The sequence below is a fragment of the Marmota monax genome, unplaced genomic scaffold, assembly GCF_021218885.2.
Source record: "Marmota monax isolate L192 unplaced genomic scaffold, Marmota_monax_Labrador192_F-V1.1 WCK01_AAM20220418_F8-fsc00040, whole genome shotgun sequence".
NCBI classification, from domain to species: domain Eukaryota; kingdom Metazoa; phylum Chordata; class Mammalia; order Rodentia; family Sciuridae; genus Marmota; species Marmota monax.
In genome coordinates this window covers 11,357,514-11,493,162 of record NW_026692782.1, presented here as the reverse complement: position 1 = coordinate 11,493,162, position 135,649 = coordinate 11,357,514, and the positions used below count along the sequence as shown (strand labels likewise).

General features: G+C 55.3%; 9 protein-coding genes across 13 annotated transcripts; 6 read left to right on the top strand and 3 right to left on the bottom strand.

The window, feature by feature from the left end:
- The first annotated feature begins 6,899 nt into the window (after positions 1-6,899).
- Phyhip (phytanoyl-CoA 2-hydroxylase interacting protein) lies at positions 6,900-18,143 on the top strand. Its single transcript, XM_046447886.2, has 5 exons — positions 6,900-7,457; positions 10,856-11,049; positions 12,269-12,443; positions 14,288-14,405; positions 16,046-18,143. The coding sequence occupies exons 2-5, from the start codon at positions 10,885-10,887 to the stop codon at positions 16,578-16,580; spliced, it is 993 nt and encodes a 330-aa protein (XP_046303842.1). The 5' UTR covers positions 6,900-7,457; positions 10,856-10,884; the 3' UTR covers positions 16,581-18,143.
- A 5,443-nt stretch (positions 18,144-23,586) lies between these two features.
- Positions 23,587-64,790, bottom strand: Bmp1 (bone morphogenetic protein 1). 2 transcript variants are annotated; one of them, XM_046447765.2, is made up of 20 exons: positions 64,411-64,772; positions 56,385-56,498; positions 54,211-54,375; positions 53,927-54,044; positions 53,477-53,655; positions 52,833-52,938; positions 51,534-51,658; positions 50,850-50,965; positions 41,477-41,579; positions 39,743-39,859; positions 39,333-39,478; positions 39,002-39,197; positions 37,912-38,037; positions 37,043-37,203; positions 36,545-36,725; positions 32,587-32,712; positions 28,320-28,447; positions 27,735-27,948; positions 26,047-26,297; positions 23,587-24,314 (listed from the first exon to the last, which is right to left on the bottom strand). In XM_046447765.2, exons 1-20 carry the CDS (start codon positions 64,577-64,579, stop codon positions 24,180-24,182), a joined length of 2,976 nt encoding a protein of 991 aa, XP_046303721.1. In that variant the 5' UTR covers positions 64,580-64,772; the 3' UTR covers positions 23,587-24,179. The 2 variants fall into 2 exon arrangements, with proteins under 2 accessions (XP_046303721.1, XP_046303722.1); XM_046447766.2 differs by lacking the exons at positions 23,587-24,314; positions 26,047-26,297; positions 27,735-27,948; positions 28,320-28,447; positions 32,587-32,712 and adding an exon at positions 33,051-33,412 and having other exon boundaries at positions 64,411-64,790.
- Positions 64,791-65,476: 686 nt separating this feature from the next.
- Sftpc (surfactant protein C) lies at positions 65,477-68,121 on the bottom strand. The gene is made up of 6 exons (XM_046447821.2): positions 67,965-68,121; positions 67,174-67,332; positions 66,721-66,843; positions 66,373-66,483; positions 65,873-66,016; positions 65,477-65,674 (listed from the first exon to the last, which is right to left on the bottom strand). The coding sequence occupies exons 1-5, from the start codon at positions 68,004-68,006 to the stop codon at positions 65,882-65,884; spliced, it is 570 nt and encodes a 189-aa protein (XP_046303777.1). The 5' UTR covers positions 68,007-68,121; the 3' UTR covers positions 65,477-65,674; positions 65,873-65,881.
- Positions 68,122-73,712: 5,591 nt separating this feature from the next.
- Positions 73,713-81,129, top strand: Lgi3 (leucine rich repeat LGI family member 3). Its single transcript, XM_046447875.2, has 8 exons — positions 73,713-74,319; positions 75,169-75,240; positions 75,939-76,010; positions 76,329-76,400; positions 76,503-76,574; positions 77,291-77,460; positions 77,570-77,734; positions 78,967-81,129. Exons 1-8 carry the CDS (start codon positions 74,114-74,116, stop codon positions 79,782-79,784), a joined length of 1,647 nt encoding a protein of 548 aa, XP_046303831.1. The 5' UTR covers positions 73,713-74,113; the 3' UTR covers positions 79,785-81,129.
- Positions 81,130-85,275: 4,146 nt separating this feature from the next.
- Positions 85,276-89,248, top strand: Reep4 (receptor accessory protein 4). The gene is made up of 8 exons (XM_046447877.2): positions 85,276-85,783; positions 86,558-86,630; positions 87,051-87,127; positions 87,220-87,340; positions 87,765-87,878; positions 88,255-88,390; positions 88,515-88,669; positions 88,753-89,248. The coding sequence occupies exons 1-8, from the start codon at positions 85,752-85,754 to the stop codon at positions 88,816-88,818; spliced, it is 774 nt and encodes a 257-aa protein (XP_046303833.1). The 5' UTR covers positions 85,276-85,751; the 3' UTR covers positions 88,819-89,248.
- A 3,658-nt stretch (positions 89,249-92,906) lies between these two features.
- On the top strand, positions 92,907-95,641 carry Hrurf (HR upstream open reading frame). The gene is made up of 2 exons (XM_046447864.2): positions 92,907-93,017; positions 95,192-95,641. The coding sequence occupies exon 2, from the start codon at positions 95,535-95,537 to the stop codon at positions 95,637-95,639; it is 105 nt and encodes a 34-aa protein (XP_046303820.1). The 5' UTR covers positions 92,907-93,017; positions 95,192-95,534; the 3' UTR covers positions 95,640-95,641.
- Positions 95,642-95,698: 57 nt separating this feature from the next.
- Positions 95,699-110,418, top strand: Hr (HR lysine demethylase and nuclear receptor corepressor). Of its 3 annotated transcripts, none has more exons than XM_046447863.1 (19): positions 95,699-95,811; positions 97,052-97,701; positions 98,411-99,200; positions 100,503-100,653; positions 100,734-100,921; positions 102,230-102,397; positions 103,176-103,265; positions 103,428-103,543; positions 104,448-104,529; positions 105,043-105,206; positions 105,319-105,555; positions 105,724-105,889; positions 106,017-106,086; positions 106,295-106,425; positions 106,575-106,694; positions 106,991-107,106; positions 108,802-108,966; positions 109,377-109,505; positions 109,707-110,418. In XM_046447863.1, exons 2-19 carry the CDS (start codon positions 97,090-97,092, stop codon positions 109,767-109,769), a joined length of 3,558 nt encoding a protein of 1,185 aa, XP_046303819.1. In that variant the 5' UTR covers positions 95,699-95,811; positions 97,052-97,089; the 3' UTR covers positions 109,770-110,418. The 3 variants fall into 3 exon arrangements, with proteins under 3 accessions (XP_046303819.1, XP_046303817.1, XP_046303818.1); XM_046447861.2 differs by lacking the exon at positions 95,699-95,811 and adding an exon at positions 95,867-96,901; XM_046447862.2 differs by lacking the exon at positions 95,699-95,811 and adding an exon at positions 95,869-96,901 and having other exon boundaries at positions 102,233-102,397.
- Positions 110,419-115,327: 4,909 nt separating this feature from the next.
- On the top strand, positions 115,328-118,428 carry Nudt18 (nudix hydrolase 18). Its single transcript, XM_046447776.2, has 3 exons — positions 115,328-115,609; positions 116,511-116,724; positions 116,982-118,428. Exons 1-3 carry the CDS (start codon positions 115,448-115,450, stop codon positions 117,575-117,577), a joined length of 972 nt encoding a protein of 323 aa, XP_046303732.1. The 5' UTR covers positions 115,328-115,447; the 3' UTR covers positions 117,578-118,428.
- A 1,196-nt stretch (positions 118,429-119,624) lies between these two features.
- Positions 119,625-133,216, bottom strand: Fhip2b (FHF complex subunit HOOK interacting protein 2B). Of its 2 annotated transcripts, none has more exons than XM_046447867.1 (17): positions 133,115-133,216; positions 129,126-129,204; positions 127,320-127,492; positions 125,812-125,916; positions 125,598-125,720; positions 125,157-125,402; positions 124,849-125,045; positions 124,458-124,566; positions 124,161-124,237; positions 123,617-123,806; positions 122,839-122,984; positions 122,604-122,735; positions 122,404-122,494; positions 122,095-122,238; positions 121,621-121,761; positions 121,344-121,444; positions 119,625-121,190 (listed from the first exon to the last, which is right to left on the bottom strand). In XM_046447867.1, the coding sequence occupies exons 1-17, from the start codon at positions 133,157-133,159 to the stop codon at positions 121,052-121,054; spliced, it is 2,238 nt and encodes a 745-aa protein (XP_046303823.1). In that variant the 5' UTR covers positions 133,160-133,216; the 3' UTR covers positions 119,625-121,051. The 2 variants fall into 2 exon arrangements, with proteins under 2 accessions (XP_046303823.1, XP_046303824.1); XM_046447868.2 differs by lacking the exon at positions 133,115-133,216 and adding an exon at positions 130,762-130,818.
- Positions 133,217-135,649: the final 2,433 nt, after the last annotated feature.

Genomic DNA, 135,649 nt, shown 5'->3' with positions numbered 1-135,649 from the left:
TTCTCCTCCTTCTACTCCTCCAAAGAGATCCCCATCTCAGTAAATGGCAACTGCATCCCTCTAGTTGTTCAGGTCAAGAATCTTGCAATTTTTCTTGATTCCTTTCCTTCTCTCATGCTCCACACTTACCATGTGAGCTTTTCCAGATTTAGGCAGAATCTTCCCACTTCTTACTGCACCCACCATCATTATTGGTTGCTGTAGTTTTTATAACAGCCTCTTGCTTGGCCTCCTTCCAGATGGGCCTCCATAGTCTAGTCTTAACACAGTACTGTTGACACATTTCACATCAGGTCACACCTCTGCTTAAACTCCCCAATGGATGCCTATTACAGATTATAAACCAGAGATTTAGCTGGGCACAGTGATGCCCGCCTGTGAGTCCAGCTACTTAGGAAGCTGAGGCTGGAGGATCACAATTTCAGAGCCAGTCTCAGTAATTTAGCAAGACTCTGTCTCAAAATAAAAAATAAAAAGGACTAGGGATGTAGCACAGTGGTAAAGCACCCCTGGGTTCAATCCCCAGTAACAAACAAACAAACACCACAGAGGCTTGCTGGGTGTGGTGGTACACACCTATAATCTCAGCTACTTAGGAGGTTCAGGCAGAAGGATCTCAAGTTTGAGGTCAGCTCAGCAATGTAGTGAGTTGCTGTCTAAAAAAAAAAAAGAATTGGGGTGTAGTTCAGTGGTAGAGTGCATACTTAATATGCACAAGTCCTAGTACTACAAAATGAAAAACAACAACAAAGAAAACACAGAGGCTTTAAGATGGTCTTTGAGGCCCTGCATAACCTGACCCTCCACCACCCTCTTTCTGGCGTCCACAAGACCCTGCACAAGATCCTCATTCACTGTTCCAGATGCACTGGGGGCCCCAGCTGTTGATAAAACACATCTGGCATGCTTCTGCTTCAGGGCCTCTGTATCTGCTGTCTGGAATGCTCTTCCCTGCAGAATTCTGCATGACTCCTCCCCTCCATTCAGTCAGGGTTTTTATTCCCAAATTACCTTTACAAAGAGGCCTTCTGTGATGGCCCTTTTTAAAATAACTCTCTCCCTACTGACTGAATTTTCCCTAAAGCATTCATCACTACCTAATACACCATAGTTTATTTGTTTATTAATTTGTCTATTTTCCTCCTACCAGAAAGAAAACCTTATAAGAGGAGGAATTTGGGGGTTTGGAGGTGTCCATCTCCTTCCTCCCTCTGCCCGAAACAGAGTCTGATACATAGAAAGAAGTCATTAATTTTTTTTTTAATGGATGAATGAATTTCAGTTTGTGGTGACCAAATGGCAAATCTGGATGTGGATTAGAAAAATAAGAGTGGATTGCTTCCAGAAGATAATTCAGCATTGGCACCGTTCATATAGAAGCCATTTGGCCTTCTGCTGTAGCTCCAGAGGTAGAGCACTTACCTGGCATGAGCAAGTCCTCAGGTTCGATCCCCAGCACCACACACACACAAATAATAGTAAAAGAAATAAAAGCCGTTTTGAGTTGTGTTTTCATATGTCTTCTCTATAGGTTCTGCTTTAGTCAGTTTTTTTTTTTTTTTTTTTTTTTACCACTGTGACCAAAAGAAATGACAAGAACAATATGGAGGAGGAAAAGTTATTTGGTGCGCATGGTTTCAAATGTCTCAGTCCATAAACGGTCAACTCCATTTCTCTGGGCCTAAGATGAGGCCAAACATCATGACAGCAGGGTGTGGCAGAGGAAAGTGGCTCAGGACATGGCAAGAAAGAAGACAGAAAGTTTGGCTCAGCAGGGAAAAGTATAAAACCCACGAAAGAATCACACCCCCAATGACCCACCTCCTCCAGCCACACCCTGCCTGCCTACAGTCACCACCCAGTGAATCCCTATCCGTGAATTAATCCACTGGTGAGGTTACGACTCTCATGAGCTGATCATTTCACCTCTGAACATTCTTGCATTGCTTACACGGGGACTTTTGGGGACATCTCTTATCTAAACATAACAGGCTCTTTTTAAAAAATATTTTTATTAGTTGTTGATGATTTTTTTTTTTAAATTTATTTGTAGGTGGTGCTGAGAATCAAACCTAGGGTGTCACACATGCTAGGCAAGTGCTTTACCACTGAGCCACAACCCCAGCCCCCATAACAGGCTCTTTTAAGCATCCATCTTCAAAGAAGAAGCGTGGAAAATGCACATTGAGTGAGTAGAGGGAAGACTTCACATCTCAGCAGTAGTTCAAATTCAACATGTCCAACCCTGGTCCCAGCGCCTTGCCGTGCTCAGGGGTATTCCATTCTTCAGTGTCACTTACTGACTGTTCCAACACCATGGTTCTATTTTAGTCCTCCCACCTCCCATGTCACTCATAATTCTCTCTCACTCGTCTCCATCTTTTTCCCTTGAAGTTTCTTTTGCCTTCATTAGTGTGTCTCTTCCCATTCTCCTTCTCCTTCTTCTCCTCCTCCCCCTTCTTCTTCACTCTCTCAATTCAGATTTCTCTCTCTCTCTTCTTTTTTTTTTTTTGTACTGGGTATTGAACTGAGGGGTGCCTTACTGAAGAGCTACATTCCCAGCCTTTTTTATTTTATTTTTAAAAGTATTTTTAGTTGTAGATGGACACAATAACTTTGTTTATTTTTTAATGTTGTGCTGGGGATTGAAACCAGTACCTCACACATGCTAGGCAAGTGCTCCACCACTGAGCCACAACCCAAGACCCCTTTTTATTTATTTTTGCTTGAGAGAGGGTTACTGAGGGTCTCATCAAATTGCTGAGGCTGGCTGCAATCTTGAGATCCTCTTGCCTCGGTCTCCTGAGTTACTGAAATTTCAGATATGTGTTACTGTTGCCTGGTTCATTAGTATTTTTTTTTTGTCTCCTGTACTTTTTCATAGTCCTTAAATATATAATTTAGTATTTTCCCATGCCTTAAGATAGCTAAATATTTCCATTTTGAAAAGCTAAAAGTCTCATTCTTTTCCTTAATAAATGCCTAGAGATGTGTTCGAATTTTAGAATCACTTTAGTGAATGTTCTTTGTGTGTGTGTGTGTGTGTGTGTGTTTGTGTGTGTGAATGTTCTTCATTAACTTTGAAACAGATGACTAGTGAGGATTGCAGGATGTCTAAATGTAATCCAAAAGAGAAAGTAAATAAGCACTGGGAAATCCATACTGTCCTTCCCCTCCCCATTGGTACCAGGGATTGAACCTAAGGATGCTTAATCACTGAGCCACGTCCCCAGCCCTTTTTAATATTTTTATTTAGGGACAGGGTCTTGCTGACTTGTTTAGGGCCTTGCTAAGTTTCTGAGGCTAGCTTTGCATTCATAATCCTCCTGCCTTAGCCTCCTGAAGTCTCTGGGATTACAAGTATGTGCCACCAAGCCCCGCTTATACTGTCCTTATAAACAAGCATTCTCCCTTCTGTCATTGTAAGCACATCTAGATGAACCCAGGTTTTACAGCTGGATGTATATGTTTCATTGGCTCGTGGGAATGCCACACTTAGATCAGCCTCAAAGAAAGACATACATATTTTGAGTCTATAAAGTGAATAAGCAGTATTAAGACTAAGATTTTTTTTCCACTGATAGCCTTACTCTCTATCATATCAGACACTACATTTTCCATGCATCCTTCTATAGATCCTTCATGAAGAATCTGGCCTTCACCCTCAGACAGATCTGAAGTTGAATACCAGTTTCACTACTTATGAGCTGAGTCCGCTTTCCCACCATTAGCCATTTAAAAGTGGGTTGATGAATCTATTCTCAAAGCTGCTACAAGGACTGCATGCCTGCCACTGTCTTGAGGCTTAATAATTTTTTGTTATTATTGTGTTCACGGCTTAGGTGTAAGGTTTAATATAGAAACTTCCACCTATGCACAAAAGTAGAGAGTGTATCTTATTGGAATTCAAAACACCCCAGCTTTAATGACAATCCTCCACTCCTGTTTTGTCTCTTCTGCCACCCACTCCCATGTTCCCCAGATCATTTGGAAAAATTAGGCGTTTCATCTATGAATATTACAATATGTACCTCTAAAGGATAAGGACTCTTAAAAAATAACCTTGACATCATTATCAACACTTATAAATTCCTGAATATCATCAAACATACAGTAAAGAATTCAAATTTCTCTAATAGCCACATAGGGTTAAAAAAAAACTTTTGTTAAATCAGAATTCAAATAAGGTCCATATCCTCTGATATATTTTTTGGAAGAATAATTAAGGTGTGGGGAGAGATTTTTCTGTAAGGATGTTTATTGCAGAATAGAGAAAAATAAAAAGAATCACAAGGAGCAGGGTATGGGTTCCACAAAAGGACATATTCACCTAACAAAGAAATGCTATGTGGCAATTTTAAATAACTCTAGAAAGACCATAAGATGAACAGAGAAGGTATTGACAAATGCAAAAAGCAGTTTTCACAACAGTACTTATTCTTTCCTTCCATTTTTAATACACTATACATTGTATTACATGTATATTTCTGAATGATGAGAGAATGAGTGATTTTAATTCCCTCAATTTTTACAATGAAAAGTTCTCCTCTTTTTACAATGACCATGACCTGTGTAAGAAAAAGATATTATTAAACCAGGCACAACATGGTGGCACACATCTGTAATCCCAGCAGCTCAGGAAGCTGAGGCAGGAGGATCGCAAATTCAAAGCCAGACTAGTGAGGCCATAAGCAACTCAGCAAGACCCTGTCTCTAAATAAAAACATTAAAAAGGGCTAGGGATATGGCTCAGTGGTTAAGCAACAATCCTAGGTTCAATTCCTTGTTTAAAAAAAAAAGTTATTAAAAATGCAGCCAAAGTGTGTCTTTGTTTGGTTTCCTATGGAGCTAGTTATACTTGGCACACTGAGCCCTGTTCTTACCTGGTGTTTTCTCTCCTCCTCTGTACAGAAATCCTCTGAGGCAAGGAGAGGCACAGCCCCAAGAGCTGCTCCCTCACCTGACTTGACTGTCTGTGCCAGAGCATAGCTTCACAAAGGGGCATTCAGACAGCTGCCATTCATCCCTGGGACACGTGATCTCATGCAGTCTCTAAGTGCCATCCTGGGAACACAGAAGGCCTAGGGAGACAAGTACTGGGACTTGTCTTCCATTCATAGAAGGAAAAACCAAGTCACCAAGAACCTGCCTTTTTCTTGCCGTCCCTCAGGTTGAACCCAAGGACAGGTTTTTGGGACAGATGGTTGGTGCTGTTCGTAACCAGGAGGTGACATTTTGCATTTCTTCTGAGTTTCGACATCAGCGTAGGTGTGTGAGGGGCAGGACCTTGTCATGTTTGGCCAAGGGAGTGCTGAATCCTGCTTCAGTGTAACACACTGCACCGCATTCCACGGTCAGGATCTGACTGGACTCGCCAGGTTCTCACACCCACTGAAGGCTGCATGGGTCTCTGCTTGTCTTCACATTCTTGTGAACTTTTCACTGTCTGCACTGTCACTTGCTCTGACCATTATCACCAATGCAGTCTCCAAGTCCCTTCTCATGAGTGTCCCTTATGCTCAGTTCATGCCTTCTTTTCACTGAGCCCTCCCCGCTGAGCCCACATGACATTTTTGTCCCCATGCCACACTTTCCCTCCTTTTGCTTCTCCCCTCTAGTTGTGCTCTGCCTGTGTCTGGCCACTCTTCTTGCTCTGAATCCTTATCTGTACCTGGAGCACAGTCATCCCTGAATGTCCCCGGGGAATTGGTTCTAGGACCTCCATGGATACCCAAATCCACCCATGCTCAAATCCTTTATATAAAACAGTGTAGTATTTGCATATAACCTGTGCACATCCCACAGCCTTCTTTTGCTTTAAACCATCTCTTGATGATTTATAATACCTAATACAATGTAACTCATTGTATTAGGTAATGCTATGTAAATAGTTGTTACACTGTGTTGTTTAATGACAAGAAAAAGTCTATAGGTGTTCAGTACAAATACACTTCGAAAATATTTTTGGTCCTTGGTCAAATCTGCAGACAGGGAACCCAAATGATGCCAGCTGTGTGCTCCTAGTCCTCTGATTGCATCATCTAACTGTCCATCTTTCTCCTTTAGGAGACTGTGGGATCCTCGCTGACAGACACCGCCAATAACGATGGGAAAGATAACTCTGACAGGCACTTCCTAGGTGCCAAGCCCAGAGCTAAGTGATTTACATAATGATATCAGCCCAAGATGATAATAAACCTGTATAATTATCCCACTTGACAGATGAAGAAACTGAATCTTCAAGAGAGGCTGAGTCACTCACTGGTCCAAGGTCACCCAGCTGGAAAGCAATAGAGCAGAAATTGTCCCCATTTCTGCCTGTCTGTGAAGACTGCACTTTTCATCACCGCACAAACTCTTTGCTACTGTTTGCTGCTCAGTTCGAATGTTCTCATCTGTTCTCTTGGTTGCCACCGTGGAGCCCTGTTTCTTGGTGGTGGCAAGACTCCTGCTGAAATTCTCTCTAGCTGAGGTGCCTGTGGCTTGCCTCCCTCAAGCTGATTAAGAAGAGAGCACTCAAAACTGCAGGTCCTCTCACCCCCACTTCGTGCCTCTGAATTCTTCCCTCCTCTACAACTCTGTCCTGATCCTTTCCCTGGGGGACACTTCAGCAGCAGGAGGATTCCTGCACAATCAGGAATCTCCAGGGCTGCAAGTATATGTTTTTTGGTAGAATTGTAAGAAAATGGAGCCATAGATCAGAGAAAGGTCCTTAGGAGTGGACCCAGACTGAAGACAGGGGTCCCTGCCACCCCCACTCATATGCCCATCTGGACTCTTCCCTTACATAGCCTCCTTCCCCTTCCCCCAATCAGAATCCTCGCTTTGGGGCCCAAGCCCCAGGGATAAGCTCCACCCCTCTCCCAGCATCCTAAAGTTTGGGGGCTGTGTTCAAGTCAGAGATTTCCAAGTAGGGGTGTGTTGGAGGGACTTTCGAGGGCGGCTTGTCCTGGAAGAATGGGGGAAAGGTGGCAGCAGCAGCCGCTGCCTCCAAGGACATCTGTGTCGCTCCCTGGGAGACCCTCTGCCCTCTCCCCCTCCCACCAGCCCCGGCGAGCAGGGACCGAGCTTGCTTATTATCACCTGACGCTGTGCAGCCACTGATCCCATTGGTGGAGCCAGATTCGGTCTGGCTCTCTCCTTCTTTCTCGCCTTCCCTGCCTCTCTCTCCTCCACGCTGCTTTGATTTCGCTCCTGCCTCTCTTTCTGTGCTGGCTCGCTCCCTCGGCTGGGAACAGCGTCTCACCAGGGGCAGCAGGGCTTCGCTGCAGAGCCAGACAGGAGCTGCCTGCGGGGCATGGAAGCAACCTCCTCGGCAGCCGGGAGAGGAGCGCGCGCGCTTGGCTGCCCGTGACCCAGGAGTCCGGCTGCCGGTCCCCTGCCTGGGGAGCTCGTCCACAGAGATCTCTCCCTTCCCTCTCTGCCAGGTCTTGCTCCGCAGAGCCCCGTGAGGCCAGGTGAGTGCCCTTCCTCCCAGACCATCTTGACGTCTATCTGAAAGGCTGGGAGCTGGCAGCTCCAGGGTCCTGCCACTGTTCGGGATGCCCACCTGGATTGCTGGGCCAACGACCTTGTCCCCTTTCCCCCAGGCTTTTGGCAAAGGACTTAACAGCTGGATCCAGTCTCTGGGGCGACACAGTTAATTACCCCGTGACCATTCTACTGCAGTCAGCTATGCCAACAGGGACAGCGGGGTGGGGGAGCTTTCCTTCTGGCATGCTGGTGACTTCTTTGAATGGGCATGGGGAAGGGGCACCAGTGTGTGCCAACATGTGTGCGCACTTGGGAGGAGGATGGAGGCTTGCTTGCGTAGATAGGTCTGTGCGTAGTTTGCTCGCGTGGGGGTTTCCACCGGCTTGTGGCATGTCTAGGAACCCAGCTTTCTTGCACGCGTGAGGTACATGTGTGTGGGGGGGCTTATCTGAGTATCCTGTGGGTATATGTGGGTGAGGGCCCTGTGAGGCAGTGTATTTAGGGGGTGGACATGTCACTTGTCATGTGGGTGGAAGTACATTGGGGGGGGGGGCGTATGCAACCAGGCGGTTTCTATGTGGGGAAGTGCAACTCCAAAGCAGAATGAGGTGGGTAGGTGGAAAGTGTGGGCAGAAACCGTGGTCTGTGGGAAGACCTGCGTAGGTGCACAAACCTGTTGGCGTGTGAGGGATCAGACTGGCAAAGTGTGATCAGAGGCAAAATATGCTTTCAAAGTCTGTGTCTATGAGATTCTAGAAGGATACCAGAATGGGGGGGATTGGACGTGGGTGCAAATGTACATGCGTACAGGCATGCAGGCAGGCATGTGGATTGCATGCCTTCTTGGGGAGGTGGCATACATGCATGTTGGTGCCGGCAGCTTCCTCTCTTCCCCAAATATGGCTGTGAAGAGGGGTGCATGCTTGTGGGGGTGCAGGAGCCTGTGGACAGATCCTGTGTGGGGACTGCAGGAAGGTGACAGTTTGTGGAGGGGCATCTTAGAGTGTGCAAGGTGGCGGAAGGTGCCTCAGTGCATAGGTGAGCCTGTGGGAGTGAGGAGGACTGAAGAGGTGTGTTCAGGGGTGGGTGGGCACCCTTGGCACATGTGTGCGTGCGTGCATGAGCGCCCGCCTGTGTGTGGGTGTGTACATGCTGGCCTCAGGGTGGATTCACATGGGAGAGTGGGTGTTTCTAGGGTGTTGCCTCGACCTGTCGCTCACACCCTGCCTTTCCCCAAGCAGCTGGACATAGAGAGGCTGGGTTCACGCCCACCTTGGGCCACCCTAGCTGCGTGTTCTCCCAGTGTCAGTCACTGCCACTCTTGCAGGTCAGGGCGGGGGAGTCATGCCAGCTCTCCCAAAACTGGAGAGAGCAAGGGATGAGCAGCTGCCAGGTCCTGGGCCCCGAGCCCCCACAGCTGCCCCTACCTATAGGAAGAGTCTGAGGGGAGGAGAGATCAGGCAGGAGCAGGGGCCCACTCATGGAGCAGGTGCAGGCTGCTTCCCTTGCCAGGGGGAGCCACTCAGGGCTTCTCAGGTGGGAGTGTGTCTGTGCTCCTGTGCGTGGGTGCCTGTGTGTGTGCATGTGAGAGGCACACACGTGTCTCCTTGGGAGCTTCCAGCTTGGATGTGGGTAGCTGGTAACTCCCCACTGCGCCACACCTGTCCCCACAACTGCAAACAGGTTTATTATTGTGGGGTTGTTTCCAGACACCCGATCCCATCTGTTCTATTTTGGGGTGAACCTAGCATCACTTCCATGCTTATTTACCATATAATTCCCTTTATGTGAAGCCATTGGCATTTGCCTTTAGAGGGAGACTAAGATGAAACAGGACAAGGGACACCTAGGGCAGGTAAGGGCCATCAACCCCAGCCTCCTTCTATACCTGTCACCCAGGCAGCCCACAGGTTAATTTAGAGGTGCCAGGCTCTGGAACAGGCTTAATTGATGGGAAAGTGTGGGCTGGATCTTCTGTAGGCTATAAATAAAAGTACCTGAATTTTGCAGGCACAAGGTGCCTTCACCCTAGCTCCTAGGCAAGGGGAGGAGAAGAAGAGGGAAGAGAAAAGAGGAGGAGGTGGCATGAGGGTGTGCTGGATGCTGGGCTGGAAAGTGTGAGGCTGGATGCTCTGGAGAAAGTCCACCCACATCTGCATCCTCTCCTCCCCGCCTGTTTCTGGGAGTCCAGGTGAGTCAGGACATAGACAAAGCCAGTCAGCTTTTCTCAGTTAAAGCACAGGTGAGAGACCCTGGTATAGTCCTTTCATGCCCAAAGGGCGCCAGATGTCAGGGTAGAACTGGAGGAGTAAAAGAGGGAGGTGAGAGAAAATGCCATGCTTGGAAAAAAGTCAACAAGAGGAAAAATAAAGAGCAAAAACATATGTGCCCTGTGCATGGCCATATGTCATGCACATGCCATGTGTCACACACATGTGATGTATGTGTGCACACACACACGGATGCAACTATAGCTCACCCTTAATGATAAAGTGTTTGGCCTCCAGAGTGCAAATCATCTGCTGGCTGTGTGGCTTGGGATGCTAGCACCCCAACCTTAGTTACCTTGTCTGTAAAATGGGGATAATCATAGCACACACCTATTGCAAGTCTCACATGAGATAACGTTTGTGAAATGTAGTACGTGTCGGCCCCCAATAGACATCAGTGTTGAAACATAATTAATTATTCAAGGAGTCAAGTGAGGATCAGCCAAAAGAGAGTGTCAAAAAAGTCATGGGTGGAAAGAAGAGCTTGAAGCAGGCAGTGATCCACGCTGCCCCTTCCACCCTGGGTGGATCCACACGCACCTGAGTGTCCTCTCAGGCCTGCGCTGTGGGGGCCCTCACTGAATTGTCCCCAGGGAGGAGAGAGGCCTGAGCCGCAGGGTCTTGGCCTCTGAGGATTCCTGGCTGCCGGGCCTGCTACCAGCCTCTGTCCTCTCCTCTCCGTCCCCTGTCCCCTCCTCGTACCTCGTCCCCTCAGCAGGTGCTTCCTCTCTCCTCCCCTGCCTCTTTCCCATCCTCTCCACCCCCACCCTTTCTCTTTTCACGCCTGCTGGCTTGGGGCCCCCTCCCTCCTCGGCTCCATCTGCTATAAATCTGTCCCTGCCCAGCGTTGTAGCATTCCCACTGCCTCTGCCACCTGTCAGGTACCTTCTGCTCCACAGACCCTCGGAGGAGAGCAAAGAGCCCCCCAGAGACATCCAGCCCACCTTGAGTCCCTGCCCTCCAGTCCTCCCATGCAATCTTTCCTATCAGATCTATGGGGCAGGGGCATTCGATGTATTCTCAGGCTCCACTTCTCAAGGGATGTTGGGAGCAGCACATTCCAGAAAGCTCCGTGGTGGGAAGGAGGTGCTGATCCTTCCCCTCGCTCTCAGTCCCCACAGGAGCCAAACCAGAGGGCAGCATGGAGCTGCTGTCCACTCCCCACAGCATTGAGATCAACAACATCACCTGCGACTCCTTCCGCATCTCCTGGGCCATGGAGGACAGTGACCTGGAGAGAGTCACCCATTACTTCATTGACCTCAACAAGAAGGAGAATAAGAACTCCAACAAGTTCAAGCACAGGGTGAGTCGAGGGTGCCCAGGGGTGCTTTTCCCCACCTCTGTTCCTGAAGGAGGCAGGATAATAGGTAGCATAGAGAAAGGGGTCGGAGTCCAACCAAAATCCAAAGTCTTACTGCGTCATCTTGGGAAAGTGATTTGACCTCTCTGAGCCTGAGTTCCTCTCCTGGTGAAGAGGGAATCATCACACCCCGCCTCCCAGGGTTGTCGAGAGGATTCCATGAGTAATGTCTGCGTGGTGTTTGGCACGATGCCTGGCACAGCGTGAATGCTGTTATCAGCGTCATGACTGGGACTTCAGTCGGGCAGAGTACCCTGGGCTGGTGGGATGGGGCCGAGGACATCATATGTGGGGATGACATCTCAGGTTCCAACAAACCCTGGGCTCAGGTGCAGCCCTGCTGTTGACTACGTGAGCAGTGGGACCCTCAGTAGGTCCCCTTTTGCTGGGTCCTTGATGTTCCCTTAGGCCCCTGTCATTTTCTCTGTCCCTCACCTGCCCGCTGCCCAACTGTTTACTTGGTCTAGAAAAGGACTGTGAGAGGGTCCTCGAGGGTGTGTCCTTTGCTTGGGTTAAAAGCCCGTATGGGGCAGGTGGGAGGAAGCCTCTCATCTCCTCCAGCTGGCAGAGGGGCAGGGGAGAGTGAGGTGGGAAGAAGCTGGCTCTCAGGACGACAGCAGCAGTGTGGGCTACTCACCCTCGCTCTCTCGCGCTCTCTCTCTCTCTCTCTGGAACTGGCTCTCCTGATCTGGGTGTCTTTTGGCAGGCCAGTTGCCACGGTGATGTGAATGTTCAATACCACCCCCTTAACCCTCCCCCCCAAAGAATAAGGCATATTTTCCCTTCCTCCCTGGCTTCTCAGCATTTGCCGTTGCCGTGGAGACAGCACTGCAGTGTGCAGAGCTCTCGAAGTCTCCCTCGAAAATGAAGGTCTTGCCGCCTTCAACTTTGAGGCATTCTCCTAAGTGGCCTTCTCCCTCCGTTCCCAAGAGAACAGGGCACCAGGGGGATGTAAGGAGAGTAGAGACCTGGAGAGCCTCTGTGGTTCTGCTTGCTTCTGCAGGAAAATGGTAGCCGGGACATGGAGCCCCTGTGTTCCCGAGAAGGGCCCTCCCCAGGAGGAAGAGGAGGCCCTCTCGGGAGTAGGATTCTGGGAGAATGTCAAGATTGGGTGTGGCCCTCAGGTTGACCCTTGGCTCTCCATCTGTATCTCCCTTCTCAGGACGTCCCCACCAAGCTCGTGGCCAAGGCGGTGCCACTGCCCATGACAGTGAGAGGCCACTGGTTTCTGAGCCCCCGCACAGAATACAGTGTGGCGGTGCAGACGGCGGTGAAGCAGAGCGATGGGGAGTACCTGGTGTCCGGCTGGAGCGAGACGGTGGAGTTCTGTACAGGGGGTGAGGCTGTGCGGTCACATCACTGCCCTGCTTCCTTGGCACATCTGGCTCAGTGGTGGTCAAGAGGGGGGTCTTCATCCAGAAAACACTTGCAAATGCCTGCTGTGCCCTGGGCACTAGGCTGCAGCCAGAGGGAGGTCACATGTGGGCAGGGTCCTCCTCTTCCCTTACAGAGCCTGTCTTTTCTCTAATGAGAGACAGGCGTCCCCACATTCCTGTAGGCAATGCCACCTCCGTAAAGGGATGGAGTTACTTTTCTGGCTTGAACGCAGCCTAGTTTTAAAAAAAAATCATAAAACACACGTAGCAGAAAGTCTGCCATCTTAACCCTTTCGAAGTGTGCAGTGCAATCGTGTCAAGTATATCCCATGTTGTGCAAGCCTTCTCCAGAAGCTTTCCATCTTGCAAAATCGAAACTCTACAGCCATTAAACTGTCACTCCCCGTTCCCCTCCCGCAGCCCTGGCAACCGCCATTCTCCATTCTCCCGCTATGGTGTTTGACTCCTCTAGGTGCCCCAGATAAGTGGAATCATCCAGAATTTTTTCACCTGAGACTGGCTTGTTTCTCTTAGTGGGATCTTCTCTAGGTACACAGAGGCTGTAGGGTGTCATCGCTTGCTTCTTCCTTAAGGCTGGTTGACGTTCCATTGCATGGATAGACCACATTTTGTTTATCAATGATCCATCAATGGACACTTAATGGGACAATCACATTTTTCTTTTTCTGAGTTTCCCCTAAGCCTATAAAAATGGTCCCTGCAAGCTCTCTTAGTAGAACCTACCTTGCAAATTCCAGCATAAACCAACTCTGGGCTTGTGTGTGCTTGGCCACTGATGACCCAAGATCTGCCCCAAAATATTTTATCCCTTTGGTGTCCATGTGAGAACTGCTCCAGATTGCTCTCCTATCACAAGGAAGGGACAGGGAACATTCTCTGCCCTGGGGCCTCCAAGGCTGCTGGCTCCATCCTCTGCCAAGGTCTATGCCCCAAGTCTCCTTGAGCCACTGCAAACCTACTCTAGGGAGGTGCTCCTTCTCAGAAATGCACATGCATGGGAGTTTGGTTCAAACTGGGGAGCTGGAGATGGCTGCAGTCCAGTCTCCCTTTCTCTTGCCAACCAAGCGCCCTGACCAGTGATGCATCAGCAATGAGGAAAGGGCACCTTTTTCTAATTAGTACCAAGACACTGTCCAGCCTGGCAGCAGACTGACTGTGCCCCAGAGCCCCAGGCCCAAACCCAAGGTTCGATTATCCTCTCCTGGTGCCAGCTTCTGTTTCTCCTGAAAGACTCAAGCAGACAGCCAGTGTCCTAGCCTCTGTTCTGCCTAAACATTCTGTTTATGGAGCCTGGGCTTACTTTTCCAATTCTTCATGCCAACTTGTCATCATAATGGCTTTCACACGGGTGGTGGAGATAGCCTCTCGCCCACCTGCTGGATTTGGGGGGCCCTCCACAAGGGACCTTGCCTTCCTCCCTCTTTTCCTGTTGGTCCTCCTTTCACGTGAGCATGGCCTGGGATGAAAGCCCCTGAGGCCCCTAGCATGACAACAGGGCATCCTGCCTTTTCTGGGCTGAGGGAACCCTGAGCCTCTGGTAGCGAGGACGCAGAGGTGACAAGGATAGACAGCATGCAGCTCTCCACACTCCCAGTTGCAGCCAGCTGGCTTGTTCCCATCTGAGTCCAAGCTGCTGCTGGGGCCTGTCTGGTCCCCTTGCTGCTCCAGGAGACAGAGGTTGACTGGTGAGCATGCTGGGGGTTGGGCCAGAGTGGGGGGAGAGGAAGAGGCGGTGACCCTGCAGCTGGCCCTCGGCTCACCTCGCCCAACCCGGACTGTTGCAGATTATGCCAAGGAACACCTGGCCCAGCTGCAGGAGAAGGCTGAGCAGATCGCTGGCCGTATGCTCCGCTTTTCTGTCTTCTACCGCAATCATCACAAGGAGTACTTCCAGCATGCCAGGTAGGGTGGCTGTGGCCCCCGCAGGCCTGCCAGGCCTCTCCTTCCTCCTCCAGCTCCTCTGCCTGCTGCCCTGGCTGTCCAGGTCATCTTAGGCTGCTAGAGCCTCTTCCAGGGCCCCCTGCCCTCATATCACAGAAGTGACTGCTACTTTGGGATTGGATTCAGGGAAGGTCGAGGACTCCGGGACGGGGCCACCTGGCAGAGCACCATGCTAACAAGCCCGGGTAAATGAGGTCTGGGTTTGATTTCCACCCTGGGACGGTTCCTTCACTGGGGTCTACCACCATAGGTCACCATAGGTCTATCCAATTCAGGGCCTGGGATCACAGAGGAGGTGACGAGGACGACGCAAAATGAAAGAGACCTGAGCATGGAGGGCTCTGGGGAGAGCCCAGCTGGCTGGTTAAGCTGGGTGCCAAGGAGTCAGGGAAGCTCCTTGGGAAATCCTAGGATGCTGCTGAGGGGCTGGTGTAAGGGGGAATCAGGAGGTGGGGCTTAGTAGGCCCTAAACCTGTTGTCCAGCAGAGCAGCCTCAATTTTATGAGCCTATGACCCATCTATGTATACTTATCTTTGGGGAAAAAAAGAGGGGTTCTGTAGTCCAAAAGTGTTTGAAAATTGATGGTCCAATCCAACACCCTCAGTGTACAGATGAAGAGCCTGAGGCCAAGGGGGGCCTCAGTTGACCAGTTGAGCCAGAAAGTCACTTGTCCCTCAGGGCAGCCAGGACCGAGTGAGAGTGTGGTGGGACAGGACTAGTCTACCTTCCCCCATGCCTGAGCACACTGCTCCAAGTCCATGTCCTTCTAAGCCAGGAGGGGGTGAATTTCCACCATTACTGTCTTTATCCTTACAGGCAGCTGGGGTAGGTGTTTGGTCCTTACCCAGTGCAATGGGGACCTTGGGGCCTTTGTTATTTGGATTAAAAAGAGAGGCCGTGGTCTGGTTTGGACTCCTTTACCAGCCAGGAAGAGAGAGACAGGGAGCACCCTTGTGTGCCAAGCTCCTTACGAGGAGCCTGGATATAAAGACTAAGGCACAAGCCATCTTTTTAATAACCCCAGAGTCTGTCTGAGAAATAGAATAGAAGGATTTAATGTCATAAGTATGTGTAATCATTGAGCAAAAGTCAGTGTCCTGAGCACACTAGGTAGCCAAATCTTGATTGAATTGCAAGTACCTCATGTTTCTGGAAGTTCAGAGGAGGACAGGGAAGCCCTGTGCTGGACCCTGAAGGATGATTAGGAATTGCCAAGCCAGGTGGAGGAAGATGGGAAGGGCAGCCAGGCAGAGGGAACAGCCCTGCAGAGGTATAGAAGGAAGAGAGCCCATGGCTGGGGGTGCCCCCCGTGGGGGTGGGGTGTTGGCAGGTACCAGAGGCAGCAATGAGTCCAGAAAGACCAGTTCTTGAGGGGACTTGCTAATCTCCATCAAGCCGCTTTGAAGGGTTTTCAGCTGGGAAGAAGCAGGCTGCATGAGCTAATCTCCAGAGCCCTCCTTGTGCTTGCATTCTGGAATGTTCCATTTGTGACTGGTGGAAGCTGTTGGCTGGGGGGAGCTTTGGGAACCAGCAGCCAAGCCTCATCGCAGCTAACCAGTGGCATTGTCTCTCCCCTTTGATGCTTCTCCTGGGTGGGCAGGACCCACTGCGGGAACATGCTGCAGCCCTACCTGAAGGACAACAGCGGTAGCCACGGCTCGCCCACCAGCGGCATGCTGCACGGGGTCTTCTTCAGCTGCAACACCGAGTTCAACACCGGCCAGCCCCCCCAGGACTCCCCCTATGGCCGCTGGCGCTTCCAGATCCCTGCCCAACGCCTCTTCAACCCCAGCACCAACCTCTACTTTGCGGACTTCTACTGTATGTACACAGCCTACCACTACGCCATACTGGTGCTGGCACCCAAGGGCTCCCTGGGGGACCGCTTCTGCCGCGACCGCCTGCCCCTCTTGGACATTGCCTGCAACAAGTTCCTGACCTGCAGCGTGGAGGACGGGGAGCTGGTCTTCCGTCATGCCCAGGACCTCATCCTGGAGATCATCTACACCGAGCCTGTTGACCTGTCCCTGGGTACCCTGGGGGAGATCAGCGGGCACCAGCTCATGAGTCTGTCCACTGCCGACGCCAAGAAAGACCCCAGCTGTAAGACCTGCAACATCAGTGTGGGCCGCTAGGGACTCCCGGGGGGCTGAGGGGCTGGGGAGAGTTGACGGGAGGGTGGAGGTGGGTGGCACAGGCTCAGGGAGCTGGCTTTCTCTCCCTGCCCCCCTGCTCCCTCTGCTCCATCCACTAGCCCCTCCCCCACCCCTTGGCATTGGAGGCAACGATGGTGGTCCTCTGGGTAAGCGTGGCCAACCCCAGGCCTGGTGTTCTCGGGAAGGCTTCTCAGCCTCGGTAGGCCAGTGGGTGGTTTGGATTTCTGGAGAACCCCCCCTTTGCTCTCGTTTCCCATTCTGGCTCTTTGCCTTATCCAGGCCTCCACCTCCCAGGGTCCTGCCCGCCTCCCAGGCTCTCCTGGGGAAGCATCTCTGGGGAAGCAAGCCCATGTGTAGCTTGGCCGCCTCCAGGGAGATGCAGAGAGCTGTGGGGCGCCTCCTTCTTAGCCCCCCCCACTCAGGGCCATCCCAGAAAGCCCCCTCCCTACGGAACTAGGCCTGGGGGCTTACCGTCCAGGCCAGCCCCCTCCCTCCTTCCTATAAGTAGCCGCCTGCACCGCTGTCACACCCTAGCTGCTCCTTGCCCTAAATAACCCTCTTCCTGCATGGGAGAGCTGTCCTTCCCCTCCTCCACCTCCCACTCGTATGTCCTCGACGCTCTAAAAAGGGGCCCTCTTTCTTCTCCTGGCTTTGGGGGCTCGGGGCTGTTGGGATTTTCCTTTCTTCTGTGTGGAGATGGCACATTCCCCAGCAAACCTTCTGCCTTGCTCAGAGAACGCTGGGGTCTGGAACAGCAGCTGCCAGGGTCGAGGAGGGGGGACAGACCCCTGAGACCCTTTTCCCAGCCGGAAGCAGGCTGCCCCATGCCTAGTGGGGCTTGACATGGGACTGAAGAACTGAAGGTCGCCTGCCGCGCCCTGGCACCCCAGCTGGCTGTGCGCTTCACTCGCTCGCTCTGCCATGGTGCCGTGACTGTCCTGTGCCTGTGTGTGACCCAGGCTGTGGGTTCTGCCACTCCACCTCATAAGCCACCTCCTGTCCTGTCTGCTTTCCTGGCCACTTCTCCAGGAGGCCGTGGTGAGGGCCCCCCTGGGCTCCCTGCGTTCTCCCCAGTTCCTGCTGTTGTATGGGGCATGGGGGTGGAGAGGTGGACTCCCCACGACAAGCAAAACATTGGAGAAAAGGGGAGGTTCTGGCAGAGGTCATGGACAGCAGCCTCAGTGACTCTTGCAGAAGTGACAGGGACATGGATGAACAGCTTGATTTCTGCAATGAAGAACAGAGGGCCGACAGGCCAACAAGGCCATACCTCAGTGAGGGGCAGGTGGATGGCCAGCTTCTGGGGAGTGCTGCAGTCAGCTCCCTCCTCAGGGCGGGTCAGGAGCTCTGGGGCCTCTGGGAAATGTGTGGAGAAGGAGAGGACATGGGACCCCAGGCCCTTTCCCCTGTGCTGACGGCATTGCTGTGGGGGTGGCCTGCTGCCCTCCCCTGGCTCCGTGTCCTTCCTGGGCGCCTGTGCTGTGCTTGCGATGTGCATCAATAAACCACCATGGCCAGAGGGCCCCGCCTGTCTTAATCCTTAATCCGTTCAGGCTGCCATATAGAAGGACCAGAGACCAGGTGGCTTAGAGACAACAGAAAATTTCCTTTCGCACTTCTGGAGACTGAAGAGTCCGAGATCAAGTCAGCAGCAGTTTGGGTGCTGGTGAGGGCTGCTCTCTGGGGCACAGACAGCTATCTTTCCACCTTTGTCCTGCCATGGTGGGAGGGGCGAGCAAGCTCTTCAGCCTCTTCTATAAGAGTGCTAATCCTATTCATGAGGCCCCACCCTGAGCCCCACTTCCTGATACCATCACCTGGGGTACGGAGAGCACAGGTGCCTCTCTTGGGCCCTGGGGTGGGTGGGGAGGAGAGGGTAAACTGCACTATCCACAGAGGAGCTCAAATGGGGATGCCCCCCACTCCACCTACCAGGACAGGCTACTGGAGTTTGTGCCAAGGGTAAACCCAATTCTCCTGTAGGCAGCAGGGTTCAGAATGCATCACCACATCTCCAGCTTGGAAGGGAACTTGGAGGTCATCTGGGTCCACCCTATGCTTCCCCAGGGAAGCTGGGGCCTCTTAGAGGAAGACCTGTGGTCATCTGGAGGCCTTACCAAGGTCCCTGGGCTTTGGGGCCCCCACTGAAGCCCTTGAGGCTGCTGCAGCCTGCCATGCCACTAGATTTCCCTCTCCTGAGAGTAGGGGTGTCCCTTCCCCCACCGGCAGGGCTCCTCGTCTGCAGATCTGAGTCACCTCTGCGTCTATTATTATGGACTTATTAAAATGGTCCTGGCTGAGAGGAGCCGATCCAGAAAAGTCAGAGAGGCATCTCACCAACACTGCCTGAGTCAGGGCCAGGTTCACATGTGTCATCCGGCCTTGGACCACGGTCTCTTTAGGATAGGAAGGAAAGCTGAAGGACGGCAGCCGCTTCCTGAGGCCCAGGGCGCGCTGGCAGGGGATGGGCCGCGTCGCACATCAGCCCTGTTAGTCCACACAATGGACCTAGACAATGCCATTCCTACTTAACAGATGAAGGGACTAAGACACAGGAAATTAAAAGGGATGCCGTGTCATGCACCCATAGGTCACAGTGCCCAGGATTTGATGCAGAAACATGAATCTTCCCATTTTACTGTCCTGGGCCTGCCTCCCTAGTGAATGTCAGGAGGCCCCTTGGACAGTAATATACAGGTGGGGTGGTCTCAGACACGTGGCCCTAAGGTTCCCTCTACACCTCTGCCAGCTAGCCAAGGCTGTGCTAGTTACTGAAAAACTCCAGGGGGTGCTGTGGAGTCACGAATGCTTTGGAGGCTTATTTTTAAAGACACAGTGGGCGGCACTTTAGCCTAGGATTCCAAGGTTGGGGAGAGACTCTGGGGTGCACCCTCCTGCCACAGGACAGATCTTGGTGCTCAGATTTCTCCAGAGGCTCTGGGTTCAGTCTTCCTTTGGAGAGCCCTTTGGGTTTCTTAGGAAGTGGATAGGCTTCCAGAGTCCTCTTAGTGGGGCACAAGGGCAGAGGGGGGAGGTGAAAGGCCCCGTGCAGTTTCTTCCAGAAGGCTATTTCCACTTCCTTTGTCCAGATGGCCACTCCCCAGCACAAGGCCAGCCTCGGGCTGCTTGAAGTACCTGTCAGATGGAGCAGGGTCAGGACATCTGTCAGAGTCTGCCCTGGGCTCTGTTCTGACCAGAGGTCTATCTAATCTGACCCATAGAAGGAGGAAGGTCTCCGTGTGAGGTGTGTGTGCGCGCGCGCACACACACACACACTCCCTTGGCCAGGCTGAGAGGAAACCCAGGAGGCCCCAGAGGGTGCCCACGTGAGGGCTCCCCCTGGACTCTGGCTGTCTCCCATGCAGGCAGCGGGGGACATGCAGTGGCCAGAAAGCAGGTAACAGGTGGGGTGTTCTGCGGAGCAGCACAAACACATGGACACACCCAACAAAAACACGCGGACGCACACAGGTGCCCCCCCCCCCACAGCTCCCACGTTCCCCTCTGCTCAGATGTGTGCCCACATCCCTGCTGGCTCTTCCCTCCCAGGCCAGCCTGGCTCCTCTTAGTCCAGGTGGGTAAAAGCCCACGCCTTCCACAAAGCAGAAGGAAGGAGGGGGCCAGCTAGAGTCCCTCACAGGATGTGTCTCTTCTTCCTGGTAGGAAAAGAGGTGGCTGGGGTCTCGAGGAAAGGGATGAGGAGGGACCATCCCCCGAAATGGAGGGACGCCTTCCAGAAGCCCCGCTGAGGTGATGGGCTATAAAATGGCGTGGCTGCAGCATCTGGAGGAGATTGGAACCAGATGTCCTGGTGGGGGAGGGGAGGTGTGGGGCAGAAGCAGCAGCTCTGGTTGGCAGGAGTCTGGGTTGGGGGTCTTGGGGGTCTCTGGGGAGAACATCTGGCCGCCCTCTTCCCCAGCACTCCGAGTCCATCACGTGTATTTTTTTGCAAACTGGAGCAGCAAAGCTTTTCATGGATTCTAGAATCAGCCTCGCACGCAGGGACAGTCAAGTACAGGGTGTGACACCCGAGGTGCCCCCAAAAGGCTACCAGCTGGCCAGAAATCTTTCCCTGCTGCCCCACAAGCCCCTGCTGGCTGTGAGTTAAGCATTTGAGCCCCAAGGCCAGTGTGCCCAGAGAGTTCCTTTAACCTAGGAGAACTGCAGCCCTGAAATGAGAAAGCTCTCTGAGAGAGGAAAGTAGGCTCACTTATGAGAAGTCTGCTGTTTGTCAGGTGCAGCGACAGTTTTCTCTTCAAAGTTCACCTTGGTCCATCTTCATAACTGTGTCAAGTGTTATTATCATCCCAGGTTTACAGATGATAAAAAAAATAGGCTCAGAGAAGTTAAATGACTTATTCAAGGTCACATAGCCACCCAGTGTAGAGCTAGGGTTCACAGTGGGCTATATTTGCTCTCATGCTTGGGACCTTTTTATTCCTGAGAGGTAGGTGGATGGGTGGGGGCAGAAATGAACAGCACTAGGGAGTGAGAAGTAAACTCCCAACTTTCCTGATTTGACAGTCAAGCCAGGGGTGGGCCCTGGAAGCCTGGACACCTCTCCCAAGGGTACTAGCCACTTGACAACTTGGACCCCTGCATTCTAGCTGCCTTGGAGCCTAGACATTGGGGTTTCTCTTCCGCCTCTGACTATGGCAGGAAGCGCACTTGGCTGTGTCACAGAGCTAAGTGCGGCAGAGCCAGGTCTCCCGACTGCCAACCTGGGCTGTCCTCTGTGCCAAGGGCTAGAGAGGTGGTCCTAGAGGGAGAAGTCTGGGAGCTCTGGGAGTGCTTATCTCTGTCTGGTTTAAGGCCAGGAGTCAGAGTCGGGGCAGCTTCAGCATGGCTCTTCCACAGCTAGTTATGCACTGAGGACAGCGGGACCCCAGGGAGACAGGGGCTGGGAAATGGTTGGAGTCGTCACTGAATCTCCCTTAGCCATGGCTCTCCCAAGCTGCACTGCGGTTGGCCTCGTCCAGAGCCCTGACGCAGCCAGGAGGTAAGGGTGGGCTGACTCTGGAGAGCTCGATACTGTCCTGAATTCTGTAGAGTTTCCTGGCCTGCAGCCTCCTGAATGTCTCCCAATGCCTGAGGAGAGCTCTGTTCCCACACCTGCTTCCTCCCTGCCCTCCTCTCCTCCTCCCTCCATCAAAGCCTGCCCATCGCCCTGATTACGAGCATGTGGGGTGGACATCTGACCATCCAGACAGGCCTGTCCCCCTGCTTCTTGGTTGACTGTGACAGAGGACCTTAAACTGCTGTTAAGGACCTACTCAGTGGCCTTCAAGATTTGGGGCCACTATTGGGGTGGTTTTGGACCCACGCTGCAGTTCAGGACCTCTACCTAAGCCCCCCGCAGAGCTTCTTCTGTTTGGCGTGGGTATCCCGGATGCTCTGCACCTTTTACTACTGGTACTGAACCTCCCCCACTGGGCCCGCCCTGGACCTGGGGTGCTGTAGCCACTGGCTGCCTCTGAAGGTGGGCCTAGTGAGGGCCAGGAGGCTCCTTCCTGAGAAGCCTGAGTCTGCTTGGGTGCTGGAGTCTTGGACATAAGCCTGGTGAGGCTATGTGGGTTCATAAGGAGCCTGATTGTGGTAGGGGCTGGGTCCCTCTCTGTGGACTGCAGCCCCACTGTCAGGACAGGGTTATGATCTTGGCTCCTTTGGGCATATGGCTTTTGAGCAAGGACTGTGGCCAATGACTGTAAGTTCTGTTAAGGAGCAGCCAGTGCCAAGCTGGTGGACAGTGTCTGGAAAGCACGGCCAGGAGGCTCCCACTGCCGAGGGCTTCTATCCTGGTCATGGTCCTCCAGGCTGTCCTGAGCAACCCTATCAGAGAAGGGAGCAAGAAGTGGCTGTGACATCATCATCACTGGGACTTCACTGCTGCTGTAATGAGCAGTACCCTTCTGGGCCTCTCCCTCCCCTTTGCAGGGCTGCAAGATCCTACCTGAGGCCAGGCCCGGAGGAGAGGGTCCCAGCCTGTCTGGCTTCCAGGAAGATGAGGTAGTGGGTGTACCTTCTGCTTCCCACTACCGCTTCCTACTGAAAGGGCCAACACGGGGTCTACTGTGCTGCACTGCTCCCTGGTGGGGGCGATCCCCAGAGTCTAGACAGATCTGGCACAGCATCTGCCCCTGTGACAGGGAGGAGCCTCAGGGTAGCGTGAGATTCACCATCCACTGAAGGTTCTCTGGGAGCCGGGGGCTGGACAGGCTGTCTGATGCTCTCCAGAGTCTAAACGTGGCCAGCCCAGGCAGGAGAGCAGCTTCTCTCTGTCCTCTTTCTGCTTTATTTCCCTGAGAGCAGGGAGAGAAGGGGGAGGAGAGCCCCCTTGGAAGGGAGGGAGCAGGGCTGTGGATTCTCTCCTGGCCTCTGGGAGGCACAGGTCTGGGCCTCACAGCTGGCTGGAGAGAGGGCAGTGTCAGGAAGGAGGGGCTGGATGGAGACTGCAGCCTTGGGTCTGGGGGAGAGGGGCCGGGGCTGGAATGTTTGCTCAGTGGCTGCCTAGCAAGTGTCTCCACAGGGGAGGCTTGTGAGGCCAGGAGGCTAGCGCTGGCCCCATCCCAGCTGATGCAGGTTTCCTGGCTCCCAGTGTGCTCCTCTGGTCAGCCGCCCTCACAGCCCTTCGTTCTCCAGCCGAGAAAGGAAAGCCAGATGGACAGACACACCCCAAACCTTTCTATGTACCTCCTCCCTCCACCCAGACAGCCTCTTTATAGAACGTTCTACCCTCCTGTTGTGTGGGAGGGCCAGGAACAGTGTGTGTGTGCGCGCAACGTGCCTGCAGCCTGCAGTTTACAGGCATGTGTGTGTGCGCGTGCGCTCCTATGCCCAAGTGTGAAATCTCACCATCACGGGAGGGAAGGAGAGCCAGCAAAGCCAGGTGTCCTGGCCACATGCCGGCCTCGGACACCCAGCGAGCCTGCACATCTGGAAGGAGACCCCCCACCCCCACGTCCCAGACAGCATCTGGCACAGGGAATTGGCTGTAACACTTTCAGTTTATTGGCTGGGGGGGGCCGGTGTGGCCGACCAGCCAGCGGGCCTGAGAAGCCCTGCCTTGTTTCTCCACTCTCCTGGCCACCGCCCCACTGTGGCTCCTAGGGGACATGCACAGATACTCTTGCCCCAGGAACCGAGGAAGTGGGGGTCAAAATAAAACCAAATCAAGGCTGAAGAGGGGTGGGAAAGGTACATTACAATGGAGATTACGGCCACTGGCTATACACAATACAGCACGTGGAGATGGCAGGAAGGTGGCAGTGTTCTGCTGACAGGCCCTCTTGCCACCAGGTGGGGGCCCCAGAGAGAAATGGTTACTTCAAGTGTCTCGGTGGAAGCGCTGGCTCCCTGGCCCTGGCCCCTCACTCTGGCGGGGCATGGTGGGGAAGCGGCTTACAAAGCAGTCCAAGCTCCCCACCTCCGGAGGACAGCCTCTCCTGGCCTGTCGGCTCTGCAGGTCCTGGGGCCTGAGGGTGAGGCATGGGGTGTCACTTTTGCCCACCACCCCCACTGTCCAGTCCAGGTGACCAAGGGAAGCAGGACTGCCGTCCCCGCCCCGTGCAAGGGCGGTGGTCACTTCCTGCTGTGGAGTGTGTCCTGGAACTTGGTGCTGGTGTACCGCAGGTGGAAGCCTTTCTTGGTGATGGTGTCATCTGAGTGGAATTTCACCAGGACAGAGTCTCCGGCTGAATACACCTCCTCTGGAGGCTGGTGGAGAAAGGGACAGGCGTGGGGCATGAGGAGGAGGAGGGGGACCCGGCTGCTCTCTTCCTTCCCCAAGACCCCAAACTCCCCCAGCCCCTGAAACAGTGTCATGCTAGTGGCAGTCTAATGGGACACCTGGAGAGGGCAGCATGTCTTCGGTTCAGAGGCTGCTTCCATTTCTGTCCCTCACTAGTGGGTAGTGCAGGCCTGAAGCCACCTCTCTTCTCTGGGCCTCAAGTCCCTGGACTGCACACGGGAGCGAAAGCTCTAGCTCTTCCAGCATAGATGGGCCTAGGGGGTGGCCAGGCAAGAGGAGGAGTGTGGAAACATGCAGAGGTGGGACGTAGCATGGGGGCCGCCTTCTTGCTGTCCCAGTGGACTCAGAGAAGGTGGGGCAGCACTTCTCTGCTGCGAGGGCATGGAGGGAGCAGTGGGGACAGACGCAGTCTCTCCCAGACCTGGACTCTGTCACACCTGGTCTGGCAGTGGTCTGTGCCAGATGATACCCTTCCTAGGTGGCTCCCTGGCTACAGCAGTGCTCTGGCCCTCGAGCTGGAGAAATCATTCCTGAGCGTCTTGGGATATTTCCAGTACTTCCCAGGACCCCTCCCCTGAGCCCCACCTGGGAGAGGCCTCTGGAAGATGCCCCTGGAGACACCCCATTTAATGTGTGACTCAGAAGAGGAAGGGGCAAAGCAGAGAGGGGCCCGAGCTAGTTCGCCAGCAGATGCCAGTGCGGCTGGGTGGGCGGGCTGGGGGTGGACACTGCTTCCCACTGCTGTTCCACCTTGGCCAGTCCCGCTGACCACACAAGAATAGAGATCTGCTGGACCCAGCAGCTGCCGCCGCTCCTGGAGGCTTAGCCCTCCCGGGGGCACCCAGGCTGCCCTTGAGGATGGCCACGAGAGAGGGAGGGGCCAGGCAGCTTGTCTGAGTGCATGTGAGTGCGTGGGAAGGTACACGCATGTGTTGGTGTGAGACAGAGACAGGGAAGGGGTGGCAGCTTTCTCTGGAGAGAGAAAGATTTAGAAAGACACACGCACACATAAAAAAAAAAATAAAATAGGGAGCGTGAGCGAGAGAGCCATAAGCTCTCTTACTGGGAGGAAAACATCCACCTGTGGGCCAGCACATGGCCTTGGTTAGAAGCCTGTCAAGCTGACTTTGCCTGCTGCCTCCTGTAAGTGTGTGTCAGGGAGAGAGAAGCGGTGCCCAGGGCCTGCTTGGATGGCAGCAGCAATGGCTTGGAGACAAGCTGGCCTCTCACTAAGGGGAGAAACTGGCAGGGGAAGAAGAGACTAGAATGTTTCTGTAATTCATCCAGGACTGGTGAGAGCGACACAGCTCAGGCCCCCATGCTAGCTCTGGACCCACCATCTGCCCCCTACTCAGGCCCTGGGAATCTGCCGTGGGACAGAGACAAGGGGCTAAGGAACACAGGAGAAACTATCCCCTCCTCAGATGAAGTGACCCTATGGGACTAGCCAAACTAGCCCAGAGTAGGACCTGGCCTAGAGGCTGCAAAGACCTCTGTGTTGTCCAGAGAGGACCTTGGTTTCCCGGGTGGGGATGGTCCAGGTAGGGTGGCCTCTCTGAGCACCCCCAACCATCTACAGATGGTCAGGCATGTGCTGCCACTCAGCCTAGCACCCCAGGCCTCCAGGGACACTTCCTCTATTAGTGTTGGGTCTCAGGATTGGGGTAAGAGGGGTGGAGGGTAATGGAGGGCACTCACCCCGGAGCCACAGTAGCGCCCCAGTCTGGGGGCTGTGCTGTCATAGCCATCAAAGAGCTCCATGTAGTCATAGCCACAGTCGGTCTCTTCCTCTACTTCGAAGGTCCGGAACACGAGCTCCACACCATAGCCCTCCTCAGCCACGATGACCCATTCACAGTCCACCCCGCTGGGGTAGTTGTTGTCACCAAACTGGGCATGGGAGTAAAGGTCCTTGGTCTTCACGTCTGCCCGAACTTGGCCCCCACACTCTGCAGGGGACGAAAAAATTGGCCACCGCCCCCTGAGTACCACCCTGTGCTGGACACTGCATCACACCAGGCTGGTGAGGGAGGCCATGTGGTCAGTGTGGGTGGTACCTGGCTCAGGACTTGGCTGAGCAAGTGTCCTGCTATACTGCCTCAGGCTATGGGCTATGAGGAGCTGGGGTGCTCTGGGGTGAGGCTCCAGGTGGAAGGTGGCCTAGGCCAGGGGAAGGCACACTTGGTCTCTAGAGGACATTGTTAATTTGCCCCAGCTGAGAGCTGCCAAGGAAGAATGTGGCTCAGTGTCACCAGAGCTTGCATTTTCAGGAGAGAAGCTATATAGCTGGTTTTATGTGGAAACTCCTGATTCTTAAGTGCTGGCTCAAAATTTTAAAAAACAATGTGTGGGCCAAATACTGAAGTCTGCAGGCCAGATGGAGTTCTGGCCTCTGGTTTGTGACCCTCGCCTGGGAAGGGCAAACAGGAACACACAGGGCAGGGTCATTGGCAGCCTCCTTCTGCCCAATGCCCTCAGGCCTCTCTCCTGTGCCCTGGTGCTGGTGACCCCAGGAGGGGGTGGGGTCAGGGTGGAGTTAGAGGGGAGGAAGGGAGGCCGTGGACCCATCAGTTCTGGGGACTCCCTGATGATAGGTGGCTCCCCGAGAACTGCAGCTGACACCCTTGGCCTGTGCTCATGGGCTCCCAGGATGGGCCCCAGCCTCTCTGCTGCCCCAGGGTTCCCACTTTGCTGCCGACCTCACACACTCACACCTGTGCACGCCCTGAGCCGTGCTGAGGCCTCTGCCCCTGCCCCTGTCCCTGCCCAACTACTCCAAGTTGGGCCCGAGTGCCCTCGCTGTGCCCTTATTGTGTTGTGTCTCATGCTGTAGATCCGCACCTGACTTCTCTGGCTCCTGGAGGTCAGGCACAGGGGTGAAGGGCTCATGTCTGACTCATTGCCACAAGCCCCCCCACCCCCGTCTTTTGGAACAGGGACAGCTCAGTCCATGGGGGTCAAATAGGCAGGTGAATGCAGAGTGGGCCCCTTAAGGGCCAAGGTCATTTTTGCCACTTGAGCTTGGCATGCTGCCACACACACATCACATGCTCATAAATATCCATACAGTGAATGAATGGGTGCATCTGGGGGTGGGGGTATGGGAGGGAGGATGCACTGTCTATGTGCCACCAGTGGAGACTCTGTACTGTTGTACATCCTGTACTGTTGTTACTGCTGTTTCCTGACCTCCCTCCTTAGTGCTCCCTCTGCCCCTCTGGCCTGTCCTTGGAACACACTGTCTTGCCTCTTGGGCTCTGTCTGTCTGGGTCTTCACAGCCCTTTGTAAACGCCACCCCTGCAGGGCCTGGCTAGGAGACTTAGGTCGGCAATGCCTACAGCGCAGAGGACAGCAGGAGGGCAGTGCTGCCTGAGGCAGGCCTCACCTGTGGAGTGGGACGCCTGGAAGCCTTTCCTCTGGACTGAGTTGTCCGAGTAGAAGCGCAGGAACATCCGGCTGCCCGTGGCCAGGACGGGCTCAGGCTTCTTGCTGCCACAAAAACGGCCAAGGACAGGGGCTTTGGCATCACGTCCATCAAACACCTCCAGGTGGTCATAGGCACACTCAGGCTGAGACTCGATGTCCATCTCCAAGAAGGTCTGGGAGGCACGAGGCAGGAGTGCTTAGTAAGGATGTGGCCAGGGGCAGCTGGGGTAGAAATGGGTGGCTTCACCCTGGGCCTCTGGACCCCAGCTCATGTACACTCACGGGAGTGGCCACGGCTGGGGGATGCCGCTGAGGGAGGACTCAGGAATGGGGTAATGCAGGAACACCTCCAGTGTGCACTGGGAAGGGGGGGCCTATGTCCAGCTGATTTGTCCTTGCAGGGATGACAGGGCATGGGTTCAGTCAGGCCACCGTGTCTGCAGCCAGCACTTCTGACACAATAGTGCTTTTGAGGTGACAGAAGCAAGCAGAGCCACCTGGCATGGAGGGAGGGGCGCTCATGCATGGGGGGCAAGGTCCTTACCAGCTTGACCCGGTGCCCCGGGGTGCTGGAGATGGCCCAGGTGCACTCCTTCTTGCTGGGATATTTTTCCGGCCAGTTGGGACTGGTGATGGTGCCGCTAGTGGATGTCACCTTGTGGTCACAGCCAGCTGTGGATATATGAGTGGTGGAGGGGCTCTGAGGGGCCCCATGTGCTGATGTCTCCTAGGAGGAAAGCGCTTCCTTCCTTCTGTCTCTTGTCCCCTGATTACAAAATGAACTATGTATGCCCATGGTTTCTTTCTCACTCCAGGACCCGTGCCCAGGGCAAGTCTAACTGCTTGGCTCCTGCGAAGGCCTTAGGTGAGCATCGAAGGAAGCTGCTCTCTGGGGCCAACCCCGACCCCTCTGTGGCCATGTGGCCACACCACCTCTGTCAGGGAACCCTGACACACTCTCTCCCAGCTCTGTGGGTTCACGTGCATCCGGAAACTGCCCTCCACTGGCCACAGGAGACTCGGGCACCTGACTCCGTTTTCCTCTGCTCCCCACTCCTGCCACCTTCCTAGGTGATGTCCACCAGCAGGTGGCTGGCCCACCAACACAGGCTCTGTGTCCCTGGACCTTCTCAGTCCCGTGGGTTCTCATCTCCCTTCCTCAGAGCCTCACCCTGGGCTTTGCCTCCAGCACCTCACCGTCTCTGTGGCTGCTGCTGTTTCCCAGCGTGTTCGGCCCTGGCCTTGCCAACGGTGGTCACTCTACTTTAGAGACACCTCCCTGGTCTTTCCCTTTCTGTTTTCTCCCAGTAGAGATGTCCCTCAGTACCACAGGGAATTTATTCCAGGGCTCCACAGATGCTCAAGTCCTTATATAAAATGGCCTAGTATTTGCACAGAACCTATGCACATCCTTCTGTGCGCTTTAGATCATTTCTGGATCACTTATGTAACACCTCACAGTGTAAACGCTGTGTACGAGTCCTTAATGTTGCATTGCTTCCAAAACAACGGCAAACGTCTGAATGCGTTCAGGACAGGCAGGGTCGTCACAGGCCCCTGTGTTCTCAGCTGGAGGGTGGCTGAATCCACAGGTTTGGCCCCCACGGACCTGGAGGGCTTGCTGACCTCCCTCTCCAGCTAGACTACATGGCTAATCACAAAACAACTCATCCACACTGGCATCCCTGAGTGCTGCCCTTCCAACTTAGAAAACCCCATCTGTGGTCTCTGACCTCACAGGGCCCCCAGACCTCTGGATCCTCTTTGGATTTGTCCTTTCCCAGCTCCATCTCTCCGGTCTTCAGCAATTGTCCAAAACCTTCATTCCTTTCCTTGAGCCCTTGTCTCAACTATCCTCCACCTGAGCTGCAGACCGCCCTCCTCCTCCTCCTGAGGACACCAGGGCCCTCCAACATGAACCTGCCTGCCTCCCTCCTTCCCTGTGGCCTCAGTGAAGTTGTCCTTTCTCCCCATCAGCATGGATCATCTTTCTGGGAGTTAGAGCTTATTGTTGGCCACACCAGGGAACCCTCCCACCACAAAGGATCCACTGTCAGGCTCTCTCCCAGTTCTATAGCCCATGGACCTCGCAGAACTCTTCTCTGTGCCCCCAGCAATGACCCCTCCATACTCCTCTTCTTCTCAGCTAAACTTCTGGAAAACTGGCTACCCCCTTCTCACTACTTATGTCTCCTTGGTCCACAGCAATCTGACTTCTGCCTCTGCAGAGCACGGCCTCCCAAATGCATATTGAAAAGTGATGATCACTATTCATAGTCACACTCTCTGGCAGGTCCCTCTGAGGGTAAGTGGGCAGCCACTGTGCTGTAGGATCGGAAGGAAAAGGGGACAGTCTGGGCCTTGAGTCAGAGGCTCCCCAAATGCATCCTACAGGGGCCCCAGGGCAGGGCCCTTGCAAGTCCCTGGTGCAAGCAGCTTGAGCTCCTGCCTCTCCGCTGTTGAGCTGAGGCCTGTCCTCATCACCCACCTGTAGCTTCTATGGCCACTGTGCCCACACCATTTCCATACCAGTTTCCCTGCTGTTGCCTTGTACACTGATGTCTCTCCCCAGCTAGTCTATAATCTGCTTTAGAAACAGGGACTCCTTTCTCCAGTCTCCTACAGAACTCTGCACAGTGCTGGGTGCTCCACGGGCCAGGGGATATAGACTGATCTGTCATTATCCTGCACCCGAGTGAGGGGCCCTGGTGCTTCTCAAATGAATCGGATGAGCGGATGAGCAGATGAGCAGGCCATCTTTCCAGGAGGGGAACACCTTTTCCTGGCTGTCTGGTTGATGCTGTTCTTTATCAAACCTCTTTTCCATGGAGACTACAGAGCCAGAATACAGTTCAGACAAGAGCAGATAAGGCTAAAAGACGTGAGCACTCCAAGGACTATGAGCGCCACACTCAGAAAGTCCTTGACTCTTGTTCACTGAGGTGCATTGATTCTGTTTATTCAGCTTAGCAGCTTTTATTTCCACCTGGGTTCCACTTTTATTTTTTTGGGGGGTGGGGTACAAGAGATTGAACCCAGGGGCACTTAACCACTGGGCCACATCCCCAGCCCTTTTATTTTTATTTTGAGACAGGGTCTCATTAAGTTGCTTAGTGCCTCACTAAGTTGCTGAGGCTGGCTTTGAACTTGTAATCTACCTGCCTTAGCCTCCTGAACTGCTGGGATTACAGGAATGCACCACTGCACCAAGCTGGGGTGTCCACTTAATCATGGTGAAGATTAAGTCAGGTGTGGAAGAGTCATTTGCCACACACTGTGCAATGTCTAGAAGGCTTAGTATCCTGCAGAGTGGGGCTGGTTTTTTTTTTTTTTTTTTTAGTCGTAGATGGGTAAATACCTTTACTTTGTTTTATTTATTTATTTTATGTTGTGCAGAGGATCAAAACCATTGCCTCACACGTGCGTGCGAGGCAAGCGCTCTGCCGGTGAGCCACAACTCCAGCCCTGAGGGCCATTCTTTATCATTTCATGGATGAGGAACTGAAGCTCAGAGAGGTTTAAGTGACTCACCCCAAGTCACATGGTCAGTGTCACAGACAGGTCTATGTTGTATTATTGGAATTGTACATGCTCAGCAGACAGGGAACATGCAATTAATGACTTGGAGTAGACCATGCTATATTGTGTCCTAACAGGTATTGAATGATATGGGTGATGGCATGACAGCTGATTTTTTTTTTTTTTTTTTGGTCCTGGGGATGGATGCTTTACCACTAAATAACATCCCCAGTCCAATTCTTCTTAATTTTGAGACAGGTCTCACTAAGTTGCTGAGGGTCTCAATAAATTGCTGAGGCTAGCCTCAAACTTGTGATCCTTCTGCCTCAGTCTCCCAAGTCACTGGGATTACAGGTGTGTACCATTGTGACCACCTGAGCACTATTGTTAAATACATAAGAAGTATCCCTTATTCAAAATGCTTGGGGCCAGAAATGTTTCTGATATTAGAATATCTGCATATAGGTGAGGAGATATCTTGGGGATGGGTCTAAACAAGAAATTCATTCATGTTTCATCTACACCTTAGGTAATTTTATGCAATATTTTCAATGCACCTGTGTTTTGACTGGGATCCATCTCATGAAGTCAGGTGTGGAATTTTCCACCTGTGGCACCCTGGGGGTGCTCAGAGTTTCCAGTTTCGAGCACTTTGAATTTTCAGATTAGCGATACTCGACATGCACATGCAGAGCTTCACAGTGAAATGGCAGCCCTGTTCTGGGTGCCTCAGGGATCAGAAATGGAAACATTCACAACTGTGCTTGCTCAGAGTACTTCAGGGATCCCCTGTGCCCTCTGAGGTAGGGATGATTATGACCTTCATTTTGCACAGGAGCAGAGGAGGCACCGAGAGGGTAGGTAGTGGCTCAAGGGCACACGGCTTGCTAAGTGGCAGAGCGAAGCTGGGCAACCTGGCTCCAGGATCTGTGCTCTTACCCCCTCTCCTCCTGGGCCTGTGTGCTGGTAGGGGGTCACTACAAAGAGAAAGTCTTGCATGTAGGCTTCAGGAAGAGCCTGAGAACAGAGCCTCAGGCAGCTGTGAGCGCCTCTCCTGACTCAGACAGGGAGAGCCCACCAGTGCTCCCACCATGGGAAGGGGAGGTGGGAGGTGAAGTGAGGTGACCTCAGAGGGTATGTGCTCTGTGAGTCTCAACCAAGGTGGGTGGAGGTGACACTGTGGGTTCCCACCTCTAGTGTGAAGATCTACCTGTGCGACACCCCACGTATTCTGGGGTACCCCGCGAGCTCTGGTCACCCCAGCTGTCAGCGTGGTGTCCCCCAGCCCTTACCTTCCTTGCAGTCGTGCTTGTTGTCATGGAGAACGAAGCCACTGCGACACTGGCACTCATAGCTGCCGAATGTGTTGACACAGTCTTGCTGGCAGCCGCCATTGTCCTTGGAGCACTCGTCCTTGTCTAGGGGGCAAATAAGGGCATCTTGGTCTGTGTGAGGCTGAGGTCTGGTGGCCCCAGGGGAAGCGGGAGGTCTGGCGGGGCTGCCTCCCACTGGGAGAGCGCGAGAGCCAGTGACAGGCAGCGGGGCTGGGGGTTGGGAGGCCAAGGCGATGACGGGTCCTGGGCACTGCATCAAGCGGAGACAGCTGAGCGGGGCCCAGCTGTGGGGAGAGAAGGTGCAAGTGGGGTGGAGGGAGGGCCGGGGGAGGGTCTGGAGCTGACCAGCATCGGGACTTCTACCATTACCTGCTTACTGGACAGACGGACAAGTGGAAAAACAGACACACGGACAAGCAGACTGCAAGAGAAAGGAGCAGGACGCAGGGGTCCCTCTTTTACTTCACAACAGGAAATGTCACAGACACCATCAAAATGGGAGGGGGGCAGGGAGGGTTCCCCTGTTGGCTGAGGGGGACAGGGGAGGAGAGTAGAGCACCAGTTCTGTTCGGCCAGAGGAGGTGGCCAGAGTGGCAGAGCAGAGGCAGGGGGTGGGTGGGCTCCGAAGCCCCCAGCCCACTCCGTCTGTCCGAGGTGAGCTTCCTGAGTAACGAAGGGTCTGGGAGGCCTGGGGGGCCTCACTGGGGGGTCCGGTTTCTTTTCTGCACACGGTATTTGAGCTGGTGGGGGCGTCCCCGAGGGGGCTGCAGAGGTGGCCTCTTTTCTGAAACGACAGAGAGAAGGAGAAAAGGGACCAAGGGGTGGGGGTGGAGGGCAGGGACCAGAGAGGGAAAGCCATGAAAACCAGACCCGGGCCTTGAGGCAGGTAGGCAGGGCCAGGAGGGGCGGGAGGGCAGCGGACACACATGCGGGCGGCCATGTCATCGCAGCCAGGTCACTGAGGGCTGGGTCAGCAGGTGGGAGGAGGCACAGCACAGGGGAGGGAGCCTGTGGCAAGGAGAAGGCCTGGAGGGACAGCAAGAGCTGGGGCGTGCACCCCTCACCCTGGGGATGGGACGGGGAGAAACAGGAGCCGTTGGTAGGGATGGTGTGTGCAGGGGGCTGGGAGAGCTGCGCTCACACTCTCATTCCTGAGGCTGCATCTGCAGAGTGTCAGACACAGACACTCACACACAAGCCCACAGACACGCTGCCGCACAGCCCTGAGCACGAATGTGCTGCTGTCCAGACCCGGCAGCACAGACGTGCATGCGGTTCATACCACCAACACAGACACACACCTCCAACACAGCGCACTGAGGCAGACACACACGGGAAGTCAGACACGCCCGCACACGTGGCTACTGGGGACCTAGACAAGGATGCAAGGACATATGTAAGTGCTCACTAGCTGCCCACTCACATATGGTGCTGCTCATGTGCTGGGGGCCCCTTGCACACAAGCACATGCATACACACATGGGGCGATGACAGAGATACACATAGTGTCAGGCATGTGAATGCCATAGCCACATATGCTCAGGCCTCCCTGTGGTCATTTGGGGGATGATGTGCCAGTGTAGAGGTGGGCATCCTGGCGAGGTGTGTGGGCACAAAGGAGGCCCAGAATTCCAGAGATGTGGTGGAAAGACTCCGGCTGGCATTCAACCAGCCAGGTGGGATTTGTGACGCGACCCTGTTCTGGTCTCCCAGGAGAGGAACCTGAGGGCCTGAGCACAGGGCCCTGCTTCTCACCCATATGCAGGTGGGTCAGACCCGTTGGGGCCTGCAGGAATATAGGGTCGTCAGATGGGATCCAAGTCCCTTCCCAATGGATGCTTCTCTGCACATTACGGGGAGCCTGCCCGAGGTCCTGAGGATACTGCCTTTGCACCAATTGTGGGAAAGGTGGGGTGAGAGGCACCCCATTCCCTGTCCTGGGGTTCAGGACACTGGGAGCTGGGGCTCAGCTCTACACTGAGTGAAGACGTCTTGATGTCTTCCCATGCCTTGCTTGTGTTTGCACCTCAAATACCTAATCTGGTGTCTGGCACCCAGAATGGGTAAAAAAAATACTTTCCAGATGATTGAGTGAGTGGGTGAGGGGTGGCTGAGTCAGGAAAAGTCAGTCCCAGGGAGGGGACTCAACATCCAGGGCAGGGACTCTGGCACAGGCTAGGGGGAATGGGCAGCCCCACCTTGGCACCTGAGGAACAAATTGCAGGAGGAACAGGAGCAAAGGGAAGTGGGTGTGGGCCGACAAGGAGATGGCACTCACCCTACAGTGCCCAAAGGCCCTGGAGATGCTGGGGCCAGACCGAAGGTCTTCAGGCTCTTGCTTCTCCTTCTTGGTTTAGGGTCTCCTCGATGGGTGTCCCAAAAGTCCAAAGAGCCCCCTCCTGGGGGGGCGGAGTCAGAAGCCCCAGGCCCTGAGGGCTAAACCTTGATGCCCATTGGTGAGGGTCCTCTCCAAGTTCCTTGTGCCATGGGGCAATGCATGTGTGTGTGTGCGTGTGTGTATGCGCACGCTCGTGTGCGTATGCAAACGTGCTTGCCTGTGTCTTATGCATGGCTAAGAGTGGGTAGGCACGGTGTCATGCAGTGTGGGGGGCAGAACAATAACTCCAGGCCAGCGGGATGTGAGCATTGGCCCCGCCCCCTCCAAGACCGGAGCAACACAAGGGCAGGAAGAGACAAGTAAGCAGGTAATGGTTCCCGGGGCCGAGCAGCCCCTGAGCAGGTGTTCCATCCCCCCTCCGGCCCTCTGGTAAACACCTTCTAGGACTTCTAGGTGGGCCCAGAGAAGGAAGGGGTTGGCCTTGCAGGGAGAGGGTCTCAGCAAGCTGTGGGGCAGGCGCTGTGGGGCAGAAGCCCAACTGAGCACTAAAGCAGAGCAGGGTGGCTGGCAGTGCCAAGCAGGGGACCAATGTACAGGGCAGGTGCATGGCATCCAGGTAGGGCAGGCAGGGTGCAGAGTAGCCACATAGGGGGCTTGAGGATGCAGGACCCTCGGCAGAGGCATGGGGAAAGGGAAATGGCATGGACGCAGCCGGGAGCTTCCTGCCCACCCTAGGCCCGGCCCACCAGGAGAGTTGGGGTGAGGGTTCCCTGACCACTCCTCCCCAAGCCACCTGCTCCAGCAGGCTTCCTGCTCTCCTCATGCTCCGTTCCAGAGAGTTCCTGCCCTTGACTGCTTGAGCTCCAGCCCTTTTGCCTTTGGAGGACACCAGCTGCCTCGCAGTCTAGCCCTGGGCCAAAGGCTAGGGGAGTCATAAGGTAGAGAAGAGGCCTCTGGGACCCTCGAGGTCGAGCTGGAGAGGCTGGGCGGGGTGGGTGGGGACTGACGACCATTTGGACCACCCAGACAGGGGCCCAGGGACTTGAGCCAAGCCTTATGTGGGGCAGCTCAGTCAAGGGATACTGACGGATCTGAGCCTCCCACCCGCAAGGGCAGAGGGGAATGGGAAGGCTTTGGGACTAATGGAGGAAGGCCCCAGCGTTAACTTATGCTGGGTCTGATTAGAAAGTCCGGTGAATGCTGGATAATCTGCCCTACACAGTCCACCTTCTCTTCTCCTCTTCCCCTTGTTCTCAGCCACACTGAGCCCTATCCCCAGGACCTGCCTTCTCTCAGGCCTTGGCATGCAGGCCCTGGGTACCTGGAATGTCCTCACACTTCATTTCTCTGCAGATATTCTGCACTTGCTGGGCCCGGCGACATTATGACCACGAGGGCTCAGGAGTAGTGGGATTAAGACACTGAAGGGACTGGCCTGGTGGTGGTTGTGAGTGGGGACGCAGCGGGTAGGCCGGGCACCAGGGAGGGCTGGGGAATACAGGGGTGCAGAGGCAGAAGGAAGGGGAGCCCTGTCCTCTGAGGGGAGGCAGGGCTGGGAGCCGGGGAGTCCTGGGGTACCTGAGAAGAAGTGAGCCTTGAAGCCCTTTTTGGACACTGTGTTGTCAGACTTGAACTCCACGCGCATGTTATTGTACTGGGAGGTGATGACCTCGGGCTTCTCAGAGCCACAGAACTTGCCATGTAGCTTGGAGTCAGCCGTGAGCCCACTGCGCACCTCCACGAAGTCGTATTTGCACACCTGTGGGGAGCCCAGCTCCAGCTGCTTCCTCGGGACACCTCTCCTGGCCACCACCGCCCCAGGGAAGCTGCCGTCTTACAGATTCTCTAGCCTTTTATTACCTGCTCTCCACATGGGGTCCTCCTGGGTGCCCTATAATGCCCTGTGGGCACCGAGCTCTTCCTTACTCGCAAGACTCCAAGACAATGTCCTACACTCTCACCTGCCTCATCTGGGGCCAGTCTCCTCCACATTCCCACAGACTTTCCGCCTGGACCACTTTCAGAGGACGCAGGCTGTCTCTGAGCTCATCCCCCTTGGCCCCAGAGGGGACTCACGTCATTGCCCTCAGTCTCGAAGAAGTCGAACTGCAGGGAGATTCGGTACTGGGTAGGGGCCACCAGCTGCCAGATGCAGTTTTTGTTGGGAGGGTACTCCTTGGGCCAGCCTGGGCTGGTGATGGAGCCATTTTGCTTGGTGAGGAACCCGCCACAGGCAGCTGAGGGAACACAGGAAGTGGCATCATGGCCAAGAGACCCCACTCGAGGTAGGGGCCTGTCACCTGGCCTGGGTTGCAGTTAGGAGGAAAGGAGGTCTGTGCGATCCACAGCCCAAGGGCTTGGGACAGACAGGAAGGAGGAAAGGTGAGGGTGGGTGTCTCCAGAGGTGAGCCTAGAGGCAGGAGGAGAGGACCCCGGGTCTGTACTGGGGCCATTTCTATCCTCTCTGCTAGAGAATAGACAGGGGTCTGGAGGAGGGCAGGGAGGGGCTCTGGAAAAGCAGTGCCATGAGCAGACCTGGGAAGCACATGGGACAGGATGGGGGGTGCCACTCAGGGTGCACTGAGACCAGCCTGAGCTGGAGCCCTCAGCTTGGAGTGCTGTCACCAGCAGCTTGAGGACATGCACCCCGAGGCTGAGACTCAGTGCCTGTCACCGACCAGTGGTTTCCAAATTGTGAATCAGGACACTCTGATTCACCCCTCTGGTGTGTGGTGACATCGACTGCCAGGTCATGATCAGCATCAACAAAACAGTAAGAAGAAAAAACCCCGAAGCCAGTGCATATCCCGTGTGGCAACGATGCCACTGTGTTTCTTACCCCTAAGTTGGGAACAGACTACTAGGAATGCTTCCAGCTTTTCCAGGAAGGGGAATGTCCCGAGGCACAGGATGGGAACTGGGCTGGGAGGCAAGTGGGCACTCACCCTCACAGCGGCGCTTGTCTGGGGCCAGCTCGTACCCAGGGTCACAGCTGCACTTGTAGCTGCCTAGGGTGTTCAGGCACCGCTGCTCACAGCCCCCGCGGTTGGGCCGAGAGCACTCGTCCACCTCTGCAGGGAAAGGAAAACGGGTGTCAGGTCCTGGCCCCTTCTTCCTGCCCTCTGCTTGGGGTCAAGGCCAGGGTCCCTCAGGCTTCCCATGGCCACCTGTCATGGGAAGGAATGACAAGGGTATGTCTCCCAAGTCGGCTCAGCTGAGCCCTGCCCAGTGCACACCTATTGAGAACCCAGGGGAGCCCAGGGCACCTGCCCTGTACATTGGTCCCCTGCTTGGCACTGCCAGCCACCCTGCTCTGCTTTAGCGCTCAGTTGGGCTTCTGCCCCACAGACTGGGCTGGCTGGGCAGCCACCACCACTCCCTAGTGCCTCTTGTGTGCTGTTGTTCTTTGCCAAAGGATTTCTTTTATTTTTCCTTCAGTCCTTTCCAAGAAACTCGCGTCCATTTTACAGGTGAAGAACTGAGTCTCGGGGAGAATCCCCTGCCCAAGATCACACTGAAAAAACCCTCACTGCCTTACTTTCTCCCCAGGTCTCTCCAACCTCGTCTTCTCCTTGGGCTTTTCTCCCTACTTTGCCCATAGCTCCTAACAGCGGGCACGGTGTGGCACGCCTATAACCCGGGGCCTGGGCAGGCTGAGGCAGGAGGATTGCAAGTTTGAGGCCAGCCTCAGCAACTTAGCCAGGTCCTAAGCAACTTAGTGAGAACCTGTCTCAAAATAAAAAATAAAAAGGGCTAGGAATGTGGCTTGGTGGCTCCGTTTGCTCCTGGGTTACAAATCTCTAGAACTTCCCCCTGCCGAAAATAAAATAAAATAAAATAAATAAAAAGGACCAGGGGTGTCACTCAATGGTAGAGTGCTCCTGGGTTCAATCCACAATGCCAAAAAAAAGAGGGTGCCCAGCATCTTCCTGGCATTTGCATTGCTGGTGGTCTTCATGTCCAATGGTGAGTGAAGAAGGAATGAGGAGGTGGCTTGGCCACAGGAGGGACATGGGGCAGAGGAGGAAAAGTCACCTTTGAAAAAGTTAACTGCAAAGCCAGCCTTGTTAATGGATCCATCAGAGACGAACTTGAGCCACAGGCGGCTGGATGTGCTCTTGATGTCGTCAGGCTTCTCGTAGCCACAGTAGCGCCCGATGAGGGTGCTGCTCTCACTGTGCCCGTCGCGCACCTCCAGATAGTCATAGGCACAGCTGTCGTGGCGCTCAATCTAGGGGTCAGGGGCTCCATCAGCGAGAGGGGTCTTGGCTGCCAGGGCCCCAGCCCCTGGAAGCCTGCAGACAGGTGGGCTGTCCCAGGCGCCAACACAGGATTCACGGGTCAGACCACACGGTCTGTGGCCTACCTCAAAGGACTGGAATGTGAGGCCCACATGGAAGCCCTCGGACACCTGGATCCGCCAGATGCAGACTTTGCTGGGCCGGTAGTCGTCTGGGTAATTGGGGGACTGGATATGGCCATTGTCCTTTTTCACATCACCCCCACAGATGGCTTTGGGGATACAGGGTGAGGGGGACAGGTGGTGAGTCACACACTCTGCCCTGCCTGGGAGCCCCTTCCTACCCCTCCAGCCCTTCCCACGCCCCCAGCTTCCCGACCCCGGTGATACCCCTGGTGTCACCTGACCCCACAGCCTGCCCCAACAACCCCACCCTCTGCTTTCTCCCAGGGAGATCCATAACTGTACCCTCAGGTGCCAGGAAGAAATGGTTCTAGGGTGCCCAGGGTACCCATAGCTCCCCCCACCCCTAGTACCTTCATAGACGGCAAAGAAGCCCTTTCCAACCCAGTTGCTGCTGCTGCGAAACTCCACCCAGAGGCGGCTATCCGTGGAGACGATGGGCTCCGGGAGTTTGCCCCCACAGAACCGGCCTGCCGACAGCATGGACAGAGGACTCCTGAGCCCCAACACCCGTCTCCAAGAAGCCCCACCCCTCTGGGAGGCTCAGGGCTCTGTCCTTATCAGCAACCATCCTACCGCACAAGGACCACAGAGCTGCTGGATGACTCATGGCTAGTCCAAGGTGAAGCTTAGCTTTGAACACCCAGAAATACCTCAGACAGGATGTGAGTCTGCTTCTGGGGGTCTGGTCCTCCTAATACCTGACCACGTGGGAACTATGGTCCTTTTTAAAAAGCATATTACTCTCACCACTTATGTTGCCTTGCCTGGTCTCCATGAAAAGAAGTAACAATCAAGAAAGGGACATCGCTTTCTCTGCACATTATGATATGCTCTTACAGGCCCTGGATCAAAGGCAGGGGGTGCCCCAGCACCCCAAACAAATCCTAGAATCTATGGACTGAGTCAGAAACACTTCTGCTGATATAAAACCCAAATGTCAACATAAGGGATGAGGTTGGCCAATTGTGTGTTCCTAATAAGACTGGGTGTTTCCCAACTTTCGGCAAGGGACAGAGGGTGCTGACCTAGGAATGTCAGTTATGAGAAAGAAATTGCAATCTTGGAGACCTAACATAGCTACGGAGGAAGTGTTGTAATGACAGCTGCTTTGTGTGACTAATGAGAACTATTCAAACACCAACACTGGGGAAAAACAGAGAGAGCTAACAAGACTGTGGTAGAGCTGGGGTCGTGGCTCAGTGGTACAGCACTTGCCTCACAAGTGTGAGGCACTGAGTTCAATCCTCAGCACCGTATATAAATAAATAAAATAAAAAATAGAGGTATTAGCTGGGCATGGTGGTGCATGCCTGTAATCTCAAAAAAAAAAAAAAAAAAAAAAAAAAGACTGCATGGACTGCTTCTGGCACAGGTGCTAAGGCTGAGAGGCAGCCCTACTCAGGATAACGTCCACACAGGAGAAGGAATGTCACACAGCTCCTTAGACTTGATGCAGATGTCCTCTAGGAACAAGGGACTTGCTTTGCCCTAATTCTATGACCATTAAAGCATCTTCAGTGATCCTGTGGTTTTGACCTACTTAGTCCCCACTGACTTCCTTGCCCTGCACTTGCTCCCAGGGACAAAGTGTCCTGTGCAAACAAGGTCGCGCCGCTGTTCCAGGTGTGGTGCCCTCTGAAGTGAGTTAAAAGCCTTCCCAGTGGGTTTATAATGAGTTGCTACTGAGCAGGGCTGCATCATGGGGCCTTGCAGACACAGAAAGCAGGGCCTCTGAAATTGCCCCAAAAAGGGAGAGAACCTGGAGCTTTGGGGATGCACAGAACAGCCTATCTGGCTCTCTCTCTCTGTCAACTCTGATGTCCCCCATCAATACAGTGACAGCTGCCCTCTGAGGGAGACCCTGAAGCCTGCACTGAGGAGAGAGGTCTGGACCAGGGGTGGGCCTTGCCCGAAGTCACAATGCTCGGCAGCTAATCTGGACTATCTATGCCAGGACTCCTGGGTCCTGCACCAAGGTGTCACCCCTGCGAATCGAGGGGCCTGGAGGAGGATGAAGACAGCATGATGTGAGCAGTTCTAGGGGGAACCAGTGGCTGAGGAGGCTGCTGTGCACTGTGCTTTACCTCGGAGGGGCGCCTTCCTCCAGAAGCCGTCGCGGACCTCCACATAGTCATACCAGCACAGGCGGCTGCGGTACAGGTCCATGGAGGTGAAGTTCAGGATGATCTAGGAGAAGCAGGGGAGGAAGCGTTACACTGCTCCCCATCTGCTCTGGCCTCCCAGGCCTGCTGCATGACCACTGCCCACCTCAAACCACATGGGTCACTAAGGAAGAGTTAACCACCTGCCATTTATGGTCAGTATTCTTCCCAGACAGCCCGTGTCAGTCTCCACTGAAAATGCATGCCCTTTGTCCCCATTACCAAATGCTTGTATGAGACCAGGAGTTCTGTTGCACTGTCCCCTCATGTCGGGGTCTAGATAGCTAACTCAGCTCTCCTTAAGGTCAGGATCAACTGCAACATCTTTAAGACAGAATAGGCCGGGAGCAGGGTGCGTGCCTGAAATCCCAGTGGCTCCTGAGGCTGAGGTAGGAGGATCGAGAGTCCAAAGCCAGTCTCAGCAACTTAGCAAGCACTAAGCAACTCAGGGAGACCCTGTCTCTAAATAAAATACAGATTTTATTTAGATGTGGCTCAATGGTCAAGAGCCCCTGTGTTCATCAGGACTGGCCCAGGGTGGTGTGAGGGCAGAAGGGTGTCTGAGATGGGAACAAGGGGCCAGAGGGGAGAGGCAGGAGAGTCGGCTGAGTCACCAGTCAGCACATATTTACTAATTCCGGGTGTGTTAACTGCTGCAGGGAATACTGGATCTGAATCCTCCCCTTCAGATATATCCCTGCCCTTGGGAGCTTAGGATAGAAAGGGACCAGATATACCTAAGAGGATCCAGCTCCCTGAGATTTGGGCCTCAGCCCTGCATTCCTCCCAACCTCCCTGGGCCTCAGCCAGTTGGTGTGCAAAACAGGGATAAGAGCCTGAAGTTGCTATGACACTCCCTGGGACAGGCACTGTCCTAAGTTTCCCCGCTGCAGCTTCTTAGCAAATAGATGCTCAGTAAGCACTGGAGAGCAGTTAGCCCTTGTCCCAGGAGGGAAACCACTTCCTTGGTAGCATCCAGAGTGAGCCCTGAGCCTGCTGTGCAGTCAGAGTTCTCAGGAGCAGGGACTCAGGGCGTTCCTTAGGACCTAGAAGACCTGTGCAGTGGACACTTGAGGGCCTGAGGGGCCCTTCTATTCTGTGTTAGTGAGCTTCCCTGATAAAGGGGACAGGAGGCCTCCCCTCCGCCTTATTAGAAAGTTAAGATGCAGACAGTGAGTCAGACGTGGTGGCGCAGGCTTGTAATCCCAGCGGCTCAGGAGGCTGAGGCAGGAGGATTATGAGTTCAAAGCCAGCCTCAGCAACTTAGAGAGGACCTAAGCAATTCAAGGAGACCTTGTCTCTAAAAAAGTAATAAAAAGGGCTGGGGATGTGGCTCAGTGGTTAAGTACTCCTGGGTTCAATCCCTGGTATCCAACTCCCCCCAAAAAAGATGCATACAGGGGAGGCCAGGATGAAAATGACTTCCAGGCAGGTCCTGGCACTTGCTGTATCAGGGTCAAGGAAGAGCTTCTGGCCCCTGGGCACTTTCCCATGGCCTTGTCACATGCTGGGTGGTTTTAACACCCACTTTAATGATCCTTCCACCTCCATCTCTCAGTTCCCTGAAGTTCTCTCCACCCTCTCTTTATCCCTCCTGGGCCATATCCCAGAGGCCTTGCCCCAGGGCCCAGCACCATCATTAAGCGCTGATCCCACCCAGCCCTCCTCTCCATCCACTCCCCCAACTCTCCTACCTGCCACCTAGGGACCCTGCACCCACTGGCCGGGCACTTTCCCTGTTCGCAACTCCACCTGTCCCTTCTCTCCTCGCCGACCTTAGTTCTTAGTTTCTCCTTTTTCTTTTCTTTCTTAAGTTACTACTTTTTCATGTATCAGTTTACATACATTTGGCAGGCCTGTTATGAATTATGGATCCCTGAGCTAGACCTGGGTGAGGTCATGTTTTAGAAAGGGAACTAAATATCACTCTTGATGATCATGAGCGTCACGGGTCGTCCTCAGTGTTGTCCTGAGTCCCAGCATTTTCAAACACTGAATCTGCAAGTCCTTTCTAGCCCTTGCTATGGAGCCAGACAGCACCTCACGAGGCAACCTGTGATCTCTTTAGAAAATGACCAAACGTGACCACAGAGGAGGCAGCAGAGGGCTGGCACTGCAGTCCTCCAACCCAAGCCTGGTCCAGCCCGTCAGTACCTCCTTACATTCAGCCTCACTCCTGTTACTCCTCCTCCTCCTCCTCACCGTACTCACTGAAGCCCACAGCCTGGTTCCCTCCGGCCTGCTGCCTCCTCAGTCTTGTACCCTGAAGGACTCATGTAGCTGGAGAGACACGCAGCCAGGCCAGCTGGGATTCCAGACCACCAGCTGCGGCCAGGCACACTCCCACACCCTGCCTCTCTTCTCCCTTTTTTTTGGTACTGGGGCTTGAACCCAGGGATGCTCTACCACTGAGCCACATCCCCAGCCCTTTCTATTTTGAGAAGGGTCTGGCCAAGTTGCCCACACTGGCCTGGAAATTGTGATCTTCCTGCCTCAGCCTCCAAGCAGTTAGAATGATAGGTGCCTGGCTTCTCCTCTTCATTCTAGGGAGGAATCACCAGCCTCAGTATCATCTTTTTTTCTGAAATAAAGTCCTTATTCAGTACCTTGCCTTCAACAGCATCAATCAGAGCAGAGCTTTTATGATGTAAACCTGACCACATCTCTCCCACTTGAAATCCTTTAATGCACATAACCCAGAGTTAAATCCAAAGGACCATTTATCTCCCTTTATGTCTCTGACCCCCACCTCCCTCCACTCTTCTCCTTGCATTCTTAGTTGACTTCACCCACCCTCAAATACACCACAGCTACCTAAGGACCTTTGTATTTGCTTCCTGGAAGTGCTTCCCAGCTGCCTGTTACATGCTTTTTCACTTCCTGCAGGTTTCTACCCCAACCCATCAGAGGAGAATGAAGCCTTCCCTGACCACCCACATCAGTCAGTGTTCCCCCACCCTCTCCTTCCTCCCCCTGCTGATTCCCTCCTGCACAGTGACTTACTTATCTGCTTTTGTCTGAGTCTCCTTTGTGTTTGCTAAAGCAGAAGGCCAGGACTTCATCTGTGTAACTACGGACTTCAATAAATATTCCTCAAATGAAATTTTGCTTTTAAGAACCTACTCTACGTAAGGACATGCCTAAATGTAAAAAGATGGAAGTATAAAGGTATTTACTGAAGTATTCTTGGTAATAATGGAAACTTGAAAAAGAAACCAAACATCCATCAGTAGAGGCCTGCAGGCAGGTGACTGAAAAATTAACTGAAGGGAAATGAAGACGGTGGATGTCAGGGCTTCATGAGAATGAATGGGCTAGTCCCTGAGAGCAGACACGGAACCAGGACGTGAGTGACAGTTAAACGCGAGGCAAGGTGCAGAAGACTGTGTGTGCGCGCGTGTGTGTATGTATGGGTGTGTGTGGGGGGGTATGGGTGTGGGTACACAGACACACACACACCTAGGAGGGTCTGTGAGGACACACCAGTGCTCCCAATGCTTAGTCACCCCCGAGGAGTGAGATTCAGAGGAGGATCAAAGGGAGAATATTTACTGTTTTACGTATGTATTTCTAGACTGCTCAAGATTTCACAGCATGCATGTGTTATTTTTGTATCTAACGAATGACAAAAATATCTAAAAGAGATGCTGGATGGAAAAAGGAATGCGCAGGGCTGAGTGAGGGCACCCTGGCTCCCAAACGGACACCCTTTGCCACTCCTGCCCGTGGCCCCTCAGGACCTGCCGCCGGGTGCCTGGGAACTGAACGTGTGCACATTTCCCGGCAGGTCTGGCTCCCGAGAGCTGTCAATACACGTGAACTTTGCTACTCGAGCTGAGTTTGCTGAAGGTATTTTGATATCTGAAGTGGTTCAGAGGAGAACCCTAGAGGCAGAGCGAGACACGTGGGTGCTGGGGAAGAGGACGGGGGTCCCCCATTGAACACCTAGGAATCCAGAAAAGATGGCAGCAGCTGACCCGGAGGATTCCTCACTGTGTGCCCAGCACAGCTGTGAGCATCTGTTTTTCCTTCCTTCTCAAAAGCAGGCCTGGCCCTGTCCAGGGAGGATGACATCTGAAGAAACCACGCCTGGCCACAGAGCCCAGAGGGCCCACCCAGGACCTCCTAAGGCACAGGAGGAGCCCCAGGTCACCCTCTCAGGAGGAGAGACCTGCACGGGTGGTCAGCAGCATCCTCCAGGGAGGCCCGGCGACAGCTATATTGAGACCAGAGGTGTCTAATTAAGAGTTGTACCGACTTCTGTCACGCGGAAACAGCTGTGCCCTGGTGGCAGGGGAACGTTCCTTTGCCAAAGAAAACCTGGCCAGCTCCACCACTTCCTGCCTGGTGACTGTGGGCCTGTGGCTCGGCGTCCTAGAGCCTCAGCATGTTTGTGTAAAGGATGGAGGTGGTCACGCTGGCTCCCTGGGGAGCTGGAAGATCAAATGATACGGGTACAGGGGCTCCCAGGGCACCCATGACTGCAAAGGTCTCCTCACCCCTGCTGGGTGCCTGGGAAGGACTGACAGAAGGCCTCGCTGCTCAGCACAGGCCCCCTGTGCTGGTAGCCATGTCAACCCTCGGCCACTTGCGGGCTTCAACGTGGCCTCGCCATGCAACCTCAGGCAGGCCCCTGAACTCCCGGCACTCGGCTTCCTTCTTTTAAGAGGGTTATGATTATAGGACCTGCCTCACAGGACTTAGGGGAATTAGATTCATATGAAAGTTTCCAGCAGGGTCTGGCACAATTATGTAGCCAATAAGCGTGAACTCCACTATTAGAGTTGAGTTGGCTTAAGATCTATTGTTATTTCAACTGGGTCCGTTGAGAACCCTGGACACAGAGACAGGCAAGTAGCACCTAGGGCAGCTGCCTAGGGCTTCCTTGTTTAACACACAGGAATACAGAAAAGACACTAACATCCGCTGAATTCTCACCATGGGCTACTTACTACTCTAAGCGCTTGAGGTAGACTAATTTGTTGAATCCTCATTTGAACCCTGTGAAGGGGATACCTGTAGGAGGCTCACTGTAGAGGTGGGGAAACAGAGGCACAGGGAGGTTGCGCAACTTCTCCAAGATCGCACAGCCAGGAAATCAAACCCAGACACTCTGGTTCTTAAACTTCTACCCTGCACCATTTCCCATGTGGCCTCCCGGGGTCTGCTGGTCAAGTCTGCTCAGCAACTGTGCTGAGAACAAGCATCCACCTTCCCTTAGTCCTCAGAGCCCCATGCCCTCCAGCACCCAAAAAGCAAAGGCTTTGCCCAAGAGGGAGGCGTCGCTTCTGCCTGGCTGGGCAATGGGAAAGGAGGAGGAATTTGGGTTGGACCCTGAAGAACAGGAGGGACTTCTGAAGGCAGGCGGGGGATGCTGCCAGCTCCAAAAGACATTTGCAGTTCTTATCTTCTTGGCTTCCCTGCACTGTTTGCCTGCTGACCATGAGATCCTTAAAACACTCTCCTCCTCTGCTTTGTTGCCTGGGAACCGCTGTGGGTCCTTGGCTCAGCTGCTAATGGTTTGTGCGCAGAGACTTGGGGGATCCTAAAAGAAGGCTCTTTCCCATGTCTGGCATACGCGTGACGTGCACAATTGTATAAGATCCACCTGTCATTCAAACTCTGGCAATAAGCTCAATACTGGGCAGCAAATGAAAAACAACCTCCCAGCAGCCAAAATAGATGTCAAAGTCCACCACTAGAGCAGGTGGCTCTACTGAAAGTTCACTGATGAAAGATCAGACTTTGGAGTCAGGTAGTGCAGAACTAAGTGCCAGTGGCACCACTGCTACCTGAGTAAACCTGGGCAGGTTCCCCAAGTGCTATGAGCCCCAATTCCCTCATCTACCCAGGAGCGATGACAGCACCCAGCTCTTAAAATTTTGGGGAATAGCGAGGTGGTGTGTGTAAGACGCCCAGGACTTTGCCTGGCACGTCATTGTTATAATAACAAAGACGGGGCATAGCCAGTTTAAAACAGTGCAATTAAAAAAAATATATTGTTTTTTAGTTGTAGATGCACACAATATCTTTATTTATTTATTTTCATATGGTACTGAGGATTGAACCCAGTGCCTCACACATGCAAGGCAAACGCTCTACCACTGAGCTACAGCTACAGCCCTAAAACAGTGCAGTTTTTAAGTGGGATGCAAAAGGAGAAGGATAACAGCAAAGGAAAAAAAAAAGGGGGCCATTATTATTCTAGCCCACCAGACTTCAATGTCAAGGTCCCCATGGTGCTAGCCTGCTTTCTATTCGATGCATTTCTACAACAAAGCATTAGTCAATATGGAATTTTTATCCTGAGCTCACTTCCCCTGGTGTTCCACACAGGCTTTTGAGAACTGGTGAGGGTCTTCTGGGAATTACGGAGGGAATGGACCAGCAGCACAGACAGGCTCTTGGGGCAGGGCCAGGTGTTCACTAGAGAGCTGGGGCACATGCATCCAGGGACAACAGGGAAGGAAGCTGATCCTGGCCAAGCCGCCTCACCCTGCTGACTAAGCCAGACTCCTGAGCAGGATAGAAAGCAATCCCCTACCTGACTCCATGCTTCTTGGGGCCTGGACTGTCTCTGACATCTGAACGTCTCTGGTGTCTGGCCCAGTGCCAGACTACCAGGCACACATTAGCTGAAGAGCACCAAAGGAATCATTGAAATACCACAGGGTTTTAGAGCAACATACCATACGGGATCTCGGATTCATGTGTCATCATCTAGGTTCTGTGTGATCTTGGGCCAGCTACTAAATCTTCCAAATCCATTCTCTCATACCCAAAACAGGGACAACTAGGTCTATAACACTGTTGTATTAATTAAAAGTCAACACATGTAAACAATTTAACACATGCTGGCATGATGAAGTATGCCTGGAATGCTAGCAATTCGGAAGGCTGAGGCAGGAGGATCACAAGTTTGAGGCCAACCTCAGCAAATTAGCAAGCCCCTAAGCAACTTAGTGAGACCCTGTCTTAAAAATAATAATAATAAAAAGAGCTGGGGATGTAGCTCAGTGGTAAAACACCCCTGGGTTTAATCTCCAGTAGGGGAAAAAAAAAAAAGAACTGAACATATGCTCAATAATTGTTTGTTGTTTTTTGTTATTATTATGATTTGCAGGTGATATTTCCAAAGGCTGGAGTAGTGAAGACCCTTGGCAGAGGGAAGAAGGAAGCCAGGTTCGGTCAGTTGGAAATAGCAGAAAGGATTGCAATTTTAAGTGAGATTTGGAATGAGAAGAACATTCCCTTTTGAGGAAAGATGGCCAAATGCCAACGCAGAGAGAAGACAAAATTACTCAGTTCTCAATAAAAGTATGTCCCACGTGAGAAGGATCTTCAGATTGCAAAAACTAAACCTCAGCATCATTCACAGAGGAAGAAGAAACTGTTCAATAATGCATCAGAACAAGAGTCAGTGACCACCTCTCTCACTGCATTTGTCCCTAGGCTCACAAATGACATCAGAAGACACTCAAATAACTTGCAGATGTGATCAGCGTGTGTAATCTTGAGAACTCGGAGCAGGAGCTTTCCCCATCTTCAAGTGGGGTGTGGGTGTGTTGGGAGTGTTGGGAGGGGGTTAGGAGTGGATTCCGGGAATTATAAACCACTGAGCTGAATGTCAGTCCCCAACGAAACAGATGCTCTGTGACCATTTAGAAAAGAAGAACTTGACAGCGGGGCCCAGCAAACGCATTTCTCTCCCTTTTCAAAGGGGTTTTACCAACTGGCAGAGCAGGGCTGTCAGCTGCTAAGACAGTCCAGCTTAGGTACTCGGCGCTTATTAACCACTTCCTGTGCCAGGGACAGAGAGATGACAAAGGGGAGGTCTCAGGAGACACGTCCCCGTCAACAGGTAATGATGTTAAGTCATGACATTGTCACAAGTCATTGCAAGTGAATGGATCCATGTCAGTTTGAGGTAGATCTGGGATCTGCTTTGGTTTGTGTCCTGTTTGACATTTTGATCAGAGAGCAGGAAGAGGACGTGAAGACCTGCTTGTCAAAGGAGCCAAGGCACAGGTAAGAGGCACAGCCACCTGCTGGGTGGTGGGACTCCACACTGCAGACAAGGAGAGTAAATCTTGTAGCTCACTCTTGGGAGCATTTAGACTCTGAAGGACACGGTGGGTCCAGGAGTGCTGAGAAATCCAGACTCCATGTGACAAGTCCATGCATGGGTGAGGAGGCAGGAGAGTGGCCTCCCAGACTGGGAAGGCTGACTGGGAAACAGGAAGATAAGTTACAATGAATTGCTCTGGAGGGAAGTACTGGGAGATTTCAGGGACAATGGTTCCCCTCTTTATTAAGAGCTGGCTAGAGAATGGATAGAATATTCTGAGAAGTAGTGAGCCCCTCATCACCTCAGGAATTCAAACCAGGCTAGTGGAACCTGCAGAGGACGCTGCACTGGTCTCTGGGGCGCCTTGGCCACTCGGTGTCCGCCTTGCTTGCCTGCGTAAGCCACAGGAAGGGCAGACTTCCTGCAGGAGGATGGCCGAGGCAGCCACAGTCTACCCCAGCCAGCCCCACAAAGGTAGCAACTGTGAGAACCAGGCTCACCCCCAGGTAAGAGGGACAGAGGCCGAGCGTCCTCTTTGGATCAGGAATGATACACAGGTGACAGGCAGAGGAGAAAAAGAGAGAGCCAGGGTCACAAAGTCAGATCCCTGGGGCCAAGTCTGTCGGGTCCCAGTACCAGGGAACATGCTGTGGGAGGCCTTTGCCTGGGCCCTTAACTCTTCCCGAACCACAGCTCATCAGAACTGCAAGGGCGCTTAGGAGCCCCTGGCCCAAGCCCTGACGAGGTAGATGAGAGCCTCCGACGAGGGCAGTTCATCCAAGGCCACCCAGTCTATCAAGGACAAGGCTGGGATGGAACCCAGTCCCGCCAAGGGTTCAAATCCCACCTCACTCCTTGTCAACTGCGCGACCTGGGGCAAGTTTACTTAGCCTCCCTGCACCTCATTGCCTGTCTGTGAAATGAAGACACAGGGTGGCTGAAAGAATGGCAAGGGACCAGGTGACAAGCACCTAGGAAAGCACTCAGGAAGAGATGGGTAGTCCAGCGGCCCTGCACAGCAGATGCTCACAGCAAGGCCATGTGGAAAGGGGTGCCGACTAGGTCCCTGAGGGGGGAGGAGGGCTGCCAATGGGCAGAAGCCCCTCCTCATTTTGTGCCCCGTGGGACTTGTGGTCACCGGCAGCCACACTGACCCCACATGGGAGAAATCCCTGGGCTGAGGCTCCTCAGAGGAAATGCTCTCCCACTCCCAGGGTCCTGGGTTACCTTCTCCCCGGGCGTGACTGAGATGCGCCAGACGCAGTGCATGTGGGCCGAGTAGCCGTTGGGGTACTCAGGGGAAGAGAAGTTGCCTGTGCTGTCTTGTAGGGTCTCTCCACAGGCTGTCAAGGAAAGGAAATGACTGCACAGCGGGCTGCAGGCGCCGAGTTCCCCTGCCTTCTGGCTCACCCCCCCCTGAGCCCCGGCATCCTTTGGGGGAGAGAGGAAGGGCTGACGAGGGGGGCTGGTCCTGTCCCTTTAAAATCCACCCTCCTCCTGGCATGGGCACACACCATCCTGCCTCCCAGGGCCCACTGCTGCCAGGGTAACGGGATGCCCTGTCATCAAGGCAACATGGGCTCCAGAGTTAAGGTCAAGCTCCTGTGGTGGGCCTCGGTTCCTCCTCGCGCCCCCGGAGTGGCTTGTTCTCCCCCTTTTCTACTCCTACTGTCTACTCCTCCCTCTCCCTGGCCCCCAGTCCTGAGCCCCTGACCCTCCCCCCCTCTGCCAGCCCCAGGATGTGGCTCAGCTTCCCATACCACCTGATCCAGTTCGGTTCCTTGAGTGAGACCTGGCACAACCTCCACATGCCTCTCCCAACACCCTCCTCTAACACTTACAGCTGCGACCTTCTTGGTGGCCCCAGGCCCTTCCCTCCACCCACCTGGCCTGTCCCTTCCCTGCTCTGACCTGGGCACTTGTAGAGCTTGCGGGCCTGGGCGATGTCCCCCTTGCTGAGCCGGGTCCTTTGGCCAATGGGAGGCTTCACCCCATTCACCTCGTACTTGGGAACGATGGTGTCCAGGAAGATACCCCTGGGAGGAAATGAAGAGTGTGAGTGGGAATCCACCGGAAGGTAGGTGAGGAAGGAGAGGTGGCTCGCCAGTGTGCCCCCACAGGTCACGACCCTTCCAGAGCCCAGACATTCCTCAGCAGGGTCAGGGACGGGTGGAGATGTCTCACCCTGTCATTAAGCTGCCCACTGACCAGCAGCCACCCTGCCCCGTGGCAGCCATACCACAGGAACTGGTATGCTTTGGGAGGTCAGAGACCCAGTCCAATGATGCCCTGGGGACCCTCCAGGTGCCCCAGCCTCAGAAGAGCTGCAGGCCCTAATCCATCCTCTGGGCATCTCTGCAGCCCCACCCAGCTCCTGCCTTGGTGGCCCCTCAGGCTGATTCAGCCCCTGGGAACTTCCCCTGATGACAGGGCGTTGTCTGAAAGCACCTGGAGCGAGGCCAAAGGGCAAGGGCAGGTTCCACCGTGGCCAGCCCAGACCACAGGGACAGTCCCACCAACTCCCAATCCACCAGTGTCCCTGTCCTCCAGTTCCTGGTAGCTGAACCCCGGGTGTTTCCATGTGGGGGGAGCAGAAGGAAGGAGGAGCAGGCAGCCCTGCCTCCCCAGGGCCCCTGACTCACACCCAGCTGGGCAGATCGCAGCAGGGGATGGGGATGCAGGGGAGGGGGAATATCGGAGGGTCTGTGGGTGTGGAGGGCAGAGTGACCTCACTACTCCTCCCTGGCCTTGGTTCCCTCAGGTCTGGAGGCAGGAAAAGTGTGTCTAGAAGGAGCTCTGAGAAGAGGGGGGAAGGGCCAACCCCTGGACAGGGATAGGGGATGAGGAAAGAGCCAGGCTTGGGAAAGGCCAGTCCGGGAAGGCCCATGAGGAGGGACGGGTCACTTCCCACGCTCAATGATGGGAGGCAGGGCACCCCTCAGGGGCTCTGGCTGTGTCTTCTGGGAACCAGGGCAGGGTGAGGAGGGTGTCTTGTGAGCTGGAGGTGGGGGTGGTCCAGGGTAGAAGCCAGGTGTGCTCAGTGACAGGCAAAGAGCCTGGGCTGGGCCATCACCCCCGCCCCCCCAGAGCACTCCCTTGCCCTTGAGGCCTGCGGCAGAGGGTGGGCCAGTGCAAAGCAGGAGGTGAAAAGGAAACGGCTTCCAGAAGGCAGGGCTGGGCGGCTCCACAGGAGTCCAGCCCATCTCTCACCTGGAGAAGGTATTCCGGGCGTAGTGCATGATACTGTCAAAATCATAAGTCTCCCCCAGAGACTCCACTTCCTGGATCTCCATCTTCAGGAAGTTATACTCCTGCCCTGCGAAGACCAGGAAAAGGGTATGGGGAGGCAGGAGCCTGTGTCCTCCCTGTACCTGCTGAAGGCCCCCTACCTGAGGGCCTGGGGAGTGGCCAAGGGCAGCCTCGGGGTGGGGAGGCTCTGCAGAAGAGTCCTATCCAGAGAGAAGCCAGTGAATGGAGGGACCTACTGGAAGTGGGCCCAAGGAACTATGGGAAGGGACCAGTGGATTAGAGAATGTCTGGCGGACAGAGCCGGTAGGCGGGAGGGGACAGGAGAGGGAGGCTGAGGAAAACAGGGAAGAAAACCCTAGAAGATAGAACTGGCAGAGGGCAGGAGACGGTGGAAAAGTGAAGGGGAAGGCCTGCAGGAGCATCCGGGCCTGGGCTGCTGCTACCCCCACTCCACCCCCCAGGCCAGCTGAACCTGCACCCAGGCAGCTGCTACCAGCCTTGAGCAGATGGGGGGGGGGTGTCCTGACCCAGGCCGAGGTCAGCAGGTGCAGCTTCCACCCACAAGGGGACCCAGAGGTGGGGCTGGGGCAGGAGGTGCTTCCTACCTGGCTGGATGTTCTCTCGCACAATGGAGACATGGCGGTCCCGGTCAGGCCTTGTGTGCTCGTGCCAGAATCCAATGACGTGGCCTAGCTCATGGACCACAATGCCGAACTTGTCACAGTTCTTGCCGATGGAGATGGCCTGGGGGCCCCCACCACGGCGACCCACGTAGGAGCAGCACCTGGAGGGCGGGGCCAGCTCAGGGGGGCGGTCCCGAGCTGGGGGAGTGCATCCACTCAGGGGCCGGGCCAGGCTGCCAGGTTGGCAGGGGAGTGGAAGGGTGGGGGGGTCCCTGAGCACCCAATGCCCAGGCTGTGTGCCAGGGTCACAACAGGGAGATGCCCCATGGTGGGAGGGGATTGGCGCACCAGTTGAGGGCAGTAGCAGAGCCCAGGGCAGAACCTGGGGGAGGGTCATGGCCAAGAGTGCAGTGCCCGTGGGTCCCTGCTCACCCGCAGGGTCGATAGGTGAACACAATATAGCTGTCCTCGTCGGTGCGCTCCAAGAAGGTGACACAGGTGTGCTTCTCCCAGTGCCTCATGGCCTGCCGGAAGACCGCTCTCTGGCTGCCTGCCGGGAGGAAGGAAGCCAGGCTATCACAGTGCCCAGGTGGCCCACTTCCACGCGCTGCTAGAGTGAACCAGCCATTCTGAGAGCACACTGCCACAGACAGGCCAAAGTAGCAAGGCCAGGACAGGATGCAGGCGGTGCCTGGGCCCCACAGCAGCACACTCACCAGTGAAGTTTCCCCCGATGACAAAGGGGATGACCCCATCAGGCCACACACGTTCTGGTCTGGAGGTTGCTGCCCGCCGGCTCCGGGGCCTGCCTCTCCATCTCCCCTGGGATTCCCTCTGAGGCTGCCCACTAGCTCCCTGGCAGCCAGGGGCAGAAGAGTTTCCTGGAATTAAAAGAGGAAAGGCTTTGGCAGCAGGTGGGTGGAGGGCAGAGGGAGGAGACAAAGCCCAGCAGGGCCCCCTTAGTTGTGGATTCTGTATCTGTGAATTTGCCTACCTGCTAAAATTCATTTGTAACCCCCAAATCAACTCTCAGGGCTTTCACGGTCACTTGTGGCCAAGCACAGAGCAGGGTAAAAGTTCTTACCCAGCGTGTGCGTTCCCCGCTGAGGCTGACCGAGGTGACGTTGCTTTGCTTCAGCTCCCCTACTATAAACAAGTGTCCTTTTTAAGGTTTATTGAGTGCCATGTTCTTTGCATTTTGGTGCATCTTGTAGATGATTTTGCCGTTTAAAATAGTTCTCAAGTGTAATATAAAGTGCTATCTCATGTCCCCAAGGGCAAGAAGGCTGGGAAGTGTTCTACAGAGAAATGCATGTGTTAGATAAATTTGTTCAGGCCTGAGTCAGTGCTGTTGGCTGTGAGTTCATGAATCAACTATGTATTAAATAAGGTGTCTTTAAATGAAATACACATAAGACAAGGTCATGTGGTGACCAGTTTAAAAAAATGTGACCAGAAGCTGGCAGAGCCCACGTTTCCCCTGGAGCAATGATTCAGTATTCGCTAATTCAGTGTTTTCAGTGACTACACAGAATACAAAGTTCTACAATTATGGTGAAGTTATGCTATAACTATTCATAACTACCATCAATGGCAAGAATGGCTGTGACTGCAAAGGAGAACAGTAATGCATTCAATTCGTAGGAACTGTAAGGACCTAGGGGATCTGAGATTTGGAAAATGTCCCTTCTCATCTAACAAAACCTGGTATCTATGGAGCATGTGAAACTTTATGTTTTCTCTAAGTTTCTCAGAGTCACATTTTCATGTGACATCACAGCATTATGGGATGGGGGCAAGTGCCATTACCTACATCTGACATATCGAGGAAACTGAAGCCAAAGCTTTGCCCAAAGTCACCTCATGAGTTGGTTTTGTGTGGCTTTCCCCTGCACCATTCTTACTAGTCTCCACTAAGGTTATATAAGCCTCCCTTGTCACCAGGCCACCAGGTCACTCTCTGATGCCAGTTGCCCTCTGGGTTAGTTGACCCTTACTCCCAGGTTGCCCACACTAAGATCCTCGCTCCTGCTGTCAGGATGACTGCTGGGCAGGCCCTGGTAGGCATCTCCACCCTTGGGCTGTCGGGACCTGCCCCAGGCCACCTGCAGCACAGCAGTGACAAGCCGCTGCCCCTCCATAGATCAGTAAGAAGGTGAGAAGAGCCAACTCAGCCCTGGTCCTCAGTCCTCCATTCCCCCTCTCCACACACAAGTGCCACAGGAATTGGTAGGTGCTTGGATCACCAGGGAGAGAGAGAGAGACCATCCCTGACCTTGAGGATTGTAGGTCCAGCTGGGGAGATGAGACGTGGAAGCAATTCCCATGTGGCATGGAGAGATACTAACAACCCAGGTACCGAGCAGGAAGGGCATAGAACACGGAGGTGCACCATCACGTCCAGGAGACGGTTGGAAAAGTCATGAATGAAGCTCCTGAGAAGGGCCCCAGAGGATGCTGGGCAGTGGGACCAGCAGGCCCAGGGGATTACTTGTTGGGCACAGCGGCTCAGATTTGGAGAGAGAAGGATGGGTTCTATGCCACCAACAAGCTATGTGATCTTGGGCAAGTTGCTTTACCTCTCTGAGTTTAAACCAGGAGTTGTCCTGACAGACACCTCTGAAGGTAGTTGGGGACAGTCAAGTTAGACAACACCTCTGAAAGTACTTTGTAAGCTGTAAGCAGGAAGCTGGGGGCTCTTAGGCCCTGGGTATGACCATACTTCCTACTCCTCCTGCGGAAGGATAAAGATATTCCAAAGGAAGACAAGCCCATGCGCTGGGATCAAGTTCATGGCCTCTGAGCTGGAAGGCTCTGGCTGGGAACAGGGGGATCCCTTGTTCCCCCAAGTCTGGAACCCATTTCTGGGACACAGAGGGCTGGCCTGTACCTGCTGTTTTGATGGACGACCTACGGGCCATGCGTGGCCTGAAATCCGCAGCCCGCTGCACCTGGAAGGCCCTCAAGTCCTCCTCGTCCAGGGCAATGTCCCCAAGAAAGGCAACTAAAGAAAAAAAGAAGAGGTCAGGGGTTGAGGTAGTTCTCTTACCTGGGACTGGGTGCAGCATGTGATAGCCCTGACCTGTGGGCACACCCGCCCAGTCCCCACAGCAACTCCGACCCTCAAATGCCACTGGAGGAGAAAAACAAGGGCAGTGACAGATCAGCTTCTAGAATCTCTTGTGAGTTCATGCTCAGTTTTAGCTAAAAGACCAGCAACAGCAGGGTAGGAGATACACACCATGCTTGTTCAAGGCAGAAGGACCACTGAGCCCAGGGATTTGGAGAACAGCCTGGGCAACAGGGCAAGACCCTGTCTCCAAAAAGAAAAAGGGCTGGGAGTGTAAGTCAGTGGCACTGTGCCCGCCTGGCATGCACGATGCCCCAGCACCACAAAAAATAAAACAATAAAATAAAATCCTGGCAAAGTGGATACCAACCCCTACCAGGCTGTGATCTCCACAAGGACACCGTGTATCATTTATTCCTTCATTCTTCAGTCGACACTCAGCACCTGGGTCAGGCACTAGCCAAAGATTAGCAAGACAGAGCAGTAGCCCGCCTTCTATAACCCACAAGTGCCTAGATACTGACTTAGAGAAATCCAGACGGTTTGGAGTACAGTGCTCTGGAGAAAATACACTGGGGCAAGATGGTAGCGTCTATACTATGGTCTGCATAAATGCACCCCCAGAGGTCCCTGTGCTAAAGGCTGTTGGTACCCAAGGAGGTGCTAAAGGGAGGTGCTTTGGACCTCTAGGGGGTGGGCCCTTAAGGGAGGCCATTAGGTCATTAGGGGTGTGCCTTTACAGGGGACTATGGGCTGTCCCTTCCTTTTCTCCTTGCCTCCTAACTGATGAGGTGAGCAGTTTTGCTCTGCCACATTCTTCTGCCATGATGTGCTGCTGCCTCATCAGAGGCCCAAAACAATGTCCACCACCGTCTTATACTAGAAACACCAGAACCAAGAACCAAATGAACCTATTTTCTAAGTCAATTATCTGGACTATTTTGTTATAGTATCAGAAAACTGACTAACAGAGTCTGTTTGTATGTTCATAACTTTGGCACTGTGCCAAGAATGTGGTGTTCACACAGCAGATGCCATTTCAATCAAATAAAGGGGAGGACATGAATTATAATACAATGCAATAAGAACTGGGGCAGGTAGAAACACTGGGAGTTTCCCAGCTGGCAAGAAAGGGTTAACAGTTCTCAAGTGATTCCCATTCTCAGTCCCCTTTCTGGAGAAGAAAGGCCCAGGGGAAGAGACCCCCCGTCCCCCAACAGGCCATTTTTATTTCTGGTGTTGGGAAGAGACGTTTCTGGAGTCATGGGCTGAGCTGCCTGTGTTCTTTTTTTTTTTTTTTTAATACTTTTTTTTTTTTTTTAGTTATACATGGGTACAATATCTTTATTTTATTTATTTTTATGTGGTGCTGAGGATCGAACCAGGGTCTCACACATGGGAGGCGAATGCTCTACCGCTGAGCCACAACCCCAGCCCCCCTGTGTTCTTTTTTGAGAAGTCTAGAGCAAGGGGAAGCAGAAGCCATAGAACTGGCCACTTTGAAGGAGCCCAGCTGTGAGCTTCACAAGGGCTGGGCTAAAGCCAGGGGTGCGAGTTGGAGGTGCAACCAGAGCAGCTTCCCTGTGGCCCCGCCCATGGTGACATCTGCTTCTCATCCCGGCAGAGCACTGCACAGGCCAGGCGGTCAGCATTACACAAATTGTTTTAACCTTGAGGCCTTACACACAGGTCTCTCCTCCCCAGCTGGCCCCACTGGGTGGACACATATACAGTTACTTCATCACACAGAGAATCAGACACATGTGGTTAGTGTTCCGATGAACATATGGTGACATTCACACCCTTGCTGTCAAATGCAGAGCCATCAAGGTCAGACACATAGGTCCCTGCATATGCAAGTGGTGCCCAGCACGGGGCCTTTGGGTGGAAAGCACTCAGCGATGCTTTTTTGAATGAATGAAGCACCACGCCAGTATTCTGACCTGCAGATACATGCCAAAGACACACACTCCCTGAGACACAGATCAACAGAGTGGGGACTGACTTTAGCAGTCACCTAGCCAATCATCCATTTTACAGGGAAGGAAACTGAGGCCCAGAAGGGAGCAGATTTAACTGAGACCTTGCTGCTGGTTGCCAGAAAGGCTGGATTTGTAATAAGGCTCCCCATCCCTAGTCCGGGGATTGCTGCACTCAAGTTCATTACCTCCCTAGAACCCAAACTGTAAGTACACATCCACAAAAATAGCCACTCCCTAGAAACACACATCCACAAAAAAATACAGACTCACAGATAGTCCTAAAAAACACACAGGCGCAAGCTCCAACACACACAAACCAGCAGCATGCTCTGAACTCACTAAGCCAGTAATAGTAGCTGTAATGACACCTTATGTAAATGTCTGTTGAAACTACGTTGTGCTTTCACATTAATGAGTTCATTTAATCCCGGCCCACCCACAACACGCCCAGTAAGCCACACTCCATCGCGGGCTTTTGCCTAGGAGTGTCCCATTACAAACACTCAGAGAGATAAACTTGTGGCCAGATGCCAGCCCACCTCCCTGGCTGCAGAAATCCGAACACTGAATCTGAGAAGGCACCTGCCTATAACTGGTCCAGATCTCTTCCAGCCCCTGAGAAAGTTTCTGTCACCCAACAGCCTTCCTCTGTGGCTTTGGCTTAGCAACAGAAGATGCTTCTAAGCTGACATGCAAGAGTGGCCTCAATAAGGATTTGGGATAGATGGTATGGCCCAGGGAGGTGGCAGCACATTCATACATGCCAGCATCACCTGGGTGTGCATGTACCACATGAACACCCCGACATTTTTGCATGATTTGCACCTTTGCACACACACTGCACGTCCAGGCTTCCACGTCCATACCCAGGGGCATTACCACACACAGTCATCCTCGGGGGATTCATCCAGGATCCCACAAATACTTGAACCTGCGGATGCTCAAGTCTCTTACATACAATGCTGTAGTATCTGCACAGAACCTACCCACAGTCTCCTGTGTACTTAAGATCATCTCTGGATGACTTGTAATACGTAACAATGTAAATACCATGTAAGTAGTTGTCATACTGTATTATTTAAGGAATAATAAAAAGAAAAATGTCTGTACATGCTCAATACAGACAACATTTTTTTTTCCCAAATATTTTTGATCCATGGTTGTCTGAACCCATGGATGTGGAACTATGGATACAGAGGGCAACTGGACTCATGTGGCTGGACTTTCAGATTGACTTTACATTGTCATTAAAGAGCAAGGTCTTTGGAGTCAGACAGACCTGTCTTTGACTCCCAGTTCACTACTCCTAGCCAATGTCACTGTAAGTTCTGCTAAACCTCAATATTCTCTATAAAAGAAGGGACTAATGATAGAATCCTGCATGCAGAAACTAAGCCATGCAAATGAGGCTCCTAGAACAGAATCTAGAGCACAGTAAGCATCTACTAACTGGTCAATGCCACCTCAATGCCAATCCCAGAAGCTCAAGGTCAGCTTTACACCTTCCCTGGGCATGCTGGTCCCTAACACTTGTACCCCAATTGAGAGAAACCCAAGGACAGAAGCCACAGAACCTTGCTGGCATATGGGACCAGGACCGTGTGGACCTGGGGTAGGGCAAGTAGAAGGCGGAACAGGGCCCAGCTGTGGTGCTCAGCAGGGAGCAGGCGCCCTGTGGTGGGAATGTCATGGCTGAAGAATGCGTGGGAACCCAGTCGGGGTGGGGGTAGGGGCGAGGTGGCAGGAGAGCCTTATGGCCAAGAGCCAGGCCTGAGGGCCTACCCATTTGGGATCCCAACCTGGGGAGCTAGGGAATCTGGAGGCCAGAGAGTCCAGGATGCCCCTCCTGACCAAAAGGAAGCCCAGGGGTCAGGGTCAGGATATTAATTGTTTTCAAACAGGATCAAAAGTTTTTGTTTTGTTTTCTGGCTGTAAACCAGACAGGAGCACTTGTAGCTCTCCATAGCCAGGCTGGGAACAGAAAAAGGGACACAGCAACATCCATGTGCCTGGACCGGGGGAGGAACTTTGTCCCCAAGGTGAGCTCTGGATTCCGAATCCCCTCACCCAGGGCAGGGAGAGAAACCTGGCTGGTGTGATGGAGACCCAAAGCCATAGGTGCAGGATAGGACAGGCTTCTAGGTGGGGGAGGACACACTGAGGGGACCCCCAAACATGCAAATGAACTTCATCACTTGTCTACTGGCCAACAGGAGCACATTTACACTTGTGCTTACTCAGGAATCAAACACACACAGGTGAACAGACCCGCTTTAAAGCAAGGACACAAACAAATGTGCACAATCAGCCACTTCCCTGTGCAAGTTCTAACTGCAGGTGTGTACTCCGTTCACAGGCCACACTCCCCAAAGGAGAACGGTGCCCTAGAAATGCATGGGGGTGCACACATGCGTGAGAGAGGGAGAGAGAGAGGGAGATTAGCTGAGGCCTCTCAGTATAGATATCCTTCCTTAAGAAGTCCACAGTGGCCTGGGGAGTGGCCATTCCATCCCTCCTCTGCCACCCTCCCCCAATACTTTCTCCCTCAATCTCTGGAGTCTGAATCCTGAGGAATGCCTTCTTCCTGAGGAATCTCACTAGTCCCCTCCATCCAGAGCCCAGGGAATAGTCTTCCTCTTCCCTTGGGGCACTTAAAAGAGAGGGTGACTCAGAAAGTAGAGGCTTAGGTGGGTGGGTGACTCAGTGTGTCTGGAAGGCGGGATGTGGTCTTCTGACAGAAGAGACTGTGCTCATATCCCACCCCCAAGACACCCTAAAGTCCTTAGCTCGGCCACAAGGCCACTAGGGCAAGGGTGATGGTGAGCACTGGGGGAGCTGCTGCCCACTGCACCTCCCCCAGACCTCCAAGCTGCCAGCTGAGGTCAGGGTGGAAGCAAGGGCCTCGCTGGCTCAGGGTCAGGTCCCATGGACTTCTCTGCTTGTGGGATGAACTATGCCCCAATTTCTGTCTCCAACTCTCTCCCAGATCCCTGAGGGTCACTGGCAATGTTGGAAATTGTAGAGAAGGACCCCTTTGATGTTTAGTATCCCAATATACAAGAGATCGGGGCTGCCTCGAATCTCCCTGGGCAAGCGTTAGAGAGCGGGCTTGAGGAAACTGCTCTGAGCACACCAACAGACCAGCCTAGCTTCCTGTCCACTGTACGATGCTGCACAGAAGGTCCAGGAACTTCTCCAGGGTATCAAGGGCCTTAATTTTGCCCTTACTGCAATAGTAACCATAACTCAAACAGCAACTGTCAGAGGTGACTTCAAATGAAACTTCAAATGACAGAGCCTGGTTATCCTCAGAGCAACCTAAGAGATCACAGGTGGGCTGTGGGAGTCAAAGGGGCTTTCACGGCTGGTCCTTAGTGCACGTGAGGCAGACGAAGGAGGAGGAGAGAGCTGGGGAGGGTGGAGCGAACAGAGGTAAGCAGGGCCACCAGCCACATTCAAAGGAAGTAGAGGCCAGTGCCTGCCAGTCGCCTCCGCATCTTGGAGCCTGGATGCAAAAGGGCCAAGAAGCAAGGCCAGGCAGGAGGAGACAGCACAGAGAGGGCAGCTGGGGGACCCACAGCTCGGGGGTGGCAGGCCAGGCTCAGCAGAGGTGTGTGTGTTTCCAGGAACTAGAATCCAATTTCCTCCAGGGATGGGCCATGGGACTTGAGCATCAGTCACACCCAAGAGGGAGGCCTGATCTGACCTTGAAGCTTGGCCCTGTCAGGCTCCCTGGCCCTCTCGGCCACCCCCAAGCCTGGCCCAGCTCCCCACCAGCCTCAATTCACCCTGGTGGAGAACTTTCTCCAGAGCCCTTGTTTGAAAGTTCCAACTTAGTCAGCCCCACCCTAGCATGAAATCTGAGACTGAGGATACAGCCCTCAGCCTCTTGCTGTTCCCAAAATCGCTCCCATTTCCAACATCAGCATGGCTTCCTACCCATTCTTTGAGGCCTCCCCTCCCCCACCCCTGCCCCAGCTTCTCCATGAAGGCTCCACAGACCTTCCCAGGCCCCTCTAATCACTTTGCAGTCCCCATCAACAGGGCTACAGAGGGAGCAAGGGGCCTCCTATCCTCCAGTATGGCACTTCACATACCTTGGGTGGTGCTATTGGTTATGTCTGTGAACTCTTGGCCCCTGCTGGACTATAAGACCCTTGAAGGCAGGGACCTAACTGGCACCTCTCTGTACCTCCCACAACATCAGGCCTGGGACATGTTAGGCATCAGGAATGTAGAAATGTAGAGCATCGAATGGGGAAGGGACAAAAGGGTGGTGTCAAGGAGACATTACTTTTTCCTAAAAACCAAGATCATTCCCCCTAAAATATATATATTTTAAAATGAAGTGGGAGTCAGAGGCACAAAACACAGGGGATTAGGAAGCCAACATTTTAGTGCTTACTATGTGGTAAGTGATAATACGTTCTCAGATTTAGCCTTTACCAGCAGCTCTATGGAGAGATATATTAACAGTCCCATTTTACAGGTGAGAAAACCGAAGGTCAGAGATGATGATTACCTTTCCCAAGAAGGAGAGCTAATGAGTCCATGATTGAAAACTAGTTCTGCTTGCCTCCTGAGCCCATGACCTATCCACTCTGCCTCCTCTTCACCCCATGCACCTAGCAAGAAAGATGACAGCTCACATCCCAGCTTGCCCACAGCCAGCAGATACGGAGGAAGAAGGTCTCCCATTCCACCCTAAGTGAGGAGAGAGAGGGCAAGGAGTGTGCCTGACCAGGATTCCAGGGCCAGGGCTAGAGTGGCCTGCCCCCACCCATCCCCTTGTTTACAGTTCTAGGAACCATGACCCTGGCTCTGGCTATTTAGAGACAGGCCGAAGACAGAGGCAGGAAATCGAGGAAAAATTCTGATATCTCATCCCCTGAGCATTCCAAGCAGCCTATTCAGGGTCATCCCATCAGGCCAATGGCCTGAGTGCCTGGCCATCTGGTCACTCCAGGGGCAGGACTCTTCTGGTCCCAGAAGTAGTAAAGGGGTTACAGAGGGTCCTCATGGACAACGCACATTCTTTCTCTCTTGTGGCCCTGACCTCACCTAATTGGCCTCTGCTGTATGTAGGGTAAGAAGGCTGATGCCGAATATCTGAGTTCTCTTTGTGTGTCCTCTTTTCCACCCCATCTTGGCCTTGGCAGGGCCCTCTTGGCACACAGGGACACAGGTGTGTCCCCTCCTTCTCTGACTTTGACAGCTATCTCCTGAGTCCCAGAAAGCTGTTGCTGCTGGCTAGGACCAAAGGCTAGGAGAAAGATCCCACAGAATCCCTGGAAAACTTTACTCTTCCCCTTGGAATGGGGTGGCGGCTGGGAGACCTATTCCTTGGAGCTGCAGGCCTCCAGGCACCAACCTAGACAGATGTGCAGCCTCAGGGCGGGGGAGACGGACAGACAGGCTGGCAAACACCAGTGTTCCGCAGAGCTGGAGGGATGGGGGGAGAAGGGAAAAGAACGCGAGCGAGGGCGCGCGCGCACACACACACACACACACACACACATACACAGAGAGAGAGTTTGACCAGAAAAGTTTCCTGCAGAAGGAAACCTCCCTGCCCGCGGGATTCTCTCGGACCCAGGGAGATTTCCCCAGGAATCCTCTGGGAGGGCAAGAGGTAGCAGCAGCGCCGTCCACCAACAGCAGCAAAACTTCAGTCCTAAAAGTCCCCCAAACTTCCCCCTCCCTCTTTCCCTCGTTCTTTTGTTCCCCACTGCATTGCCAACCAGGCAGCTCCCGGCTTCCCACACTGGACTGTCCTCCCCCAACCCCAAACCCTACCCGGCCCGGCCTGCCCGCACCCGGCTCCGCGCGCCCCGGCTGGCCGCGGGGGGCTGGGGGGCGCTTACCCGCCTTGCAGGGGTCTTTGTAGTTGAGAGGCTCCGGGGCGTCCTCCTCTCCCAGGTCGTAGGTGTAGTCGGCCAAGTCCAGCGGCCGGCCGGGGCGCGGGAGCAGCAGCAGCAGCAGCAGCAGCAGCCGGAGCAGCAGCGGCAGCGGCGGGCGGGCCACACCGGGCATGCTGGCGGGCGGTGGTGGCGGGTCGCACCCGGACGCGGGAGCGGCGGCGGGGAACCGAGTTCTGGCGGCGAGGAGGAGGCGCTCCCGGCGGCTGGCCGCCCGCTCGCTCCCGCTCCCCCCGCGCTGCCTACCTCTTCCCTTCCCGCTTCCTGTCTCCCGCCCCCCGCTCGCAGCGGCTCGCGCTCGCCCTGCTCCGCGGCTCCCTCGCCCTTCCCTGCGCTCGCTCCTTTCTCTCTCCCCCGCCTTAGGGAAATGAGCTCGCTGGAGGGCGGGTTTTCGCCCGAGCTCGGCCCCCCTCGGGGCCGGGACTGTGCTCGGCCCGGCCGGGAAGCGCGCCAGCCCGGGCGGGGAGGGCAGGGAGCCGCGCCGCCCGCCCGGGAGGGGCGCGGGGCCGGGGCCGGGGCCGGGGAGGGGGCGCCGGCGCCCGGGGTGCCCGGCCGGCCGCCGCTCCCGCCAGGGGCCCCCTAGCGGCGACTTGCCCCGCGGCCGCCGGCCCGAGCCCCTCCCGGCGGCGGGACACGCTGTCAGGACTCTCCGCCACCTCAGCCTCTGTCCCTCCGTCTGCGATCGTTGTCTGGCCGGCATCTCTCGTCTCTCCCTCCCTCCCTCCGACCCTCGCTCTCTCCCATCTCGCCCTCTCTTTTGGTCTCTCTCGCTGTCTCTGTCTCTGCCCCTCCCTCCGGACACACCACTGGAGGGCGCCTCACGCCCGTGGATAGTTCCCGGGTCCCTTCCCCACTGCCCCCTCTCCCCAATCTGGGATGGACTGAGTCCCCAAAATTCTTGGGACAGAGGAGACACGGCAAAACCCCGACTGTTCCCCCAAGGCCCTCCCCATCCCCGAGCCGGCCCCAGCACTCTGGACTTCGAAGGTGTCGGAAGGTACAAGTTGGACCCTTTGTTTTTCAATCAGTTGCTTTATTCTTTTGTGATAGGAATCCCGTGGCCCAGAGGAACCACCTCTCCCCCATACACCCCCCCACACATCCCACACCCTCGCTCCCGTTTCTCCAGGGTCAGTCCCTGGGGTGTGAACCAGAGCAGCTTCTCCCCTTTGCTTGCAGATCTTTCCTGCCTGGTTCGCTCCCACAGATCCTGTGAAGCAACAGCGTTGTTTATCATGTGTGAGAGAGAGCCCCGCGGGTGCCCACGCCTATGTCTTGTGAGCCTTCCTCCCCTGAGCTCCCTGGACCACTGGTTTCTGGGCATCCCCAGTGTCTGAACAGCTGACATGGCCAGAGTCCCAAGACCTTCCCGCTGCTGCTCAGTGCCCTGGCAGCCACAGTTGCTCACCTGGAAGTCCTAGATATAGTAGAGAGGCACCTCTCCACACAGGGTGCTCACGGCCAGGCCCAGGAAGGCCAGGTCTCCTCCTGAGGAAGCAGAGCCTCCCTCATGCCCCTCCTCCTGGCCCAGCTTAGGGTTTGCAGGTTTGGCCTGAAAAGAGAACCTACTTTGGAATCTGAAAACCGAGTTTCTTTCTCATCATGCAGCCCTTTTGGGGGACCCCAGGCATGTTGGGCAGCCTCCCTAAGCCTCAGTTTCCCCACAAGTATAGTACCAGAAGTCAGAAGCCCACAGGGAGTATGTGGGCTCAGCTGAGGTCAGTACCCTGACCGTGGGCAGCTAAGAACAGTAGGGAAGCTATGGTGCTGGCTGAGGGTATAAAGGGACACTCACCTGGCAGCCCAAGAGAAGCGGTGCTTTACAGGTGACAAATAGCTGTCACCTTAAACACTCCTCCCTGCAGTGCTGGGAGGGAGACAGACCACTCCTTTCACCTACACACCTACCTGTAGATTCTGGAACTTTCTAGTGAGAGCCTCAAGACTGGGGATGTTATCTGGAGCCATCTTCATGATGTAGCAGTAGGTTCCTGGGGCTGGCTTATAGGCAGTCAGGAGCTGGGCATGGAATGCTAGAGGTCACTTGGGAAAGTCCCTGCCTCGCTGGCTCCCCAACCCTGGTCCTCAGCCAGCTCACTCTAGACAGCACATAGGGAGTCACATTGGAGTCTGGGATTCAGGCACCCCAGGGAGGCAAAAGGGCTAAGGGAGAGGGAGAGATGGGTGCAGTGAAGTAGCACAGCTGGTTGGCTCTAGCAAAGTCTTGTCACTGGTTCCCCGGACTGGCATACTCACCCGCTGGTAGTCATACACGATGATGCCAGTGGAGCCGATGGAGAAGGTGGCAGTGGTACCCGCATGCTTACTCAGGGCCAGGCGTTGCTGGGCTTCTGGTGCCCCAATGCTCATCTCGAGGACCTGGGGTTATAGTGTGGCATGACAGTCTTCTTTCCCCTCTCGGCCCTTCAGCACCCTTGCCTATCCTCAGGTTCCTTCACTCAAAAGAAATTCCTTCTTTCCTGAGAGCTCAGGGAAGGTAAGCAGAACCAGGTGCTAGAGAGAGGGAACTGGCTGTCACACTGGGGGACAGGAGCCTGCTGGAAATGGCTAGGTCAGGTGTCACCCATTCCCGTCTCTGTCCTTGCCTGCTCCCCACCACTCCCCTGGGTGATTTCCTATGTGCCCAACCCACACAGCCTCTCTGACCTGCCTTGTGCCTGCTGCTCACCCCATCCCAGGCCTGCTCACCATCTCAGTATGTTTCTGGCTCATGTGAAGACCCATAAGCAGGGCCCCTACGATCACCACAACGACAAGGACCACCACCACAACCACGATGAGAAGGCGTTTGAGGTTCACTGGGCAGCAGGGGATGCGGAACTGGCCCCGGGGGCCTGCTGAGTAGTCCTGTCAAGATGGCAGGCAGGGAGAAAAGTGTGAGGTCATGAGGATGTCCCCTCCCTTCCCTGCACAAACTGGACACACTCCCATGCCCTCTCAGGGCTGGACAGCCAGTGTTGTGGATCTACACAGGAGACTGAGATCAGAGGAGCCTGCTGGGGTGAGGTGGCCCGCACTCCAACAAGCCCCCAGGTTAGAAGGGACACAGGAGAGCCTGGCTCGCTGCTCCTTCCTCTAGACTCCCCAAACCCCAGTTGTGGCAACCTCTGTTCCCCAATGATCCAGGCTCTTGTACCTCCAGGCCTTTATCCATGCTACTACTTCTTCCTACCCCTACTCCCTCCTATGATCTCCCAAGTACTTAGTGGCTCTTGTCAGTGCTCTCTAGAGCCCTTTCCGATGACCCCTGTGGTGGCTCCCAGCCCCTTTTTATCGGAATTGTGGGCTTCCTTGTCTCTCTCCCCCAAGGACTCTGTGCCAGTGGTCTTGGTGTCCCCATCCTAACTTAGCACTGTCCTAGGCTGGTTGAGTGAATGAACACGAATGAAGAAACAGACCCAGGAAGGATGGAGGAGGCGGAACCCAGTACACATCTGTGTACACAACCACCCCCCACTCACACAGCTGACCACACTCACCGGTGGGCTCTCCATCAAGACCTCCTTGCTGCCTGTATCCATCTTGCGGGCAGGCCTTCTCCTTTCCTCACCTCGCAGTTGGGACCAGGGTCTTATATGTATCCCACAGGGAGAGGGGACAGAAGTGAAGGGCCGGGTCCCCTGTTTGCGAGCCAAGCCCCCGGCTTTGAAGCCTGTTTGTTCCTGGCCCTCCAGAGCCAAGGTCCTGATAAGCCAGCTGCAAGAGCCCCCAAGGGCCCTTATGCCTGGCACATGAGTCCTCTTGGCCCCAGCAAGAGCAAACCTGGGTGAGCTGAGCAAACTTGCCCTGAGGCCACCTGCACCTTTTGCTGTGGGTGTCTTCCTGGCGTCCAGCCTTTCTTGCTGGCACCTGCCCATACAGCCCTGTGCTTCCCTTCTGTCTGCTGCCAGGTGAACTTCTCCCAGCTAAGGGTCCCAGTTCCCAACAGAATTTCCCCGAGCGTAGTGATGGGCTCCAGAAAGGGGGCACAGGAGGCAGTGCAGGAGACCCAGAGGGGCTCTGCTGAAGGCAGGAGGGGCTTTGACATCAGTTGGAGTGGAGTGTCCATCAATGTGCATTTCTCCAAGGGCTGAATTCCTGTTTGCCTTGCCTGCCACCTCCCACACATCCTGCACCTAACCTCAGACTGGCCCCCAGTCATTCATCTCCTAATTCTGGAGAATCTGTCCCCACTGGTGGAAAACTCTTCGTGGGGATGGGGCGGGGGTTATTCTTTGCTCTGGGCTGGTCTATGAGCTGCAAGCTTCTGATGACAGATTGCATGCCTGACACTGCTTTCCTAGGCTGGGACATCCTTGTACAGGGCTGATTGTGGTCCCAATCTTTTGTCTTTGAATCAGCCCACACTGCCTGCCGGCTTATCACCCTATCCCTCTGGACTCCTTTTATATCCTTGGATGCTACTCAGCACAGTGGCACACTCCTACGGTCTCCCTACTTGGGAGGTTGAGGCAGGAGGATCCCTTGAGCCCAGAAATTAGAAATTAGCCTGGACAATATAGCAAGACCTCATCTCAAAAACAAAACAGCCAGATGGACACAGTGGCACATGCCTATAATACCAGCCGCTCGGGAGGCTGAGACAGGAGGATCATGAGTTCAAAGCCAGCTTCAGCGATTTAGCAAGGCCCTAAACAACTTAGTGAGACCCTGTTTCAAAGTAAAATATTAAATAAAGGCTGGGGCTGGGGCTCAATGGTTAAGTGCCCCTGGTTTCAATCTCTAGTATCAACAAAACAAAACAGAACACAGCCAGGTGAGGTGGTGTGTACCTGTGATCCCAGCAAATGGGGAGGTGGATACACGAGAATCTCAAGTCAGAGGCCAGCCTTAACAACTTAACCAGGCCCTCAGCAGTGTAGCAAGACTGTCTCAAAATAAAAAATAAAAAGACCTGGGGATGTGGCTCCACGGTCAAGCAGCCCGAGGTTCAATTCCCAGGACCAAACCAACAAAACTAAATGTCCCCTGAGAGTTGTATGTACCCACATCCCACCCACTTTCCAGACCTCCCTCTCCTTCTCCCTGCCTTACTCTTACCCATTCCTGCTGCTTAGTGCACCAGCTCAATCTATCAGTAACTTGGAGCTGGACTCATTGGAGTTGGCCTCACCCTATCTCTTGGGCTCCCCTTCGCTTGCTGGGCCAGGTGGTCTCCAAAGTCCTTAACTTTCATGAATGTGTGACCCAGAATGCAACACCTCCTTTTCTTGGCCCGACTCTCTTGTCCTCCTACTCAGCAATCCCTCCTGACCCTGCAGATGAGTTCCAGGACCCTCCCCACATATACACCAAATGTGTAGATGCTTAAGTCCCTTATGTAAAATGGCATATAGCATTTGCTTGTAAACTATGTACATCCTCCTGTATACTTTGTTTTTTATTTTTTATTTTTTTGGTACTGGAGATCGAACCCAGTGGTGCTTAACCACTGAACCACATCCCCAGCCCTTTTTTTTTTTTAAATATTTATTTATTTTTTTTTTTTAGTTTTTGGTGGACACAACGTCTTTGTTTGTATGTGGTGCTGAGGGTCGAACCTGGGCCACACGCATGCCAGGCGAGCGCGCTACCGCTTGAGCCACATCCCCAGCCCGCCCAGCCCTTTTTTATATTTCATTTAGACACAGAGTCTCCCTGAGTTGCTTAGGGCCTCATTAAGTTGCTGAGGCTGGCTTTGAACTTGCAATCCTCCTGCTTCAGGCTCCCTAGCCACTGGGATTACAGTCAGCCTCCCATATACTTTAAATCATTTCTAGATGACTTATAATACCTAATACAATGTAAATGATATGCAAATAGTTGTTATACTGGATTGCTTAGGGAATAATAACAAGGAAAAAAATCCGTACATGTTCAGCCCGGACAGTGTTTTTCTCCCACAAATACTTTCCATCTACTTTTGGTTGAATTGGCAAATGTGAAACCCATGGATACAGAGAACCAGCTGCACTTTAACTCTAAAATGTCACCCAGGTTCCAGGCTCCCTCACACCTTGTCCCTGCTCCTTGACCAGGAGTTGGCCCCCTACTCTTCAGCCCTGGCAGGCTCCCCTGTCCCCAAAGGAATCCCTCTCCAGCTGGAGGACCTCAGCTTCAAGGTTGTCCAACAGCATGGCATGTGAGCTGAGAGCCCCTGAGCCGCTAGGGGAAGAAGAGAGGGAAGGAAATGTTTGTTCCTACCATGCTCCTCCCACCCCCAACTGCCCCTTTAAATATTTGTCTAAGCTTCCAGCAGAAGAGTATCCTAGGATGAGTGGAGGAAGGGGAGGGGAGGGGGAAGGAGAGGGAGGGGGAGCAAGTGTCTTCTTGCTTGGCCTCAGCTGTATGGAGGTGCCAGATGTAGGCGACAGCTCCCCCGCAGTGCCCACCCTGCTGCCCCCCAGGCTTGCTCTCCCTCCCCAGTTGTCCTGGAAACCTTGGGATTGATGGCTGACTCACACGCACTGGGCCTGAGCCAGGTGGGCAGCTTGCCAGGCCAGCAGGAAAGCCAAGGAGAACTGCAGGCATCTCGGGGTCCCTGTGGGCATCTCAGGGGGCCGCAATGTCTGGTAATGGGGATTGCTCTGAGCAGGTGCCATGAGTACTTCCGGAAAAAAGCCTCAGTTCTCTTTCCCAGGTCCTCTGTTCTGCTGCAGGTTGTAGCTCTCACAGTTTCATGGCTTAAAAAAATAAAATAAAATAAAAAACTTATCTTTGGGGGCTGGCGAAGGGTGCTGTCAAGTTTCATAAATGAAGTTCAGGTGCTGACACCACCTGGTAGAGGTCTCGGGCTCCTTGGAGGAAGAAGTGGGAGAAACATTTAGCTGGTCATCTGCAGCCCTCAACCTAGACCCCCAGACCAACCTCTGTCTTCCAGGCCTATTCTTAAGCCATCTGAATGCCACCGACCCTAAAAGGCCAAGAGCCAAGGCACCTGCTCTGTGACCTTGCTGTCCCTCCTCTGAAATCCTCTCACTTCTCTGTTGTACCTTTATCTGCCACTTAGTACCCACATTGGAGCTTTTGTTTGCCCTGTCTTCCCAACCAGGCTGCCCTCCTGAACAGAAAAAAGCATACTTTCCTGGTGCTCCTGTGAATCTGCCAAGGACAAGAAGCAAGCACATAGCCACATGTAATTAATTATATGCAACCACAAGACTGTCACCAGACAGAGCAGCAGCCTCCTACTGGACAGTCCAGAGTTCTTTCCTTTGATAAGTGGTGGTCTCAGTGCTTCCACTGACAGCTATGAGACTCAGTGAGTCATTCTGCTTTTCTAGGTTTTCATATGTTCATCTGTGAAATGGGACTACTACTGCCCGTCTCCTCTACCTCCCAAGGTCATTGGAAAGCTCCAATGTCATCATTGATGTAAAGTCTAGTCATCATCATTATCATCACCTGCATCATCCCCCAGGGAACCCCTCACTAGCTATGCACAGGACCTAGACTCCTCCTTTGCATCTGTCTCTGGGCTGCCCTCTGAGAGCTCTGGGTGATGGAGAGCCCCATGGTGGCCACCCTTCTGTGTGTGCCTCTCCGTCTCCTCCTCCCAGCTCCTCAGCTGCACGGGTTGGGACAAGATTCACTCTGCCCTTTGTGTGCTGGGCAGAGCTGTGCCAGGGACGGGTGGGGATCATTGCCCAGCTGCCCCAGCCACCCTCCCCACCCCCACTGCTTCCCCAGGCTGGCATGGGGACGGCAGCACAGACAGCTGGACACTGCGACAAGTGGGTGTCAAGGGGCAGGGGCATTCCTGGGTGGAAGAACATGAACCTAAGCTCAGAGCAGAGACATCCACCCTGCTGGCAGAGGTTGAGTTCAGATGGGGACCAGCAGTCTTGGTTCCTACACTGACGTGGACAGAGGACAGAGCTCTCAACTGAAGCCCAGCACTCACTTCCAGGTTTCTCTTACCCTGTACCCATGAGCTCTTCACTCTCCCTCCCCTCTCTGGAGATGTCATGGTATAGAGCAGCAATGCTCAAATTTTTAGTTTCAGTATCCCTTAATATTCTCAAAAAGTACTGAGGACCCCAAAGAGCTTTTGCTTTATGTGAGTAAATCAATTGAGATTTACTATATTGGTATTTGCTGAGGAATTTAAAAACACTTATTTAAATAGTAAGGACAAACCTATTTGTGTTATAACAAATCATGTACATTTTAAATGAAAATACCTGTATTTTTTGCCAAAAATTTAGAAAAGTGTCACTGTTTTGCATTTTTGCGAATCTCTTTAATTTAGGGCTTAATAGAAGACATGTCATGTAACTTCTGGAAAATTCCAGGTACTCCTATAAAAGCATGGAAGTGAAAAAGGCAAATAACATCGTCTTGTTAAGAAAAGCATTTTTGTTTGTTTGTGTTTGGGTTTTGTTGTTGTTTGTTTTGTTTTGTTTTGGTACCAGGGATTGAACACAGAGATGTTTAACCACTGAGCCACATCCCCAGCACTTTTTATTTTTTATTTTGAGACAGGGCCTCACTAAGTTGCTGGGGCTGGCATCAAACTTGTGATCCTCCTGACAGCCTTCAAGGTCTGCTGGGATTACAGGCGTGTGTGCCACCACACCTGGCTACTAAAAGCATTTTGATCTCAAAGACTCGATGGAAGATTCTCAAGGACCAGTGGGCTCTGAGAGCCATCCTTTGAAAATTCATGGTGTACAAGACTGCTGTGAACTTTGAAGTTGGACTTCTGGTCCTGGAGACACACTTTTCTCATTTGTAAAAGGGAGTTAGCATCCTCTCTCTCAAGAGGGCTGAGGATTATGCCCAGTACACAGCACACAGTAGAGATATGGAGCTTGGCTGCTTTCCAAGCCTCAGTTTCCTCCTTTGTGAAAAAAAGGGCTAGACAGGAACATATCCAAGGCACTTCCCAGCTCCTATAGGCTGTGGTTGTTCAGTGAGAAATGTTCCAGAATTCTACTCCGTCCCACTCCAGCTCCGGTGGCTACATTTCCCCCTTGCAGCCCAGACTCAAAGGCAATCTATTCGGTGGCGTGGGGAAACACGAGTACATATACAAGCACTCTTGAGCTTCTAATCTCTCATGCCAACCTAGATGTACATGTGTCACTTATGACATGCTCCTGAACTGTATGTCCCCTCACAGCCAAGACACACACGCAGATACACCCAGGCACATGGATCCTTGCACCCCATGCAGAGACAGGTGTGTACACAGTCTCCCCAACGCACAATGCGCATGTATACGCTCACACACATGCACTCACACACAGAAACCAGGGACCAGATCCAGGCAGATGGCCGCAAAGAGCCCTATAGGGCACACCGCCACCGGGTGCAACCACTCTTTCTTTCCGCTGCTCCCAGGCTCAGGCCTCCCCGCTCCGCCCCCGCGCGCGCCCCCGCCACCCGCCGCAGTCCGCATCCACCCAGCCTCGGCAGCCCTCGGTTGCAGCTAAGGATTCCGCGCAGCGCTCCCGAGCCAGCTCGCGGGAGCGAGCAGGGGAGGGTACCGCAGCCGGCGCCCCAGGGCAGGACGAGTCCGCTGCGCCTAGTGGGCAGGCGGCCCGAGCTGCGGTAGCTCGAGGTGACAGCCCGCCCGGGTGGCACAACCTGCAGGGAGCCGTGGGGCGCCGGAGCGGGGTAGCTGGAGGGAGAACCTGCAGGCGGCATGGCGGGGCTGCGGGCCAGGCGGGGCCCTGGGCCTGGGCTGCTGGCGCTGTCCACGCTTGGCTTCTGCCTAATGCTGCAAGTCAGTGCCAAGAGGCCCCCCAAGACGCCCCCCTGCCCACCCAGCTGCTCCTGCACCAGGGACACCGCCTTCTGTGTGGACTCTAAGGCAGTGCCCAGGAACCTGCCCTCCGAGGTCATCTCCCTGTGAGTGTCCACCTGTCCTTGGGGTTGGGGATGGGAGCAGGAGGGCAAGGACCAGCTCTCTGGAAGTGGATGGGGGAAATCCTGCTTTGCTCTTCAGAGTGTAAAGATCAGGAGGACCCCAGGGGTCCGCAGGGCTGGGGCTTCCAGGCCCAGCGGTACAGAGCTCTGCAGTCTTGCAGCCTTAGCAGCCATGGATGAAGAAAGCAGGAGTTTATGGTCAAGGGTGAATCATCACCACCACCAGTAGCAGTGAGACCTACTGTGTGCAAGGCTTTAGACTTGGTGGAAGGGATATTTAGATGAGCACGTAGGCCCCTGACTGTGGTGTTACACCAAAGGCAGAAAAGGGGGAGGAGGGATGTCAGCAGGGGGAGGGATGACAAGTGAGAGTGCCCTGGGGTACCCTGGCACGCCACCAGGCCAGCTGCTGTGCACCCAGCTGGGCCAGCCTCACTTGCAGCAACTGGCCCCAAGGCTTCCCCCCCCCCCACCTCTCTTGCCTGTGGGACTGGAGAAGCTGCCAGTCCTTAAGAGCAGGATGCCAGGCCCCTCCCCCACCGCAGCACCCCATCCCTCCACAGCACCAGCACTGGGGGTGTTTGGATGATGAGGATGGTGCAGGTAATGGAACCTTCTCTTGGCTGAGAGCGAAGGTGAACCTAGGGTCACCCGCACTCCTGAAGGTAGTGGGGCAGGAGCGTGGAGAAGGAGGGCAGTGAGTTTGGGAGGTAAAGGGAAGGACAGATGCAGGTGGTGGGAGCAGGGCCCATGAGAACAGAAGCCACTGCTCTATCCACCTTCGTGGGCCCTGCAGACTCGCCACAGTGATGACTAAAGTGTCCCCTACAGGACCCTCGTGAATGCTGCCTTCTCAGAGATCCAGGATGGAGCCTTCTCTCACCTGCCGTTGCTGCAGTTCTTGTATGGACAGGGCCTTGCGGAAGGACGGGCGGGGGCACAGTAGAAGAGGACAGATGCTGGGCTGGGATGAGGGAGAGTGGGCGGTGCAGCCTTTGGGGATGAGGATACAGGTGTCCTTTTGCTCCTGTAGGATAGGCCACAAAAGGTGGAGCAGTCTGGGGTCATGAGTCAGAGCAGCAGGTAGAAAGAAGACTAAGGACAGGCCGAAGCCAAGAAAGTGGGGTTTGGGGCAGGGACTTAGCTCCTCTGGAGTCCTGAGGGAACTGGGTGAAATAGCTTGAGCCAATGCCAGAGTGGACACTGGGGGTCGGCATCTTAGAGACAGGGATTGGAGTTCAAAGAAAGAGCTTGAAGCTGAAAGAGAGCAAAGACAGAACAGCTGTCATCAAGGGCTGGAGGGGGCTGGGATGAGGGTGAGGAGCCAAGGAGGAGAGGTCACAAGGGCAGCCCAGGAGCCAGGTTGGCAGGAGAACTCTGCCCCTCTACCATTTTCAGGGGTAAATGGGAACCTGGGAGCTTCTGGATTCAGAACAGGCTCCCACCTGGTCTTGCCATGCGGGTAATTCAGGGGTCCTCTGCTAGGCTCCTGAGGTATAGGGGGCAGGCTGCCAGATCTTGGGGGAAGCCCAGGGGTGAGACAGAGGGCTAGGGCAGCAGGCACAACCCTGGAAGCCCTAATTTCCTCTTTGTCTCCCCAGGTTACTCAACTCCAACAAGTTTACGCTGATCGGAGACAACGCCTTCACAGGACTGTCACACCTGCAGTACCTGTGTGTGGGAGGAAAAGGGGTGATGGGAAAGGAGAAGGAAGGAGGGAGCCCAGTCTGGGTGGGCTGGGAGGGGAGGTGGAACAAGAAGGTTGGAGGGGGTGGAAGGCCAGAGCCCGTGAATTCTCCGAGCAGAGGGTCATTTCCATGCCTCTGCCTGCACCACTCAGCCTGATTGCTACAGGCTTAATGACACAGAACTCAGTGGAAGCCTGTCTCAGCTGGGATCTGGATTAGGATGAGGGAAATCACTGTCCCCAGGGGATGGGGGGATGTCTGGACTCCTGACTAGCAGCTGAGGCAATTTCTCATTTTTTCCAGTTTCATTGAGAACAATGACATCTGGGCACTGTCCAAGTTTACCTTCAGGGGACTCAAGTCCTTGACACACCTGTGAGTACCCCACATGCATACACACACTGACCAAAGCCCTGCATCTCTCTGTCCTTTGGCCTCTGTCGTTATTTTCAGATGACCCAGAGGTCTCTTTTGCAGCTCATTGGCCAACAATAACCTGCAGACACTGCCCAGAGACATCTTTCGGCCCTTGGACATCCTGAGTGACTTGTAAGGCCCAAGTCCAAACTCTTCTGAGGATTCCACAGAGGGAGCACCCCTGGAGGGAGTGGTGTGGGAGTCAGAATTGGTCACAAGGTCTTGAGAGGCTGGGAGTGCTTGGGTTCTGGGGGCTGAGGAGTGAGGCTGAGTTAGATGTAGACAGCAGCCTTCCAAATTGGGGTTCCTCAAGTCACCTGTGGGCCCTTTCAAAATGCACATGAGACACTCAGAGTGTGTGTGTTTCAGTACTTGGAATTATACCCAGAGCCTCATGCATGCTAGGCATGTGCTCTGAGTTACATCCTCAGGCCCCCAAAATATGCTTTTAAAATGTCTGTTTGGTTTAAGTCTACATTTAAGTCCTATGGCATAGCCACAATCATTTATCATTATTCATACAAAAAAAGAAAAGCCCTGAATTGCGGGTGGGCTGGAGGAACAGAAATGGGACATACATTGTGCAGGTTGTCCACTGCACATGGCACCTGGCCAAGGAGGACAGCGGAGCTGCAACAGCCTACACTCCTCCAGCCAAGCCTGTGCACACGGGGCTGCATCCTCCCCAGGGGAGCCTCTCTCTCTCTCTCTGCCTGGTGCAAAGCAGCCTGTGAGCAACCCCAAGTAGCCTTGACAAGACCTGCTTCTGAAAGCCTACAGGGCAGGGTAGGCAGAGCAGCTCAGAGCCCGTCCCCTCTGTGCTCTCCTGCCCTGCTCTCATGATCCAGGGACCTGCGGGGCAACGCGCTCAATTGCGACTGCAAGGTGAAGTGGCTGGTGGAGTGGCTGTCACACACCAACACCACCGTGGCTCCCATCTACTGCGCCAGCCCACCCCGCTTCCAGGAGCACAAGGTGCAGGACCTGCCACTGCGGGAATTTGACTGCATCACCACTGGTAGGAGGCAGGCCCCTGGCCCCACCTGAGCAGCCCACCCCACCCTGCAATATCCACCCAGTGGCCGCTACCTCCGCTGGTGCTGAGCCCACACCTCTTGTCCCTGCAGATTTTGTGCTCTACCAGACCCTGTCCTTCCCAGCAGTGTCAGCTGAGCCCTTCCTTTACTCCAGCGACCTCTATCTGGCTCTGGCCCAGCCCGGCGCCAGTGCCTGCACCATCCTGAAGTGGGATTATGTGGAAAGGCAGCTCCGAGACTATGACAGAATCCCAGGTACCTGTGCCTGACCAGGCTGTGCCGGCCCCGGCTGGGGGAATATGGCAGTAGGACCCATGGTTGAATTCCACTGGGCAGGTAGAGAGATAGATGAGACATGATCTCTGACAGGGACATCTGTACAGGAGGCAGATGAGAAGAGGAGGCTTTAAACACAACGCTCTGTGCAATCAAGAAAGGCTTACAGAGGGGATGCCCAAGCTGCCTCATTTTTAAATTTTTTTTTAGTACTGGGGATGCACCCCACAGCCTCATGTATGTTAGGCAAGCACTCTTGAAGGATGGAGAGGACAGACAGAGGGAAAGAGGAGGAGAAGACAGGAGAGGCTGATGAGCTCAGCTTTGGAATCTGCTAAGTTGGAGCTGAGGTTTGAAGGCTGAGAGATACTTAGGAGAAGAAAAAAAAGAAAAAAAAAAAGAAGGGTGTTGTGGCAGGAAACCCTGTGTACAATGTCAAGAAGGTGTGCAACAGCTTTGTACGTGAGTGTGTGTCTGAGGCCCTGCATCAGCTTCTCCAGGGAAAGGTGGGGTCTGGATGAGGAGGAGAGTGGATGAAGCCGGGATGGTGAGGTGGAGACGAGGGGCCCCACACCAGGTGAGCTTTGTGCCTGAGAAGGGCTCCGACAGAGCTGGTTGTGCGTACGGCACACGTGGGCATTCATCCCTGCACGTAAAAGCCCTTCCAAAGGTGGGAGAATGTGCTTTCATGCACCACTATCTAAACATCAAGGGGTCCTTTTGGCGCGCCTAGGGTTTCTCACCCTCCCAACTGGCCACTTGCCAATGAGGTAGTTTGGGTAACTCACTTTCTCTCTCTGAGCCACAGTTTTCTTCTATGTAAAATGAGCAAAACAATAGAGTCCTTTTCTGTGTGATTAACGGAGGTAATATGTGTTTACACTTAGTGCAAGTGATTACACGCAGTAATAATTCAGAAATTGACATGTGGTTAAATACTCGATCAATATCTAGGGACACCTGTTTTGTGCTCAGTGTTGGCTTGTATTTGAACCTTGAGGGCAAGGGTGGAGCAAGGGCAATACTAAAGCTGACAATTGGCTGTGGACAATCAGAAATGAGCAAGCCCTGAGCCCTGGGTGGATGATTCCAGGAGGGTGGCAGCACTGGCCCGGAGTTGTGGGGACTGGTCTTCCTTGATGAGCAAGATGGAGTGGGAGCTGCAGGGTCCACCTGACACTGTCTGACCTCGCCTCCCTCTGTCCTGACAGCCCCCTCAGCTGTACACTGCAAGCCAATGGTGGTGGACAGCCAGCTGTATGTGGTTGTGGCCCAGCTGTTTGGTGGCTCTTACATTTACCACTGGGATCCCAACACCACACGTTTCACCAAGCTGCAGGACATAGATCCCCAGCGAGTGCGCAAGCCCAATGACCTGGAGGCCTTCCGCATAGATGGGGACTGGTACTTCGCTGTGGCTGACAGCTCCAAGGCAGGTGCCACCAGCCTCTACCGTTGGAACCAGAATGGCTTCTACTCCCACCAGGCCCTGCACGCCTGGCACCGGGACACTGACCTAGAGTTTGTGGACGGCGAGGGCAAGCCACGGCTGATTGTGTCTAGCAGCTCCCAGGCACCTGTCATCTACCAATGGAGTCGTACTCAGAAGCAGTTTGTGGCCCAGGGAGAAGTGACTCAGGTGCCTGATGCCCAGGCTGTAAAACACTTTCGTGCCGGCCGCGACAGCTACCTGTGCCTCAGCCGCTACATCGGTGACTCCAAGATCCTGCGCTGGGAGGGCACCCGCTTCTCTGAGGTGCAGGCCCTGCCCTCCCGGGGCTCGCTGGCCCTGCAGCCTTTCTTGGTGGACGGCCGGCGCTACCTGGCATTGGGCAGCGACTTCTCCTTCACCCAGATCTACCAGTGGGACGCGGGAAGACAGAAGTTTGTGCGGTTCCAGGAGCTGGCTGTGCAGGCCCCCCGGGCCTTCTGCTACATGCCTGCTGGGGATGCTCAGCTGCTCCTGGCCCCCAGCTTTAAGGGACAAACACTGGTGTACCGACACGTCGTGGTGGATCTCAGTGCCTAGAGGGGTACCCAGGCCTCCGGGTTCCTTAGGGTGGCGCCAGAGGCTGGGTGGGGGCCTCTATGAGCAGCACATGTGCCTGTGAAGTCACATGCGGCCAACCTGCTTTTGTGCCCTTACACACACACACACACACACACACATACACACTCGTGAGCCCAGGCACACATCATGGACTAGCCCAGGGAAGCCTTTCCTCGTCAATGTAGTCAGCACGAGCACCTATGTATACACCAGGCACCCCAACACCCAGGTCCTCTAGTATGTGTGCACATGTGGCTCCCCCACCCAGAGGCCACACCCCCTTTCTCATGCACATGATAGGTGGGTGGGGCATGTGGAGGAGAACACCCTCTTGTTCTTCTGCTTGGCCTTCCCGTGGGTGCTCCAAGTGTTTGTTTACCTGCTCCAACTCTGTGTTGCAACCCTGGCCACAGCTGTCACTCTTCCAGGTGCATCCACCCATGCTGGGCCCCTTCTGCATGCATACTGGACACCTGCAGACACACTTGGTCACACACTCCCACTTCCATATAGACACATGTCCAGGTGCGTGTGCGCACATATGCGGACTCGCGCTGCCCGAGGGGCTCACCTCTGTTCCTTCCTTGGCACTCTTCTTAGAGGGGCCCACGCCACTGCTCCTCCTCTGCTCACCCAAGTGTGCCCACCTTGAGGCTGGAAAGGAAAAGAATGGTGGCGAGCCTGTGATTCTGGTGTGGCCTCCTGAGGATGAAGCTCCTCTGCCCCAAAGCAATAACAGCAGCAGCGGCAGTCACCCCTGGGTTCTTCCCAATGCCATCTACCCTCATCTTGGAGTTTCCTTCTGTGACCTGAATGCCAGCTCCTGGGGACTGGAAACCGCTGAGATGAAAGTTTTGTTTCTGCTTTTCCCTCTGTAGCTGTTGCTTCCTCAGGCTCGGACCTCGCTTCGCTCTCCCCATCTTTGGAATGTGGATCTGTACTGCGATTGCTCCTTGGGGCGTGTAAGAGCTGGCTGAGCCAGAGAAGCTGGGGCACCTGAGCCACCTGTGCAAGTGCCAGGAATGGATCCTGGCTTCGAGCAGCTCGGGGCCCTGGCACCCCTCCACTCACACAGGCATACCCCAGGACCACTGCCTCTCGGTGAAGGCAAGCAGTGGGCGTGTGAGGGGCCTGCTCAGGTTGCCTGGGAGCCAGGCTTCTGCTGCCCTCTGCCGTGCACTGGGAACAGAGCTCTGTGAGCGAGGCTGGTGGAGGTGGGGAGTGTCCAGATTGCTGGGACTCCTTGTGGCAGGATGCCTGGGGCAATTGGGGGCAATGCTATGATTCACTTGCTTCAAATAAAAAGTTCCACCCCATTGCCAGCTCTCAGATGTCATCAAGGTGTTTCATTGGGAACAGAGCCAGGGCTGGGCTATCTGTCCCTGCTTCACCCAGGAGTCTGCATTGGCTTCCAGACCCTCTCTCTCCTGGCTCCCCTCCCTCAGAGAAGTGGACCCCCAAGGTCAGCTGGTGCTAGGGTCAGGAGTTCATGGCCATGACACTCAGGTGCTGGGCTAAGGTGACGAATCTCCTCCACCTGGGCTGACTCACAGCCAATGTTCCTTCCTGGAGATTATAGGCTTGGGACTCACTGAGACTTGAGTGTGTCCCTCTGTCAGAGGTCAGACATATGATGGCAAAGAGTAGCTCAGCAATCTGTCCGTCTCACCACCCGCTGCCCCCAACTCCTCTATGAGCAATGTCCTTTATCGCCACCCTCCACCCGACGTGAAGCATCCTGGAGTCCTAGTAACATCACTCTCTTCTCTTATTATTTAATCTCCAAATCTCCTCTCCATGCTTTGTCCCCAAGACTCTTCAGATGGGCACCACTTGTTTTCCTTTCTCGGCTACCACCTTTGTCAAGCCAGCCCTCCTCGATGCTGTCACAGGCCCTTACACACCTCCCTGCCCACCCACTTCTCGCATCCTCAGTCCAGCCCCCTAAAGCATCCTTCCATCATGTCATGCCCGGACCAAGAACCTTCCGTGACCCCCTGTTCTGGTGACATTGAGGTCCTCTGGGACCTCGTCCTGACTGACACACCCAGGGCTCTGTGGGCAGTCAGTGCTTCTCTCCATGTCTGAGAAGGGAGTCGGAGAGCCCATGACAAAGCGGGAGTAAGGGACGAGTTAGATGGGGCTAGGCTGGACATGACGCTGAGGGCACTAGGAAGATGGGGGTCTTGAAGACAGCACACTGGGTATGGCAAAATGGTGGTGGTGAATGACAGGGCCCCCCTTCTCCTTGTCACCTCCTTGCCACTTACGGTCTTTAGTGAATGGATGCCTTTTGCTGCCTTGTGTGGGTCCATGTCAGGATAATAGACAGGAGGGGATAGAACCTGGGGGAGACAATATCTCCTCGGGCAGGGGGTACCAAGCTGTGTCACCCTGGATAGGCCACTTCCCTTCTGCAGGACCTCATTAGCTATCCAGGGCTCCTTTGGTCTCTTATGTGTCACATATTTCACAAATGTGTCACAGGTCATCCACCCCCTAACTGATCACTCCAGGGAATACTTGTGGACACGGGGGATGGACACCAGGTCTGGAGCTCCCAGAGCTCCCAGATAGCAGGGAACCATGCAACTGTGGATGGTGTCGTCCGGCAGAACGTCCCCTGGGTTCTGCCATCAGGATCCCACATGTGTGAATTTGGACTCCGTTCCTCTGCTTGGTGTGAGATTTCAAGCAAGTCAATTGGCTTCCCTGAGCAACTTCTCCTTTTGCAAAGCAGATGAGAAAACTTCCAGCCAAGTGCAGGGGCACATGCCTGTAATCCCAGTGACTCAGGAGGCTGGGGCAGGAGGCTTTGGTCAAGGTCAAGGCCAGTCTTAGCAACTTAGCAAGACTGTCTCAAAATAAAATAAAAAATAAAAAGGGCTGGGCTGTATTTACTACTCAGTAGTAGAGTGCCCCTGGGCTCAAACCATGCAGCAAAAAGCTGGGCGTTCAGGGACCAAGGGAGAGAAATATCTTCCATCATTGGGGGAGTATGGGACGAGGTGTGGGGAGACTTACTTTTTGGAATCCTGATGTGGCCATTTGACATTGTTACTAGCTGAGCAAAAGCAGCTGGTAACACTCAGCCATGTGACTTTGCCTATGTGTCTCAGTCTCCTCATCTATAAAATAGGTATAGTCATGATATATACCTGACAGGGTCATCTATGATAAAATTTAAATGCATTATATACATTAAGATATATAAGGCTCTTTGAATAGAGTATGTGGCACATAACTGTGATCTGTATTGGTCTGTGGGAATGTATGAGATACACAGGTGACTCTGAGAGGCAGGCTTTGTGTGATAGGCAATATATCTTTGGAGAAAACCCCTGCACCCTACATCTGACCTTTGACTTCAGATGCCCAGCTACCCTGCTCCTGGCCACACCCACTATGGATGACTGGTCTGGGTTTCTACCTCCTCAAACCTCATTCATGTGCTCTTGGCTAAGCAGGCACCCTAGAGTTCCCAAACCTCATCATCTCGGGATTGCTTGTCCTGCTTTTCCAAGTGGGAAATGGGCCCTTAGCCTGTGCCTGGGAGAGGTTGCCAGGGACAGTGAGTTGAGTCTTCCAGACGCGTTGACATTGCGTTGCCCAGCTGAAAGGTAAACATCATTTGTGACAGCCACTCTCTCCAGGGGAGAGCTCCCCCAAGGATGGGAGACATTTCTCTCCCTTGGTCCCTGAATGCCCAGCTTTTTGCTGCATGGCTTCTTGGTCACCTGCCCTGGGGCTCATTCATGTGTCCAGAGAGCTGCTTAGCAACCCAGTTTAACTGGGTGACTGTGTCAATAGCTCAGGACCAAAGGCCACAGAAATCAGAGTCCTGGAGATCTCCCAAGCACAAACATTGGGACCAGGAGTCGCTATGTAAGAGACCATCCCAGCTAGGTGGACGTGGATGGGCCAGGAGAGCTGTTCTTAGTGGATGAGCTCAGGCGTGGGGCTCCTGAAGGCAGCCAGAGGGGAAGATGTACCAAAGGACTGGATTCGCATGTGCCTCCTGAGGAATGGATGTCCCTTCCCTACTGTTTCCCAGCTGATCCCCTTTACCATCAATCACATCCTTCCTCCTTCAAGGAGACCAGGGATACTTTTCTCCTAAGAACCATGTCTGTGCCTCTAGCTGGATGGTGGCTGGGACCTTCCTGATGGGATCCCTGGTGTTTCTTGTTCCTCCAGCATGGGATGGGGCTGGGGTGGGTGAACATGAGGAAGGCATCCGCCTCGGGAGAGTTTCTCCTGTGGGCTGGTTTCACTACTGGCTCTCACACTCAGCAATACCAATAAAATTGATGATAATAATTAAGACCATATAATCACTGTGTGTTTATTTATCCCCCAAAAGCCTCCTTTCCCTGACTCCCATCATTACCTACCCCATCCTTTTCATAGGTGGTGGGTGTTAACTATGGCTCTAATAAAAAGTGGTATGTGTTTCTGCTCCCATGGCCCCGGGGCAGCTCTGCGCTCACCCTCTCCTCAGCACAGCACAGGGGGACACTGTTCTCCCCATTTTCAGAAGGAGCGGCTGAGGCAAGAAGCAGGTATTATCATAAAGAATGAAATCCCTCGTGGGAAGGTGTAAAGGCAGCAAAGGCTGCCTTCTTTTTAGAATCGTCTCCCTTCTTCCGATGTCCTCCTCTCTCCCAGAGGAACTTCTCCAGTTCCCTGTCCCCCTCCAGGGCCACTCACAACTGGCCACTGCTGATCCCTCCGAAGACTAACCAGGCCATATAATTAGCATTAGCCAGTAGCAAACACCACTGGGTGACAGTGGCCAAATGACTTCACCAAGCATATTTCCCAGATGGTAAAGGGGATCTTTGCAAAAATTAAGACTTCGTGGACATAAAAGCAGTACAAAACCGCAAGCGTGGATGCTGTGGTGTTCCTAGGGATATCCGTATTCCTGACTCAGAGGAACAGATGGGATTTCAAACTTCTAGTGAAGAAGGTACATTAAAGTCGTGTCCAGGTGTGTAAGCCGTGGAAAGATGCCCCAGAGAGAAGTGGATCCTTGGGGGGTGACTCCCTCAGATTCGCGGTGCTTACTGACTTCGGTCTACAGTGGTGTAACACTGGAACTTGCTTGCGCTCAACCAAGTTTGCTGCCAGCTTGTGCCTGGGCTTCCAGGGTGGATCCCACACATTTCATGCCCTATCCCATTTTACAGAGGGGAAAAAATGAGGCGAGAAGGAAGTACATTGGGAGAAGCTAGTGAAGAGCCGTGAGAACTCTGGAGGCCAGGTTTTCTTTGTCTCTCCCCGTTTCTGTGGCACCTTCCCACCGCCTAATCTTCCCAACTGGAGAGCTGCTCTACCCTGCGGCCCCACCCTCGAGTCCGGCTGAGCATCGCCCTTTAAGGGGCCGGCCTCTCAACTCCCTGACCTGGCTCCGCCCCTCCGGGGCCGCACTGCGCCTGCGCCCCGCGCCGGAGCCCTGGGGTTGGGCAGGACCCAGTTCCGTGCAACTTTCAAGTGAGTTGCAAACTCCGCCCCGGAGGCCGGTGCCGTCTGCCTACCGCGCTGGGACCGCGGCGACCCGCAAGAGCGTAGACCGAGACCCGGCACCCGGGCCGCGGACCAGCAGCGGCGCCCAGCAAGGGCCGAACACCGGGTTCTCGGCGACTGAGCTGGTCCGAGCCGCAACTACAGCGCCGCGCGGCTGGGCGGAGGAGCGCGCCCGCGGTGCCAGCTCCCAGCCGCTTCCTCCCTGCCCACCGCCTCCCAGCCCGCTGGTCTCCGGGTTCTCCTGGGTCTCCGCACCGCCGGGTCGGAGTCAGTGGGCGGCGGGCCCCACTTTGCCAGGGGACAGCGGGACCGACCCTCGGGTTCCTGCACCACCACTGAGCCCCCGTCCCAGTCCCCGCGTGAGCGCCCTCCAGGGCGTCTTTTGGGGGCCCTCCCCTCGTCCCCAAGGCTGTCAGGATGGTGTCCTGGATGATCTGTCGCCTGGTGGTGTGAGTATGGCCACTCTCAGACTCCTTCTTTCCCCGGGTGTCAGCCTGCCGCTGGGGTGGAAGCTGGTGGAGACGCAACTTCCTGAGCTTCCTCACACCTCCCCCCCACACCGCAAAGGTTAACGGACCTGCGGGCCTGCACGGGGCACCTGGGCACCGCGTCCTTGACCCACTCCTCCCCAGAATCCTTGACCTAAAGCAACCCTACCCACATGCTCGCAAACACATTCTGCAGACAGATGCCTGGGGCTGAGGGCCACAGGCAGATCCCAGCCAGGGCAGAAGCAAGGTAATAGGCACACTGAGGGTGGGGAATCCAAGGGCCTGCTTGCCATATGAACAGTCACGTGACTGACCAACTTTGCCTCAGCCTCCTCACTCAGTCTTACCCTTAACCTCTGAATACTCCAGCGCCTGGCTCAAATATCCCTGTCTGCAGCCTGGCAGTGCCAGGTCTGGTGGCTCTGGGCCTGATTGCATATCCAGGGGAGGGGACAGCCTGATGCTCTCACCCACCTTGTCTGGTAGCTGTGTTCTCTCTCCATCATGTACCAATGGGCCACAGGTGCAGGCCTGGGCAGGCTTGGGATGTTTGTAAACAGCAGGGTGGAGAGGTGGCCTCCAGGGCACTGACTCAGGCACTGCGGGTTGTGCAAGCCAAGCGGGAAAAACAGGGCTGGTCCTGCCCCTGGCACTCCAGTAGGGGGAGGCAGCCACCTGTCAGGGTACAGGGGGAGCATGCTGCCCCTCACACTCCCCTGGCTGCTCTTCCAGACTGGTGTTTGGGATGCTGTATCCAGCTTATGCGTCCTACAAGGCCGTGAAGACCAAGAACATTCGTGAATATGTGAGCATGAGAGGTGGCAGGAGGGCTTAGCTAAGGTGGGGTGGGATGACAGCCCTAAGGGGGACTGGGGGGTGTGGTGGGGCTTGTTGAGTGTGGAGGGTCTGAGCTGGCCTGCCACTTTTCCCAGGGCCCACTAGTGTTGCACATCCTGAGTGGAGTGGCGAAGGAAGGAATGGGCCTGTTGAAGGGGTGTGGAAGGAGGGCAGGCCATTGGGTGGCTGTGGAAGTGCCAGTGGGTGAAATGCACTGGGGTGGGCACAGGAATGAGTGGCAGCTTCGCAGAGGCTCCTGTCTAGCCAGGCTTGGGGGAATGCAACAATGCAGCTGGACAGGCTCTCTGGAATCTCTGGGCTGGGCCAGCCAGGGGCGGTGTTGGCACCACAGGCTCTGAGGCTGACCTCTGTGCTCTGTGTCCCACAGGTTCGGTGGATGATGTACTGGATCATCTTTGCAATCTTCATGGCAGCCGAGACCTTCACAGACATCTTTATCTCCTGGTCTGGGCACAGGGGTTAGTGGGCCACGGGGCAGGGGTGTCCCACCCTTGGCCTGGCTGCTGGGCTCATCTTGCCCCTCTGTGCTCTGGCAGGTTCCCTTTCTATTATGAGATCAAGATGGCCTTTGTTCTGTGGCTGCTTTCGCCCTACACGAAGGGGGCCAGCCTACTTTACCGAAAGTTCGTCCACCCGTCCCTATCCCGTCATGAGAAGGTACCCTGGGGGAGGTAGAGAGGGAGACCTAGCGGTGGATGTGGGGAGAGAGAACCCCAAACCCCGCTTCAGGATGCAGGGACACCTGGGTTCCAACTTCAGGGCTGCGGCTGTTTGACTTTGGGACCCTGACAAGGCCTGGCCTCCTTGTCTGCTGGGCTGACCAAATGGGTGCAGTGAATGACCAGTGGTGTGAAGTGCCAGCTGGAAATTGGCTTGGGGGTGGGGAATGGCCCCTCATTGAGGTGTGTGTGGGGGGGGTAAATGGGTGGGAAACCCCGCTCTTGGTGCATTCTGGGCCTTTGTGACTGCGCATACTGGGTCAGGGTGACCGGAAGGTATGACAATCACTGGTGGCTTAGTCTGTGGGGGCAGAGAGACTCCTCTGGCTGTCCTCCTGAGCTCTCCTCCCCCGGCTCTGCAGGAGATCGACACATACATTGTTCAGGCCAAAGAGCGCAGCTACGAGACAGTGCTCAGCCTTGGGAAGCGCAGCCTCAACATTGCTGCATCAGCTGCTGTACAGGCTGCCACCAAGGTGCTGTGGGCCCCAGCCCCCTGCCCCCTGCCCCACCCCATCCAGCTTTCTGCCAGGGAGGCGAGAGGTGGCAGTTAGGGCTAGGGGCTAGGGTGCCAGGTCAGGTGAGGAGGTGCAGGAGCAGGAGCTGGAAGCACAGACCTTCCTGGCTGAAGGAGCAGGAATGGCTGCTCCTGTGCCTGTGGCCTTAGTTTCCTGTTTCTGCCAAGTGGCCAGGGGCTGAAGGCTGCTGAGTTGCTTTCAGTTCCGAGCCCTGTGCCCCAGGGATTAGCTGCAGGGTGGCCCTTCACATCCTTGGGTGACTTCCCTACTGAAGCCCCTTCCCCCCAGAGCCCCCACCTTTGCAGGTGACGCAGTGCCTCCTCCTCCCTCACAGAGTCAGGGCGCACTGGCCGGTCGCCTGCGGAGCTTTTCCATGCAGGACCTGCGCTCCATCCCTGACACCCCTGCCCCTACCTACCAGGACCCCCTCTACCTGGAAGATCAGGTACCCCGCCGGAGGCCACCCATTGGTGAGTAAACAGAGGGACTGGGAGTCATTCGAGAGTGATGGCCTCCCCAGGGCTAGGGACTTCTGGCTTGGTCCCAGGCCTTCAGACTGTGTAAATGGCCAGGCTTGTTTCCCCCTCTCTACAGGGTATGGGGCAGGGGGCCTGCAGGACAGTGACACAGAGGAGGGGGGTTGGTCGGATACCGAGGTAGTCCCCCAGCCACCAGCACGGCCCCGGGAGAAGCCTCTGAGCCGAAGCCAGAGCCTGCGTGTGGTCAAGAGGAAGCCGCTGGCCCGGGAGGTCAGTGGCAAGGAGGGTGTAAGGGTGGTGGGTGGGCCACACCGCAGCCCACACCTCCCACAGTATACCTGCTCTCTCCCCAGGGCACCTCACGCTCCCTGAAGGTCCGAACACGGAAAAAGACTGTGCCCTCAGACATGGACAGCTAGGATCTGCGGAGTCAGCCCAGTCTTACCTCAGGCCCTGCAGGTGCCGGGCTAGGTGCAGGGCTCCTTTGGCTGCACACTGGCTGGCCTGCACCGGCTACCTGGGTCCCACCCCTCCTGGCTGCTGCGTTTGCCTTAGAGCCAGGGCAGAGGCTGTGCGTCCTGCTGTGGACGCACCCACAGTGCCAGAGCTGGCTGGGCCCAGGGTTCTATTTATTGCCTTCCTCCGCCCTCTGCCTTCTCAGGTATGGGACCAGAGCCCCCCAAAACCGCTACAGATGAAATCAAAAGCCCACCAGCTGTTCATTCCTTCCTGTCCTCCAGAGTGCTTGACAGCCTGCTCCAGGCCCCGGGTGTGTGCCATTGCTGTGTGTTTTGTGTTGTGAATGAGGTCAGGCTTGTGAATGTTTTGATAAATAAATACTAAAGGTGTTCTGCTTCTCTTGATTTATCTCCCACCCCTCCCTCCACACTCTAAGTCATATAGCCCAGCCAGGCACGGCCAAGGTCAAGGCCGAGGCTGAGGGCACACAGTGCAGATGAGACCGTATTGACAAGTAGTCATGAGGTGTCACTGGTGTCATGAATGAGCTCTGGAGTCTCTGAGTCCTGGGTAACGGCGAGACCTAAAGAGGTCTGAAAAGAGGAGCCCAGGATTGGGCCTGGCCAAGAAGCTACAACCATGGAGGAGCCATGGGAGTGGAGGGGTGGAGGGGAAGTGGGCAGCGAGGGGGGTGTTGGAGGTAGTCCTAGGTCCTGAGCTTGGGGTAGGGGTGTCCCACATCACCTCCCAGTAGCTCCCCAGCCACTGAGTTCCATCAACAGGTACCTCAGGGGCAGCTGGCATTCTCAGCAGTGGCCACCAGAGGGCAGCAGCTGCCGGGATCTGGGCTGCCCCCAGCTTCCAGGTCAAGGAGGGCGGGGCTGGGAGCCTGGCCAGAGCCTCGCCCTGCCGAGGCCTGGCTGCTGGCGGCTGTCCGCAGAGACGATGCAGAGCTCCAGCGGGGCCTCCTCCGATGGCCCTCCCTGCTACTTGTGGTCGCTAGTCTGTGGCCCGCCATCCCCGGAGCGTCCACTGCTCTCTTGAGACCAGGCTCTTTGGCTGGGCTGGCTCTACGCCCCCCCTCTGATCCCTGGGACAGCCCTCCTGGTGTCACCACTGTGACACCCCCTGTCCACCCCCACGCCTGCTCTTCCTTTCTGCTTTTGAGTAAGCAAAGAGGTGGGTGAGAGTGCTGGATGAGGGGCAGGGGAAAGGGCTGAGAACTTGGATGGCCTGAGAGGAGGAGGATTAACTCTTGGTGTGGGATTATCTGGGTTTTATTTGGGAGAAAGCACTTAATCTCCTGGGGTGCTTTAGCTCCTCACATGTGGGTGCTCAGTGGCTTCCTAAGTGGCCTTACCTGGCACCACAGTGTTGTCTAACCTCATTAACTCATTCCAAAAATCCGTACTGAGCCTCTACCTGGGACCAGCCATATTGCTAGATTTGATAGGGATGCAAAGACTAAGGTCACACAGCTAGAGTGTGGCTATGGCACACCAGATGCTGCTTCAAGCCCCCGACATATTAATTTAATCTTCGCCCTCGCCCTCTCAGAAGGTTGGAACCATTGTTATCATCTCCATTCCACAAATAGGGTGGGTGGGGGGGAAGGCACAGAGAGGACAAGTGATTTGCCCAAGGTCACACAGCTAGTAAGTGACAGAATTGGACTTTGAGGCAGGCCGTCTGGCTCCAGAGTCGATGTACTTAATCACTATGCAGAACCCAAGTAAATGAGCTGTTCCTTGCCTGGGAGGCAGGGAGAAGGAGACTAACGTGTATGGAACGTTTTGCATGCCTGACCTTGCACTGGGAATTTCACAGGGATGGTTTCTTTGAATGCTCCAGCCACCCTGTCGGGTAGGGGCTGTACCCATTTTACAGATGAAAAACGGGGAGTCTGAGAGCTGCAGCGGGTGGTGCTGCCGGGAGCTGGGGGCTACGCCTCCTGCTGCAGGAGTCGCAGCGGCAGAAGTGGAGGCAGCCTCCGCAGACCCAAACCAAAGAACAAATAGTGAAGGGGCCAAGGAATCAGGGGCTCAGAAGAAGGGGCCGGGGGAGGCCGAAGTGCGGGCATTTCAGGGGCTGGGGCTTGCTTCACCTGCCTGCTCCCAGGACATGCTCCTCCCAGTGGGCAGGTCACACGGGCCCTCCGCAGACTTGGTGAAGCTTTCTGTGTTCCACTTGGTCCCGGCTCTGCACAGCCAGCCGGTGCCCACTGTCCCCTGGAGTGCCCTGTCTCCCCAGCCCACTGTCCCCTGCCTGCTTGGGAAGCGCTCCGCAGGCACACCCTGCCTTGCCTTGCTAGCTCCTCTGGACCTCTTGCTTTCTGTTCTTGCATGTACTTTTCTTTTCCCCTTGAGCACATTGTATTTTCTCCCCTACTGTGTTGTGACTTCATGAAGAATAGACATCTTACTGTTGTATCCCAGCCCAGAACAAGTGGTTTAACTGAAGTGAAATATTTTTGTGAGTGTGTGATTCAGTGGGGAAGTGCTGCTTATTGTCTGATTTCTGCACTCAAGTATCACCTCTTCCATGAAGTCCCCCTGATTTTCCCAGGGCAGGATTAGAAACATCTTATAATTTGTTAACCTGTCCTTCTCCCTAGTAGTCACCCTACAGCCCCAGCATAGGGCCTGACAGCTAAGCAGCCTGAAAGAGTGTTACTAGAAGAACAAATGCAGTAAGTGACCATAAGCTCCTCCAGGGCGGGAGTGGCCTTGTGCTTTGGTCTTTGTGTCCTACATCACCTTGGGGCTCACCAGGGTCTCCATGACATAGGTGGATGGATGGCTGACTCCAGTTGTATGGGTTATACAACATCCTGGGGTCAGAGGGGAAGGAGTGAGAAGTCCAAGTTCTAGGGCATTCCTGGTCAGCCATACGCGGGATACCAAGGCTCGGGGCACTGAGTACAGGTGGGCTTCCCTCAGAGCCCAGATGCCCCTTGAGGACCACCCTGGATGGGGTCCCCATTCCACCCTTCAGCCCTCTGGCCTGGGCTCTCGGGGGAGGGTAGTCAGTACTCTCACCTGCCCACACCCCCCAGTCTGCTTGCCACCAGTGTGCCTGGCAGGATCGGGGCTGGGAAGGGACCTGAAGCCACCAAAGGCAGCCCCCTTAGCACCCTGCCCCTCTGCTGGGTCCTGTCCTGGCCTGATGCCAGGGCCCATCCCTTTCCTCCCAGTTCTGGGGGCAGGTGGCCCTGGATTCTGGTCTCTCCTGCTCCCTCTGCCCCACCTCCCTCCATCCCTTGGCCCTTCCAGGTAGCTCTTCTACCTCCTGCCTCAGCCCACCCTGTCCCTCTGGCCTGTGGCACCTCTGTGGCCTGGTCCCCTTCCCTGCTCCATGTCACAGCTCACTGGCCCACTCGCTGTGTCTTAGCAGTCACTGCAGCAAGCTCGGCCTCTACACCCAGGCAGCCTCCGCCCAGGTTGAGCAGGGGAGTCCTGGTGGGCACCAGCCTCCACCAAGGGATAGCGGGGACGAGCACTCAGCCTCTGCGCCCATCCCCCACCGGCACCAGGGCCTGGGGGACCGAGGAGCTGGGGAGGGGGTCAAAACCTGGGCAGAAGGAGGATGCCCACTGCCGGGGGTCCTGGGCTCCAGAGCTGGTGTCGCTGGGCATGAAGGTCCTGAGCCCTGGGGCAGAATGGAGGTTCATTTGGGGGGTGGGTGTTGGAGGAAGGAGGAGGGCCCCAGAAGAGGAATTAGGTCAAGGATGTGGGTGGGTGGGTGAGAGGGGGGTGGCCTCTGCCACTGAGCTTCCTCCTGGCTCCCAGAGCATCTCCACACTTCCCTTCCCCTTCCCCTCCCCCCAGGTCCTGGGAGAATTCTCCCGCAGCCCCCTCCCCCGGGCCCCCCACCCCAGACACTGCCACAGGGGTGGGGGGTGGGGGGCCGGCCTCAGCTGTCTGAAGGATGGAGGGGCTGGGGAAGCAGGGCTAGGTGCCCAGACGGCCGCGTGTGTGGGAGGGGATGTCCTCAGATGCCCTCCACCCGGCAGTCCCCGCTCTGACGTGGGTGCCCCCCCTCTCCCCGCCCGGATTAGTGGCAGCTTGGCCTGACTCTCCGGGGCTCCTTCCCCCGCCCTGCCTGCTGCCCACCCCTGGGCAGGGGGCTGCTCCACCGGAGGGGCACTGTGCTTGCCCAGGTAAGGGGCTCTGGGGTGGCCAAAGGGCAGCTGGCTGAGGCGCTGTGGTGGCTGTCAGCAGCAGTGTGTGTGTCAGCGTGACTGTCAGTGCGCGAGGGGTCGGTGTGGGCTGGGGCTGGGCCCACGGGTGTCTGGGGGAGCTGGTCAGCTTGCCGAGGTCCACGGTGCATGTGCTGGGTCGCTCTCCTTCTGTGTTTGTGTCTTTTTGTGGCTCCCCAGCTCTGCTCCATCCTCAGGCTCAGGACAGGCAGGCACAAGGACTGTGGCCTGTGGCATGGACTCTGAGGCAGGACGGGGAACTGGGTGGGGGTGGGAAAAGGGGTCCTTCCCCCAGCCCCACTCCCATCAGCCCCTGGGCATGCCAGGAGCCGGCCCAAGAGCCCTGGTCCAGTCCAAGGACTGTGACCTGACAAGACAGACATGGCCTCTGGGGGTGGGGAGGGGGCGTATCTGTTCTGATCCCCCAGGACAGTCCCATCCCCTTTGGGGATGAGAGCCCAAGCCAACCAGCCCTCAGGGCTCTGGACAGACCAAGCTCCCACTCTGGACTCTTCCAGGCCCCAAGCCACAGCTCTCTCCCCCCGGTTCTCCCACAAGCCTCTGCTTCTGAGGAGGCAGGCCAGAGGGACAGACGGGGACCACAGGCACCTCAGCCCACCATTTCAACCTGGAGCCAATCTGGAAGCAGGACGCCAAGTGCAGGGCCTTGGGTCCTAGTCCCTGTTAGACCCTCCGCCATCGACTCCCCTGGCACACTTAGGTCTGGCCGCCCCCAGGGGAGGTGGGGAAGGAGGGAGTGAGAATAACTCAGACATGTAAACAACCCCTACCAGCTCGCTCCGCCACAGAACCAGCCTCTGGGGGTGGCAAGGGGCTGGGGAATCCATGCAGACATGGCCCAAGTCCTGTCTAGTGCCCTCACCCCGGATCCCCTCTCCCAAGGACCCTTCCTCTTCTCTGCAACTGGTGAAAGGCTCCCTGTCTCTGCTCCAGTCTCTTAAGAAGAAGGTTCTGAGCTCCCCATGGCTCCCCTCTCCAGCCATGGTGGTGTTATAACCTAGGAGCAGGCTAGAGGCCTCGAGAACTCATCCCTTCCATGGGACAGGGGAGTGGGATGGGGGTGTCCCCTCTGTTTCAGGGTAGGTGAAGGCAGGCTGAGGATGGCTTCCATAGGCAGGGGAGTCCAGGGGCAGGAGGTGGGTGCCTGCGGGGAAGGGAAGCGCCCGTTGGGCGTGTGGGTTTCTGTGTGTGTCTGAATCTGTCTGTGTGTGTTTGAATCTGTCTGTTTGTGTCTGTGCTCTGGAACCACCCCCGCAGAGGAGCCGGGATGCTTCCTCGGGTGGAGGGTGCCCTGTTTGCCCATTTCCTCTCCTACTCGCTGCTCCCTCCCAGGAGCCACTCCCATAGGCTCCTCTCCAGCACCAGGCCTGGGAGCACTAGGAACACCAGGGATGCGGCTGACCCTACAAACCGGAGTGCCTGGTGTGATGGAGCCTCTCTGGTCCATCACTTCTCTGGGCACTTGGTGAAACCACGGCTCTTAGACTAGATATCAGTCCCTCTCTGACTTCTAAGGACAGCACTTTGTGCCATTTGGGCCTTGGGAGGGGGCTTGGGTGGGGGACAGTGAAGAGTAGCTTGGCCAGGTGAGGATGAGGTAGAGCAACACCAACCAGAGGGGTGTGCCCACGTGCCAGAGCTGGAGAGGACCGGGAGAGAGTGGTCCAGCAGGCACAGGCCCTGCTGGCGTGGGTCGGAGCGCCCATCGCTGACCCGTGAGAACCCGACTGCCCCTGCCAGCTCTGGCACTGCCCCCTCCCAGCCGCCCCGCCCAAACACCCCGGGGGGCACCCCGCCCCACCGTGGCCTGGTCCGGCCCCTCCCGCCCTTTGCTCCAGTTCCCGGGCTTGGCACCTATAGTGGGGGTGCTGCCCGCCTGCCAGGCTCCGGGGCCGGGCCCACGGGAGGGTGGGGCGGCTGGGAAGCTGGCACGCTGCCCCGGGGGAGCCTCTCTCGGCAGGCGCCCGGGTGCCGCGGGGGGAGGGGGGAACAAAGGGCTCATTCTCCCCGTGCGCAGCCGGTGGCATCGCCGGGGCGTTGGCGGAAGCCCCCGGGGCTCAGGAGGGGGCAGGCCCAGGCGGGGCCGCCGAATCACGGGCTCCTGTTTCCCGCAGGGTGCTGGAGGAGGAAACCGGCGGAGCAGCTTCCCCACTCTCAGTTGCGCGTCTGGCGATGGCGATCAGAGGTCCTGCTGCGCTCTCCGCCGCGCTCTCCCTCCATTAGCCGCGCTGCGCGGTGCTGCGCCCTCACTGGTGCCTCTCTCCTGGGTCACGGGATCGGCCTCCCCTTCCAGGCACGACCCCCTTCCCCAGCCCCTCGACCTTTCCCCCAACTCGGCCATCTCCGACCCGGGGCGCGCGTTCCCCCCGGCCCAGCTCCTTCTCTCCCTCCGGGGGCACCCGCTCCCTAGCCCCGGCCCGGCCCTCCCCAAGGCGCAGCACGGAGTCTCGGCGTCCCATGGCGCAACCCACGGCCTCGGCCCAGAAGCTGGTGCGGCCGATCCGCGCCGTGTGCCGCATCCTGCAGATCCCGGAGTCCGACCCCTCCAACCTGCGGCCCTAGAGCGCCCCCGCCGCCCGGGGGGAAAGAGAGCGCGAGCGCGCTGAGCAGAGAGCGGAGAACGCGTCTTCGCCCGTCGGCCGGGAGGCCCCGAGCCGGCCCATGGGGAGCGGGTGCCCGGCGCCGGCCAACAGGAGCGCCGCCGCCCGCGCCGCGCCCTGTCCGTGAAGCCCAGGTAAGCGCCGAGAGGGGGCGCCAGGGGGGCACCGCGGCATCCTAATGTCCGGGTACTCTCCCGGCGGGGGAATTCCGATCCGAGCCCGGGGCGCACGCAGGGAATGGGTTTTCCGTGCCCCTCTGGGCCGGGCCACACATCGAAAAGTTAGGATGCTCCCTGTTAGGGGCTGGGCCGATGGGAGCGGCGGCTCCGGAGAGCCCAGGCGCCCTGTGCCACAGGTCCTCATCTCCCTTGCTGGGCTTCCACCCGCCGGCCGAAAGAATTGCGCTAAGAGAGTGCTGCCGCTCTGGTGCCACCTGTCATCCTGGTCCCTCGCACACACGTTCAATTTTCCCTCCCTTGCCTCTCTCTCTGGGGCCCAGCCCGCTTTCCCCGCCTCTTTCCCTCCCCCCTGCCAGGCTGCAGTTACCAGCGGCACCCCGGCGCTGGCCTTGCTGGCTGAGCTAGGGCAGCTTTAACCAGCCCTGCCCCAACCTCTTAATCCCCTATCTTCTGCTGGCTCACTCTTCCCCAGCCCAGCCACCACAGATCCTAGCCACCAGGCAGTGGTCCTGGGGCTCTGCTGGAGAAAGCCAAGGAACTGGAGCCTCGGAAGGCAGATTCAGGGCTGCCCAGGTGGAGGGAGACTGCAGCGAGCAGCCCTGGCTACCTGCCCTTCCCAGTGACTCCAGTCTACCGAGTCCCAGTCCTGTCTAGCTGGGGCTGGAGGCGGAGGCTGGCAAGCAGCACCCCCAAAACCACAAGCTGCAGTTTGGGAAGAGTTCCCTGAAACCTAAGCCCCATTTTATCCCAGGGCATGCTGAGGCTTAGAGGAACAACAAGACTTGCCCAAGGTCACACAGCAGGTGACGATGGTCTGTCCTCCTGCCTTCCACAGAGTTGAACTTTTGGGTTCTTGCTCCCTGTTCTTCTCCAGGGCTCATGATCAGATTTCTGGCTCTGTGAGGCCAGAACACGTCACCCTAGAAATGGTAGTTTCTGCTGAACTTGGCCCCTCAAATTCAGGTGGGGACCAGAATCTGGGGGAAGGAGTGAGCTCCCCATGCTGGGGCATCGCACCCAGACATGATCCTTCAGGCCACACATGGTAGGTTGCATGGTGCCCAGCTGTGGACTGGTACTTGCCTTACTGGTCTGAGCCACTTCGGTGCTGCCAGGGCGGTGCCTGCTCTGTGCCAGAGGTAAATTGCTTGGGGCTTGTGCCCAAGGAACTCATGCTTTGGTGATAATGCTTTAGGGACCTCCCTGGGAGAGCCCCATGAGGGCAGGAGAGTGATGGAGAGCACGCCCAGCTTCCTGAAGGACACCCCAGCCTGGGAGAAGACAGCCCCTGAGAACGGCATCGTGGGACAGGAGCCTGGTACTCCACCGCGGGATAGCCTGCGCCATGGGGCACTGTGCCTGGGAGAGCCCGCTCCCTTCTGGAGGGGCATCCTGAGTACCCCAGACTCCTGGTTTCCTCCTGGCTTCCCCCAGGGCCCCAAGGACACGCTCCCACTGGTGGAGGGTGAGGGCCCCCGGAATGGGGAGAAGAAGGCCAGCTGGCTGGGCAGCAAGGAAGGACTGCGCTGGAAAGAGGCGATGCTGGCCCATCCACTAGCTTTTTGCGGGCCAGCATGCCCACCTCGCTATGGCCCCTTTATTCCTGAGCATAGCGGTGGCCATCCCAAGAGTGACCCTGTGGCCTTCCGACCTGTGCACTGTCCTTTCCTGCTGGAGACCAAGATCCTGGAGCGAGCTCCCTTCTGGGTGCCCACCTGCTTGCCGCCCTACTTAGTATCCAGTCTGCCCCCAGAGCGTCCATGTGACTGGCCCTTGGCCCCACCCCCCTGGGTGTACTCCGGGGGCCAGCCCAAAGTGCCCTCCGCCTTCAGCTTAGGCAGCAAGGTGAGTGCAGGAGCAGAGGGTAGTCACCTGGGGCTCAGGACACACAATATACTTAATGATACCACTCTGCCGGTCCATCTGATGACCTGGAGGAGTCCAAAGTTGTCCCCTGGAGTCAGCCCGTGCAACCAGCTGCCCCCGGCCCCAGCAGCTCGTCTTACTGGCCCTCCTTTGCCCTCAGGCTTCTGCAGCCGCTGACTTCCCCTTTGCCCACCCAGGCCAAGGCCTTGGAAACCCTGCCCTTCATATGCGTGGCCTTGTCCTGGGGTGCAGGATAGGCAAGGTCTCTCTGTATCTAGGAACGGGATATGCTGGGACCTCATAACTTGTACCTAAGGTTTCTCACCCATAGGCAACCCCATGCCCAGATTAAGATTTTAAAATACTTAAAAACTAATATGGGTCAAGGCACCAAATCACCTAAATAGGTCCTGGATGCCCTTTGGCAGGGTCAGCCATGAGCTGACATTAGTTGTTGGATTGTGGTGAAGTCTGAGAAATCCCAGAGGAGGCTCTAGGGGGATCCCAGGGCAACGAGGAACCACTCAGGGGACCCTGGGCAGTGCCATTGATCACCCGATTGGTGAGCTGTTCGGTGGTTTCACAGCAGCAGTATTTTGTTCATGACAACTGCTGCTGTTGGTCCTGCCTGTCCTTTTAAACCCTGGGAACCAAGCCAGCACTAACTGAACTCTTTCTCCACTCTCAGGGCTTTTATCACAAGGATCCGAGCACTCTCAGGGTGGCAAAGGAACCCGTGGCCACGTTGGAACCTGGCCTGCTGGGCTCAGCCCCTGGTGGACACCTCCAGAGAGCCCGAGAGGCAGAAGGCCCTTCACTGCCCCAGAGGGATGGGGAGACCGGAGCTGACAGGCAGCAGACTCTCTGCCCACGTTTCCTGGGGCATCCAGACACTATTCCCCCGCCCCACTGGCCCACTTATCCCACAGGCCTGGTTCATACTCTTGGCAACGTCTGGGCTATACCAGGCAGTGGCAGCCTTGGGTACCCCCTGGGGCCACCAGCCACCCCAAGGTGCCCCTCTCCTGGGCCTCCTACCACCCAGGGGGGCTGTTGCTCATCCCACCCACCCGCTAGAGAGGGGGATCTTGGTTCTTGTGGGAAGTGCCAGGAGAGCCTGGAGGGGGGTACCAGTGGGCCCCACGCATCCAGAGAGGCTGTGAACAAGGTGCCTGGTCCCAGGGCCTGCCCCCCAAGCCACCACACCAAGCTGAAGAAGACATGGCTCACACGGCACTCGGAGCAGTTTGGGTGTCCAGGCGACTGTCCTGGGGATGAGAAGAGCTCAGCTGCCCGGCTCCGGGCCCTCAAGAGGGCAGGCAGCCCTGAGGTCCAGGGAGCAGCAGGCGGCCCCACCCCCAAACGTCCACCTGACCCTTTCCCAGGCACCACGGGGCAGGGGACTGGAGTGTGGCAGGAGGTGCTGGACACATCAATAGGGAGCAAGGCAGAGGCAGAACAGCTGGAGGAACAGAAAGGTAAGGGGTGGTGGAGGCTCCGTGGCCTGACTGGGGAGCAAGCAGCAGCAGGGCTGGGGCTCTGCAGGGGACAAGGTCCATAGGTGCTTTAAGGCTGGACTACACCCAGCTGTCAGGTTTCCTGCCTCAGTGTCTGTGGCTCTCTGGGGCTTCTCAGCATCTACAGCCAGAGCCTTCCGCCTTCCAGTCAATGGTTTCCATCTCCCTGTCTCCTGCCAAGCCGTGGTGTGTTGATGGCAGCATGGGCTTTGGGTTCAAAGTGCTTGCTTCCTGACTTTACTGATCAGTAGCTGTGTGACCCTGGGTAAATAACTTCACCTTTCTGGGCCTCAGTTGTGTCATCTATAAAATGGGGATAAAGATGTGTCTACCTCACGAAGCCTGCTGCAAGGATTAAATACTATAATAATCCACATCAAGGGCATGATAGAATTGGTGGCTCTTAATAAACAATCAATGTTCATGGCTATGATTATTTGTGCCACAAATCCTGGATTGGCGTCACCTGTCCGGAAGGATCCCTGTCCTGCCTGTTGGCCAGCTGGACCATGGAGGCTCAGCTTGAACTCTTCACTGTTAGGACCTTGGGCACATCCTGGACGCTGCCGTTACACTGTGTCCTTCACAGAGGGTTCCGGCGCTGCTGGCCTGGCCTCAGTTCTTTAGGATCCCCTACTTTCTCCGCCTTCTGGACTATTTGGTGTGGATCAGGACTGTCTGTGGCCTTGAACAAGTACCTCCGCGCCCGGCCCGGGTCTGTCTGCACCCCCCCAGGCCTCGTCTGGCCTGGGAAGTGGTTGGCCTCCTCGCCTTCTTGGGTTACTGCACCTGTGGCCTGTGTTGAAACCCTCCAGCCTTCTCACTTTCCGGCGCCCTCCATCGTCTGTCTGCGTTGGGATTGTCTCCTCGCGCTGTCACTCGGCCAGCCGTATCACTTAAACCCTCGTGGAGCTAGCCAGATTCGACACTGGAAGGATCCCGCACTTGTGTGAGGACCGTCGCTCCAGTTGCCCAAAGCCTTGGGCCCGACACCAGACACCCCTTCCCTCAGCTTCCGTCCATGCCAGGGCATGAGAGGCCAAGTCAGGAAGAAGGACAGAGGAGGGCAGGCCACTGCTCAGCCTCGTGTGTGGACCTTTTGGCTCCCTGGCCCGCTCTTGCTGGTTCTGAATTAGGCCTCACAGGCCTGGGGCAAGGAAGGGACTGGACTGTATGCGTGGACAGGGTGGGTGCTGAAACGGGGCTAGGGTTGGCCTGAGCCCCAGAACCCCAAACTCCTGACCAGCTGCATTGTTTCCTTAGGATCCCGAGACGGCAGGACCAGCCTCAAGGACCCTGGGCTTCAGGACATACCTTGCCCGTCTCTGTCAACGGGCATCGCTCAATGCCAAAGCTGTGCCCAGGCAGCTGGAGAGGTGGGTGGGCCGACCTGCCACTCCCAGCGAGCACAGAGGTGAGCCTGGCCCTGGCCTCCCCAGCATCCCCTCCTCTGGCCCGGGGCTCCCTCCTCACGGGCTTCTGCCTGGTCTGCAGATTGCCTCTGGGAGGGGAGCAGCCCGAGGAAGAAGACTCCCTGCGCAGCCCTGAGGAGGGTGGAGGGTCTGGCCTGGAAGCTGGACTCAGCATGGGCCTCGCCAAGCACCTGCTGAGTGGTTTGGGGGACCGACTGTGCCGCCTGCTGCGGAGAGAGCGGGAGGCCCTGGCCTGGGCGCAGCGTGAGGGTGAGCTGGACCTCCCTTCCTTCCATCCCCCACCCCCGCCGTGGCTTCCTAAGCCTGCTGTGACCTCAGAAGAGCTCCTGCCTCGTCTGTCCTTATTTCTGAGTCCGTCTCTTAGTCAACGCTGAGGTTTCTGGCTTGGGTGGGGGATGCTGGGAAGTGTAAATCCTGGTCCAGCCCAATTCCCAGAGAGCCTCAGGGCTTGTGGGGAAAACAAGGCCAAGTACAAGTGTCTGCAGGAACCCTGGGAGGCGGGCCGGGAGGCTTCCTGGGGTGGTGAGGCTCATGGGCCCAGGAGGCTGGTGGGATTCAGGCTGGTGATCAAGACTGGAGGGCGCCTGGTGGAGTTCTAGGCTCAGGCTGTCCCTCCAGCCCACCTCTCACAGCACCAGAGTGGTCTTTGTAATCACGCAGCCCTGGGCCCGCCCGTCACTGGAAGGGGTGTTTGTAGAGATCATTTGTGGCTCCTCTTGCCCCAGAAAGGGCCAGCACCCCATGTTTTCTTCAGCGGGCCACTGTCTGCTCCTGTTGGCTCCTATTGTTCCCAGGCTGGATTCCCAGCATGCACACCCATCCCTCCTTCCCTTCCCGGATCACCCGAGCCGTCCACCCCCTGGGGCCTTGACACTGGCAGTTCCCTCGTCTGGAGTACCCTGCCCCTCCCTTCCTACCTGGTGCATGAAGACTTACTCATACTTTGGGGCCCACTCCTGGAGCTGCCCCACCACACCTTCCTTGTGGTGCCTAGTCACCTTGTGTCAGCGGGTCCATCTCGCCGCCTGGAGTGTGAATGCTGGGAGGGCAGGGGCCCAGTGCGGAGCAGCCTGGAGTCCCCAACCTGTCAATCATGGCTTAATCTGAAATTTTGCTCTTAAAAAAAAATCCACTCCTTTGGGTAAAGACAGATGTGGCCTCTTAAGATTTCCTCTTCAAAAGAAAATACAGTGTCCCCTGAAGGAAAGGCCACTGGAGCAGTGACCGTGTCTGTTTCTGGTAGCAAGCAGGGCTGGGAGGCAGGGAGCGGGGCTGAAGGCACGTGCTGGAAGTGGCATGGATTATTCATTCAGAGGGTCCCCGGGGCAGGCCTGGGAAGCTAGGGCCATGGCTGGGGGGGTGGCCTTGTCTGAGGGGGTGGTTCCTGCAGGGATGTTCTTGTCAGGGACTGCTAAGTTGGGGGGAATCAAGGGGACTGTCTCCCTCCTCCAGGTGGAAACCGCTCCCTGCTTCTCCCCCCTCTGCCTGGAGGCTTCCCATACGAAGCTGAAAGGACATCGCCTTCAGTCCCCTGACCCTGATCTCTCCTGTGGTCAGCAGGCTTGGGGCCAGCCGTGACCAAGGAAAGCCTGGGTATCCCACGCTGCTGTAGCCGTTGCCACCATGGACTCTTCAACACCCACTGGAGATGCCCCCGCTGCAGCCACCGGCTGTGTGTGGCCTGTGGTCGCCTGTCCGGTGCTGGGAGGGCCCGGGACAAAGCAGGTAGGGAGGGGCCCAGGGGCTGGGGGTGGGTGGTGGGTGGGCGGGGAGGGAGGCCCTGTGGGCCTGCTCTAGGGTGTGTGGCCATTTCCTGGCTGCCTCTCTCCAAAGAGCCTCCCTGCCCCGCCCAGCCCTGGCCTGAGCCACTGAGGCTCATTGCCCCTTAGAGCAGAACTTTCCCTCTCCCCAGATCAAGGGCCATGCCTGTATCCTTGCCCACCCTTAAGAGAAGTCGGGTGCCTACTCTATGCCTCCCATTTTGCTCAGCTTGCATCTTTTTAAACCTGTTGTAACACTGTGAGGTGGGTATTTTTGCCTCCGTTTTCCAGATAAGAAAAACTCAGAAAGGTTAAGTGATTTGCCCAAGACCGAGCAGCTAGTAAGTGTTAAGGCCAGCATTTAGACTTAGATCTTCTGACTCTATCCGTTCTTTTCATGATTCTCAGTTTTCATTTCCTTGCCTCAACCCAATCACCTGAGGTCTTGAAGTTTCTCGGTGTTCCAAGAGATATGGCTAAAAAAATTTCCAGAATCAGAAACGTTCTGGAACATTCTCTCCCACATGACCACTTTGAGCTGTTGCAAAGATGCATATGAAAGCCTCTGCTTTCGGCAGGCAGAGAATCCTATGACACTGTGTGCCCAAGTTTCCCAGAAAGCAACAAGCTTTATGGCTTGTTGAGCCCCTGATTTCATATCATGTCCTTGGCCTTCTTCCTTGACCTTAACCCATGGTTACCTTGCTTTCTGGACCTGCAGTGTCTCCCTTCCCACCCCACAGGCTCTCCGGAGCAGTCCACGGAGGAGTGTGCCCAGGAGGCTGGGCACGCTGCCTGTTCTCTGATGCTGACCCAGTTTGTCTCTAGCCAGGGTGAGCCATCATGGAGGGGTGGAGCGTGGAGTGGGTGGGTCCTGAGGGAGACCAGCTTCCTGTCTGGTTGTCCCTCACCCTGGTGCCATGTCCTTCCCATTGCTGAGGCCAAGCTGCTGGTCTGCACTCCCCCCAACCTCCTACTCTCCTCTCTACCCCCAGTGTTGACCCAACTGAGCACTGCAATGCACCAGGTCTGGGTCAAGTTCGACATCCGGGGGCATTGCCCCTGCCAAACTGATGCCCGGGTGTGGGCCACTGCAGATGGGGGCCAGCAGGTAAGAACCAGGGCATGGCTCACCTCACAAAGACTAACAGTAGGCCCCAGGGTGGGGTAAGTGTGCCTGCGAGTGACTGACCTTTGCAAGGGGTTTGGCCCTTCTCTCTTGATGGGGATGAAGAGGGACTCGGAAGCCAATGGGACTGGGCTACTTCCCTACTTCGCCTGGGGATTAGCATCCCAGCAGTGAGCGCCAGCATCTGGTGCCTTACCTCTACACCCACCTCACTCCCTGCCTGCATCGAGTCCTCTTCCTGTTCACGCTTCTTTTTTAAAAATTTTGTTGTTGTTGTTGTTGTTGTTGTAGATGGACACAATATCTTTATTTTTATTCGTTTATTTTTATGTGGTGCTGAGGATCGAACCCAGGGCCTCACATGTGCGAGGCAAGCTCTCTGCCACTGAGCCCCAGCCCCAGCCCCCCAGTTCACGATGCTTCTAGTTCAGTTTTCCCAGCACCAAGTGCAGCAGGTGCTCAGCATGGTACAAAGTTTTTATGAAGTTCATGTTTTTTATGATAAAACTTATCCATTCAAGAAATAGTTCTCTAAGCGTGTTTTGTGTATCAGACCCCGTGCCACATACTCCTGTGGAAATTTGGGAAAGTACAAAGCATGAGGAAGAAAACGATAATGACCTCACATGCCACCATAAACATTTTGACATATTTCTTTCCAGTCCTTTGTCAATATTTTTATTTGCATTTATGTTCTTGTACTTTAAATCATACTGTAAGGAGAAGTCCATGAGTAGCTGCTTCTCTCCTTACATTATGTCCTGTAATACTTTACTCCTGTAAACACAATTTGGGGACTTACAGGAGTCCATCATTAATTCTTGTGGGTTGAGTTGAGTTGTAGCTGCTGTTTTAAAAATCTCTGGTTGCACTGGGGGTTTAACAGAAGGAGCCCACAGAGAAAACTCCCTCAACTCCACGACCTTCCTGCAATGGGGACCTCAACAGGACCAAGGACATCAAAGAGGGTGAGCGGCTCCCCACCCCCCCTTGGACAGAGTGATGCAGTGAGACAGCAGGCAGCAGAAATGTCCAGGAACAATCTGCAATTGCTTTAGAAAACAGCCACCCCTACTGGGCATGGCAACATCCTGGTAATCCTAGCAACTCGGGAGGCTGAGTCAGGAGGATCACAAGTTTGAAGACAGCCTCAGCAACTGAGTGAGGCTCTGTATCAAAATAAAATGTAAAAAGGGTGGGATGTAGCTCAATGGTAAAGCACCCCTGGTTCAATCCCCAGTACCCACCCCCCCAAAACAAGAAAGAAAGCAGCCTCCCACCCCCACTCCCAGTAATGCCCATCACTCTGCTCGAGATGGGTCTCCCAGCCTCTTCTCCAGTCAGACTCTGGTTCTAGGCCCCCCTTTCAAGAGGCTCTGGAGCTGCCTGTGGCAGAAGGTCATGGTGGGAGGCACGAGCAGAGTTGGCACGGGGGATGTTGGTGAGGAGAGCAGACACATTGCTATTTTCTTTCCCAACAGAGACCCCAGACTCCACTGAGACCCCAACAGAGGACCGGGCCAGCCGAGGGCCCCTGCCTTGTCCCTCTCTCTGTGAACTGCTGGCCTCGACTGCTGTCAAACTCTGCCTGGGACACGAGCGGATCCACATGGCCTTTGCCCCTGTTACTCCGGCCCTGCCCAGTGTGAGCCAGGGCACGGAGGGAGGGCTGGGAGCCTGGGACCAGAGACTGGGCTGCCTCCCTGTGGGGCCGACAGGTCCTGAGCCCTCCTGCCCTGTTCCCTCCCTGCCCCCAGGATGACCGCATCACCAACATCCTGGACAGTATCATCGCGCAAGTGGTGGAACGCAAGATCCAGGAGAAAGCCCTGGGGCCGGGCCTCCGAGCAGGGCCAGGCCTGCGCAAGGGCCTGAGCCTGCCCCTCTCACCAGTGAGGCCGCGGCTGCAGCCCCCGGGGGCCTTGCTGTGGCTCCAGGAGCCCAGGCCTCGGCGGGGTTTCCACCTCTTCCAGGAGCACTGGAGGCAGGGCCAGGTGAGTGTCGGCCTCTCCCCTCAGGCCCTCCGGGCCTCGCCCGCCTGCAGGCCCCCATCCCTAGGCCCACTGTCCCCTTGCACCTCCGGGTTGCCCTGGAGCTGCCAGTGCTCCTGGAGGGCTGCCTCTCATCCTCCCCGCGCCCTGCCTTCCTCCCTCCCTCTGCAGCCCGTGTTGGTGTCAGGGATTCAGAGAACACTGCGAGGCCACCTGTGGGACGTGGGGGCGCTGGGGGCGCTTGGAGGCCAGGTGCAGACACTGACTCCCCGAGGTCCCCCCAAGCCCACCAGCCTGGACAGCACAGCCTTCTGGGAGGGATTTTCTCAGCCCGAGAGTAAGTATTCCTGATGTGGGGTGGCGGGCAGTGGGGCCCTGCACAGGGGCTGCACCCATGTGTTGCTGTCCCTGGGACCCGAGGGCCAGCTCCTCCGAGGCCAGCGCCACTCTGTCTTCTCCCCTAGTGCGCCCCAAGTCAGACGAGGGCTCTGTCCTCCTGCTGCACCGAGCTCTGGGAGATGAGGACACCAGCAGGTGTGCGGGATCCCAAGGGCCAGCCCTGTCTTCTCCCCCACCATCTGTCCCTTATCCACCCACCCCTCCTTCAACACCCCCACCGTCCCCTGGGACCTCATTGCTCCCAGCTTGCCCTCTGGGAGTCATTCAGTGTGGTGGTGGGGTGTCTAGTGGGGCCTCTGGCACTTGGGTTGGACCTGCTGAGCGCAAAGCCCGCTGCCCACAGGGTGGAGAACCTCGCCTCCAGCCTGCCCCTCCCCGAGTACTGTGCCCACCGCGGGAAACTCAACCTGGCTTCCTACCTCCCACCCGGCCTTGCCCTGCATCTGCTGGAGCCCCAGCTCTGGGCGGCTCATGGTGAGTGCAGTGCCCTGCCTGTCCTGGCCACTCCCTACCCTCACCTTGTATCTGCCATCTTGGGGTACACTGGTGTCTGTGCCAAGGTCCTGAGGCCCATAGTGCTCTTTTATTCTGTTCCAAACCATCCATTCTCTGTCTCCACACAGGCGTGAGCTCACACCGTGGACATCTGGGGACCAAGAACCTCTGTGTGGAGGTGGCTGACCTGGTCAGCATCCTGGTTCATGCAGAGGCACCACTTCCTGCTTGGCACCGGGCACAGAAAGGTGGGTCAGTCAGGTGCCTTGGCACATGCTGTACTCCCAGTTACTTGAGAGGCTGAGGCAGGAGGATCACAACGTAGTGAGACCAGTCTCAGAAGGGTTTGGGTATAGCTCAGTGGCACTTCCTATCATGTGAGAGGCCCTGGTTTCAACTCCCAGCAACTTTTTTTTAAAAAGGAAAGAAAAGAAAGAAAAAAAGAGGCGGCTCTTGGGCTGGGGACAGGACGAGGGACAAGCTAGTGACTAAAGTGTCGGTCTCCTCCTGCTCTGGGCCCACCTGAGCCATCATTCCCCTGCAGATTTCCTTTCAGGCTTGGACGGGGAGGGGCTCTGGTCTCCCGGTAGCCAGGTGAGCACCGTGTGGCACGTGTTCCGGGCACAGGACGCCCAGCGCATCCGCCGCTTTCTCCAGATGGTGAGGAGGGAAGCTGGGAGCTTGTCTTGTGTACCCCGTGCCCGTCTCTTGTGCTTGCTCCCCACCCCAGCCCCCACGGGGAGCTGGCCTGCCCCAGTCATTCAAACAGGTACAGAGAAGGCAGACGAGGACCCCCATTCTGTGGAGGGGCTCCAAAGGAGAAGGTGGTGTGACAGGAGAGCAGGGACCTACTGATGTAGGCTGGGCATTGTGCTACGGGCCTTGGGTACCTTAATGTCCGCCCATTACTCTCCCCCTGCCCTGACTCATTTTGTAGACAGGAAATGGAGGCTCACGGTGAAGCTGAGCTCTGAGCTTCGGTCGGCTCCGACCCAGGTCACCTCTCTGCTCCTCCTGGGCCAGCGGCCTCCCTTTCCTGGGCTCTGGGGCAGGGTGAGCCTGGCAGAGGCTAAGGGGAGCCCTGGTGCTCCCCTTTTATGGCTCCACCAGGAAATGAGAAGAGACTGCCCAAGGGAGGTCTAGCCAGGTAGAGAGCCGGGGGCGGTAGACCAGGGGCAGGTAGAGGAGAGACCCAGCCCGGACAGGGGCCTCATGGCTGCAGAGTCCAGCTGGGCCCCAGTTATCCTGGAGAAAAGACTTCCACAAAGTGTCACTCCTCTGAGGCACACACAGACACGCAGAGGCCAAGGGGGTGTTGTCCACCACGTCCTGCACACCTCTGCAGAGGCACACACTGATGCTGGGACACCCAGAAGGGAGCAGACAGAGGCACCCGTCATAAACAGATGGCCTCGTCTGGCCAGGGTGTGGCTGGCTGTGGGCAGTCCTGAATGGCCCAACACGATGATTCATGGGAGAGGTCTAAGAGGGGACGTTCTCACTGGGTGGCCTGGGAACACACAGCTCTGGCCCCAGGATGGACTTGGATCTCTTGGCAAGGACATTTTGGCACCTGGCTGGCACTCTCTAGGGTCTAGTCTGGTTCACCAGTCTTCCCCTCCCCACCTCAGCCCAGTCCGGTAGCTCTAAGCCCAGGGATGATGGCTGAGGTCCTAGCTGAAGGGGGTGGATCTAGCTGGTGGCCAGTTGGAGCATGATGCTGGCGTTCACCTCAGCAGGTGTTCCCTGGGCACCTCCTCCTGCGGCCTCCACGAGTCCCTGCCTGCCCCAGGAGCTCTGGTTGGGCTGGTGTCGGCCCCCATAGCAGTTCCTGCCGCAGAGGCCCTGGTCTGAGCAGGCAAGCCTGTCCACCCACTGAGAATCAGAACCTCTGTGCGGCCTTGCGCTTCTGGATCCAGGATCTCAGGACGCGTTGGGTGTTCTGTCCCCCACCTTAGCAGCCACTGCAGGCCAGTCACAGATGCCATGGTGTGGACCGTTGAGGAGGGGAGATTATGCAGGACATCTTGCTGGGTTTTGAAGAAAGGAGCACCATTGAGAGAGGACCAGGGACCAAGCCAGGGCCACAGAGGCTGGGAAAGGCAGCTGGCCCCAGGAAGGCAGGGATTAGACCCTCAACTCCAGCGTCCCTAATCCTTTCCTCTAAGCTCCTTCCAGCTGAATGTTTGCTGTGACACAGCCCCTTTCCTCCCATCCCGTGCCCTCTGCTGCCTGCCTCTCAAGATCTGACTGTCCCCGAGCTCCTGCACCCTGGCTTCTGTGAAGCCCATGTCCCCTTCCTCCCGCGGCCCCCTCCCTCTCACCTCTGGCTCATCTCCCCTTCTCTTCCCTAAGGTGTGCCCTGCCGAGGCAGGGACCCTGGAGCCCGGTGCCCCAGGCAGCTGCTACCTGGACGCGGGGCTTCGCCGGCGCCTGCGGGAGGAGTGGGGTGTGAACTGCTGGACCCTGTTGCAGGCTCCCGGAGAGGCCGTGCTGGTGCCCGCAGGGGCACCCCACCAGGTGCTTCCCCTGTGGGCAGGGCTCCGTGGGGAGATCAGGGGAGCAGAAGCAAGGGACAGAGAACCCCCAGGGTCACATAGCATTCTCTCCAGGCCCCAGAGCGAGAGGGCAGGAGCCATGGCCTGCAGTGGGGAGGAGGCGACGGAGAAGCTGTGGGGTCCTTGGGTCCTCAAGTCCAAGTGGGACACGCCCCAGAGGGGTGCTCTGGTCTTGGCCTCCTCAGTGGCCCTCGGGCATCCCTTTGGCCTGGTTTAGGACACCTGTTTACATGGTGCTGTATCCTTGTCCTCTCCTCTCTGAGAGTTGGGTGGGGTCATCAGAGGAAGTGGACCTCAGGGACTACAGAAGCAGGGACAGGATGCATGACCTTGAGCCTGCACTGACCCTCCTGCCCGCCCTCCCTGGCACAGGTGCAGGGCCTGGTGAGCACAGTCAGCGTCACCCAGCACTTCTTGTCCCCTGAGACCTCTGCCCTCTCTGCTCAGCTCTGTCACCAGGGAACCGGCCTGCCTCCAGACTGCCACCTGCTTTATGCCCAAGTGAGTGTGACCCTTGCCAGCAGGCTGGGTGTGCCGTCCAAACCCCCCTGGGGCACAGCTGTGGTGGACAGGCCAGGTCCGGCTCTGTGCCAGGCCAGAAGTCAGTCTGCCCGTGCAGAGAGAGGGTTTTCTCGGGGGGAGGGGGAGCTGTGGGCCCCGGAATGTGATTGAAAAATTCTTTGTCCTCTCTCTTTTTCCTAGATGGACTGGGCTGTGTTCCAAGCAGTGAAGGTGGCTGTGGGGACATTAGAGGAGGCTAAATAGGGGACATGGGGGTGGGGCAAGGTGGCAGGCAGGTAATCCAGGTGTCCACCTGGGTGCAGTTTCGCCAGGCACAGCTTCAGCCAGGGAAGGCGCCGGGGGAATTAGGGACTTTGGGTCAATCCCACAAACACCACTGTGGCCCCAGCAGGGTACCACTCCTCACCCTTGCCTGGGCCCTAACACCCACAACCACAGTGCCACCGAAGAAGCTCACACTTGCCCTTTGCAGGCTGGCACCTGCTTCACCCCTACGCCTCCTCCATGGTACCAGGCCCGTATTAAGGGTGACTGAGTCCCTTCAATCCCTGCGCCCCAGCACGGGAGACAAACAGCCCTTCTTTGGGGGACCTCGGGAATTGCTTCTGGCCTAAGCAACACTTCCTTCTGCTGCCTCGTGCCCTGCCACCCAGCCTCACCTGCAGTTCTGCTTATCACACCTGTGTCCCCCCTGGGCTCCGGGCAGCTCTTCCCACTTCGGGCATGCTGGACTAGGGGCCACCAAAATTCTTCCCTCCTGTCAGAAGAGCCGTGAAGTGTGGGGAGGAGATGGCATCAGGGCCTGCCTGGCTTGGCCGGAGAGGACACCCGTGATGCCACCCCTGCCCCCTCCTCCCACCTTCGTGATTTCCATTAAACTCTTGTTCTGTGACTGCTGCCAGTTGGTTGGCCCTGCTCCTGCAGGCCACGTGGCCTAGGGAGGGAGGGGAGACAAGGAAATGTGCTCTAGAGCAGAGGCCAAGAGGGGCAGGTGGGGACTGGGGACCCAGTGACAGGGACCTCAAATACCACTGCCTGCTTTTGTTCCGGGAGTCTGGGTTCCTGGAGCTTTCCGGGGAGCTGCCCCCTGAAAATGCTCCTGACTGTGACAGCAGGCGATACACAGTCCTGGGCATAGCACTGAAGTGGCCTCCCTGGGCAGCTTTGGACTGTGGATTCTGGAGCCCCACTGCTCCCAACAAACCCCCAGCTTCTCCACCGCTCCTCTTCTGTCTGCCCTGACCTGGAGGGAAATCCAGGAAAGCCCTGCCCAGCTGACTGCCCTTGGTGGCTACAGTGCCCAAGGCTGAGCTTCACTGCCATTCCGCCCCTGCCCGCCCCTTCCCTTGGCCCTTCTGGTGTGGCTCTCCCTCCGCCCTCCCCTGTGTATCTCAGCCAGCTCTTGTCACACCTAATTGTTCCTGCTGTGGTTCGGGGATTGTTTTTTTTTTTATTAAATAAAATTTTTTATTATAAATGTAACCTAGTTTCTGAACATTCTAGAAAACGAGAAAGTTACCTGCAAGCCCACCCCTGCTCACCCCAACCCAACCACTATGAGTGTTTGTGCGTATTTCTCCAGGGATTTGTTGTGGACGTGGTTGAATTGGTGTGTTTTGTACTTGGTTTCTTTCTCTGAACACTGTGTTGTGATCATTTTTCTATGTTGCTTCCTAACCTTCATTTTAAATGGCTACTTATATTCCACCAAACGGCTGTGTCATGATTTATATAACCATCCTTCATTTAAAAAAAAAAAAAGTTAGGTTTGTTCATTGTTTGGAGGGTTTGGTTATTTTCACTTTTTCTTGGGATTAAAAAAGAAAAGGAAAGAAAAAATTAGGAACTCCTATATTTTACTGTACTGTTGTTTTCATTGAATATATTTAATCTCCTTCATTTAAATGATCTCATTTAATCCCTTATCACTATTTTGGGATAGATATGATTTCTTTCCATTTTACAGAAGAAAAAAACAGGCAGGTTTGGGTTAAGTAAGTCACCCAAGGTCATACAGCAATTTTAGCGACAGAACTGGGATTTGAACCAAGTTTTCTGACTCAGGTCACTTCGTTTATATTATAGTCTTAGACCTTCCTGGAGTTTAAAAATGAACTTGCCCTCTTCTCTGTCCTCTCCGAAAATATACACTTTATAGCTGATTGTGTTCCAAGTAGCACTGAGTGACACATTCCTACCTATAGTTCACCTTCTCTACCCCTGTCCTCGTGTCAACCCAGGACCCAAAATATAGGGTCCTTCTTGGGAAAGATGTTGCTCTGAACTTCATCAGCAGGGAAGGCTGCCTGCCCACCCCACCCCTCCCCGCCACCCTGCCTGCCCATCTCAGTTCTGAGTCCCAGAGGAGACCACCTACCCCAGGCCTCTTTGCTCACGGGCTCACCACAAGACCTTGTGTCCTCTGAAATTCATTCCTCTCCCACGGAGGGTTCCAGCACCTCGGGGTCCTGTGTGGTCCGATTCTTTGTAAACAGCAGGTGGATGTGTGTCCATTTGTTCTAGGAGTAGGCCTGGGAATAGAGCCAGCTCAGTTGGAGACTGACCCTGAGCCTTGGCCTGGGGTACTCTGGCACTGTGCCCCCACAGAGGCCCTGGGACCTCTGTTTGGCTGAGGTCCAGAGCTCATTGTCCACCTTCTGTCCTCAGTCTCTCCCTGGCCCACACACCACAGATGCGCCAGTCTCAGAGCTGGAAGTGAACTCGGGGTGTGCACATCTGAGGCCCGCTTCCCCTTTTTCCTTATAAAATCCTCAGACCTTTTATTTTGAAATCATTTTAGATTTGCAGTCACTTCACAAAGAGAGCACAGTAAGCTCCCAGTCATCCTTCACCCAGCTCCCCCCAACGGGAACATCTTACATAAACATGTGTCTTTATCAAAACTGAGACATTAATATTGATGCAGCCCACCAGCAAAGCAACAGACTTCCCTGGGATTTCACCAGGTTTGCCATTAACATGACTTTTCTATTCTGGGATCCAACAATGCCTTCATTCGACAGCTGGCCTAGCTGGTGGACGTGGCTCCCTCAAGGTCATGTGGGGAGTGAGTGGCAGAGCCCACTCTGCAGCCAGTGTCTATAGCCAGACCTCCTCCTCCTCCTGTAGCTTGGGCCACTTCCTCACCCTCCCTGTTCTGAAAAGAAACAGGGTTTGCTGCTCTGTAATATCTAGTGTCACAGACACCCTTGTCCTCCACAGCCTGCCATCTCAGTCCCGTGTCCCAGAGGAGACCACGTCCCCCAGCCTCTTTGCTCATGGGCTCATACACTCACGTGCGTGCGCATGCCCTCCCCTGCCTCACTCCCGTCAGGCCACCCCTGCGCAGCCTCCTACTTCTGCAGTGTTTTCCCCTTTGGGAATGGAGACTCTGCGGAGGCCTCTTTCCCTCCCTCACTTGCTCTTCCCCTCTGTCCCAGGCGGACGGCTGGGCTACTCTCTTTTTCCCAAAGCTTTGAGGAGCACCACCTCTGTCTTCTTTAGCAGACCTGGAAGGGCTGGTTCCACCCCTGTGTGCCCTTAACAGTTTACGAGACGCCAGGCATGGTGGCACCTGCCTGTAATCCCAGTGGCTGAGGCTGAGGCAGGAGGATTGAGAGTTCAAAGCCAGCCTTGGCCTGGGTTTGTAGCTCAGTGGCAGACAGCTTGCTTTGTATGTATGAGGCGTCAGGCTCGATCCTCAGCACCACAGAAAAATAAATAAATAAAATGAAGGCATTATGCCCATCTACAACTAAAAAAAAAAAATTTTTTTTAAAAGCTGCCTCAGCAACTTAAAGAGGCCCTACGCAACTCAGTAAGACCCTGACTTTAAATATAAAAAAGGGGCTGGAGATGTGGCTCAATGGTTAAGTGTCCTTGGGTTTAATCCCTGGTTCAAAATAAAACAACAACAACAATAAAGTTTACAAGGGGTTTTTTAGTTTTTTTTGGCTTGTCTCAAGTGTGACTTGTGATAGGGCTGATGAGGCCCACTGAATAGGAGAGAAGTGCTTACCCAATGGCAGTGGGGGAGTGGACATGCGGTTTGTGGCTGTCTTTGCTCTTCCAGGCAGTTGGGGCGCCTGGTGTTTATCTTAGGATGCTCCGAAGCTCACAGAGCCCTGCCCAGACATGACCTCACTCTCTCAAATCATCCCTGGGAGGCAGAAAGGAGTCTATGACCAACGCTGCCCCCACTTCACAGATGGGAAAATTGAGGGATATAAATACAGCAAACGCGCGTTGGCAAGCTGCTGACTTTGCCCTGGGGTCCTGACTTTGCCCATAAGTCCAAATGTTTGTAGGGTGAGAGGTCTCAGATAGGGCTGGGGCTAGCAGTGTTCAGCAAGTGCTTCCAAAAATTGTGAGCCCATGAGGCATGCCAACACAGCACCCTGCCTCTAGGAACCTTGCAGTCAGCACCAATATGTAAGAAGCATCCACGGAGGTCGGGTGTTCCTGAGAGTGAAGACCCGCTCTACGGCAGCCATAGATGCACATTTCACGAGGCCAGGTCTTTGTATAGGAGTAACAAGTGATATGGCTGCAAGGACTCAGCCTGGATCATTGGTGGGATTGCCTGGTGATGGTGCCCAGTGCTGGGCAGGTCACATAACTCCTCTCAAGGTGTCCTGGTTTTTCATCAACCCTGTGGACCAAGGGTTGTTATGACCCTACTCTAAAGATGAGGAAACTGAGGCCCAACCCAGCCAAGAGCAAGCCATCCAGAAGTCCAGAGTTTTGTCAGCACCACCAAGTCACTGTCCCCTCAAAAGGGAGGTGTACAAAGCCAGCAGGGGAGAGGAGGGAAGGGGCGGATAGATGGGGTGCAGAGCCTAGCCTTGGCCTGCTTGCAGATTCCTTCCAGCTGGCTCGGCCTTCCTGTCCTGAGAGAAGGTTAAAGGAAGCTCTGAAGAGGAAAGGTCAGGCTGGGAGAGAAGCAGGAGCTGGCCAAAACAACCCACACCCTGCTCCCCATGCGCCAGGCCCTGCATGCTGGGTGGGAAGGCACCGCCCGTACCCTCCGAGGGTTCAGTCTGCAGCAGAGGCCGAGTACACGGCATAGGAAATGCGGTGAGCAGGGGCCCTCTGACCAAGGCTGAGCCGCTGATTCCAGACTGTTTCTCAGCCCCAAATCCCTGCCTCGGGTTCCCACCCCTGCCCCACCTTGACCATCCCAGTCTTGCCCTCTCCCTCCTCTGAGCCTCCGTCTGGCAAATCTTCTGCCCAAACCAATGATTTAGCACTTAGCCTATAACCCTTAGTTGACTTTTTATGAAATGTCTGTGTCCATCTCTCCAACTAGATCAGAATCTCCAAGGCATTAGTCTGTGTCCACGGGCCACCTGACATTTAGCACAATTAACCGAAGTAAGAAGAAAGTTATTTGGAAGGTGATCATCTCGGGCAATTTGCCCTAATTTGTTTATGATGAAAGTTGGACAGTGGGTCCAAGTGGCGGGTCCCGGCCTCTGTGACGTCATCGGGCTTGTGACGCCACCGCCACTGGCCGCCCAGGCGCTCAGCACCCTGCGGGAAGGATGACGTCACCGTCGGAACCCGCACTGACAAGTGCGTGCTGGAGGAATTAGAGGGGTTGGCGGCGGGAGACGGCCCGAGAGAGAGACAGGAACGGCAAGCGGGCCGAAGCGCGGCGAGGGTCCCCACAGCCCCGGGCCGGAGCCCCGCCCCTTAACGGGCTGCCCCCGCCCCCTCGGTGACCGACTCGGGCCGGCCAATCCGTGCGGGCCGCGGTGACACGCAGACTCTCAGCGGGCGGGGCTCGCCGGGCGCTTCCGCGTTCGCGCCGGCGGAGGCTGCAGGGGAGGGGACGTGGGCGAAGGAGCCCCCGCTCGCCCGTCCCGCCCACCGGGCTCTGGAGTCCGCGGGGTCTCGGCCGCCGCCTGCCAGGCGACTCGATGGCCTCGGAAGATCTGGCGGGTGCGCTGGCGGCCGTGCTGGGGGGCCAGGGGCTGCGCGTACAGAATTGTGACTCGGGGCCAGCCGGTGAGCCGCCCGCGCCCGTGCGGCTGCGGAAGAACGTCTGCTACGTGGTGCTGGCCGTGTTCCTCAACGAGCAGGTGAGCGTCCGCCCGCCGGCCCTCCTCTGGGCCTCGGGAGCGCGCAGCCAGCCCAGGTGGGGACCGAGAGCCAACGGCCGCAGCCACCACTGCACTGTGCGTGGCGCTTCCCAGTTTTACAAAGCACTGTCACACTTGCATCTGAGCCCTGCGATTGTCCCGATAGACAGAGGCGGAAACTGAGGCCCGCGAGCTGTTGGTCCCACTCAGTAGGCCTCAGCTCCTTGCCGGGAGGCTTTGGTATCCCCCCCTCCATTCCAGGAGTCTAGGATGGGGTGACACGGAGTGGGACCCTCTAATGGCTGGCTAGGACTTCCAAGGAATGGAATGAGGCGCTTACACTCAGGTCTCTGGCGCCCTGAGAGTTCTTTTTTGGGCTGATGTCTGTACAAGTCAATGTAATGACAGTTACAAGTGGCCAAGGCCATAGGGAGGGGTCACATGGGACGAGATGGGGGTGACTGCTAGCTTCAAAGCTCAGTTCCCAGAGTAGGGACTGGCCACAAGCTGTTTGTAAACCCCAGGGGAAAGTGACAGCTACACTGTGATATATATAAACACCAATCAGTACAGGACAAGTGGAACCCTCATTCTAGGGCCTTATCTCCAGCCCCTGAAGCAGCTCCCAGGCATCTTAGCCCCTTGCTGAAATGGAAGTCTTTCTGAATTCACAGAGGCATACATTATTACAAAGAAAGTTTTTCTTTAGCCCCCAGCCACACAAAGGCCAGTGTCCTGGACAGCTCAGCATTTTGAAGGTGTCCACCATTGAGGGAGTCTTGGGCTTCCACCTTTTAGATCCCCTTGGGCTCCTGGGTGGGAAGGTTGCTTGTTGGGCTGCTCTTCTGGAGCCCCAGACTGCCAGCCAGGTTGGGGGTGAAGATTCTCTCTGCCCCCTCAGGATGAGGTGCTACTGATCCAGGAGGCCAAGAGGGAGTGCCGGGGGTCATGGTACCTTCCTGCGGGGAGAATGGAGCCTGGGGAGACCATCGTGGAGGCACTGCAGCGGGAGGTGAAGGAGGAGGCTGGCCTGCACTGTGAGCCTGTGACACTGCTCTTGGTGGAAGAGCGGGGCCCCTCCTGGATCCGCTTCGTGTTCCTTGCTCGCCCCACAGGTACAGCCCACTTGGTGGCATGTGAGAAGGGGCCAACTGCCACCTTTCCCCCAGCTTGTCCTTTGGTGAGAGGAGCCCTTCCACAGCCAGCCCTGTTCTGACTGATACAAGATTGGTGCTGGCTGATTGCAGCCTGAGGGCTCATGGCCTCCCTGATCGGGGCTGGAGTTCTTGGGCGTTCTTTTACTTTGCCAGTCCCCACACTTCTTTTAATACCTTCTCCCTCCCTCCCTCCCTGTGCCCCAAATCTCCCCTAGGTGGGATTCTCAAGACTTCCAAGGAGGCAGATGCTGAGTCCCTGCAGGCTGCCTGGTACCCACGGATCTCCCTGCCCACTCCACTGCGAGCCCATGACATTCTGCACCTGGTAGAGCTAGCTGCTCAGTACCGCCAGCAAGCCAGGCATCCTCTCATCCTGCCCCAAGAGCTTCCTTGCAGTGTGGTCTGCCAGCGGCTGGTGGCCGCCTTTACTAATGTACAGACAGTGTGGGTGTTGGTGGGTACAGTGGGGATGCCTCATTTGCCCATCACTGCCTGTGGCTTTACCCCCATGGAGCAGAGGGGTGGCATCAAGGTGGCTGTCCTGCGGCTGCTACAGGAGTGTCTGACCCTGCACAATTTGGCAGTGGAGACCAAGGGGCTGCTGGGACTGCAGCACCTGGGCAAAGAACATACAGATGGCATCTGCCTGAATGTGCTGGTGACAGTGGCTTTTCGGAACCCAGGGATCCAAGATGAGCCCCCGAAGGTTCTGGGTGAGAACTATTCTTGGTGGAAGGTGATGGAGGGAGACCTACAAACCCAGCTCCTACAGAAGCTCCAGGAATCTTCTGTTGTCCCACTAAACAGATAGGGAGGTGCCAGCAGTGGGCAAGAGCTGGGCAATAGGACTTCTCTATCAGACTTTGCCTCCCTCCCTCCAAGGCAGGCAGGAGGCTGGCAGTCTGATTGCACAGAGAGCAGGGGCAGTTTTCCTGATTCTCAGGGAAACTTTGTGGAACAGGCCACAGGCTCCTGCACTGCACTAAAAGGGACAGTGCCTTTTAAGCAAGTCTAGAGTGCAAGCACCTAGTTGCCTCGAGGGTACACAAATGCTTCTCCCTAAGTGGATGAGGAGCACTCTGATCCCCAAATGGCATCTCCTCACTTTCTGTGCCCACCTTGGTAAAGGACTGCATGCTGATTCTTTCAAGCAATTACAACTTGGAGGAGGGTGTAGGGAGGCCTTTGAGGGAGAGCCCCTTGCGGAGTAAATAGATGTTGCTCACCTTGCCTTTCCTGACTAAATGTCTCTGGGGGGGTGAAGTGAGGGAGGCTCTTGTTCAGGAGACCTGCTGCTCCTCTGTCCCACCCACAGCCACCCAGGCGTCCCCCCTTCCACCCAGTGCACCAACAGGGTGGCTGGGGCTGGTACCTCCTGCTGTTCACTGCAACCTCTAAGCCCACCAGGGCTCTTGCCATCTCTTCTGTCTTGCTGGGCAGGATGTGACTGGGAGGGGCCACACCCTTCATGAAAACAGCTCAGACCCCTCCAGAAGTTGAGCAGCTGGGACCTTGGGAAGATGCAGGTGGGTCTGGAGCCGGAAATACCGCCCCTGCCTCTGCCTGAGCTTCCCAGGCTCTGAGCCTACCCACTCCCTCTCGCCTCTGCCTGCTTATATTTTCAGCCCAAGCTGTATTAAACCCTTTCTTCAATTCCTCTCAGATTCCTGCCAGATCATAGCAGGAGGTGTGTGTGTGTGTGTGTGTGTGTGTGTGTGTATTTTCAAATAAAAGAACTTTAGGGGAAAACCAAAGTAACAAAGAAAACATATCCTGTGCTGATCACCACATCTAAGGAGTAGATTTCTGATTCCGAGCAGGTGAACACTTGAATGGGCTTTCCTTTGGGTAATTACCCAGGGGAACTCTGGCCTTTCCCAGCCCCTGCCTTCTCTCAGCTGCCATCTTGTCTCTCTGGCCTCTGGAGAGAGGCTGAAATCCTCAGCCCCTCTGAGACACATCTTGTAAATGATGAACCAAACCCTTTTTGGTTCACTCTCAGAGTGTCTGAGAGACACCTCCCTCCCCTGCCACTCCAGTCCACACCCACTATTCAGCATGGTCGTTTTCCACACGAGGAGCACATGAGAGTCACATAGAGAACTTCCATACCCTACCGCCCCACCCCCAAACTGACTTAACTGCTGGGGGAGACAGGCCGGGCACTGGCATTTTAAAAAGGGTCCAGGTGCGCACATGCCTATAATCCCAGCAAATGGGGAGGCTGATGCAGGAGGATCGCAAGTTCAAGGCCAGCCCCAGCAACTTAGTGAAATCCTGTCTTAGAATTAAAAAAAAAAAAAAGGTCTGGGGATATAGCTCAGGGGTTTAAAAGAAGAAAAAAGGCCAGCTTAGATTTTAATGTGCACCCAGTTGAGAGCCACAGGAGGGCCCTTCTCTAAGTTCTCTGCCTGCCTGACCCTGGAATGCTGTTGGTGACCTCTCAGAGGAGCCCTCCCCTCTAGACACATCTAAGGACAAGTATGTTAAATATCAGGCCTGCCCTTCACTAACGAGAGGAGAGTTAACGCAGCACGCAACAAATCCAGGAAAAGGAGAGCTGCATCCAGACACTCCCACATGGCCTGTCCCCTCCTGGTCCCTCCCAGGCTGGCAGGCTGTTGTAGATGAGCTGAGTAGAAACAGTGTCGTGTGGCTCAGCCAAGAGAGTAGTTCCTGGCAGGTGTGGAGGAATATCGGATTTGCACGGCCAGAGCCTGTCTCCATTTACCACCCACCTATGCGCCAGTGCTGGAAAAGGAACTGAACCTGTCTTCTTAGGGGTGGAAGATGGGCCCAAATTAGCAGAGAAGCCCGGGTAGGGGATGAGAAGGCTGAAGAAGAACACAGCCATCGAGTCCACGCAGTCACACTGTTTATTGCTGTGCTACCTGGGGGAAGACACCGTGCAAATGCCAAAGTGCATTGATTAGAGGCCTGGGACTCTCAGACCCTCGAACAGTTTAAGAATCTGTGTCCAGACCCGATCCAGCCACTGTCTGCTCTCCTGCCACACCAACACCCTGTGCACACATGCACGGCATTCTTCCAAGCAGCAAGAGTCCTCCCCCGCTGGAGGAATGCGGGAGAGGTAGAGGTCACTGAGTTCCCTCCTCTTTCATGTCACCTCTTGGCAACCTGTGCCAGGCTTCTAGAAGCGGCATGGGCAGGAAAAGGAAGCGAAAGGGGCTCTGGCTTGCTCCTCCTTGCCCAGGAGCAAAGCCAGCAACTGCAGTCCCGCTGTGAGGTAATGCCTGGCTACGCCCGTGTTCCTGCAGGTCGAGACAGATTCGGCCGGGCGGGGTAGCAGACCCAGCCGTGGAGTGCACACAGGGAGAACAACACCAGAACCAACTGCCTGTGCCTCGGCCCCTCCCCACCAGGCCTCGGGGGTCTGGAGGCAGGGGTGTCCTGCCCATCTGTACCCTGAGGTCCTGTGCTCCAGCTGTTCCACTGGGAGCATTGAGCGGGAGTTGGATTTTGGAGAGCAAGGATGGCCTCCCCTGGTCACTGACCTCTCTGCCCAGGTGTTGTGGACCTGCTGAGACAGGTTCAGAAGACGCCAGAGAGGAAGCAGCTGGAGCTGTGTGGACTGGCACCTGGATCCCCAGCTCCAAGGCGCCCACCTGCCCTGGCTGCCACGGCTCTGGGGTTCTCATTAGTGGCTGCCCCCGCCTGGGTGCGGAGCATGCTTTGGGCATGTGCCATGAAGCAGTTGGGAATTTTGCAACAGTCTCCAGTAGGGCAGGGCAGGAAGAGGGGGATCCCCCACAGTCCCCTTCTCTGCCCCTTCTCCACAGCTCAAGCCAAGAAGGCAAGAAAAAATGACAAATTTCAGCAGCTTCCATGGTGCCTCATGACAGGGCTTCTGGTCCCCATCTCTCTGGCTTGGGTTCCTGGGAGCCAGGAGCTCAGTCCCCATTGCCCATGGAGTTATCTGTCACAGGTCATGGCCTTGACCACACAGGGACAGCACTGAGGGAACAGTCCCATAACACAGAAGGGTCAGGGTCTGGGCGCTCACTGGCCACCACTCACATTCTCCGAGAAGGCCCGAGGACCCTGATGCCTGGGAAGCCATCTCTCTCTCTTGCTCCTTGGCACTTCAGAAGCCCACTCCCTGAAACCCTGGCCCATGTGGTCAACAGGTCAAGGCCTCCCAGAGTTGGCCTGGGAGCTGAGGCCCGCAACCCAGAGGAGAGCAGTGGCAGCGGAGCCAGGCAGGAGGCAGCTCTGAGCAGAGGTTTGGACAGGAGTCTCCTCACCTGCCCGTCATGCTCCTGGCTCAGACTTGCCCTTCCAGGGGTGGGGAGAGGTTCAGCTGAGGACCATGTGGGGGAAACTTGACGAAAGCGATGGCAGCCAGCTCCTTGCAGAACTCCTCAAGTACGACCACACCCTGAAGGAGGATCTGGTGGTCCAGCCTGAGGGGAGACGGCACAGGGGACATGGCTGGGTGGCAGAGGCATGTGCCTAGCATGGCAACCTAATATCAAGGCTTGACCCAGTGGCCAGACACGCTCCCGATCTGAGGAACCTTCTACCTCCCCGAGGCACCACTACCCTCGGTTACTTACTGCTCCCCAGGGACCTGGCCCATCAGTTGCTTGTGTACCAGGAGCAGTTTGCCTGGGAACTGGGGTACCCTCTGAATTCTCTGCATCAAGTCTCCAATCACCTAGAATGGGAACCAGAGAGGACTGAGATGGGAACCAGACATATTTCTGCAGGCTCCCCTGGCCCTGCTGTGCCGTAGGGGTGAGCAGGGGGACCTATCTCTCCCTGACTGGCAAGAGTGTCCAGCCCCCAGCCCCCTTCCCTGATCCCTTCCTTCCTGTTCCCCAACATTCTTACCCTAACAAGCACAGAGAACAGGCTCCGGCAGCCAGGGGCCAGGTTGATGTAGGGATCCAGGAGGTACTCGTGGATATGGGGGTGGGGGAAGAGGGCGAGCCGGGACAGGACTGAGGTCACTTGCAGGTTCAGGCTGTATGGCTGTAGGGAATGAGATGGACAATACTGAGGATTGGCAGGGGGTGGTGAGCATATTTTCACTCCCCCAGCAAGGCGCCTGGCTGGTGTGAACGTGTGCGGGGGTGGGAGGCTCACGTGATGTGTGTGTGTCATGGATTCCCTGGGGCTGAGGGCCAAAGCATGTTAGGGCATGTGAAGCAGAAGCAAGATGGGCTTCCCGCCTGGGGAAAGGCGAGGGGCCATGGAGATGGAGACCCAGAGATGGGCGTCAAGCCCTGTGGCTAGCCCCTGCTCTCTTGAAGGACTCAGAGGACCCAACCTGCAGTTCTTCTGGGGCCCAATCCTATTGGCTACCTGATCCAAAATCCGGGCCATGCGGTCAAACAGCACTTGGAGGAAGGGACCCTCAAAGAAAGGCCGTTCGGGCTCATGGAGGTCCAGGGGTGCAGGACCCAGGGGCCAGCCCCAGGGGGTGACGCGGGAGCTGCACTCCTGGAACTGAAGCAGAAAGGAGGAGAGTTGGGGGACAGTTGAAGGGCCCAGCCGAGAGACCCAATGCAGGAGGGATGGGCCTGGGGCCCCTTGGGCAGGACACCAAAGGAGTTTGTCAACCCAAGGTCTCGGAAGGACAAGAGGGGTACTTACTGCAGAGTTGCCACTTACCAGTCCGTAGGCATCGTGGACATACGTGTCATAGCCAGTCTCCTCCAGGAAAGCTGACGTCTTGGCCTCCTCCGGCACCAGGCAGAGGAAACTGGGAGACAGAGCCTAGGTGTGGAGGTGCTTCCCTGGGCTCCCCTGCTCACTGGACCCCAAAACAGAACACAGGTCAAGAGGCTCTGACTGCCTAACCTGCTCCCCACCTGTTGACGATCTCGGTAACTGCAGTCTTGCCAGGGGCACTCGTGGGAGGAGCGGTACGAGGTTTTGCAGAAGGTGAAAAGCCGCAGTCGAGGAAGCCGTCGTCGGTGAAGTAGGGGTCTTCCTCCAGGTCTCTGCAGCCAGAGCACACAGGCGGCACCAATGAATGGCTGCTCGTGGGCATGCTGAGGGCTGAGCTGGGTCCTGGGCAGCCCCCGGCCTCCCAGTTGTACTTACAGGGTGTCCTCATAACTCTCGGGCTCCGGTGAGCCCCGGGCCACGTACAGACGGCCGTCGAGGTTGCACAAGACCAGGTCACGGATGACCTGCTCATGGGGCTTCTGGAGCAGCTCCTCGAACAGCCTCAGTGTGGCGATGCTGATCTGGAGCAAGAGGGGATGGCAGGGTGCCCCCCACCTCAGTGTCTAGGAACTGCTAGCCCAGATAAAGAAAAGTCCTCTAAGGCAGGGGTCACTGCTGTTGGCCAGGGGCTAAGATGGCAGGCTTTGGGGCGAGAAGTTTATGGAGGGTGGCCCAGGAAACCAGGAAAGCTGGGTATAGTCCTCATTTTGTGACCTTGTGTGGTGGGGGTGGGGTGGGGCTGGAAATCGAGCCCAGGGCCTCAAACATGTTAGGCAGGCAATCTACCACCAAGCTACATCCCTAGGCTCTGTTACTTATTTGATGTGCTATCAGAGGCAAGGCCACTGCCTCAGTTTCCCCATCTAAAAATGGGACTATCAGCTTCCCCTACATCACAGAGGGTTTAAGCCTCCAACAAGCCAAGTAAATGGGAAAACTCTGGTAACACACAGCAACAAGAAGAGTATATTGTCACAGAAAATTACTGGGTAACAAAAACAGCTCAGCCGCCAATCACCTTGTCATTGCTTTGAGGGGCTCAAGGCCTCAGAGGCAGAATCTCCTGGGCAAGCTAATGAAGATGGGAAGAAGTGCTCAGGAGACCCCCTTGGCAGGGTGGGGGTGAGCAGAGTCAGGCGTCCCTCTGTCTTACCTCGTCGGAGAGGTGGTCGCAGTGTCTGATGAGGTGTGAACACAGGGTACGGGGGTTGTCCTCAAGGGCTGCAGGCTGCTGGTCAGGGCCCAGGAGGAAGGCCACAGCTTCCTGCAGCAGCACGGGGGAGCGGAGCTGGCGCAGCATGGCCGTCAGCAGCGCGGTGGAGGTCAGGATGCTTTGCTCAGATCTATGGGCAGAGGGCACCTTAGCCAGGCGGGGGATCTGAGCTAGGCGGAGAGAGCACGGGGCAGGGGGCGAATGGGAGCAGTGCTGCAGAACCCTCGGCTGCTCTCCTTCCTTCTTTGGTTCATGTGTCCTGGGTTATGTCCTTGTGCCTACTGATGTCATATAGTTGGGGTGGGAGGCTGTCATTCAGCCCATGTAACTCAGAGTGATGTGCCGTCAGGGGCAGGCCTGGCAAACTTTAACCAGTGAAGTACACAGACCCAACTCTAGCCAAGGAGTTACCTAGTCTTAGAAGGGACAGGAAGGGGCTGATGCAGACCAGGGCCAAGGCCCAGGAAACCGGACAGATACTTACACATGCAGGAGCTGGGGCTGCAGAGTCTCCACAAACAGCTTCTCAGCCACAGTCTTTGCCAAGGTATCTGCAACCACCTGAGTGCCAAAGAGCGTGTCTCCACTGTGTTCATACCCATCACAATTTCCCTGGGAATCTCTGTCTTCACAGTGCCCACATATCAGACAGAAGGGCTGGGCTCACAGGGACCCTGCTGGCTCCTGGCCCTGGGCAACCAAGTCACTGCTCCACCTGTCCTCGAGATGGGATGGTAAGGGAAGCCGGGAGAGCGCCCTGGCTGGGCCCGCCCCTGCTCACCGCGTGTGCCTCTGTGATAAGGTGGTCGCAGTAATCAAACCAGCCCAGGAAGGCAGCCAGGGCCTCCTTGCCAGGGAAGGATGCTTCATCGGATGGGGCACTGGGTAACCTAGGGAAGTGGAAGGTGGGAAGTCTGGAGGGCGAGAGAAAAACTTCAAGATCTTCCCCAAGGACAGCTGGGAGTGGGCCCTCTCCTCCTCCTCTGGAGCCGCTATTGTTGGGACCAGTTCTACGGCAGGCCTTGTGATCAAGACTGCAAAAGTGAAGCTTCCAGAAGGCTGACAAAGCCCTTGGGGATTCTCTGTAACCTCAAGAAGAAGGTGGCCAGCAGGGACTCCCATCCCATGTGGAAAACCAGAGAAATCAGCGGCCTTCCTGGCTAAGGACCTACCTCCAGCTGATGCCCTCTAGAGCTGCGATGTCTGCAGGGTCGAGGAAGGCAGGCAGGGATCGGTACAGCTGGCAAAGGTGCTCTGCGATGGCCGTGCAACAGGGGCTGCTCTGCACCAGGTAGGTGGCAGCTGCTGGGGAGGCCACACTTACCAGGAGCAGCAAGTTCTCCTGGGCCTTCAGGGCCACTCGACTCTTCTAAGGGGATGGGGACATACATCAGGAACATGCATCTGAACCCCAGATCGCCTCCTAACAACTCACCCCACCCCTTCCTGTCTCCACCCTTGTCATCTCTATGGCCAGCACCTTGCTCTTGCACAGTCCAAGTAGGGAGGTGATCAGGGTGCTCTCCCCGGTCCCACTATCTGGCCCCTCAGTCTCAGCAGGCAGGTGGCTGTTCAAGGCCTGGGCCCCACAGTGCTCCCCATCCAGCTGGGATCCTTTGTCAGGAGCACTGCTGTGGAAATGGTCCTTGTCCGTGTGGCAGGCTGAGTCTTTGGACAGGGCGGTAGACTCTCTGGGTGCCTTCTTCCTACTGATGATTTTTTTACCCTGCAAAGAAGGAGGGATGCCAGGTCACAGTGGAGAACATTCCCCTGGGACCTCCCTTAAGAGTGCAGGGACAGGGCCTCAGCCTGGAGTCACAGAGAAGCTGCCTGTGACCTCTCCTGCTTGCTCAAAGGGCTTAGGGGGCTTGCCCCCGGGGTTCCAGGTCTTCCCCTTCCCGTTCTCTGCAGAAATGCTTACTTCCAGGATGTAGGTGAGCAGCTCTGGATCCTGCTGGATCTTGGAGCAGAGGACGCTGGTGAACTGCACCTCCTCCTTTTCTGTGAGGGATCCAGGGACTGACCCACCAAGTCGGAGAAGTTTCTGGAAGGGTAACAGGGCAGAAACAGGGGTGTAGGGTGGTGGGGAAGGAGGGCGTCCTACCCAGATACCCCTTGGCTTCCTGGCCCCTCACCTGCACAGGCCTGTGGACACTGAGGTAATGCAGCAGGGGGTGTTGCACCTGGGCCAGGACTTTGCTGAAGAACTGGAACACCTGCTGCCGCATGCCTGGGGGGTACTGGGGGTGGGAACAGAGCGCCCTGTCAGTCGAGGCCACAGCTACCTGCCCAGAACGCTACTCCCCAGAAAACTATGGGCTCACTTCCTCATCATCATAGCTCAGAGCCTGCCTTCTCACAAAGTGTCCTTCCCTTGCAAGATGTTTCAAACCTGCCTTCCTTGTGCTCCAACCCCCTTTCCTGCCTTAGTTTTCTCATAACTGAGAAGTTATCAAACATACTACAGCTAGCCCTCCACATCCTCCAACCTTAGATCAAAACTATTAAAATGCAAAAATCCCACATGGCATCTATACTGCAGATGTACAGACATTTTCTTGTCATTATTCCCTAATCAATGCAGCAGAACAACTAATATCATAGCATTTATTTTGATTCTGATACCAGGGATTGAACCCAGGGAAGCTTTACCACAGAGCCACATCCCTAAACCTTTCAATTTATTTTTGAGACAGGGTCTTGCTAACGTTACTTAGGGCCTTGCTAAGTTGCAGAAGCTGACCTTGAACTTTTTTTTTAAATACTATTTTATTTTTATTTATTTTATTTATTTATTTTTATGTGGTGCTGAGGATCAAACCCAGGGCCTGAGCCACAACCCCAGACCTGCCTTGAACTTTCAATCCTCCTGCCTCAGCCTCTTGAGTCACTAGGATTGCAGGCATGTGCCACTGCGCCCAGCCAGCACTTAAATTTGTATTAGGCATTGTAAGTAATCTAAAGATGACTTTTTTTTTTCCAGTACTGGGGATTGAACCTAGGGGTCCTCTACCACTGAGCTACAACCCCAGCCCTATTTATTTATTTATTTATTGAGGCAAGGTCTTGCTAAGTTGTCCAGGCTGGCCTCAAACTTCTGCCTCAGCCTCCAGAGTCTCTGGGATTACACATGTATACCAACCACACCTGGCCAGATACAATTTAAAGGTACAAGAGGATACATATAGGTTATATGCAAACATGGTCCTCCCTTGGTATATCCATGGGACACTGGATCCAGGACCCCTTTCTAGAATAAGGGACTTGTGCATCCGTTGATTTGGTATTCAAGGGGAGATGGAGTGGGGTCCTGGAACCAATCCCCCTAGGATAACAAGGGCCAACTGTACACAGTTATCCGGCCCCTCACCCATGAGGATTCCTCTCTTCTTGTCACTGCTGTGTCTAGAACACAGCCTGGCACACCTCAGGTGTTCAGTATATCTTTGCTGAATGAGCATAAAAAGAATAAGAGTCCCTGGGAGGAGGTGGGATGTCCCAAGTAAGACAGCCACAGTAACCCCTTCCTTTTGGCTCACTCACCCTTAGTGTATGTGAGTACTGGGTGGGACAGGGTAGAAAAGCCTGGAATCCAGGGGCTGGCTAGAGTGGAAGTTTCTGGAGGCTCCCTGGGCATACCCACCTCGGCCTTGCCCAGCGTGCATAGGGTCTCCAGGATCCTGTGCTGTAGCAGGTATTCTAGACAGGGCCCTGCCTCGCCAGCCGCCACCTGCTGCCGCTCCTCATACACCAGGATGTCCAGCATCTGCCTCAACCGCCAGGGAATATCTGTTTTCTTGACTGGGGTGTTTTCATCTAATTGAGATTTAGGAAGCAAGGGTGAGTGGGATGAAAATGGGCATTTGTCTTAAAAACTGTACCCTCTCCTGCAGAACCCGGAAGGGGGAGGTCACACCTGGGAGATGAGGGAAGGGGTTGGGGACAACCAGGAAATGGAAGTTTACAGTTCATATATTTTAAAAGTCCTTTTGGATGAGGCCCAGGATATGGCCCCAGCACTTTATCACAGGGTAATTTTCCTACAAAATCCGAGACAAGGACACATCATGGGCCCACAGAAAGACATTTTAGAAGCTGCCTGCCTGTCTGCTCTGGGCTTGAGTGAGCAGCTGAGGGCTTAGGGGTCTGTCACATATAAGGCTATTTCTAGCAGCTTCCTGAGTGACAACCTCCTGGGGCCTGTTTATGCCCCTTTTCCACTCACAAAGGACAGTACCGTTTTTTTACAAAGCATAAATCAATCTGCACACCACCCCAACCTGTTCCACCATCATGGAGGAGCTGGTTGGTGGGGCCTCAGGAGTCAGCCTCACAGGGTGCTGGGTTCTTATAGAGAAAGTTTTGGGACTTGCCTTGGAGCACCCCCTAGCTTTCCTTTAAGGCATAGGTTCTTCGGCAAGGTGGCCTACCTCATCCTCTCAGGATGCCTCAGGTCTAGGAACCATTTTGGAAATTAAAAATTGGATGCAGATCTGTTAAGAGAGCTGTAAAGGGGTGGTTCCCAACTGGGTGTGTGTGTATGGGGGGCGGGGGGTCAGTGTCTGAAGACAGTTATGGTTGTTATGATGGAGGGGCAGGAGGTGGAGACTAGAACTGCTGCTCGACAGACAAAACTGCACAAAACATTCCCCCTCTACAAGAACAATACTGTCCAAATGTCAACTGTGCTGACACTGAGAACCCTGAGCTAACAGAGGGTCATAAGAGTGCCCAAAGGCCACTTTGTAATTTCTTGGGCTGGTTCAGGCTGGAAAAAAGCTTTCGGAACACTGTAGCCTGGAATCACACAGTCTGAACGCTGGGAGGTGGAAAGCTAAGGATGCAGGATCTGGTTACCTGGCAACCATTCTGCATCTACCAATCCAGGCATGTTGACTACAAAGCAACCAATCAGATTCTGCCCCTCAGTGAGTGATCTTAGAGGCCAAATGACCCAAGGCTTTGGCCCTCTAAGGTGTCAGCTTAAAGAAAAGGACCCAGGCATAGGCCAGACCTTGGTTTTGGTTCTCTTCCTGTCCCAGATCTCTACAAGGGACATGTCCCTAGGTTGGCCCAGGGAAAGGGGAATGCGTTCCATTTCTTTTCACCAGTAACCCTAGGCACAAGCACTCGGGGGATAAAGGCCTGGAGGTTCTACCTAGCAGGAAGCTGGGGCAAGTGAAGCCACCTTCACCCTGCAGTCAGGCCAACGAGATCCCCAACCCCCGTGTCCCTGCTCATCCCGCACACAGCTCCTCTCCTAAAAGGTGAGGATGCAGTCTGCAACCACGCCACAAAGATAGGCAACCAGGGCTCTGTATCCCCTTCTGTCTGTTCCCTGTCTCCACGGGCTTGGCCCCAACTCTGGCAGTGGATGTCAGCTACACTGTGACCCTCTGACCAAGTCCTCCTCCAGGAGCCCCCCCGGGCTGGGGAGAAGCGGCCCCACCTGTGCTCTCGATGTAGTAGTGGGTGACGCCCTTCCAGTGCTCCACGAAGGCCTGTAGCAGGTCGATGCTGGGTTCCCGCTGCAGAGAGAGCAGAGCCACAACCTCAGTGGGGCTCCATGACCATGAGCTCCACCACCGGCTCTCCCAGGGACAAACACCCCACGCTCCTGTGATGTGCCAGTCGGGTGGGCACGAGGCCCTGGAGGAGGCACCCCACTCTAGCCTTTCAAAGAGAAGAGGAACATCTCTCCATGACCCACAAGCACTGTCTCCATCACTTTCCAAGGTCCTCCCGGCACCATTCCCCACTGCCCCTCCCTTCCACAGGTCCCTATCCAGCACACCCCGTCCTGGAGAGCTAAGCATGTTGATGGGGAAACAGACAGCACTTCAACACAACCTGGTCACGCTAAAGACAGGCACAGGCAGGAACCAAAACATGTACAACGATAAAAAGTGAGAGCCAGAGGCGGTGGCTTGTAATCCCAGCGGCTCAGGAGGCTGAGGCAGGAGGATGCTGAGTTCAAAGCCAGCCTCAGCAAAAGCGAGGGGCTAAGCAGCTCAGTGAGACCCTGTCTCTAAATAAAATACAAAATAGGGCTGGGGATGTGGCTCAGTGGTTGAGTGCCCCTGAGTTCAATCCCTAGTATCCCCCCACAAAAAAGTGGGAAACACTGCAAAGACAAGGCTTTAGGTCCCTTCAATCAGAGTTATGAAAATCGGTATTCAGGGCTGGGGTTGTGGCTCAGAGGTAGAGAGTTTGCCTAGCATGCCTGAGGCACTGGGTTCGATCCTGAGCACCACATACAAATAAAAAATAAAGATACTGTGTACACCTATAACTAAAACAACTAATAAATATTAAAAAAGAGAGAAAGAAAATCAGTGTTCACCACCATGACAGACTATTCAGCTGGCCAGGGCACATCAGCAAGACACAGAAGAAGTGCCCTACTATGGGTTTCCCTCTTTCATCAGGCTGCACCCCTTAACCCCTAGTTGATCACCCTTGGCCCCTGCCTTCTGAGAGAGTTGGGCCACTGTTCCGAGCAAGCCCCTCAGCTCTCCTCGTCTGTGAAAGCTGTCTCCATCTCCATGTTCTCAGACCCAGTGACCAGCACTTTCCCTGGAAACTTCTCCAAAAAAGGCCATTCCTCTTTTGTTGCAGAGTGAATGTTTGCAGGAGGAATATGCGTGTCAAACAGTCCCTACCCATAGGTGCTCATTTTCAACCTCTAGGTTCTTGCCCAGGGCACTCAATGCTCTGGGGTCCTCGAGTCCCTCTACACTCGCCTTGGCCCCCCAGCAAGACCCAGCAAAAGGCTGGTAGCTCCAGAAAGCCCTGTCCTGGACTCCTGCCTGAATGCAGCTCCTCAGAGCTGGCCACACATTCGTCAGGTCACTGCACAGTGTCTTTTAAGAGCCTGGTAGGTGCAGAGTGCCATGCTAGATGCTGCCACAACACAAGAATGACTAAGCCTCAGTCCTCAAGAAACAGAAAGAATCTAAAATCACAATGAATAACTAAACTACAAAGGAGTAGTATGAGGCTCCAGGAGAGACAGAAAGGGGCCTCTCCCAAAGAGGGGTCACGTCTAACAGGCCAGAACAGGGAAGGCTTTACTGAGGCCACACCTGAACTCAAGCTTGAACGAGGTCAGATTTCGACTGAGAAGGAAGACATTCCCTCCAGAAGGAACTCCAAGGTGCATCTGGGGAAGGACAGGGTTGGTGAGTTTGCGGGGTTTTCAAGGCCAACCCAAGAAGTCCGGGTATTATTTTGCAGGCAGCTAGGAGCAGGTCAATGCCACCTTCTAAGCAGTGTTTGAGGAAGATTCATTTGACAGCCTCTTATAGGAGAGCAGGCAAAGGCAGGAAGGATGCGTAGGAGCCAGAGCTTCAGGGGGAGAAAGCTGGACACTGGGAAGGAGAGCTTGAAGCACTCCTCATCCTGGCCCCAATCTTGTCTTCCTTCAGTTGGCTACAGGGACCATGACCCTTCTTGAAGTGTCACCTCCCACAGACTTCCAAATACTCCACGATGAGCTACTCCATCTTATTACTATGTGATGCCACTGGACTGCAAAGTCACCTCTGCTGAACTGAGAGCCCCCTAGACCCAAGGCTCTGGGTTTTACATCTGCCCGCCACAGAGGGCGCTGCCCTCAGTGAATACTCCTCATATACTACCTATCTCTGTAAACTCTCAAGAACACTCTCTCCTCAGTTCCTCACCTTGGGAAGCCCTCGAACCCCTGAAGAACAGAATTATCTGTTCTGTGATGGGGTCTCACCTCCATCAAATTTAATTCACAGTCTCAAAAAAAAAAAAAAAAAAAAAAACTTAAGCTGAGCTTCAACCAAAAAGAATACTCAGTTAAAACCAGAAAGCCCAAGAGAGGGCAGGCCATCCAGCATAAGCTGTTGAGAGAAAGCTGCAGTCCTCCTGAATGTCACTAGCTACTATAATGCCAGACCAAAGAACTTGCCCCAAACTGTTTCTTTTTAGAAATATTAAAGTTTTAGAAAGAACCCAAATGATTCTTATTCTTGCTGGTCAGGAGAAGGAAGGAAGGGGCACTCTTCCAGGGTCACAGTGACTTAATCATTCAGCACAGGGAAAGACTTAGGTCCCCAACATAGGGGTAAAGTGGGAGAGGGATTCTCCATGTCAGTGGATCACACAAGGTCACACTTCCAGGACCATCTATATGTTGCATATGGTGGTGGTGGGGAGATTACCTGCCTAAAAATATCTGTCTGCTCCCAATATCTCCAGTGCCATGCCTGATCTTCCTGCATTTTAAGGAACAGGTGGGCCTGCCCTTTCTTCCTCCTTGTAGATAGACCTTTTCCCACAGGTGGAATTAGTTGATCAGATCACTTTCTAAAATGACAGCTGTGGAGACTGGGCACAGATAGGAAAGAAAGGAAAGGCCACTTTGGAACCTCTCCTCCATGGGGTGACCAGGCCCAGGGTCTCATGCAGAGAGGGACTGGGAAGCATAAAAGAGGGGTGGGGTGTGTGTGTAGAAGGTTCTCACTTTCCTAACAAGTCTGCCAAGGTAGAGTCACCATGACGGCTGACAGAGGAGCAGGTTCTGGGGGCGAGGGGTGGAACCCAAGTATGTTTCTCCTAGCACAATTTGATACACTAAACTCACCATTAGGAGAACAAGAAGTAACTTCACAGCTTCTTAGCAAGGCTGCGTTAAAGAGAGGGCTCACCTCCCACCCTATCTAAACTGCACTTTATCTTGCTGAATCAAGTGAACCCTCGGGGGCTGCCTGGAACCTGCCCTCTGTCCCAAAAGAAAATGGCAAAAAAACAAAACAAAACAAAACAAAACAAAAAACACCCATACTGACAGAATGGGAAAAACCAATACATTCTTTCACACCAGGCCACCCAGGGACCCCCACGGCTGGTCGGCCCCTCCCTTGATCAGGGTCAATTCGGCTGTGGTGTGGGATGCGTGCTGGAGACCGGGTTTCTCCCACAGAGGGCTATTTGAGGGCACTGTTTCTTTCCCCGTCTCGGACACTTGGTCACTCAGGGCCTGTACTTCCCACGGCCTGACCGCCATCAGGGTGTTGGGAGTTGTGTGGGGCTCTGAAGAGGGGAAGGGGCGTTTTTTCAAACCCAGGTGAGGGAGGGACAGAGGGGATCGGCCAGAGGAGGGCAGCAGACAGGGGCGGGGCAGGGGGCTTTGGGGGAGTCGGGGAGGGAGCTGTGGTGACGTGGGAGCGCCCCGGGACGCAGCGTCGGGAGCGGGGAGAGCGGTGGCGGGCGACAGCACGGCAGGAAGCAGTCCCGGCCAGGGTCAGGGAAGTGGGGCGGTCTGGGGAGGATCCGGAGCCCTGCGCCTGCGGAGGCGCCGACCCGGCGGGAGGCCCGGGAGCGGCCGGGCCGCGGAGGGGTCCTGCCCGAGGGGCCCGCGCCCGCCCGCCGCCCCGGCCCGCGCCCGCCCTCCGGCCCGCGGCTCACCGCCCCCACGGCCTCCTGCAGCAGCGCCCCGAGCCGGCTCAGCATGATGGCGGCCCGGCCGGCTCCGGGCGGCGGCGGCGGCGGCGGCGCGCTGGCGGAGGAGGTGCCGGGCGGCGGAGGCGGGGCCGGGCCCTGCGCCCCGCCCCGGCCCGGCCAGGCCCGCGGGCTGGGGACGCGCGCGGCCGGCGGGCCCGGGTCGCTGAGGTCGCCGCGCGGGGGGCGTCCGGTGCCGCAAGCCAGGTGCCAGCCGGAGCCACGCAGTGCGCAGCCGTGCCGTGCCACCGGGCGTCCTGGGGAGCCGGTGACCGCCAGCGACCTGGCCTTGAGAAGGGCCCTTTAGGGAGGATCGGATGTCCCCTGATGAGGAGCTAGAACTCCTTCTGAATTGAGGGTGTGCGCCCTACTTGGCGCCCACAGAGTGGCCCCGGCCACCTGTGGCTATGGCGCGGCCGAGACGTGCTGGTCCTGCCCGAAGTGCAAGGCCAAGGACACCGAGACTCAGAAAATGTGGCAGGAAGAGAAAGAATGTCAAATAGTTCCCTAATCATGTTTTATGTTGATTGCATGTTGGGAAGGCAATGGGTTAGGAATATTGGGTTAAATGAAATATATTGTTAACTAATTACACTTGTTGCTTTGTACTCATCCCGCTCCCCAACCGCCTACTGGAGATTGAACCCAGGGGCACTCTACCCCTGAGCTACATTTCCAGCCCTTTTTAAATTTTATTTTTCTTTATTTTTTAATACTAGGGATTGAATCCAAGGGTGATCTACCACTGAGCTACATGCGAAAGGGTCTCCCTAAGTTACTGATGCTGTACTTGAACTCACGATCCTCCTGCCTCAGCCTCCCAAGCAGATGGGATTACAAGCATAGCAAGTGTTTAAAACTATGTGTGGTTCCATCATGTTTCTACTGCTCTAGAGGTCCCAGGGAGGAAGCCACAACTTGTACCCTTCCAATCCACATTAATGAAAACAAAAACACAAAACAGGTGGGTCTCCAGAGTGGGAACTGGCCTGGAAAATTACATCCAGGAATTACATAGCCAGGCCTGGCCAGGTGGCACACACCTGTAATCCCAGTGCCTTTAGAGGCTGAGGTAAGAGGATCCCAAGTTCCAGGCCTGCCTAGGTAACTTACCCATACTCTGTCTCAAAATAAAAAATAGGGCTGGAGATGTAGCTCAGTGGTAGAGCATCCCTGGGTTCAATCCCTAGTGGGGCTGGGGCAGAATTACACAGGCAGGACCCTCAACAATTAGCAGAGCTTCCTGGAATGTCTAAAGTTTGGGCCTTTGGAATAGACCTTCTAGTTCCATCACCACCTCTACTCCCAGGAATAGAGTTTCTTCCCAAGGAAAAGGCTGATGTCTGTTTAAAATGTAATTCTATTAATCACTGGTATCATATGAGGAGCGGGTAAGGTACCAAGAGTCCCACAAGACCATGCAGGGTGGCACTCTCCTGAAATCTCGCAACTCACCAGGCTGAGGCAAGAGGATCCCAGCTTCCAGGCCAGACTCAGAATTTAGCCAGGCCCTCAGCAACTTAGCAAGACCCTGTCTCAAAAAATAACAAGGGCTGGGGATGTAGTTCAGTGGCAAGCACCCCTGGGTTCAATCCCCGGTACCCCACCACACACATAAAAAGTCCCACTAGAGCTGGGCATGGTGACACAAAACTATAATGCCAGTGACTCAGGAGGCTGAGGCAGGAGGATTAAAAGCTCAGCAAGACCCTGTCTCAAACTTAAAAAAAAAAATCTCTCTCTCTCTCTCTCTCTCTCTCTCGAGAGAGAGAGAGAGAGAGAGAAAGACACACACACACACACACACACACATATGGAGCCGGGGGATGTGGCTCAGTGGCAAAGTACTCCTGGGTTCAATCCCCAGTACCAAAACAAAAAACAAAACCCCAACAACAACAACAAAACTCCTCTCTAGTGAGACTAGAGAGGAGAGTAACCTTCTACCAGAATTGTAGAATCTAGAGCTTTCTTTAGAGTCTTGGCTTTTTTACCACAGGCCCTGCCAAGCCTTTTGGGCTCTATCCCCCAGTAAGATCAAGGCCCAGGAGACCAAGACCTGCCAGAGTTGACAGTGTGTGAAGTGGAGGCTGCAATACAACTGAGTCAGGGTCTGGCAGCTGCTTGGGAAAAACATTTGTCAAACAGTTCAGCTGCAGACAGGCTCCTGCATGAGGACCCCTGTGGGAAATGCGAAGAGACTCATAGGCCAGAATGTGTAAGGACGAGGGGAAGCAAGGGCTGTTTTGTGTGGGGGGTGGCACCTTAGGGAAAAACCCAGGAAGTCAAGAGACCTGAGTTCCAGCCCAGCTGCTGCACTTTTGTGGGTCCACTTCCTCACAGATGTAGGATGCTGGCTGGATCAGATTGGCTGTTCTCCCATTCTTGTGCTTTCGGGAACTCCAGGGAATAAGGGAAGTGCATGGGGAGTCCAGAACCTTCCATTTGATTTTTAGAAATGCTTTTAAAAACTTCAATGAAAGTCGAAGATGTTAGAGACCA

Bases quoted from the DNA above. Each gene is read 5' to 3' on its own strand.
- Phyhip (XM_046447886.2), top strand. From the start codon at position 10,885: ATGGAGCTGCTGTCCACTCCCCACAGCATTGAGATCAACAACATCACC. The intron at 11,050-12,268 runs GTGAGTCGAGGG...CTCCCTTCTCAG, and splicing joins CCAACAAGTTCAAGCACAGG to GACGTCCCCACCAAGCTCGT. The intron at 12,444-14,287 runs GTGAGGCTGTGC...GGACTGTTGCAG, and splicing joins GGTGGAGTTCTGTACAGGGG to ATTATGCCAAGGAACACCTG.
- Bmp1 (XM_046447765.2), bottom strand. From the start codon at position 64,579: ATGCCCGGTGTGGCCCGCCCGCCGCTGCCGCTGCTGCTCCGGCTGCTG. The intron at 38,038-39,001 runs GTGACTTTTCCT...CTTTCCCTGCAG, and splicing joins TGCAGTTAACTTTTTCAAAG to AGGTGGACGAGTGCTCTCGG. The intron at 36,726-37,042 runs GTGAGTCCCCTC...GGCTCCCCACAG, and splicing joins TCGAGACTGAGGGCAATGAC to GTGTGCAAATACGACTTCGT.
- Sftpc (XM_046447821.2), bottom strand. From the start codon at position 68,006: ATGGATACAGGCAGCAAGGAGGTCTTGATGGAGAGCCCACCG. The intron at 67,333-67,964 runs GTGAGTGTGGTC...CCATCTTGACAG, and splicing joins TCTTGATGGAGAGCCCACCG to GACTACTCAGCAGGCCCCCG. The intron at 66,484-66,720 runs GTGAGTATGCCA...TTCCATGCCCAG, and splicing joins TCGTGTATGACTACCAGCGG to CTCCTGACTGCCTATAAGCC.
- Lgi3 (XM_046447875.2), top strand. From the start codon at position 74,114: ATGGCGGGGCTGCGGGCCAGGCGGGGCCCTGGGCCTGGGCTGCTGGCG. The intron at 76,011-76,328 runs GTGTGTGGGAGG...CATTTTTTCCAG, and splicing joins CTGTCACACCTGCAGTACCT to TTTCATTGAGAACAATGACA. The intron at 77,461-77,569 runs GTAGGAGGCAGG...TTGTCCCTGCAG, and splicing joins ATTTGACTGCATCACCACTG to ATTTTGTGCTCTACCAGACC.
- Reep4 (XM_046447877.2), top strand. From the start codon at position 85,752: ATGGTGTCCTGGATGATCTGTCGCCTGGTGGT. The intron at 87,128-87,219 runs GTCTGGGCACAG...GTGCTCTGGCAG, and splicing joins ACAGACATCTTTATCTCCTG to GTTCCCTTTCTATTATGAGA. The intron at 88,391-88,514 runs GTGAGTAAACAG...CCCTCTCTACAG, and splicing joins CCGCCGGAGGCCACCCATTG to GGTATGGGGCAGGGGGCCTG.
- Hrurf (XM_046447864.2), top strand. From the start codon at position 95,535: ATGGCGCAACCCACGGCCTCGGCCCAGAAGCTGGTGCGGCCGATCCGC.
- Hr (XM_046447861.2), top strand. From the start codon at position 96,880: ATGATCCTTCAGGCCACACATG. The intron at 99,201-100,502 runs GTAAGGGGTGGT...TTGTTTCCTTAG, and splicing joins ACAGCTGGAGGAACAGAAAG to GATCCCGAGACGGCAGGACC. The intron at 105,556-105,723 runs GTGAGTGTCGGC...CTCCCTCTGCAG, and splicing joins AGCACTGGAGGCAGGGCCAG to CCCGTGTTGGTGTCAGGGAT.
- Nudt18 (XM_046447776.2), top strand. From the start codon at position 115,448: ATGGCCTCGGAAGATCTGGCGGGTGCGCTGGCGGCCGTGCTGGGGGGC. The intron at 115,610-116,510 runs GTGAGCGTCCGC...CTGCCCCCTCAG, and splicing joins CCGTGTTCCTCAACGAGCAG to GATGAGGTGCTACTGATCCA. The intron at 116,725-116,981 runs GTACAGCCCACT...AATCTCCCCTAG, and splicing joins GTTCCTTGCTCGCCCCACAG to GTGGGATTCTCAAGACTTCC.
- Fhip2b (XM_046447867.1), bottom strand. From the start codon at position 133,159: ATGCTGAGCCGGCTCGGGGCGCTGCTGCAGGAGGCCGTGGGGGCG. The intron at 124,567-124,848 runs GTAGGTCCTTAG...CCACTTCCCTAG, and splicing joins CTAGAGGGCATCAGCTGGAG to GTTACCCAGTGCCCCATCCG. The intron at 121,445-121,620 runs GTAAGAATGTTG...TTCCCATTCTAG, and splicing joins TGTTCTCTGTGCTTGTTAGG to GTGATTGGAGACTTGATGCA.